Source organism: Podarcis vaucheri, assembly GCF_965113315.1.
Source record: "Podarcis vaucheri genome assembly, chromosome: 1".
Classification (NCBI taxonomy): Eukaryota; Metazoa; Chordata; class Lepidosauria; order Squamata; family Lacertidae; genus Podarcis; species Podarcis vaucheri.
In genome coordinates, this window is record NC_138759.1 from 31,287,987 (window position 1) to 31,410,181 (window position 122,195).

Here is a 122,195-nt window from a genome sequence, read left to right on the forward strand (position 1 = left end):
TATTTAAGTGATCAATGAGCAATATATATGTAAGGCTGCAAACATAAATACAGGTATTTATTAGGAAGTAAGCTTCACTGTATACATGCTTCTTATTTCTGAATAAACAGGAATAGGATTGTGCTGTATGTTTATCCTAATCAATGGACAAGTCATCATAGAAATAATAGCATCAGTCAACAATATGTCATCAGAAATATAGCAAGTTCCTCCGCTCCCTATGGTGGATTTATTGTACCCAAATATTCCCCAGAGACTTCTTTTTAATTTGAAGGGTTTCTCCCCCTTCATTTTTTTCAAGGTAGTCTGACTCCTTCCCCCTCCCCCTCCTATTTCTGTTGACAAGGAGACTGTCAAGAGACAGTGGGCATGTGTGAAAAACAAGCTTGCTGTGAATTGTAATACTGTAGTTAATTAAAGTTAACCATAGCTAGAGGGCATTTGTTGTATGGAGGTCTTCTGCAGCCATGTGACCTTTCATTTTACTCTGACCCATTAAGCAGCTAGTCTGGGCATATGAGCCAGCTTTCTTTGATCCTCACTGCAGAGGCTTTTCAAAAGTCATCTAGAGCTGACAAGCCATAATCTTTTCTTTTTGGTGGAGAAGGGTGTGCGTATGTCACTTACTGGAATTCCTTCATTTCCCCTGCAATGCTAAGGGTTTATTTGCTTGGGGGTGGTAACTAAACATTTTGAAAATACAGCTTTCCAAGAGTAGCTTATTCCTTGCTATGTCCTAAAGCAGCTGGGGGGTTTTCGGGAACAAGGCAGAACATGCGTATCAGGGGAGACATTTTTTTTTAACGTTCAGAAATTCCTTAGCTGAGAAGCTATGGAAAACACACCAGATATCTGCAGTAAAGAGGGATGGGCTAATTTTGAGGTGGTGGTGCTGAATCAGGAGGTGTGGTCCTAGTTATTCTGGCTACAACAAACGGAAACAGCAAAGCAGTGCCCTGCATAGAAATGTGGCTCAAGTGTCACTCAGATCCTATAAAGCCCAGTCCGTGTGCTTCAGGTTTCTGGATTTCATGCTCTTTGCACTGAGAGCCAATCTGCAACGGTGTCAGAGAAGCTGCACATCTCCTTGAGCTTTCTTCTCCAATTAGCCTGTTCTTTGTTTTTAAAGGGAGGCATGTTGTTTCCTGAGAGCAGCAGTGTGCTAGGGGGTTAGCAAGTCTCCTCTCCTGCTTCTGGCCATTTTCTTCCTGCTGATGTGTTTCTCTTTCTCCCCCCCCCCAAACCCCCATTCATAACAGGGTTGCTTGTATTGTGCGCCGGCAGGCCTGTCCGTGCCAAAGTGACACATCCTGTTGATTTGCATTAGAGGACTGGAGTGTCACTGTTATGCTGACTCTTACAAAGTTAGTTTTGAAAGCAGCGCAGCTTCCCCCTTGGCGTCGAGCCATTATTCTCCATTTACAGCGTGTAACTTCTATCAAAGCCACATATCTCCTCATATCGGTTACAAGAGCCGAAGGCCAGTGATTACTCTTTGCATGTCTCTTAAAGAAAACTACCTCTGGATTAACAGTTGGGTGGAAATAGGATTGTAGCCTGGGATGGATGGCGATGGTGGCATTTTTCTTTTTGGAGGGAGGCGAGACATCCTACAGTGAAACACATTAATTCTCCTGCTAGATTGGAAGTCCTTTAAGAGCACATGGGGAGAAGCGCATCTGTTTGTAGTCAAATACGAAAACAGTTCCAGGCAAGAGCATTTCCCTGGTGTGCATTTTTTTTAAAAGGCAAAAAGATGGTGCGTGTTTGTAGCAAAGGAGGCTTGGTTCGAGGCGAATAGTATGGGATGGATTGCCCTCCTCGCCTCTACACGTGTGTGTGTGTGGTGAATGTTAGAATGCCTGTTAAACTCGCTTTCTTAGTCCTCCAAGCCCCTTTCCCTGCTCGTTCGCTTTTAGGTGTGACTTCCACGATTTTTTCAGAAGCCCCTCGGTGTTGTAGCCGGACGCTTCAACCAAGGAGAGGAGTACGGTATAAACAAAAATGCGGATGGGGCGGGGGGGGGCAGGGAATAAAAAACAGCCACTGGCTAGGCTCTCTGGGGCCATATTACCAGCCAGGACGGCCTGTTTCCCGTTCTGTGTATGTTTGTGTGGTTACACACTGGCACAACTCGGCTCTTTCCAGCTTTTGGTGGTCGTCTGAAAAGCCAAGGCGAAGCGCGCGTGTCCCCAGATTTAGCAGGCGCCGAGTGGCCAAGGCGGCATCCTTGCTGAGGTCTGCGACCCTTTTCGGAGGAAACTTTGCCTCTGAAACCCCGCGCAACCCCTTTGCCCCTCACCTCCCCCCCGGCGCCAACGTCTGCTGTTCACCCCCAGCTGCCGTCCTCCATTTTGGGAGAGAAAGTCGGCTGCAAAACGAAACACAAAACACATTCCTGGGTGATCTCTGGATGGCTTTTCTCTAACTGCAGATTCTCCCTTCGCTCTCTCTTCCCGCCCTTCCTTCCCAGAGCGATGATGACTCTGCCCAGCTGTTCAACATTTCCCCCTCCTCCTCCGCCTGCCTGCCTGCCCCATGCCTAGAGCTGCTGAGGCTGGTTTGTTTTCAGGCTAAAAAAAGAAAAGCAGCTTTAACTGTGGCGTGGGAGGGAGGGAGGGAGGGAGAGAGGGCGAGCTCCGGCTGGAAACACCGCTCGGGTTGCAGCTTTCGCAGGGAGCTCCGCCTTTGGCTGCTCCGCAGAACCAAACCCTGGGAGAATCAGCCCTGGAATGCCGGCGGCCTGCGAACACAGAAGGGAATTAACTCCACTTGACTGGGCCTAGGACTAGACAGTCACGTGACTCTCTCCCTCCCCCCCCCCCAACATGGAGAAGGGCTCCGAATGGGGACACGCAACGCGCCTGCGCGGCTTCGAGGAGCCCGGGCAGAATTCCCCGCTGTCATCCTTTTCTCTCCCTGCTCCGGCCCCGCCAGCCAGGCTGCAGCGATGATACAGTCCCGCCATTGTTCCAGTGATATGAGGGGGCGTGGCGTTGTCGTGACAGGATTTGTTAACCGAGGCTGAACAAACACATCAGGATTATTAATCTCGGGTCTGAAAGGCTCTTCCATGTGGAGCGGCGGGGAGGAGCTCGATCCCTGCCTGAACCATTATTATTATTACTCGCCCTTCACCCTAAGCTTACAAATAGTTTTATAAAGCTACAATGGAATCACAAAGAACCCCCAACTAGCGTGGCTCCTGACAACGCACGTCTCAGGTGTCAAAAGCCAGGGCAGAGGTGCCAGGAAAAGCCTTTCTGCGTCAATTCTCAGCAGAGAAATAGGCTCAACAGCTTCTCCATCCATTACTTTAGAAAAAGTGTTAAACTCTGTTAGTTCATCCAAGACTGGATAAAGATGGTGGGGGGCCTTTCCCTGTCCCCCCCAAAAAGGTTACCCTTTCCCACAAACTCCAACGAAAGGAATGCACGAAACAGAAAACTCATATCGAATTAAAGTTTATTCATTTATTGTACGTATGAGTATACCGAAGCACACGTAGGTGGAGAGGCAAAGCACCCAGCTGGCAGACAACAAGAGGGCTTCTTGCAGACACAGGCCCTGGTGCAATTGCATCATTATAGTCCCGCTTTGGCTGCATCAAGTGCTTCCAGGAAAACCTGCACTTGCAAGACTTGTGTTTTCACCACTTGGGACCGTAACGTTGACAGTCTAGGGGTCTGAAGTGTCGCACTTAGTCGTTCACGTCCAGTTCAAATTCAGGGTACAACTCCTTGGTGGTCACCCCTCGGATCACCGCCAGCCTGCCCAACAGCATCTGCCCGGCGTCTTTTATCTCATTGTATTCATGGAGCAGAGAGATGTGGGTTTCTAATTCCTCCGGGCTGTATCCTTCAGCTGTCAGCTGCGCTATTTCCTGATCGAGGGCGAGGTCTTTGCGTTTCAGCTCTTCGATCTCGCGCTGCAAGGCGTCCTTGTCACTGGCGGGCTGACAGGCCGTCGGAGAGGAGGGGACGGGAGACTTGAACCTTGCACTGCAGGCTCTCGGGGTCCCCCCGGGCGTCCTCCTCGAGAAGGGTCTGGCCGACGGCCTCCCCCTGACTCCTGGGCTCTGCTCCCATCCCCTAGCCAAGGGGCTGCCATCTCCTGGTTTATCCAGCGCGCCTTGGAAAGTGCGGGAAGGAAAGGCTCCAAAAGAAGCCGCGTGCCCTTGCAAGGGAGAGGGAGGAGGAAGCGGCGGCGAGCTCAGAGGCAGGGCCAGCGCTTCACCTCGGCTTCAACTCGTAACCTCCCACCCGCGCAGCGCTCCGCTCCGCTCCCTTCCGCCCCGCTCCGTTACTACAACTACGCTAGTTCCGATGGAATGACTCAGGGTAGGCAGAGCGGGAAGGGGCGGGAGAAGGAGCCGCCGCCGCGGTGCACCCTGGGAGGGTTTTCTCTCCTCTCGGCTGTGTGGGGTGGCTGGACCCAAGTTGCCCGCTTTGCCAGAGCTTACTGTAGCTTTGTTCCACGTCGAGGCGTCTCTCTCGTCCACTTCTCCCACCCCCTCACCCACTTCTCTGTGTGGCTTACAACAGTCTAAAACCGCAGTGCCTTAAACTGCAGAGATGTAAAAGAAAAACAATTAAATGCACAACATTTCAAAATGCACATAATGAAGGCAAAGTCAGCAGGGCTTTAGAAAAGGCTATTCACACGGTTGCCCGAAGGCATTCTGCTGCCTGAGGAGGAACAGCAATTCCACACCCCAAAATTCGGGAAGGCTTCAATCTATTGTGCCGCCTGAGGTAGAAAATGCTGTAAGCGGCTCTCCCTCAATAATAACAACAATAATAATAAGGAACAAGAGCTAACAATTTGCTGTCATTTCATGATAATCCCAAATCAGTAGCCTGAATACTCAGTGGTGGGGTTGACCCTGCTACATAAAAAATAAAAATAAAAATCCTCCAGGAGAGAAGCCCTTGTTTTTCAAGCTGTGCGTGATTTGGGTGCGCAAAGCACCAAAGGGCTAGAATTTGTCATGAGCCCCTGCTGTGCGTACACGCAGGCTGTGCATTATTTGCTGTCAAGTAAGGTTAGTGAAACCATCCTCATGAGACGGCTTCATAATACCTGAGGGACAAGCACCAGTGAAGTCATCTCCCTGCTAAATTGTTGTAGGCGAAGCCCCTGTCACTACCAATATGCAGAGAACAATTTTCTGATAAGAAGTGCAGTCCTGTGCATGTTTTCTCAAAAGTAAATCCCACTATATTCAATGGAGTTTACTCCCAGAAATACGTGCTTAGAATAGCAGCCTCAGTAATTTACCCCTGTGCTCAAAACATTTAGAAGCACATTTTTAGTTCTTAACTGTCAGAAATATTAAATACGTAGTTCCAATGCTTAGATTAGGGAAGGGGAAACTGTGGTCCTAAGTAAGCCTGGCACAGGTTACAGTTTGGCCCAGAGGCTGTTTTCCCAAAACCATGCCTCCCTGCCCCACATCTGACATCAGGTATGGAACTAGTAGGGCTATGGCTGTCGATGCACAATCAAAAGCCTTAAACAGTAACATTAGGTGGGAGGTGGGCATTGAGGCATTTAATCCTCTCATCTAGTTGTAGTTTACCCTATTTTTGTGCATGATATAGAAAATAATCCTATCCCAATTCTGCTGCCTGTAGTAACAATGACCTAATACTTCTGAGTGAAGGCTGAGAGTTGATCCTGTGCTCTCTTAACTCCACTGTAGCAGATGATTTTTTATCAAGTGAAAGGGGAGCAGCTTGAAAATAGCATAGTAGTCTGCATAGCACAAAAAGAAGAATGATCATGTTTGGACTGGTACATCATTGTTGAATTAACAGAACAGAGAAATGACTGCCTCTGCAGCTGTGTGCATGGAAGTAGGGGAAGGTAAGGTAGAACAGGTCATGTGATGATGATGATAATGATAATGATGATAATGATAATGTATGAAATGAAAGTGTGTACCCCCCCCCAATGTTATTTGGCACAAAGCTATATTCAGCTGGTCCAGGGTTGAATAAGTTATCTTGAATGTAGTACTTGTGCAAATACAGAACTATCATCTGAGAGCATCCTTTGCAGTACCAGAGCTGTTTCTTGTGCCGTACATTGTTCCCACAACTACCGTATTTTTCGCTCTGTAAGACGCACCAGACCACAAGACGCACCTAGTTTTTGGAGGAGGAAAACAAGGAAAAAAATATTCTGAATCTCAGAAGCCAGAACAGCAAGAAGGATCGCTGCGCAGTGAAAGCAGCAATCCCTCTTGCTGTTCTGGCTTCTGGGATAGCTGCGCAGCCTGCATTCGCTCCATAAGACGCACACACATTTCCCCTTACTTTTTAGGAGGGAAAAAGTGAGTCTTATAGAGCAAAAAATGCAGTAGTTGTCAATTCTGTATTGTGCCACATTTGTTAGGATCCCCAGGAATTGGGAAGAAGGGGTATGTTTCAAATGATGAACCCTGGAATAAAGCTCTGCAAGTTTGAAGATATACGCCTCAAGGAACTCAACGGAACCCAGTTTTAAGTAAGTGCACTTTGGATTGCGGTCCAAGTTACTAACCACTGCCGAGATGGAGCTTAGGGTTCATGTAATATGTTACAAAATGCTTACATGTATGCACAATTACATGTGTAGTAGGTTGCATGTTATTTCCTACACAAAAGGGTACATTTTCTATGAGTTTGTAAAACAGAAACAACATACAGATTTAGAATTTCATGCACATAGAGTTGGGCTGTTATTTGGGGGAGAAAAACCGAATATAAACCGCTAGTTTCAATCTACTTTTCAGTCATTGGTTGGTGGTCTTTAACATTCTCCTGTTCACTCCAGAGCTCTGCAGGACCAGGCAGCTCTTCCTTTTCATTTCCATTTGTTTTTAATATGCCTAGACCCCTAGGTAAATATGTCACAAAGACACAGGGAAGAGGTCAAAGTATTGAATATGTATGAAAATAAACAGACATCCCTTAACACCTTCTAGCCAGGAATAAGTCAAAACATTTGTTTTCAATATTTTCATGATTTATTCAGTACTGATAAGGCGCTGTCTGCTGTGCATACAAAAACCGCAGCTGCTTCTTTGAAGAACTTGCAGTGTGAATCTCAAGAGTTCAGTGACTCACTCTGGCTACCCTGGAGCAAGCGATGTTGGCACAACCTGACGCTCCTAATATTTGGCAGGAACATTTTATAATGGGGTTCCAGCTGACCGGCAATTTAGTGAGATCAGTAGAATGCTGCTGCTGTTACATTGACACAAACCACCCAGAACTTCACCTCTGTTGCACTGAGGTATCAGAAAGCCTTTCCTGAGATACCAGATAAGAGCTGGAACTGGATGTCACTTCCCATGCCCTTATTTCCTTTTCCTTCTTTCATCCATAGACCTTAAAAGAACAATAGTCAAGGTTTTTCAATTCTTTCCCAGTTTTTATGGCTGCATAAAAAAAAGCAAATTGCACATGTTTTACAGGCTAGTACTTGAAACCCCTTTATTGAAGAAGACTCTATCATTTTGAAAGACACCATCTTCTGTGTCCTTCATCTTTTGTGTGATGATGCACAATTCACTGTTAAGTCTAGACATGTGTAGGGGGCCAGTTAAAGAAGTGTAGATGCAGTGTGGTGCTGCACACCAATGTGCTCCGTGTGCTCCTTGCAGTGGAGGATTTATTTCTGCATTCCATTTATTAAGCAAACAGAATCCTACAGAAGTACAAAATATTTGACTGACCCAGATTTTTGTCATGTTCAGACAATCCAGGGCAAGGGCAGTGCCCGCTGTAAATGGATTTCCTACTTTTCAGTGTTCGTTTTAATGCTGGCTTTCTCTTTGGCCAACTTGCTAAAGCTTTCTCCTTTAATTTTCTTCAGTTGTGAAATGTGGATATCTCTGATTTCACCACAGGATTGGGAGGCTTAATTATATCTCTATGAAATCTGTTGAGTCATTGAAGGCTGTTTTTAATGCTGTTGCCAAAATTGAAAGCAATATATTTTTGGTATGGAGCAAAGCCCTTTTTTATTTTTAATTTTTTTACCTCACACCAATTATGGTTAACTTCTTTAGCTTAGGTGGGTGAATCCTCTCAGGAGTTAACCTTCCACACAGTAATGGGTGTCTTTATAGGGCGTGTGCAACTTCCTAGGCTGAAAGAATCAGCAGTTCTCTTTGGACAGAACAATCTAAAGAAAGCCTTGGCAGCCTCCATTTTTGTACTGAGAGGGGCGCTTGCTGGTTTATGTGATAGGAACATGACCATAAAGCTGCTAATCTTCCCAAGGTTTATTAACATGATCAGTTAACCTGGGTCAATGGCCTTGTAATTTCTGATTTGTTTACATATTCAATGGGTGGATTAGAGGCTGAAATGAATAGAAAGAGAGGAAAGGAACCTCAGTAAAACTAGAGTCTCTTGATTAACTCCTCTTTCATTACTGGCTAAGGAATGTAAAAAAAAGTGTTTTAGTCTCTAGTAAGCATATGTGGGGGCACAGAGTTTCCTGAAAATCCATGTGGATGGAAGCTGTAGTCTCAGAGAAATCTGAGAAACAAATGTCAAATATAGGGGTTTTCTGACATTACTGTACTACTTTCTCTTTCACACACACAGCTTGAAATTTGCACTCAGTGCTGACTTTAGTTGAATATATACTTCATTCATTCATTCATTCCAGTCCTTCTGCCTGAAGGAGCCCACTATTGAAAAGGTCCTTTCCACTGATCATATTGGGATGGTCATTTCTGACAATAGTAAACCACCTGTTTAAGGAATGCAGTTTCCTACCCCTCTAAAGAACAGTGACTCTTTAACAGTGCTTCAAATGTGGACCTTATTTTCAAATCTAGCCATGGTAATGATGTGAACATTCCCAGAAGGTGCTGAAAGAGAAGTACCACTCATCATGAGAATCATCTATGGAGATTCTATTTGTGTGGGCCATTCATAGTCCTGCAAAATGTAGTATTGTTTTTGTTTTTGCTGGCGCTGAGTTTTCTACAGGGACATGGCTTGCCAAAGCTGAACTTTTATTGCATTCCATTTTCTGGACTGGGCTTTAGCTTTTATGCAAACTTGGCTGCTCCTTTGCAGGCCCCCTTCTCCTGTGGGATCATACGGGCAATACTGAGTATTTTCAAGTGGTGATGTAGGTGTTCTGTGCCTCAGGAGAAGCTAGGGGTTATTTATTTTGATTTCTGGCAAGGTTATTATTTACTATTTTTGTTATCTTTTTAGATACTGTGTTCCCAAAGCCTATGCATAAAGCCTTATGGTAAAGACTAGCAAATGAATGGAAATACATTAAACTTAGTTTTAAAAGCCCATTTATAAGGAGCAATACTAAGAGCCTGGATGGAAAGTTCCAGTGTGTGTGTATATGTGTGTGTGTGTCTTAGGCAAGATGCCCTTAGTAAGAATGGGGAAGAAATTTGTTTCAGTTAACCAAATTCACACTTCCCAGAACAATATGTGAACTGAAACACAGACATCCTTCTACATTAGCATTTCTCTGAAGTTTAAATCCCAGTTCTCTAGGCAAATATTCTGTACAAAAATGCATATACTGGGTAAAAGTCTGCATATAAATACAGGCAACTATCAAGTTGTGCACATTTGATGCACGCACAATGCTTGAGGAGTTTTAAAAAAAAAATCTACAAACGGATGTGGAAAATGTGGAGAACTGAAGAATGGAAAAATGAGAAACTGAAAGCAATCAAAATTGACAGATTTGCTCAGTTGATCCCTCCTCCCTCTAGATCTCTGGGCCCAGTCCTGCATCAGCACTCATTTTTCCAGACAGTATAGCAGAAGCTCACATTGTTGATGCACACTTTTTATCTGTTATAGTCAGCAATACTTGAATTGTGAGGAGAAAATTAGGGAGGTCTTCACTGAAGCCAACAAGCCCAACTCCAAATTTAGCAGAATCACCACCCGCTTCCAGCTTCCTAAAAACAATACCTAAGTGTACTGTGACAAAAGGCAATGGGTCTAACTCCCAATGATTTTGAGCACAGAGGGCTCAGTTTGAGAGTGTCAGCCCAGCGCCTTCATATCAGCAAAGGCAAGCCCTCCTTCCCTTTGTGAAAGGTCATGGTGTTTAATGTTGAAAATGTAAATCATCCCGAAACTGCTGCTCCTGTAGTTGATGTTCCTGTCTGTACTTGTCAGTTGGAGAAACCTGACCTATTTTTGAAAAGATTTCAGAGTGACATTAGGCTGTGTCAGAGAGTGGAGACTGAGTGAGGAGGGAAGTAATTTATTTCAATAAGAGGCAAAAATTTCAGTGGCTCCAAATTATTGTCACTAGTTTAAGTCCACAAAAAAAGAATGAAGAGTTTTCAGAGCAGCTGGCTATCAGTAGGTGCAGTGATACCACTAGGGCCAGATGAATAGGTGCAGGTCTGGGGTTCCATACAGCACCCACCCTGTGGGGTGAAACAGGATGAGACTGCCCCTTACCTTAAACATGCGAGATAGCCAAGGGTTGCTGTGTGTCTCAAATCAGTTAAAAGCAGAGGAGCAAACCATGCAGGGTTTTCATTTCCTTTTTCTGGCCGGATGGCAATCCTGTATATGCCCCAGATTCTGAACTAGGTAGTGTCTGCCCTGTTTGGTGAAATCATAGCAATGCAGACTTTAAGACTCCATGGTCCTCGGCAATAAGCCTATTATTAAATGAAAGTTTGGAGGTATGAATGAATCAGTTATATAAATGGTACCTTGCTGAAGTGTGACTAAATAATGGATGGCGTAGACAGGGCATGCCAGAATTGTTCAGAGATGCTCCTCACTTGTTTGCTTTTGCAGGGCAATCCACGTTTGGGTATGACGCCATATTGACAAATACAGTGAGGTTTTAACATGTCGGTTGCTTGTGCTCAGATATCCCACCCTCAATCTGATGTCATTCATTTCCCATGATCCTACACAGGAGCACAGCAGTTTCCTGAGAACTGCTGATTAATCAGAGAACAGAGCCACTCTGTCCTACTGCCGGCTCCTGTCCCCGGCCCCCTTCTCCTCCTCTGAAAGACAAACTAGACATGATGAAGGAAGTTTGTGAACAGGATATGCTGCTTTAAACAAAGCAAAAACAAAAAGCAAACCCCTAATTATTAGCAGTCATGCGGGGAGGGAGATTTGCTTCGGATCTATAGTGCTTTCTCTCCCAACAACAACCAGCAGTGTTGGTGTATGTATATGTCATTTCAGTTGGGATGGTGAACTGATTGTGAAACGGATTAAGCCGCCTTCCCTGCAATGTTTATTTGTGAAATCAGGTGTTAGCTCATAAAGTAGCTCCTAGGTCTTAGCTCATGACATTGATCCTTCCTGCTCTTTTGTCCATGTCATACACGTTGGGCAGCAGATTTCATGTTTCAAGTTGCTCAAACTTTTTCTTTTGCTAGTTGCCCAAGTCCTCTGATGTGGCGTGGGCAGTGGATTCTCTCTTGGATGAAGGTGGCTGGGTGGAACATCTGAAAAGAAGTGTTGTAGAGGGTTGCCCTTCTGTCCTAAAGCTATGTGTCATTATTTGGAGTACATATTATTAAAGACCTGTAGTCCATTCTCCATAGGTTTAAAAGTCCACCCAACCCCCAGCCTCCTAAAAACTCTGTTGCTTGTCCATTTTTCAGCAGTGTACCATTTCCCCTTCAGCTGCAGTTAGGGATGAGCCATAGCTCATTGCTTTGCTATTTGAATTGCAGCACCATCTCAGTGCTTCGTATCTCCCGTTCAAATGTTCTTAAATAGAAGTTTTGGGGAAAGGTTTCTTTTAGACCTAGAAGGGCCATGCCAGTGAGAGTAGACTGGGCTAGATGAACCAGTCTGCTCAGTATCAGGGAGGCCTATGAGTTCATGTGTCCTTGGTCTGAAGACAGGAGGAAGATTACAGACTGACAACAACCCATTTTTAGCCTATATGTTATGGTAAATGTCAGAAATGTTTGTTATTGCAATGCTGCTATTTTGGACATTTACAAACTAGTCATGATAAATATTCTTTGGTGGTATAAAGGAAACAAAAATGAATTGTTGTGATTTACGGTGGGAACTTGCTTGAGTTTCAGTTTCTAGATAAATGCTAGATTTTTATTTATTTATATTATTACATTCCAATTTGATGTTCCATATAAGAGATATCCCACTAAGTAACACTTAAGTCAATGAAATCTTAATTATTTATGCCCATTTATTTCAATGAGTCTACTGTGAGTATGACTTAGTTGGCTTTCACTCACTGACAGATTGGTAAAGGTGTTGGCTTTTTTAAGGCCTGCTGGACTTATTTTCATAGCCTGCTTCCACACTCAAAAGAAGAAAAAGACAAACCACCATGTCAGTTACAAGCCAATCAAGCCACTCGTGTATAGCTTTTTGATAACTAAAGAAACAGAACACCCTAGAATCACAAACAGCTTTTAAAAATCAAGGGTTTGTCTCACTTTCTGAGGGAAAATTTGCAGCAGAAGTGTCTAAACTGTAGTGCCTCTCATGCTACATTTTCTCTGTGAATGCAGAAATCTACATGCAAAATATCAACGTACATGTGTGTGTGTGTGTGTTCAATCCTTACATTAGTTCAGGGAAACTGTCAATTTACCCCACAGACCCCATTTTGCACTGATGTTTTCTGCCTGAATTCATAATGTAGCCTAAGATGCTCTCTAAGAAATAAAAGGCATGTTGACAATCCAGTCCTATGACTCACAGTGGATGCGTGTTAAGTGTTTTTCAAAGAGGAAGTGGCAACTATTGCGACATCGCAAAGCGCCACATCACTCTGACACTGCAGGAGGATTTGCTGATGAAAAAGTCATCTGATAATAACACATTTTGTTCCATGCAGGCGGGATAGTACTGAGAGTGAAACACTCCTCCCCTTCAAGCGATTTTATTAAGGATAAAGGAGGCTTTGTTCAGAGGGATGCCCTTCTAGCCGCCCATATACCATACTGGAAACATGCTAATGAGAACACATGTCAAACAGAAGGGGAAACATTTCAAGCCTTGTGCCAATTCACTATTGACTTAGTGTTTTCATTCACTCCAGTTCCCTGACTCAGATATAGGACGTTATTTAGCAATGCATCCCTCCCTCCCCCCAGCTCCCCCCCCATGAAGGCTTTCCCCAGAGTGCCTCCTGTCTCATCCATGATTGACAACTGCAAGGCCCACACTATTTCTGTACCAATGATAACCGAGCCGGTTGTCAAGGAAATAATTATTTCTTGATTGCCTCTATTCCCACTGAATTGAATACAGAATGCAGTTTTTCTGCCATAATGAAGGAACGGGGCGTGGGGGGGCGTGGGGAGGGAGCATTTAAAACGTGGAACGCTTTATTCCAGCTTCAAAATAATTGGCTAAAATGTTTACAGTTGAAGCAGTATGTGCAAAAGTGAACATAATGGATATTTGGTTAATGAGTTTACCTCTTCCATACACAGGCATTGATTTTCTGTCATTTTGTATGTGTGTGTGTGGAATCCATTCAGTGAAAGTTTTCCACTATAAACTACAGCCTCCATTTGCTTCGTGTTTTTATTGTTACTGAGATTTGTGATGGCACAACGATCGCTCATGTGTAACATTTGGACCCTTATTACAGTAGAATTGTATACGAATATTGGAAAACTTCAAAGAGGGATAATGTTACAGGATTAGTGAACTGATTCAGTGGGTGTTCTTCTGCAAAATGTACTTTATTTATTTTTATTTTAAAAAAGAAGGTCTTTGTAATGAAAAGGTGGTCTGCAACAGTGAAAGATGAAAAATATTTGTCCAGACTAATAATTGGAGGGTTTGCAACTATTTAATGAGACCCAAACACCTTTCATGAGCTGCAAAAGTGTGTGAAACAGCAAGCGGAATCCTAACTGGTAACAAACCATGAAATGAGGTGAAGTCTGACTAACTCATTGAACTATTTTCAGTGGCAGATCACACAAAGGTGTGCTGGACTGGACATATTTAAAAGCCTGCCAGGTTACTACAAGGGGCATGATGAATTCACAGTTGGCAGCACTGACCCTACCATTAAGCAGAGGGAGGCAGCTGCCTCAGGCAGCAGATTTTTGGGTGTCATGAACAGGCAGCAAATTGATAGATGTTTAATTGCTTGTAATTATAATTAATTATTATATTTTTACCACCAGGGAGTGGAAAAGGTGCTTTCAGGATTTTCTGCCTCTAGTGCCAAAATAACTTGACTGCCCTTGGGTTCTGCTCTAACTCAGGAAACAAAATGTATTGGGCTGGCCCTGACAGTTGGTACAAATGTCATTGTGATTTCTCATAAGGAAGCATATTTGATGCAGGAATATCACTCAATTGTGTATCTCTCTGAAAAAAATACACCTCCCCCGTACACACAACTAATATTTCCATTGTACTTACGGAACATGTTTGGAATGGGTTTCCATAAGTGTTGAAAGCACCTTTAAATGGTACCCATTCTTTCACTGGGGATTAGCGTAAATTGCCTTTCCTGTGTTCACACCATTTTGTGATTTTTGTTTTTTAACTTTTAGAAAGGTTTTTAGCAGCTTCCTGTTCTCTACCTGTAACAGCTGGGGGGGGGGATTCATATGACTCTTTAGGCTAGAGGCAAGTGCTACGCTATCTTTCTAACTGTTGGAGTGTCCTGCCATTTTGGTGATATTATTCTACTGCCTTTTGAAAAGTTATTTGTTTTATGCTCCTCCACTCCAAACCTACTCCCCCCACCGTGTGTGTGTGTGTGTGTGTGTGTGTGAGAGAGAGAGAGAGAGAGAGAGAGAGAATGGGAGAGAGAGAGAGAAAGAAAGAATGAAGAATGCTTATGCAAATCTACACTTCAATGCTACCTGTTCTGTATGATAGGATACAATAGAATCATAGAATCTTAGAGTTGGAAGGGACCCTAAGGGTCATCTAGTCCAACCCCATGCAATAAAGGAATCTCAGGTAGAGGATCCATGACAGATGACCATCCAACCTCTGTTTAAAAACCTTCAAGGAAGGAGAGTCCACCACCTCTTGTGGGAGTCTGTTCCACTGCCAAACAGCTCTTACTGTCAGAAGGTTTTTCCGAATGTTTAGTCAGAATCTCCTTTCTTGCAACTTGAGGCCACTGGTTCAAATCCTACCCACCAGAGCAGGAGAAAACAAGCATGCTCCCTCCTCCATGTGACAGCCCTTAAGATATTTCAAGATGGCTGTCATCTCTCCTCTCAGTCACCTCTTTTCCAGGCTAAACATACCCAGCTCCTTCAAGCACTCCTCATAAGGCTTAGTTTCCAGACCCTTGATCATCTTGGTTTCCCTCCTCTGCACACGTTCCAGCTTGTCAACATCCTTCTTAAACTGGACACAGTATTCCAAGTGTGGTCTTACTAAGGCAGAATATAGAATGGTACTATTACTTCCCTTGATCTGGACACTATACTTCTGTTGATGCAGCCTAGAATAGTGTTAGCTTTTTTTTGCTGCTGCATAGCACTGTTGACTCATGTTAAGCTTGTTGACTTATGTCATGGGTAGGCAAACTAATGCCTGGGGGCCAGATCCGGCCCAATCGCCTTCTAAATCGGGCCCGCGGACAGTCCGTGAATCAGCATGTTTTTACATGAGTATAATGTGCGCTTTTATTTAAAATGCATCTCTGGGTTATTTGTGGGGCATAAAAATTTGTTCATCCCCCCCCCCCAAAAAAAAAATATAGTCCGGCCCTCCACAAGGTCTGAGGGACAGTAGACTGGCCCCCTGCTGAAAAAGTTTGCTGACCCCTGACTTATGAACAGGGCTGCAGAGAATGAATGGGAAAGCAACTGGAGATGGTGAAAGACTGAGTGTTCCCCGGTAAGGTTGTGCATGTTCCTGCACCGTGGCCACAGCTGCCTGACTTTTGATGAGAAAGGAAGCAGGCTCATACTGGAAAGCTTAGACTGCACCTTCCGCATTGGAAATAGTGGTAAAGAATGATGTAGCAACCGCCTTCTTTAGCATACAGTCTTGATCAATGCTGTTGTTTCCTGTGAGCATATAAAGAACATTTCTGTAGATTCCCGGCCCTTTAAGAGAACACACAGCATCCCTGAGACTGGAATGCATAGAATGTTTCAGTCTTAGGAGAACACAGATGTATTAACACTAGCCAGCATTCTGTAGTGAGGGAGTGACAGCCAGTTTGGTGCAGTGGTCACAGTGCTGGTCTAGGACTTGGGAGACCCAGGTTCAAATTGCCACTCAGCCATGATGCTCACTGGGTGACCTTACCATGCCTTCAAAAATATCCCCTGCTGTCTAGATTCACAAACATATTAAGTGTCGCTGTGTAAATTAATAATGGGTATATGTGTTTTAAAGGACGCGGGTGGCGCTGTGGGTTAAACCAAAGAGCCTAGGACTTGCTGATCAGAAGGTCGGCGGTTCAAATCCTTGTGACTGGGTGAGCTCCCGTTGCTCGGTCCCTGCTCCTGCCGACCTAGCAGTTCGAAAGTACATCAAAGTGCAAGTAGATAAATAGGTACCGCTGCAGCGGGAAGGTAAACAGCGTTTCTGTGCGCTGCTCTGGTTCGCCAGAAGCGGCTTAGTCATGCTGGCCACATGACCCGGAAGCTGTACGCCAGCTCCCTCGGCCAGTAAAGCGAGATGCGCGCCGCAACCCCGGAGTCGGGCACGACTGGACCTAATGGTCAGGGGTCCCTTTACCTTTATATGTACTTTATTTATTTATTCAATTTCTATACCGCTTTAGATTTTTAATAAAAACCTTTAATAATACAGCATATTAAATCAATAAATCAATAAATCAATAAAACAATAAAACAATAGCTGGGCGATGTTCCCCTAGCCCCATGAGGAGCTTCTTCAGTGGGGCTGGTGAGTGTGGACACTGCCCCCTAGGCCAGGTGGAAAGGGCCTTGCAGGGAGCGGCCTTCACTCCTCACAGCCCTAAGTTCTTGATGAATGGGTATATGTATGCATAGGTGTGTGTGTGTGTGTGTGTACACACTATCTCTCAACCTACCTCACAAAGTTTTTCTGTACATTGAAAGACTCTGAGCTATGTACACTGCTCTGAGCTCCTTCAAAAAAAGCAGGATTTAAAAAAACGAAAAACTATAATATAAATATTATTGAATATTTTCTAGACATCAGAGCTTCATGTGTACAAACATTAATATACTCAACCAGAAATGAACAGTGACAATCTCATCTCCAGTAGCATTCACAAGGTTTCACATTTGCAATTTCATACACACCCATTCATCAAGTCTTTCTTTACTCAGAGGCACATAACATGTGTTCAGTAATCTAGACAGCGGAGGATATTTTCGAAGACAGGGTAAGATGACTATAAACACACCCACTGATTAAAAGGAGCCAAGAAAATCTCAGTAGGAAATGAATTTGATCATTAATGTGGAACAATTTTCATTGATGAAGAAAAAGAAAGAAAGAGCGAGCGAGGGACATAAGCGGGTGGATAATTTAAGTCTTGGGTGATTAACAAAGGAACAGAGAAAGGAAACAGCCTTGAAAGAACTCTGCGGAGACATAGATGTGAATGAGACAGTTAATGTTTGCCTCTGAAGGATTATACTGTATCAAGGACTGTATGTAAATGGAAGTATTTTAAGATTTATATTTGTGTAGCTGAAAGGAAATTTTAGGTCAGAGGATTTGGACTTGTGTATAAAGTGTTGGCAAGAAAGGATAAATTTGTGTGAATAAGATGACATGAATAATATAGGACCATGTGGAAGAAATATGTATGTGAGTGGTACTGAGGAGATCGCTTTGTGGCTCTGTATGAGCCTGAATGCTGTCTGAGTGGGAGAGAAAGAAATGCCTTTGTTTCTAGACTCCTTGGTTCACTGAAAATAGCTCCTGGAAATGCCATTTCAGATTAGAGAGAGATGGCTGGAGAAGGGGAGATTTCATTACCTTCCTCTTTTATGTGATGTTTTCGAGATGGTAATGTAAGAGGAGAGTTATAAATAGATCCAATCACAGCTGCAGCATTCTAGAGTGCATGTTAATACCAGAGATATTTGGGGTGTTTCACTGTGTGCAGTAAATCCAAATGAGAAATGATGGCCGCCAAACAGCAGCAGAGACCACCTGACTTTCTTGATTTACCAGGCTGGAGTGTGAGGGCAATAGGAACAGAACAGGAACAGAAATCTATAAACTGCTGCATTTTCCAATGTCATCATTTAATTTTTTTAAAATGAGAAGCTTTGAAGGAAAAATTGAATTTTGCTGTTTTGAACGTGAAATGTTTGAACTGAAAATTCAAAATATGAATAATATAAATTTGTTGCAATTTCCAGAGGTAGTCTTTGGTATAAAAAACAAGAAGTCTGGTAGCACCTTAATCTCTCTCTCTCTCTCTCTCTCTCTCTCTCTCTCTCTCTCACACACACACACACACACACACACACAGTGATGCTGTAATAAAAGTCTTATCCTTTAAGAGCCATTTAGCACAATTCATTTAGGATTGTAGGATTTTATATTGTTTTAATTTTGGTAGCCTTCAGATATGAAATCTCATAAACTATCAGATGCCAAATAGCAAATACTAATTACTCTTCTTTATTTATCAAATGCTGTAAATATCACTGCATAACTTGCAAATGCTATGATTAAAAATGCTATTACATGGCAAGTATAAAATAAAATAAATTTAGTTACACCACTGGTTTGAAAAATATTTTCCTGGGGAATCCTGGTTTCTTTAGCATCAGATTACACCATCCTACATACGAATAGGAAAGTATGGATCTTTATGTATCCATAATAGGAGATATCAGCGGAGGGATATAACAGCAGGTTTGGTGAAACTCCAAGCTTTGCAGTACAAAGAGAGAGAGAAAAGCTTTTATAAAAAACTCTAAGGGGAGGGCAGAAAAACAGCCTAATTATAGCTGAACATATTCAGTGGGCATGAATGCCCAACTGCTGATGGGAAGGGGCAAATAAACCAGAACACTGGACCAGAAAGTATGGTGGAGAAGGACATGACAGAGTGCAGAATACCTGGAACTGTGAACAGAAGCACTCCAGACTGCAGCATTGTGTTGCAGGTTCCAGTTGTGTTGCTTTACATGTGTCTGAATGCCGTTATTACATTACTTTCATTATTATTAATAATTAAAAGTAGCTGCAGTGTCGCCGTCGTCCCATCCATATCCGGACTGTGGGGTGCATGAGTGGGAAGTGGGTGTAATCCTTTCCCCTTGCACCATTCGCACCCAATAGCTTTAGACTGGGGGATTTTCAGTGTGGGGAATAAAGGGTTACACCTCCCCATTGTGGTTCCTGGTGTGCCCCAGGCTGCCTTCTCTCTCTCTCTCTCTCTCTCTCTCTCTCTCTCTCTCTCTCTCTCTCTCTTAAAGTAACATATAAGGAATCCCAAGCATGGAATTTGAAGACACAGTTAAAAGTGCAATTTGATCCGCCTTAGGCTTCCTCTGTGTGAAGCTCAGCTAAGAGGCAGCTTGGTCACTGGTTATGTGACTGATTTCCTTCCACCCTGAGCCAGTGACTGGGGAACGCTGGCTGTTTCTAAGGCACACTCTCAACTCACATTGGGCTCTGGCGATGCCCGACACTGCTCCATGTGAACTTAGTGGGCACATGCCCAGGAATCCTCTGCAATGCGAGTGGGATGCAGAAGTTTCTTGGCAATGTGGGGAGTCTTCCCTGAAGGTCAGCACTGGCGTCAGCATTGGCATCCTTGGGCAGCTGCCAGGGCCTTCTTAGTTCTCTCTCTCTCTCTCCCCCCCCCCCCGACCTAACACTCCTAGCAGCTCTCGGGTCATGCTTTTAATTCCTTACATTGCCCCTGGGTGCTGGCATCCGTAGGGGACATTGAGAACAATCAGAAAGGGTGGCAGGTCCCAATCCAGCACTGCTTGGAGCAATGCCACTGTAGTCGGGTAAGCCTTGCAGGGCCCACTGAAAGAGGAGGGACATGTAAGAGCTGTTTGACTGTGGAATGGACCAGTGGCGTAGCGTGGGGGGTGCAGGGGGGGCTGGCCACACCGGGCGCAACATCTGAGGGTTAGGGGGTGCAAATCCACGGGTTAGGGGGCGCAAATCCACGGGTAAGGGGGCGCAAATTACTTGCCTTGCCCCGGGTGCTGACAACCCACGCTACGCCACTGGAATGGACTCCCTCAGGAGCTAGTGGACTCTCATTTGTTGTAAGGCTTTTTAAGCAGAGGTTGGATGGCCATATGCCATGGATGCTTTAGCTGAGATTCCTGCACTGCAGGGGGTTGGACTAGATGGCTCTTAGATACCTCTATACAGTGGTACCTCGGGTTACAGACACTTCAGTTTACAGACGCTTCAGGTTACAGACTCCGCTAACCCAGAAATATTACCTCGGGTTAAGAACTTTGCTTCAGGATGAGAACAGAAATCATGCTGTGGCGGCACGGCAGCAGCGGGAGGCCCCATTAGCTAAAGTGGTGCTTCAGGTTAAGAACAGATTCAGGCTAAGAACGGACCTCCGGAACGAATTAAGTTCTTAACCTGAGGTACCACTGTAGTTGTATGATTCTATGTAGCCCACGACCACCTCAGCCCTGGCCCTGGCCCTACTGAAAGTAAAAAGCGTGCAGAGGTGGTTTTAGGGTAGCATGACCAGTTCAGTCATACTGGGTGCCGACACCATAACAATTGTGTAGAATGCAGCGTGAGAGGCAGGGGCGCGTGCCAAATTTTAGCATCACATACAGCTCATTGAAATTTGAGAACCCAAAGTCTGCCACTAAACTGTGCATGTCGAATGGTGGTGGGGAATCGCTGTGATATTCAAACCATTGCATGTCAGGTACTATGTGCCATTGCATGTCCCCTTCCAAATACTTGCAGGGGACTGATGATCAGGTATCAAACATCGATAATCACAGACTATAACTATCACAGATATTTGTATGGGTATCCAGTAAGTGTTGGGTATGTGAGCACTCAGACAAGCTGAAGATTATTCTACATCAGCGTTTGCACAGGAGGATTTCGAAGAGAATTTTTTGGAGCAAGCATGTTTGTACTCCACAACTAATACACACACACACACACACACACACACACAATGCATGCTAGCCTGGTTTGCTCTATGTCATGGGAATTCGTCCTGTGCCTTCACATACTTGTGTCTCCAAGATGAAGCTGTTCACAATCCGCCTCCAGTGCCTGAACTGAGCATGGGGGGGGGGAGGGAGCAGAGGTCACAAGAAAAAGGCTTCTGCGTGCGAAGCTTCAGAGGCAGCCAGTGATGTATTTTTAGCTGCTCTAGATTCCCTCTGCTGTCACGGCTGGGATGTGATGCTCATTTTATTGCCACGGGGATATGCCTAGAATATCAGGCTGCCTGAAAAACAGCCTATGCAGCAGAACCAGGGCTTGATTTAGCATTTGTGGCGCTGATCGCCCACATCCACTGTTGAGGAAGGTGAGGGGAAAATAGTCCTCCCTGTGCAGTTCCTGCGGGAGGCAGAGCGGCAAAAGCTGGGACTCACTGAGAAATATGGTTCTGCAGGAGCAGCGCTTCTGAACCACACCTTAATCTCAAGCTGGCTGTGCTTGGTCTGTCTAGAAAGACGAAGTGAGTTTTTTAAATTATGCAATCAATACATTTTCTAATTGTTTTTGTGGCACATGATTCAATGTTCTTTACTGCAAAATAAAATGAAGTAATGCAAGGTCCCTGAACAAAGGATGCTATTATCTTAAAGGGCTTCTTCACAATTTACAATTAACTCCATGCATTTATTACACAGCTAAGCATATTTACTCAGAGGGGATTCTCCCCCCCCACACACATATTCAGTGGAGATGATTTCCAGGTATCATGGAGCATTCAGAGGAAAAAATCAGGAAAAGGACTTTATTTTCTCCTTTAAACAAGAACAGAGCAACAATACTCAGATACAACCAAATTAAGTGCCACCTAGTGACTTAATTTGGACGTGGGTGGCGCTGTGGGCTAAAGCCTCAACGCCTAGGGCTTGCCAATCGAAAGGTCGGCGGTTCGAATCCCCGCGGCGGGGTGCGCTCCCGCTGCTCGGTCCCAGCGCCTGCCCACCTAGCAGTTCGAAAGCACCCCCGGGGGCAAGTAGATAAATAGGTACCGCTTACCAGCGGGAAGGTAAACGGCGTTCCGTGTGCGGCTCTGGCTCGCCAGAGCAGCGATGTCACGCTGGCCACGTGACCCGGAAGTGTCCCCGGACAGCGCTGGCCCCCGGCCAATAGATGTGAGATGGGCGCACAAACCCCACAGTCTGTCAAGACTGGCCCGTTCGGGCAGGGGTACCTTTACCTTTACCTTTACCTTTTTAGTGACTTAATTACATAATGATACACGGGTGGCGCTGTGGTCTACCAGGCTTCCTCAACCTTGGGCCTCCAGATGTTTTGAGACTACAATTCTCATCATCCCTGACCACTGCTCCTGCTAGCTAAGGATCATGGGAGTTGTAGGCCAAAAACATCTGGAGGCCCAAGGTTGAGGAAGCCTGGACTCTAAACCACTGAGCCTAGGGCTTGCACGACGGGGTGAGCTCCTGTTGCTCGGTCCCAGCTCCTGCCCACCTAGCATTTCGAAAGCACGTCAAACTGCAAGTAGATAAATAGGTACCACTCCAGCGGGAAGGTAAATGGCGTTTCCGTGCGCTGCTCTGGTTTCGCCAGAAGCGGCTTAGTCATACTGGCCACATGAAAAACTGTCTGCAACCCCAGAGTCATTTGCGACTTAACTGGACTTAACTGTCAGGGGTTCCTTTACCTTTTTTACCTTTACTAGCCACAGGCCAGACAAATTGCGCAAAGCAGAGGTTTTCATCCTTTTGGGGTCCAGAGGTCCCTTGAACAACTACATTCTTTCTGTGGCACCCCTGTGCGGTTCAGGAACCCAGTTATGTCACCCCTTGCCTGCAGAGCTGGCAGCCTCACCCCTTTTTGAACACCCTCCCTTGTGGAGTGTTCCATCAGCCTCCTTTCTTCTCTCCCTGGGAGTCCTCTGGGCAGCTGCACCTGCCACCCCTGGTCTCTGAGCTGCCACCCTGCCCCAAAGAGAGGTGCCTTCTCACACTGCCCCACAGGGGCCGGGGAAGCACCTCCTGGCCAGCTCCAGAGGCACCATTCGTCTGGGGAGCTTGTAGCCAGGGCTGCTGCAGCAAACAGCTGTGCAGGCATTCAGGAGGCAGAGACACAAGAGGACATCAGAGAAGGGAAGGAAGGAAATAGGAACAGAGACCAGTGTTGCCCACAGCACTCCTGACCATCATTCAAGGCACCCCAGGGTGCCACAGCACACTGATTGAAAACCACTGGCGTAAAGGATACTTTTGGAGGCAGCAATACGCCTGAATATCAGTTGCTGGGAGCTACAGGAGGAGAGAGTGCTCTTGCGCTCTGATCACCTATTTTATTTATAAAATACAGTGGTACCTCAGGATGCAAACGGGATCCGTTCCGGAGCCCCGTTCACATCCAGAAGAAAACGTAACTAGCGACAGCACGTCTGCACAAGCGCACATCACCTTTCGCCGCTTCTGCACATGCGCGTGATGTCATTTTGAGCGTCTGTGCATGTGCGAGCGAAGAAACCTGGAAGTAACACGCTCCTTTACTTCCGGGTTGCTGCGGAGCGCAACTCGAACGCGCTCAACATGAAGCATATTCAACCCGAGGTATGACTGTACTTTGTGTTGCGGCAGGCTGTATAAAATGTGTTTGCAAACACGGGCTAACACTCTGCATGTTTAGGTGCACATGTTAGGTGCATGCATGGGGAATATCACCTCTCAGTGGTAGAGCACCTCGTTTCCATGCGGAAGGTCCCAGGTTCAGTTCCTGGCCTCTCCAGTTAATGGATCAGGCAGCTGCTATCTGGTAGCAGGTGATGAGAAAGGGCTCTCTCTCTCTGCTCGAGATCTTGGAAAGTCACTGCCCACTCGAGGTGTCAGTACAGGGCTCAATGAATGAGACTGCCTGAAAGTCTCTTCCCTCAAGTTGTTTTTTAGAGATTTTAGTGAAACTATTTATGTGAAACTATTTACTGTTGTCTTGTCTAGTCCCATAGAACACAAGTTATCAAAAAATAAAAGAGGATGGCTTTGATTTAGGTCTCGTGGCATGCAACGAAGTGTTGGCACATGACTTGGGCCCACAAATGGGGGACACACACCCCTGCCCACCCCCACGGTCTCAGCCAGCACTTTCAATGGGGTCTGCATGAGATCTGTGATGCCTACACAGAAGCATGTGCAAGTCCTAACCCAGCAATGAATATTTGCCTGTTTCTGCAAGAGCATCACATGGAATGGGACATATCTTCCTTATAGGGCCAAACTCTACTTGGTTCACATTTTCTGCACATTTCTGAAACTGGATATGTAGCCATCAGGTTTTGTTTTTTGCTATTTGTCGAAAGTATAATTTACAAACATTCATAGGACTGCAGTAAAGAAGTATAGTATATCTCCTATTTTTTTAAAAAAATAAATCCATTTGCATTCTGTCTAAAACCATAACAGGCTGGAGTTCAGATTATGCCTGGTGTATGGAAAGGACAGTTACTGAACGGATCATGTCTATTGCACACCTGCTTGTCCCTTAGATTAGCCTATCCACACAAGGGCTGAGTCACAGTGGCAGAAAGCAGTGATATAGGAAATTTGCTTGGATATAATTTCTTCAGAAGATTTCAGTCACAGTGGATTTCATTCTCCTGGAACGTCAAAGCTACATTCCGTTCTCAGGAGAGAAATAAACCCCAGCAGGCAATAGGCAATGAGACATTCTGCTTGCCTTCAAAGTGCATGAGAGAAAGTAGTTGTCACACAGCAAGGGAAATGTGTGGCAATCTTTAGGAATCTTGCAAGACCTGGTAAACAGAATCTTCATATCACAGCACAATCTCTGAGAGATTTGCCAGTAGAAAACAAAAGAAAATGGAGGGATGGCAAGCTACCTATGAAGACAGGCATTATGCTTGCACAATGAAGAAACTGAGTTTGCGGTAAAATTTTATTAAAATCTCTCCTGATTACCCCCCCCCATATTTGCAGCTCCCCCTACTCATATTTAGTCAGTGTCATTGATACAATGCACTGGGCACCAAACACAAAACATTCATTTTATATATGCATCTACTTTAAAAATCTCTCCTCCCTCCAAAGATTTTGTTCTTTGATTTTATTTTGATAAAGTAGTTAGGCACATCTTTTGCATTCCATAGAATTTACTTTTGAGTAGGATTGTGCAGGTAGCTACAATATTGCAAGTGAACATACAGAGTTGCATATGAAACCTTATTCCCTTCCCCTTTCTTTTCTTTCTCCTCCTCTGTTTTTCTTGTCTGTTTGGATTATAAATTGCCTAGGCAGGAAGCAGTTTCTTTTCCCTTTTTGTAAAAAGAAACCTGGCACATTTCTGGTTCTATAAATAAAATGAAATGCAAAAAAAAAAGACCAAAATCCCCACATTAGTTTATGACCTATGTTTGCTGCAGCTAGTCAGATGGTGCTTCCAGATGGGGGTGTTACATTATTATTATTATTATTATTATTATTATTATTATTATTATTATTATTATTACTACTACTACTACTACTACTACTACTACCTGATTTTCCTATGTGTTTTTTGAGCAAGTTAGATTTCATACGTTCCTATTTTCCCCCAGTGGTAATCTTCATTGTTATTCTCCTCCTCATCCAGCAACAGTGGAGGAAATGTATCAGGGTTATTTTTTGCTTTTTCATTTCTCCTTTCAATCATGCCTGCCCCCAGCCTCCATTTGTTTTTCTGTTCTGGACATGCAGGGAGGTATTTCTGTACCTGCACATCTTTAGGGGAAAAAAATCCTCAGGGGGTGTGAAAGAGCAAACATTAGCAGCTTTCTCCAGCCAGGGACTGTATCATGTTTCACAATGAGCAAAATGGAAGTTTTGGGGTTGGATGAGGATATTCGTACCTTTATTTTTGCTTTTGCTTTTGCTTTTTACTACTGAGGTCTTCTGTGCAAGGCTCACAAGAGTGCTAAAGACCTTTATCATCATCATCATCATCATCATCATCATCATTTTATTTTTTTTTAAGGCCACTGTATATACTGTACTGCATTTACCGTCTCCCAGGTAATGTTTCACATTTACTGTGCAGAGATCTTGAGAGAATACCTCTTCCAATCTGGTCATGCCTTTAGCATGCAGCAGTTACTGGAAATATTGATTGATTTACATGTATATCCCTTCCTTCATTGCATATGATGTTAGGATGGGTTAACAATACAGACTGCAGTACAATAAAATAGGAGCTATGGTTACAAGAGAAAAAACAATAAATTGCAATACAGTGGAAGCACAGAGCAAAACACTGATAAATGTCTCCTGGTTCAGGCCATACTCATATCTGTTCTGAAAGCCTGGCAGAAAAGAAAGGCCTTCAGCTGGTGCTGAAAGATGGGCAACAGCAGCACCAGACAAACATTGGTGGGGTAGGTGCTCCACAACCAGGGTGATGTTATTAGGAAGGCCCTCTGGCAAGTCATAGATCCTCTGACCTCCTGTGCTGATGGACTGACCAGAGGTGCCTCCACAGCAGATTGCAAAGAACACAAGCTCTTTCAGGTCCCTGGCCATTTAGGGCTATAGACATCAAAACTAACACAATGAATTGACAAATAGATGACCCTCACTTTGGTACTGGGGATCAATGGAAACAAAATGGGCAAGTTGTTCTCAGCTGAGGAACAAAGGGAAGTAGGGGTGTCGGTGTGCTACTCAGCCACCCAGAGCGGCCGGGGTAAGCCAGTCAGATGGGGGACATCTAAATAATAAATTATTGTTATTATTACTCCTACAGCTACCACTACTAGAAACCACATTCTGAATGCCACCACAGACTTGATAAACTATCTGCTGCAAGACAGCACTAGCAAGTTTCCATATTAGCAACGACTACACATATATAGCAAGTTCATTTCACTCAGCAGCTCTTCTGCTGTAAGAGAAAATGTGGATTAAATGTAAAACGTGTGGGCTGCTGTTTGATGACAATGCTGCAATGCCAATACTGCAAAAACAAAAAACCTTGCATACATGAGTACTTCCGATTCCACAGTAAACTCCTGTCTCAAGGCACTAACACTTAAACTGCTTCTAGCCCTCGGTATTGGTTTCATGATCCATTCTGATGATGTTGTAATTCAGGCTGTTTGCAGCCAGCAGGTTCCCACAATGCTGGTTGTGCAATTAGGTGAGACACCACTGGAAACAAACCAGAAACGTGGGAAGCAAATTAGGAATGCAGAAAGCTGTACCTGGGGAAAAGAGGTGCAACATCACAGGCTGTTTTGCATGTATGACAGCCATTTGTTTGGGCTATGCCACCTGTGCTTCCCTTGCCTCAAGCTTCCAGTACAGTACTGTATATGCTACATGCTATATGGACGTGGGTGGCGCTGTGGGTTAAACCACAGAGCCTAGGACTTGCCAATCAGAAGGTTGGCTGTTTGAATCCCCGCAACTGGGTGAGCTCCCATTGCGCAGTCCCTGCTCCTGCCAACCTAGCAGTTCGAAAGCACATCAAAGTACAAGTAGATAAATAGGTACCGCACGGGCGGGAAGGTAAATGGCGTTTCCGTGCGCTGCTCTGGTTCGCCAGAAGCCGCTTAGTCATGCTGGCCACATGACCCAGAAGCTGTACGCCGGCTCCCTTGGCCAATAAAGCGAGATGAGCGCTGCAACCCCAGAGTCGTCCGTGACTGGACCTAATGGTCAGGGGTCCCTTTACCTTTTATATGCAATATAGGAAGGCTGCAATGTGAGATCAACAAATAACACAAAAGAGGGAGGATAGAGCACTTGCATTGCAGGCAGAAGGTCTCAGGTTCAGTGTCCTGTACTCCAGGTATGGCTGGGAAAGGGTTCTGCCTGAAGCTCTGGAGAGCCACTACCAGTCATTAAAAAAATCTGAGCCAGATGGACCCAATAACATGATTCAGTGCAAAGGCAACTTCATATGTAGTGGCTGGGTCCCCTTATCTGACATCTGCATCTGGAAAATTCCCAGTCTGCTCTGGAAGTGACTCCAGATTTCTGTCCCTCATTTTAACACAAAGTAACACACTCCTGGAACTGTGCTGTGGAGCAAAAGCAGGCAGTAGGGTTGAAACTGAATAGATCCTGTCTGGATCAACTGGCAGCTTTTGCAGTGGATTTCCGCATGGGGCGGGCATGGAAACATTACACATCAGGAAAACACAGCAATTTCTGAAGGGGAAACATAAAGGGTTTGAGAATCCCTGGCTTAACTGGATCAAAATAATACAAAAGATGTCTTCTTTACATGTGCACCAGACTCTCAACAATACATCTCGCCCTTCCTTTTCATCTTTATCCAAGTCAATTAAGCATCTTATGAAGCAGAAGGCTTTGAGTGGATTGGAGCTTGTTCTTGCCTTGCAAGGGAAAATGGAAAGTGGGGATTCCTTTTTTCTCCTCTCAGCTGGGCTGGGCAGCAGCATCCTTTTGTGAGCGCCAATGATGTCATCGGTAGCCTGGCTTCCTCTTTCTGTCTCCCCTCCCTTCCCAAGTCCTTTAAGGTGGGGGAGGGAGAAAAGTCATTAAGCACTACAGTAAAAGCTGATTCAGGCCACTGGGGTTTAGTCCTCTCAGAAAATGCGTTTGGGAGGGATGATGGAGGAGAGATTGCAGAGTCTGCTCACTGCTGACCTGCTGAATTATGACTTTAATGCAGTCACTTTAATAACCCGACCACCAGATGCAATTTATGGCAGAGCAGGCGCCCAGGCGTTTTCCTTTCTCTGATTACTGCCCCCCTCCCCCAGCCCATTACTTCTCCCTGCTTGCTCTGCTAATGGAAAAATGTTATGTGTCTGTGTGTGATTTTTCTCTCCCTCCCTCCCAAAGCAAGACTTGTTTTCAGGAACTGGTGGGGAATGAGAACCTAATGCACACAGCCGAACAAAAAAATGCCTTCTTCTTCCCTCTTCTTTTCTAAGGCTCCAACCAGGAAATCTGTAATGGAGTCTTATCTTCTTGTTCATTCTGCTTCTGGTGCCTTTAAAATCTCGCCTAAGGAAAGACTGGGGCAAACTAAGCAGTGGCCTAACTGAAGAGGAGTGGTGGCACATGCTAAAAATGAATGGTTTTTGCAACGCATAGCCCAGTGTTTCTGCAATTCCTCAGTGATGTCATGATATCAGGACTGGTGAGAGGCATTGCCATGTATAGACAAATCTACTCAAATGTGTTTACAATGGGACGTTTACATACAACAGAAATGGGCTGGATAGATACTAAATGTCTTTGTTTGTTTGTTTCATAAAATTGATACACTGCTTGATTGTAAAAAACAACAACCCTCAAAGCAGTTTACAAAAAGATAAAACAAGAAAATTGAGAAAAGTTCACATTCTTTAAAACATACAAAAATTAAATTACTAAAACATACCTCAACTTTCTAAATTTCTGGGTAGGCTTGCCTAAACAAAAATGCTTTTCGCAGGTGGTGAAAAGAGTACAGTGAAAGTGTCTGCTTAATCTCAATTGGGGAGTTCCAAAGTGCAGGTGCTGCCTAAATGATCAAGTTATTGCAAATGCAGAATGGGTATGAATTAATCTTTATTTGCGTCAGCCATTGGCCATAGCAATAAAACAACAATATCATAGAATCATAGAATCATAGAATCATAGAGTTGGAAGAGACCACAAGGGCCATCGAGTCCAACCCCCTGCCAAGCAGGAAACACCATCAGAGCACTCCTGACATATGGTTGTCAAGCCTCTGCTTAAAGACCTCCAAAGTAGGATACACAAAGAATAAAAATAAAAGGTCAATTATATAAAATACATTTTAGGGTTTTGAATCAATAGTCAAATCGTGGCTCTTATTCTGATTGCCCCAGTTTAAAAACCTTGCAACCTTTGCTGTCAGCTGTTCATCCTGATATGCCAAGAGAAAGGACACTGTGGCAGTGGATGGGGAGAACGGGTATTATGTGGTAGCGACAATTCTTCCAATGTTTCAATTGTTGCAACACCATCCCGGGACTGCCCAGAGTTGTTTAACAATCAATCCATCATCTAAGGGAACTCTGGGAATTCTAATTCTGAGAGGAGAACAGGGGTCTCCTAGCAACTGTCTTAACAAGCTGCAGCTCCCAGAATTCCTTGGGTGAGAGGGGGAAAGCCATGACTGTTACCATGGTGCTTTAAATGTATGGCCTGAATGTGGCCACAGGCTTAAAAGCAGTAGCGCAGTTAAGTATTTTCAGACTCTAGATATAATGGGTTCCCTCTTTCGATCACTTTGCTTACTTTAAAATATGGCCACCCATTTTGCTGCCTGAGACAATGGACAAGATGGTGCCGCCCTCTGTTCCATTTACAGAAGCTAACTGGCAGTCAAACCTGACTTCAACGCTGGCAATGGGGCGCTGTGCTCCAGTGCAGCAGGCTAGCCTGGGGTGTATATGAGAGGTCTGTGGCACGCATAGCTCTGATCTCCAACAGAGAGGAATGGCTGGGAGGGCTCAGGAGAAATGGGAGGAAGGGGAAGGGGTCTGTCTCTCAAGCATATCCTGCAAGTGTCCCCCCCCCCAAATGGGACATCCCGTTTTCTCATGTGAGCGCACAGCGGCCATTTTGGGTGCTGTGATCTTGCACAATTTTGACCTTGCCTCCTCAAAAGGTGTTTTTTTCAGGGCCACAATCTTGCATGACCCTGAAAAACTGCATCTTTGGGGCTCCATGACTCACACGGGCAGGAAGATGTGCATCCTGGTTTTTTTGGACTCAAAATGTTGGGTGGTATTCTCTAGGCGATCGCCTTACTCATCCCAGTGGTAGACTCATCCCTGCCTGCTGCATTGTGGACCCACCTGCTCATTCTGCTGAGTAGGGCACTAGGCATCGACTCCAAATTCCTGCCCTGAGAGCATCGCTACTTAAAAGAGGCATTCCCTCCTGTGTGACAGAGGAGAAACACCTCCAAAACGGCGTCTGCTGAGATTCAAAAGTACTGTGTGTTTCCCCCCCTTTCTTTAGAAAGCTATTATTTCTGACGTGATTTATGCATATTGGACCAATGGACCAAAATTCATCTGATTTAATCAGTCAAGACTTCTCCAATCTGATGACAGCCCTAAGAAAGCTGGAGAATGTCCCCAGTTTGTCTTCTGAACTTTGGATCTCTCTTTTCTGTTCCCTTCTCATCTAATGTCTAGGCTCTTCCTCCACAGCTTCCCTCTGCTTCATTAGGTAATTTGTATAACTATATTCTAACCCATTAACCTCCATTTGCTGCCAGAGGGTGGAGGGGGAGAGGCGGAAATCACAAATGTGTCACATTCTGATCAATACATTCAATCTCTCTCTCGTACAGAGATGGAAGAAGCTAATAAAGAAAAAGAAAGATTAAGTGCATAATTTTTAAATAACATCCATTGTTCGCTAAAGAAAGTTTAACAGGGAAAAAAGCCACAATCCAGGTCTTTGGTGTGTGTGTGTCTCCGGGATAAGAACAAATGTGTTACATTTTACTCCTCCCCACCCTGCAAGTGTAGATTGTTTCTTCTTCAACAATGAACAATGGCATCTTTCAAAAAGCTTCCAAAAATGACATTTTCGGAGCAGTCCTCTGCAGCTAGTGTTAAATATTTACTAGTGGGTGAGATATCCCTCCTGTTACAGCAAATACAATTTTCTAATGACCTGGATTGTGAACCCGGGTGGATAAATGTAGCAAATTCCTTTAATAATATCCTGCTTCTCTTGCTGTTCAGAAAACACTTTCCCCCAAGCCTTTAAATTTGCCGTGTTATTGCACAACACTGAGCACAGCTCACCCAGTAAAGAGATGTAGAATACAAGGTCAGCTACTGTTTGTTAGAGATAGCCATAAATTATGTTTCGCTTTCTGCAGGAATTTGAGCTGACGTTGAGAATTAATTGACCTTCTTACAACGTATTCTGTATCAAAATAACTATCTTGATCACTATAGTATTATTTTCTCTCCTCCAGAGAGAGAGAGAGATGCATTAAGCCAGCTCATCACAGTGGTAGCAATAGCCTTTACATTTGCTGTGGGGGCGGGAGGGGTGACTTGCAGCCCTTGGCATCATTTCATGCGGTGTGGATTTCAGAGATTCGGTTGTCGCAGCAACACCACACATTCACAGCTTTAGTCTAGTGCTTTAATGGCCATGGTTTCCCCAAAAGAATCCTAGGAACTGCTGACCTCACAGAGCTATAGTTCCCAGCAGTTGTATAAGCTACAGCTCTCAGGATTCTCCGTGACGGTTAAAGCAGTGTAAGAATGCTTTAAATGCATGTGAGGATGTGACTGAGACCAAGAAGCACAGAACTGTAGAGTTGGAAATGGACCCTGAGATCATCTAGTGCAACCCTCTGCAATGCAGGAATGGACAGCTCTCCCATATGGCGATCACTATACAATCTGTTATGTTCTGAGTTGAATAGGATCCAAAAGGCAGCAGTCTGATTGGTCCTAGAACAATAGGATTCAGAATACAGCAGCCTGACTGGTCCTAGAACAATGCAGCAGTATGATTGGTCCACAGGAGCCACCCAATCCAGCTCCAGGTAGAAGTGAATCCACAATCTGATTGGCCTACAGGAGAATCCCAGAATTATCCAATCACGTGCGGCCCATTGTGTAAATAATGTATATAAAGCAGATATTTTGGGGGGACTTTCATTCCTCACTACTATGAGCTGAATAAAGAGCATGAAATCCACACTCGACTCCGAGTATATTTCACAATCCTACAAGGCTTACTGTATTTATAACTCGCCTTGCCTTCAGGGAGTTCAAGGGGAAGTACATGGTTCCTTCCGCACCTCATTGAAACCCTTCAACAACGCTGTGAGGTAGGTTAGACTGAGATAGAGTGACTGGCCCAAGGTCCCCCAGTGAGCTCCATGACTGAGTGGGGGGCAGGATTTGAACCCGAGTCTCTCAGGTTAGCCACACTGGCTATATACACTGTATAGGCAGGCAGAGGACCTGGTAGCCACTCTGTGGTGGCATCCTTATTATTGTTAATGAAATTTCTATATCGCCCATCCAAGGATCACAAGGCGGTTTACAACATAAAAACACAAAAATACACAGCATAGTAGCAAGCACAGGCAGTCAACCGCCCCTATTTGTATGGGGAGGGTATTCCGCAAACATGACAGATGCCGACATTGTAATCTTTTTGGTACCAAGCCAAAACGAAATTTGTTTCCTTAGGGCTCATCCAGACTTCCTTTTATGCTGTGTTTCCAGGCACAGGTCCATGCTTTAAAGCTCTGTGCCTGAGTGGGTTTTCCCCCCGCGTCCTACATTTTATCACTGAATTGGAGCAAACAGCAGTCGGGTTTCCTGCAGATTGCTGTTTGCTCTGATTCAACGGCGAAACACAGTCCTGATCCAAAAGCCGCTTCTTCTAGCTAATGGTTGTACTTCTGATTTGTTCATCTGCGGAACAACTCCCTATTCTTATTTCCCCACCTCCCCTTTTACAGATTCATGCATCTCATGTTAATGCCATGTCAGAACGAAGATGCTGTATAAACTGATGCAGTGGTATCCAGTTCTGCAAGGGTTTCTCTCCCTGAGCCTCCTGCCCCCCCCCAAACCCCCTCTTGCTTGCAACATAAATGGTTGTGTGTGTGTGTTTTAAAAAAAGCATACCTCAGAGGTGGGGAGCTGGAAGTGTTTTCATTGCGGAATAAACTTATGGGCTGTGAAAGCCTGTGATTCAGAAAATTCGCCTGCAATATTCCCCTCAGCTGTTGCCATAGGTAACCAGCCTCTGCAAAACACTATTTACCCTGGAATGCAAGGAGACTTGGAACTCAACAAGGACATTCATTCCAGTTAACCCCTTCCTAGCAGAAAATAAAAAACACACCACACTGGTTTCAGCAGGAACAAAAGAAACCATTTAAAGTCATCATCTTTTATTGGCCTGGCAGGAGTTCCTGTGTCTTTACCAGTTTGGTGACAGGCAGAGACTTAACCAGGTGCCCCCTTTTCAATTCCTGGGAGAATTTTGTTGAATTCTGGTGTGCTGTGCAGGCTCAAGAGCTTTGTCCACCGAAAGATGGCCATCCTACTCTTAATGTACATTTCATCATACTGCTCTGAATGTTCCCACAAATCTTTGCTGTAGGGTTGCCAACTGACCACAAAACAGCTGCCCAGCTGGCTCATGAGTTCTTCTACATTACCTTGCTATGCAGAAAGGAGCAGGTGGACCCTCTCACAGCATGGAGATAAATACAATCACTAATTGTTGCAGATCAATCTATTGTTAAATTATTAGCTGTAAGGGCAGAGTCAAACAGTGGCAACTCTACCTTGTTGTAGTACATGCTGTTATAAAAATAAATGTGGTGGAGAAATAGACTCTTGCTGCCCTGATACTCCATCTGTAGCCACACTATGCCTGCCAATTTGCTACCTTTCCTCTCTTTTTGCTCTTGGCAGTGTGGCCAGTACATTGATCTGAGTTGTTTGGGGGGGGGTTTGCACTAGCACCAGATACAGAGAGGTGCTAGTACCCGGAAACTCCAGAGATGGTCCAATAAATGTAGGTGCCAGTGGTTGAAAATCCAAATCAAACCATCTATGATGCTAAAAACATTTTAAACAGCATTATGATCAACCAATTCTTTTGGCAGTTTGCTGCCCTTTATCAGTACAGTATCTCAAAAACTGCTGCCAGAAGGAAGCTGTCCCACCCTGCCTAATTATAGGGCCGGGCCGGCCAACCTCAGCCCATCAGTTTAAGCTGACTGAGGACAGCCTGTGTGGTGTCAGAATATCAGGCTAGGACCACAGAGACTAAATTTTAAAAATGATAATATTCTTCACTCGATAATTAAGGTCACAGGGTGACCTTGGGAGAGCCACTATCTCTTAACCTGACCTACCGCACAGGCTTCTTGTGAGGACAAATTGCGGTAGTGGAAGAAATCCTATACTTGTCGATCCATGCTGCCCTGATTCCTTGAAGGAAGGACAGAATGAAAATGTATATTTTCTTTTTTTAAAAAGAAACCTTGAGTAATACTGAACTATACATCTTTTGAAGTGGTGTGATTTTTAACTAGCGACGGCGTTAACATGCTCATATAAGCAGGGTGTAGTGGTCCAACCCTCTGCAAAAGTGTACAGGCTGTCTCACTTTCAGCTCCAAACCTTTGGCACCAAATTTATTTTCATCACTTCTAGAAAACGCCATGCAATTCGGCAGCTGGCATCTTCACGATTACCTTCCTTCTGGAAGGGGAAGACATTTCCAGAAACATTTTCCAAAGCCAACATCTGCGCATGAGGAGGTGCATATTTGCCCTGTTTACCAGCCCAGGGTCTTTTGCTGCTTTGCTTTGCTCACAGATGCTGGAGACCTTCAAAGAGCTTAGCTTTAATTATTGCTGACTCACCTGGCCAGGTGTGATTCATTAGCCTGAGGCCCATTTCTTTCGTTCTGACCTTCCCCATCCCCCCAACCACACCTGCAAGCCAAGATTCTTGTCTTCATATGAATGCAAATTTTCCGTAGGTCTGTTATGCTCCCTGCAAAGGTGCACATTTCACCCACCCTGGTTTGGATCTATTTATTTATTTCCCAGTGTTTCGTCTTTACAAGTCAATTGTGCATAAGTGGGGGGAAGCCTGTACTAAAACAGATTAAAATCCAAAGCATTTCTAAGCATAAGGGGAGGTTTGTCTAAACAAGAATGTTTTAGATATCTGCTCGATATCAATAGGCAGGGAGTTCCAAAGATGCTGCCACACTAAATGAACTGAGTTCTTACCAATGCAGAATGAGTATTAGGTGGTGCTTGTAGTCGTGCGAATTCCACTGATCAAAGTGGTCAAATGGGCACATATGAGGTAAGGTGATCTCGTAGGTAGACTGGTCCCAAGTTATTAAGGGCTTTGTATACTAATGGCAAAGGGATGCGGGTGGCGCTGTGGTCTAAACCACAGAGTCTAGGGCTTGCCGATCAGAAGGTCGGTGGTTCGAATCCCCGTGACGGGGTGAGCTCCCATTGCTTGGTCCCTGCTCCTGCCAACCTAGCAGTTCGAAAGCACGTCAAAGTGCAAGTAGATAAATAGGTACCGCTCCGGCGGGAAGGTAAACGGCATTTCCGTGCGCTGCTCTGGTGCGCCAGAAGCGGCTTAGTCATGCTGGCCACATGACCCGGAAGCTGTCTGCGGACAAACGCTGGCTCCCTTGGCCATTTAAGTGAGATGAGCGCCGCAACCCCAGAGTCGTCCACAACTAGACTTAACTGTCAGGGGTCCCTTTACCTTTATACTAATAGCAACATCTTGAACCTGGCCCAGGAGCAGATCGGCAACTAGATTTCAGATCTCTGAGCGCAGGTGTCATGACAAGGTCTCATTCCTGTCAGCAATCATGCTGCAGCATTCTAATTTTTAATATTCTTTGGAGAGCTTACTGACTTCTTTCACAACCAGTATACTGTATAACAAGTATACCAATTTTCCTTCATCCAGTGTTATTGATAACACACATATCAGCAATACAGAAGAGAATGATTTCCAACCAAATTGTTTACTTCATTCATTCAATTGTGCAAGAGTTCTAGGGTTATCACCTTGGAGGTTTTTTTCCCTTTTTTTAAAAAAAGGCCCAAAGGTGCACAATTTAACAATAAATAGGTTCCGGGCATTCAAAATCCAGCCAGGCCAGCCAGAAACCAGTTGGGGGGAATCTGGTCTGACTGGAAACAAGAATTGTGCTGCAAGGCTCTGGATGACCAGGAAATGAACCCAAAAGGCAGCCATGGAATTAAGCACCAAGCATGAATGTAATTCCTTGAGCTGAAAGATTGTGATCTGTTCTCCTTCCCTTTGTGCTGTCCTGCCATGCTGCTAAAGAGGTAAAGGGTAGGCATGGGGGAGAAAGGGGACTCAGTTCATATTTAAAGGCAAACCTACTGGTACCTAATTTGCACCTTCCAAATCAACATGAGAACTGCAAAAACACAGCCATTCTCTGAAGTTCACACTTAGCCAAATCTTGTGATGCGTTTCTCCAGTCAAGCGACATGTACAAAAATGCATATGCTGGGTTGCGGTGTCCATAAAAAGGCATATATTACTGAAAATAGATTGCACCATGCACAATTGCTTTGCAAAAATGTGCATTTTGGGAAGACTAGCACATGAGCATGTGTAGATTTGCAGAAACTTAAATTGAAATGTTGATGGATTTTCATGAGACTTAAAATAAATAAATAAATCAGAACGATATGGAAATGTGAACTACGGATTAGAAAAATGAGTAACTGAAACTGAGAAGTTACAGATAGGTAGCCGTGTTGGTCTGCCATAGTCAAAATAAAAAAATTCCTTCCAGTAGCACCTTAAAGACCAACTAAGTTAGTTCGAAAGCTCATACCAAGAACTAACTTAGTTGGTCTTTAAGGTGCTACTGGAAGGAATTTTTTTATTTTGAAACTGAGAAGCTGACCTCAGTACTACATGAATCCCAGAGGCAACAGGAGGTGCCTAAGCTTCACTAGGGTGCTTACCCCAAGAGCAGGCAACTGCCCCTTTAACTGATCTCCTCTAAGGATGCGCGGGTGGCCACTGAGCCTAGGGCTTGCCAATCGGAAGGTTGGCGGTTCGAATCCCCACGACGGGGTGAGCTCCCATTACTCAGTCCCAGCTCCTGCCAACCTAGCAGTTCAAAAAACACATCAAAGTGCAAGTAGATAAATAGGTACCGCTCCTGCGGGAAAGTAAATGGCGTTTCCTTGTGCTGCTCTGGTTTCGCCAGAAGCAGTTTAGTTCTGCTGGCTGCATGATCTGGAAAAACTGTCTGCGGACAAACATTGGCTCCCTTGGCCAGTAAAGCGAGGTGAGTGTCGCAACCCCAGAGTCGTTCGCGACTGGACTTAACTGTCAGGGGTCCTTTACTTTTTTAAGGATGTGATGCCTACCTAGGACACGCACCTGAAACATTTCAGCCCTCAGTAGGAGTTGTTTGTGTGTGAAGATAAGAGCATAAGATCCCTGCTGGATCAAACCAAAGGCCTAACTAGTCCAGCACCTTGTTTTCCACAGTGGCTAACCAGATGCCTGTGAGAAGCCCACACAAAGGCAGTAGTTCTCTTCTTCTGCCCTTCCTCAGGAACTGGCATGCTGCCTCTGGCCTTAGAGGGAGGCCAGTCCAATATATTTTGCTCCCTTTGACCACAGACAAGATGGCACCCCATCCATAGTCCTCATACAGAAGCCAACTGGGCTGCCAGTCGAATCATTCTTCAACACTGTTGATGGGATAGAAAGTCTCTTAATTGTATTTGTTTTAAATTGATGTTAACTCTTCAGAAATAAATAAATTGTTGTGTCCTTGGGCCAGTCACAGTTTCTCAGCCTCACAGCCTCTCTCAATCCCTCACAGGATTGTTGTGAGGAACAGAGCCTGGTATTCCACATTGAGCTCCTTGGAGGAAAGGCAGGATATAAACTAAAAATAAATAAGGACGCGTTACAAATAATCTTAACAACATCATCTTCCACTACCCCTGAAGGCAGTAGGCTAGTTTAGCAAGTCCAGGTCAGCTGTGTTCTCAAGGAAAGGGGAATACCCTGGCCCTTAGGAGGAACAGGCCGCAGGCTGTCACCACTGCCTCCAGCATCTACCACCTGAGGTGGCTGATTTACTTTGCCTAATGGTAGGGCTGGCGCTGTTTGGAGAACAGGATGTCAGAAAATGTAGGAACAGGATGGACCTGTTCTTAATTTTTCGTTAGATGGAACAGATTCCCTCGTTTAAATAGGCGAAGTAATCTCATTTATTGAACTAATTTCTATCAACCCTGGGCATGCAGTAGTTGAAGCTCTGCATAACTCTTCATCAAGCTGATTAAGAGTTCAGTGTAAGCTTGTATATTTCTACTGCAACCACAGATTGGTGCAACAGAAGGATTTATCTTAACCTATTTTACATCTCGTTCTCTGCTACCAGCAGAACATAGACTATTGATTAAACAAGATCTTTCAAAACGAATTTTCCTCTAGGTTAACCTGCATGGAGAATCTCAGGGATATGTTTTATTTAGTGCACGTGAAACATCCACTGTTTGCAGGCAGGCACAGTTGTGTATGATAAATGCCTCCCACTCCATACAACTCTTAACGCTGCTGTGAAATTAAGACAAATTCTCTTCCTTGTTTGTTACCCTCTCTAGTGGAAAGGGACAGGTATTTATTGGGAGATGAGATGAGAGGAGAGGAGAGGAATATTTCTTATAGGTTAGCAAGTTAGCATGCCAGGGAGTTTTCCTATGTGGAACACCATCTGGTTCTATGATGGGCAAAAGTGTCATTCCTCATAACCTGGAAGGGATGGTTTGAAAATTCTTTGCCCGCTTAGAACAAGCGAGGGAACACATTCTGAAAGAGAAGCCTGAGCAGCCCGGGCTTGGGCACAAAAGGGTTACAGGCTGTTCTGCTGCATCCTCTGGAGGCAGGCAAAACCAAGTGTGAGACAGTGAGGTCAGCATTACCTTCCACTGCCTAGGGCCCCTTGCCTGACAATGCCGACATTCCAGCACATTCCAGCCTTCCACAATAAGAGCCTTCATTGCTCGTATTTCCTGACCCCTCTAGATTAAAGCATGCAAAGTTCGAGATATATATATATATTGCTCGGCACCACAAACGCACATAATACGTTGCACCAGAAATAGACGGATGGGAAACTGTCTGCAGCTGTTGCTGCATAACACTCATTATCTGTGCCAAGCTCATCAGCAGAGGGAAGCATGTAGGGTGAGGGGAGAGAGGAGGCAGAAGCAGGATGTGCAGCCCAGGAGTCCCAGGGTTCACAGCCGGTGGGAGAACTGCCAGATTGCGCCGCACCATTTTCCTGATCCTGAAAGCCGCCTGAAAAGCGAAGGGAATGGAGAGATAATAGAGGAAGCGCGAGGTGTAAATACCACCCCTATTAGAGATATTGCATGTTATCTGTCTGTTCAAAGAGGTAACCTTTTAGTTCAGCTATGGGACTCACTCACACAGGAGGCAGTGATGTCTGCAAGGAGGACTATGCAAGTTCATACAGAAAGCTATCAATGGCTACAAACCTTGATAGCTATGCTGTGCCTCCCTGGCCAAAGGCAGTTAATGCTACTGAGTACCAGTTGTTGGAAACCTCAGGAAAGGAAGACTCATCTTGTGCTCAGATCCCGCTTGCCTGTTTCCTGCAGGTATTTGGTTGGCCAGTGTGAGAACAGGAGGCTGGACTAGACGGGTCATTGGCCCAATCCAACAGGCTCTTCTTATGTTCTTCGTAATGTCTTTAAATGAAATATTTAAAAAAGAATATATCTATGTAAATGCCGTTCTTATAAATTTAGCTCACTTCCTTACTAAAACAGGAGTGGGAAAGTGGATCCAGAGGTGGCCAACTGTCTGTGCACCCACCTATCAATCGATGTCATATGATGTCAGGTGATTTAAATGTCAAGGAAGAACTGGAAGCCCTCTCTAACAGGCTGTGTACACACCACAAAGCACATCTGAAGCACAGTCTTTTCCCTCAGAGCATTCTGGACACTGTCGTTTGCCCCTCACAGAGTTACAGTTTCCAGCAACCCTTCACAAACTACAGCGCCCAGAATTCTTTGGAGGGAGAAAATTGAAGGCTCTGAATATGCCTTCAGAGGTATGAGGGGTATACAGTCTTGGATAATTCAAACCATGGTTCCAAAGGGAGAGTCTTCCTTTGCAGTTCAATCCAGGGCTACAATGACAATGAATGTTATTACGCTCATATTAAAGACTGAGGTTGGGCGGACTGAAATGTGCAAAACAACAACTTGCTTAAATCTTCCAAGAAAGTTCATTGCAGCACAGGATTTAAACTCGGGTATTTATATTATTATTTAATATGTTCAAGTGTAGTATGGCCTGCCTTTAGCTGGTATGTATTATGATTTTTCTTCTGTTCACCTGTCTTTGTGGTTCTATAGTAATTTGAAAACTAATAAAAATAATAGTAAACAAAAATCTATTGGGCTTACCCCCAGGTAATTTTTTGATATGACTGCCATCTCTATCTCTTAGACCTATCCTCCTCGACTGTGTCTAATCCTGGCTATCAGCTACTATAAGCCATGATGGCTAAAAATAGAATAACTATATTCACGGGCAGTAAACCTTTGACATTCACTTCTCTGCGACAAACAACAGAGAAGAGCTCTCTCCATCATGCCCTGCTTATAAGGCTCTGACCGACTGTTGCTGGAAAGACTTTTGCTTTACTATATGCACCTCTGTCTGATCAAGCAGCACCTTATACTCTTAGATTAAGAGAAGGAAACAGACAGAACCCATCAGTGTGCCCTAGATAGCATTTGTTTGTTTCAAAAGCCCGGGCTTTATAATTCTGGTGGCAAACTGAGGTCACACATTGTTTGGGGCTGTCGAATCGCAGATATGACACATGTTACAAATAGGCCATCTCTGCACATTGCATCTTCAAGGTGTAGACTGAAATGTTGATGTTGAGTTTCTTCAGGGAGAAGGTATCAGATGGGTGAAGTTCAGGGAAATTTTTGTTGTGGTCCTCTCATCTCACTCAGGGGCATAAAGGTGAGGACCAATAGGTAGGAACAGCATCCTCTGGGCCCTAGAACAGACTGGATAGGCTTCAGATTTGTGGGGTCTACTTGGGTTTCCCCCCCAATAAGAACCATGAGGTATGGTATACCAACCAGGGCCAGGTGCAAAACAGTGGCTCAGCCAGACTGACTTATGCTAAACATGAAGGATCAGGGTGTTTCTTGGCTCAGCCCAGGCTCACAAGTCCTTTCACACAAAAGTCCTGTCCTGATTTCTCCCCAAGCATTCCTTTTTCAGCAACCTAATTTAGGAGGGGAAAGCTTATTGGTTGTTGCTCATATTAGACAATTAGGAGCCACAGACCCTTGCCAATCTATTTCAAATCATCCAAATATCTATTGACAGATACTGAACTGCCTTCTGCTTACTGTCCAACAGTGAGGATCAATAGGTCTGGCCAGTTTCTTTGTGCCCTCGAATGACGTCCCAGAATCCTTTAACAGTTGACCTGAAGGAAGGTACTGCCAGGAAGTCAACAGATTAAAGCTTCCTTGAAGGTAGGAATTTTGAAAACCACTGCTACCGTAGGAGATGCTTAAAAAAAATACAGTTGGACTTCCCCCCACAATGTGCTCTTCATACATTCTTCTTTCTCTCTCTCCCCTTCTCTTTTCAGCTTGTGTTGTTGAAGGCTTTGATCTCCTGAATTCCTGTGGGCAGCTCTTGGCTTGCGCAGTCTACCCTTCATATGGCCCCTGACCAAAAGATCTCGAAGCTTGGAAAGCAACGAAGAGGGGGAAGGCCAGGCAGAACAAAAATAACCTTCCTGTAAAAACAGCTGTGTCTCCCTCCTGCCCACCCCAAGGCACACAAGGAGCCATGTGGACAAGTTTAGAAGGTAAAACTCTAATCGGGTGCTGGGAGGAGTGAGGCCAAAAGTTTAATTTAGGATAAAAATGCAAACCCCTTAAATCTCTTAGTGTTAGGCTTTAACCTTGCCTTGACTCTGCAGAGATAGCACTAAGGAAGGATGAGCTTGTATTAGAAACAGAATTCTCTCTCTCCCTCCAGCCCTTCTAAGCTGCCTAGCACCATTACTACAACTTACCAATGTAGAGTCAATCTTCCATATTGATTTCTCAGTCTGTTAAGGGTTGGGCACTCGTTTCCCCCACTGCTCCATTGATGTAAGTGTAACTGGAGCACTGGTATGGCGCTAGAATAATCTGAGCATGCATGCTTTCTTTACGGTGGATTTAATGTGGGCACTTGGTCGCAGGTAATTCTGTGTTAAATCAGATTTACGACTGCACTATATCCTATGCTGCTTTTCAGCTGCTGCCACTCAAGGAAAGGCCTGAGCTGGCATAGCACAGCAGTGCAAGTACCATCCGGTGCCATCTAGCTACCTTGTGCTTGCCAAGGGGATGCCCTTTGTTTCCTCCTTAGTGCAGAAAATCCTGGGTGCTTCAAAGCAACGCAAGTGATCCAGGACCGCTTCATTGGCTATTTAAACACCACGCAGACTGTTGTCAACAACAGCCCTATTTTTGCGTCTGGGGAGCCAGCAGAGCAGCCTCTACTTCTGTGCTTGGTTTCTGATAATAAGGAAGAATAAAAATAGAATTTGAGGGTCCTGAGATCCCATCTGTTGTATGAATCATTAATTAAGACCCAGCGTGGTGTAGTGGTTAAAAATGTTAAGAGCAGGATTGGAAAGAGCCAGGTTCAAATCTCCCACAAGTCAGGAAGCTCCTCCTGTTGCACAAGGTTTGGAGGGTAGAAGGCCCAGAGAGGCATGTAAATGGTCCGAAACAGCTTGAAGAAAAGGGCAGGAGAAAAATGCAGTCAACAGTAATAACCAATCAATATACAAATCCAGCCTCCGTGCTTTTAATAAATTGACATGGCTTCCTAGGAGCTTTCCGTTGCTATTTTCTACTGTTTTAAATAGAGTTTAAAAGAATGCATAAAGCAAACACTCCAAATGCATACATACACATATGTGCACACACACCACTCTGTATGTCACCCAGCATCTATTTATACATATTATTGTGATAGGATTAATGATCACTGTTGGTTCTTTCGGCATGTCTGATGGATTTCCAGTCTCTTAAAAAATCAACAATGGATACTTTGCTCCCCATGTCTCACCCACATTCCTCCTGTAAGTTTCCCCAAGTACAGCTAAATCCCACACTTCAACACAGGGGACCATTATCAGGCATTTAGAAAGATCCTGCTGAAGGCCTAAGAGACAGCCTTTTCCGATGGTGGTCCCTCTTTAAGGAATGCTCTCCCAAAACAGAGTCACCTGATATCTACAATAACAGTGACAGGCAAAGGCTTTCCTTTCCCCCAGGCATTTGATTGTTAATTTTCTCTGCTGTTTGGAGGTTACTACTGCTGGTTAACTTATAGTGGCAATCATGCTGATATTGTTAGAGGGTGGTAGGCATTTTCTTATTACGGTATCTTGAGAAGTGGTATATGACCCCGTTTTAGTGCTTTGTTGTTTACTGCGCTTTTGAAAAAATGTCCCCCCCCCCATTTTACTGTAAGTAGCCTTGAGACAACAATAACATAACAAAGCTTTGTTCTGAATTCATATACTGTATTCCGTTAACCACATCCTTTCTGCGTTTGCTTCTTTTTCCAGCAACTGGAATATTTTGCTGCAGAAAACTGATTTTGGGTGTAAGCTGCTCATTTTAACAGCTGAAAATTTCCCCAGACCAGAATAAATTAAGTCTGGCCCATCTTTTTAACACACTGAATTTTCTATAATTAAGGGAACATAAACCCTCATTGTTTTCCTGTCATACAATCCCCAAACAACACATTGGATGATGATGATATTATTATTATTATTATTATTATTATTATTATTATTATTATTATTATTATCCTGGATTAAAACAACTTGGTTTTGATAATTTCATCCAAAATGCAGCCAGAATGTGAGCTTTCCTTTACAAGGCGAAAGAAGGTGACATCCTGAGACAGACTGTGACATGGCAACATTAACAGAATGTTAATTCTCCAGGATTGGGCGAGAATTGATTTGGAATCAAAAGTGTAGGAAACCGAGCCTCAGTTTTCTCGTTGCCACCTTCTTAAATGCAAACATCCCCTCTCGGTTATCGGGGGGGGGGGGCAGGCATATTATGGGCGACTCGAGGATGCATTAATTGGGCAAGGGCCACGTTTCCTTCCTAATAAACAAAGGTGTCGGGCCAAAGAAGAGCAAGCAACTCCACGCTCCCTTGCCAGGCAGAGGCCGCGGCTGCTCAGCAGATGGATTGATTCGGGTGGCGAGAAAACGATATTTAGAGGTGCCTGAAAGCACTTGGCAAGTTCCAGGGGCTCGAGCCACCCAGGGGCGGTGTTGTGTGTGCGTGCTTGAAACAAGCAATCCCAAAGGAATGCCCCCCCCCCAAAAAAAACCCCTGTATTTATGAAATCTTTCAGACAAAAGTAGTTCACAAGCAGCGTATTGTGTTTGGGGGGAATGAATTATGAGACAACAGCTGAGCAAACCAAAAAAGCAGCCGCCGCCATTCTGGCTTTGAGTAGCGGCGAGAGCGCCTGTCAAGGAAAAACTGGGCGCGACGTGGAAGGAGGAGCCATCGCGCCTTTTTCCCGGCGTATGAAACATGGAGCCGAGTGCGGCAGATGAGGGAGAGAGATGCCATGCAGAAATCCCCCCTCCTGCCCAGCTGGGAATCCGGTGGGGGGTGGGGAATGCAGTAAATGGGAAATTGGTCCCCGGCACAAAACTCTCCCATGCCTGAGGAGACCCGCCCGGATGGCTGCCAAAGCGTGAGAAAGAAAGAGTCCGGATATCGGGTTGCCTCAGGTCCCTCCTGCATACATGCATTCAGCGTCGCCCGGTCTCTCTTGATGGTGCAGCCATCCTGATCTGCTCCCCCAAAGCTGACGTGGAGCTGAGCATTCCTTGGGATTTCTTGTCTCTTTTTGCAAGGCCGTTATGCAACATAAGAGCCTGCTTGCTGCATTCGCCGCCCTTTGCTTGGAGGTGGGGTGGGGTGGGGTGTTACTTTATCAGTCTTCCTGCCAGTCGTTCGTTCGCAATGCATTTCCCCCTCGCTTTGCACAAAAAAAGTGCTTATCATAGAATCACAGAATTGTAGAGTTGGAAGGGCATCCTGAATGAGGACCATCTAGTTCAACACCCTGAAATGATGCTAAAAAAGGGGATATGTCAGTTGCGCTAGGGCAACAGAAACCTTTAATCTGCTTTAACCTCGCACACCTAGAATCCCTCCTGCGATATGGTGACAGTCTAGGGCAGGGCCAGATTTAGGTTCGACGAGGGCCTAAGCTTCTGAAGGTAATGGGGCCCTTTATGTGTCCAGCTGTCCTTTGTCAACAATAAGTCACTTTTTTGTGTTGAATATATGTGATACATGATATGAATATGGTGATATTTTAGGGAGCAGGCTAGCAGGGGGGGCCCATTACTTACATCTTAGGAGCCTACACAACACATAACACTGTTGCTGTATTAGAAAATAAATAAATAAATTGTCCAGTAGCACCTTAGAGACCAACGAAGTTTGTTCTTGGTATAAGCTTTCGTGCGCATGCACACTTCTTCAGATACGCACACATGAAAGCGTATACCAAGAACACGTTTAGTTGGTCTCTAGGGTGATACTGGACAATATATATTCCTATTTCAACTACGTCAGACCAACAGTGCTACCTACCTGAATCTAGAACTGTTGCTGTATGTAGGTTTTATTTTATTTGTTTTTTATCTTATATTTTGGAAATGTACATCCAGGTGTTTTTTCTTTAATTTTTTTGGGGGCCCCCAAGAGACAGGCCCTATAGGAGCTATAGCTTGTTTAGCTTATATGTAAATCCGGCACTGGTCTGGGGTGAGGCACCCTCCCCGGTTGGTACATCAGCCTTATTCTCTAGTGAGGTATGGAGAAGCTATGTTAAGGCTACTAAAAATCAATCAATCAATCCAGGGCTGGTGACAGTGGAAATTTATTATAATTCATTTATATCTTTTTTAAAAAAAGGTTTATAAAGTATGGACCCTTGAGTGGAGAAAAGCAAGCAAAGGGAAGTGCCCCTTTTATGCCCCTAACATTAGAAGTAGCATGTAGGATCTGCAACAAAATTTTGCAGACTAAAGCCCTGCTCAGGTTCCAGCCACTGCCCATGCTCTTTCCTAGGATATTCTACTATGTTCCCTAACCCCTCTGGGTTTTTATCCCCCCCTCACCCTGTTCCAACATTCATCCAGCATTTTGTGGCTGCTCAGCATGCTCAGTCTTTGCTGGGCTCTCTTCAGGGATTCAGACCTTAACATGCCCTACCCCACAAATCCCCCTGGATTCCTCCAAGCCTGCAAATACCTTTCTTGTCTCTGGATACTACCATTTTGGCTCAGGATCCGCACGTGTAGAATGATATATGATAAGTTGCTGTTGTTATTCATAAATAATAATGATGCTGATGATGCAGTATTTTTGCTTTACGGAGCAGCATCAAAAAAAGAGACAAGGTCCTTCCCACAAGGATCTTACAGCTGAAATACATTATTCCAAACTTTTCATTTTCAGTCAACAGAAGACGGCATATATCAGTAATACTTGGCATCTCAGAAGGGTGCCATGCTTGACAGAACTCGCTGAGTTTTGCTTTTCTCAGGTGTTGTGCTTGGGAAAAGATGGCATTCCTTCCAAGCGCTGCATTCACATGGCTACTGACAGCTTCCTTTAAGCGACTGTGCAGCAAAGTGTTGAATGAAGTGTGAAAAGCTGTATTTTAAGGCCAGCATAACCAAAGCGTGACTTCTGGATCGAAACCAGAAAACAGAGGAAGGGGGGGGGGAAGTAAGGAGAATTCACGACCCCAGGGTTGGCCTACTTTCAGACTGAGTTGCTAGTTCTTGATTTCTTACAGTAGCCACAATCCATTCAAAGCCTCTTCTGTCAAGAACAGCTTTTATTTTTATTCGGATGAGCGAGTTATTATTTGCTAGATTCATTGGTAAACTGTACATGTAAGCACAGCCAATACGTCACGGCCACACTGTTTGACCAAGGGCAGAGGATGCCGATAATCCCTGGATCAGCTGTCCCAACTGAAAACAGGAAGAAGGAGGCCTGGACCTTTCTTTAAATGAGCAAATTGGATGGGGCTCTGGCAATGCTGACTTACACTGAGTCAGCAGAACCACACAACTCAACAAAGAATATTTATTCACACATGAATTATTCAGCCGGCTTGAATAGCATCTCTGCAACAGCAATTCTGCAAGCAAGTTATTGCACACACATAGGCAGTCGTCCAACCACAGCTGCAAAGCGGAATCAGGATAGTTCTCTTGACCAGTCAAGTGGGGGAGAGGCAGCCTCTTGCTTCTGGGAGCCGCTGAGGCAAAATAGTAGTCAGAGCTTCCTTTGCAAAGTGCTGGAAGTCAGCAAAATGACACGGAAGTGAGTTCCTTTTTATTTAGCCTCATGTGAAAGTTTTCTGTGACAAATTGAGAGGTTTTTACCTATGCACCACCCCGATTTTAATTTTAAAGAGACTTTTGAGCAAACCTCTGTTCAGGAGGCTAAGATCCGAACCAACAGACTGAAGTTACACGAAAGGATATTACGACCTAAACATCAGGAAGAACTTTCTGACCATAAGAGCTGGTTCAACATTGGAACAGACTCCACTGAGAAGTGGCGGACTCTCCTTCGTTGGAGGTTTTTAAGCAAAGGTTGGATGGCCATCTGTCATGCATGATCTAGTTGAGATACCTGCAGAACAGGGGGTTGGACTAGATGACATTCCGGGGTTCCCTTCCAACTCTACAATTCTATGATTCTATTGTATCTTTTTAATAGACTCAAGACAGACCCACAGAGCTGGAAGAAGCCTTGAAGAAGCTGAGAGGAGCCCTCACCAATTTGGTTCTAGTCAAGAGGTTTCAGGTTTCGGCTCAGTCCTGGTTCACTGAAAGACAAAACCCTTTCTGAACTGATTTTAAGGATAGGTTTAGATTCTGTGTGATTCCCTAGGTGCCTAGGATTCCCATGCACATTTTACAGGCTATATACTGAAGCATAGAAAGCGAGAGGGGCTACAACTTGCTGGAAACCCTCCAAAAAACAATTGCCTACTTGAGGGACTGAAACCCAGGTCTCCCAGATGGGTGTTCACTTCACCACATACCATCTCTGTTTCACATATTTAGGCTGCATGCATAATATTCATCTGGATGGAGGCATATTTTCCACAATCTCTGAAGTTGCTTTTCTTGGCCGGACTACTGTCTGGCCAGAGAAGAGACCCAAAACTTTTGTTTGAAGTAGTAGCGAAGCTTTGGCAACCCTAAACGAGGAAAAGGTCGGAACGTTTCAAGAAAGTGTTGGGCTTTGCTTTCTCCAGACAGAGCCCAGTTGTTGGTGATGTCTCTCAATTTCCCCCTGCACATGGAATTCAGGCTTGGCACGAGTTTCGCAGCTGCGGTTGCTGCCGCTAGCCTTGTATGCAAGCGAGCTGTTTCCCAAGTCCTGGTCACACATTCATGGCCCTTTTCCTGCTTTGATGCTTGTTCAGATTCCATTAGGATTTAATGAGGAACCCACCAGCCTTGACAAGCAGAGCGGCTGACTCATGGCTGAAACCAAGGGCAAGCCTGAGATTGGGAATTATCCAGCAAATTAGTTTGTCACCTTTGGCTCTGCGTTCGCCTGCACAAAAGCATGGGCCTGGTTCCACCCTCTCCCTGGCCCCACAAACCCAGAGGGAGCTTGTGTTAGCACGATCACTGCAATATTGCAAGCAGGAACCTCTTGAAATTCTCCCTATTTGTGGAGAGAGGAACTGGGAGGATGATTTCTCTTGCATTGATAAGAAATTCTCCCAACAGCTCCTTATTTATTTATTACATTTCTATACTTCCTTTCTGGCAAGGGCACCCGAGGCAGATTATCAATGTAAAATATTTTTTAAAAATACATTATATAAAATGTAAAGTCCCTGTTGGTGGGGGGGCAGGCTGAGGTTGTCTTTGGCTGCTTGCCTGCCTCCTTTTGCTCTCTTCTGCCTCCCCACAGGACAGATGGTGTCCATTTCTTGGGGTGAGGGCTGCAATTCGACAGTGGCAGCAGTTCAGCAGCTTTTATCTTCTCCAAAGGATTGTTTTGTTTTTGTTCTTTGCTGCTATTCCAAATAGCAAGAGCAGCAGTGTTGGCTGCCTGGCTGCCATCTTGTCTCTTTTATAATGCTCCAGACCTCACATCATTCCAGGGCCTTTAGGGTGGCGGTGGTGGTGGTGGAATTTCAGCTTCCACAAAAAAATGGTGGAGAATATATTTGGAGAGTATTCTGCAAGGTGGCCATTTTTTTTAGGAGGCAGCAAATGTTTGTCAGAACGTTTGTCAGGAAAATGTCTTCTGAGAAGTTTTGGGAGGTAAGAACATTAGAAGGAAGGTGGGAACATCGGACGATTCCTGCTGGATCAGACCCATCCAGCATCCTGTTCTGTGGCCAAGCAGGACCTGAGCACAACAGCACTCCCTCCCTGGCCTGTGCTGGAAATGTGCTTTCCACTCTCAGGTTGTTTCCTTTCTCTTGTTTGCAGAGCCACAAAGATACGGGCTCTTTTCTCCACAGGCAGGGACAATCTGGGTCATGCCTCCAATTTTAAATATTCACTACTTCTTAAAAAAGAATTATCTCCCTCACCCTCAACGTATGCCAAACTGCCCAGTAACTTCACACTTGGAGTTCTACACTTTGGTTTTAATACACATTTTTGTTTGGTTAAGTAAACTGGTTTACAGCTTGCAGTCATGCATGTTACCCTAAGACACGTCAAATGAACGCTTGTCATGTTCACACATCGCATTTTAAAGCGTGCTTTTAAAACAGCCTCGGTGTACACACACAAATTGCTGCTTTATGAGAATTGGCCCTAAATTTGTCTGCTCAGACCATGGATGCCAACATCTAAAGCTGCAAAGTTGTTGAGGAAGACATTGCTTGATACCTATTAATAGCCTAATGTTTTAGTGTTATGCTTCTATTGCATCATGCAATTGCTTTGGGATGTTTCATAGTAATCAATTTGTAAATGAAATAATGGATAAATTTGCTATCCTGTCGTTCGGTCAAGGGAGACCCAAACATGGCCTACAGGTGAGGGAACAACTGCACTTTGAGATGAAACAACTGACAATACCTGTGTGGTTTAAATCAGCAGTGTTTACACAGCCTTTGTCCTCAGCAGGGCTGGCATCACCACCCAAGCTGCTAACAGGGTCAGCTATTGACCCCTGCCCTAGCCCCGTTTTAAAGTCTTGCTGCCATTTTAATTTCCCACAGTTCTCCTGATGTGGCATTGCTTCAGGGCACTGCAATAATTTTTAAATGGCAGCTACACAGTGCTGCTAGTGTTGGGGCACAAAGTACTGTTAGGTGAGGGCTCACCTGAAGGCACTTTGTCCTTCAGATCAGGAGCAGAGCTTGTCTCCCAGCCATCTCTTGTCCTACTCTCACCCGGGCAGGGGCTGCATCAAATGACAGCGGAGGAAGCCTAGTTGAAGAAGGAAAACAACAACAGCCTGCATAAGCTCAGCCTGACCAATCTGCTCCCTTCCTCAACTATCCCTGGCTGGCGAGCCTTTCGATCAAAAGCTGTCCTAGACACAGATCTTCTGAATGGAGGTGGTCACCCACAGCCACCACACAAGGCTCTGGGATGAAGGGAAGGCCGGAAGAATAAAGGCGGCCGCTCCCCGATTGCACTCCTCCCTGCAAGCTGGCCTCCCTGATGCTGAGTCAGCAGCGTCTGACAAATTAGTCAACAGGATGACTGCTGGGCTCCCGGCTTCTGGTAATTAACGTTGACAAAGCTCTGTGTGTATGTTTGCTTCTGCGCCTGCTCGCTTCCCAGGCAGGAGGAGAGCCGCCAGGAGGGGAGAACGGAGGGGAGAGAAAAATGGAGCAGTGGCTGCTGATGCTTCCTTTGCAAAGGCTGGGAATTTACATTTCCAATCCCAAGACAGGCAGCCACAGCCACATGGCTTTGCTTCCAACCCTTCCTGCATCCTTAAGGGTCCAGGTGGGATGAGGGCAGGAAGGGATGAGGATGGTGAAGGGTTAAAACAGCCCGGAGAGGCAGCTTACAGCTCAAGCAGACACAAGCGCCCTTGTAAAACAGGCCTGGACGCAGGAAGTGCACAATTCGAAGCCTCCGCAAAGTTGCAGAACAGGATGTTAAATGTTCCGAGCTGAGATTTGTCTCTGGTTGGGCTCTGAGGTTATTTCCTCAAAGTGCTCTGTTAAGATCATGACCTCTGAGATGCACAATGAGGCTGCTGGCTTTGAAGCTTCTGATTCTTTTGCTGCTGTTGTTTGAGTCGTGTGAATTTCTCTCCCCAGCGTGGAATGCTAAATTGCCTGCGGTCTGCGGATGAGAGGCCCCAGAAGCAAGAGAGGTCAAGGGCAAGAGAAGTTGTTTCTTTAGCTTCTCCATAACTTTATGTTCGCTAACTTCAGATCCTGCGGTTTGTCCCTGCTATTTTAGACTTGTGCTTGAAGCCAAACCTCAATTGTTCCAAGTGCCAAAAGCTGAAACGCTTTGGTTTGAGCACAGGGAGTTTAAATGGGTGGCGATAGGCTGTTGTGTGAAAGGGCTCTTGGTTGGAAAACTCGCCCGACAAAGCCTGTCTGGAAACGTTTAATTCACGCATAACATAGCAGCACCAAATCCAGGTTTGCCAAGGAATAATGCATCCAGCACAGTCCTGGTGCATCTGAAAGAGTGGACTCTAGTCTACAAAAGCTTAGGCCATAGTACATTTAAGGTGCCCCAAGACTCTTAGTTGCTCTTGCTGCCACAGACTAATGTGGCTGTCTCTCTGCAAACAATGGAAAGAACTCTGACTTTCTGATGAGTGCACAGGAACTGCATGATACATTTGTGTTTGCAAATGAGTGTTCGTCATGCTCAAGCATTGCACTTTAAAGGGTATTCTTAAAACAGCTTAGGCATACACACACAAACTGTTGCTTTATGAGAATTGGCCCTAAATTTGTCTGTTCAGACCATGGATGCCAACACCTAAAGCTGCAAAGTTGTTGAGGAAGATGTTGCTTGAAGAGCATAACAGGAGTTATATCTATTATTATTATTATTAATAGCCCAATGTTTTAGTGTATGTTTTTATTGCATCATGACATCACTTTGAGATGCTTCATAGTATACAATTTGTAAATGAAATGATAAATAAATTTACTGTCCCGTCGACTGGTCAGGAGCAACCCAAAAATGGCCTACAGTCGAGTTAAAACAAAGCAAGAAAAATAATAAAGCTATATACAGGAGTGACTAGAAGAGAAATGATGGCTGGGAGGAATGTAGAAAGAAGAAACACATGGTACGCTTGTATCAGCACAACTGGATGCCTTCATCTGCCCCAGCTGCAACAAAACATGTTGCTTCCATATTGCTTCCTGCTTGGCAGGGGGTTGGACTCGATGGCCCTTGTGGTCTCTTCCAACTCTATGATTCTATGGTCTTCATATCAACCGCTGTAGTTCTCCAACGGCTTGACTTCACCCCCAAAGGCACACTCTTCCATTGTCTCATGAAAAAGACGGATTCCGCCACCACTGACATAGTACAGTAGGAAATTATGTAATATATGTCATAGAATTGTAGAGTTGAAAGGGACCCTGAGGATCGGCTGGTCCAACCCCCTGCAATGCTGGAATAGGCAGCTGGCCCATATGGGGATCAAACCTGCAACCTTGGCATTATCAGCACTGCGCTGTAACCAACTGAGCCATCCAGTGTCAAAAAGCAAAACAACCGCAACCAGGGTTTCAGGCAGGGCTTCGCTCCCAGCTGGAGATGCAGGCTGGGGGGGGGGAGGGGGAGGATTGACCCTTGGCACAAGGTCTAGTGCAGGGGGTGGAACTTTTGCACCCCTGTTCCAGTTTTCCTAGGATTAACTCTTCAAAGGAAGGGTAAGCCAAGAAATGTTCCCCAGCTTGGCTTTTAACTTGAGCTAGAGAAGAATTCAGCTGCTGCTAATGCTCGCCTCTTCTTTGAGATGAACATTTCCCAACTCCCCAAATCTTGTTTCTGGGTCTGAACCCGGTGAGCTTTGCTGATATCTCTAATCTCAAGCTGTGCCAGTTTGCTCCCAAATTGGTAGCTATTCTGAGGATTTGCCAGTTCTGTGTGCACCAAATGCCTTCTGTTTTAACCGGTGTGCTATACGTGACATTCCATATCTCACGTGTCCTATATAATTCTTGGAGGAAATAGTAAAACTGTCGCCACCTTTGGTGCTGGGAGATGCTGTCAGGAAATGATGCCCTCCTGTGGCTGAGGCTGCAGAGTTTGTTTCTTTTCTCTCTCTCTCTCTCTGCCTGTGCTGTGTGCCCCAAGCATACTGATGGTGCTTGGTAAATAATGGAAGTTTATCTTTCAGTTTCCTGAAGATGAGAGATTTTTTTCATTTTATTCCATCGATTTGTCACTTATAAATAAAACAACGAGGTGTGGAATTTTGCCAGTCGACTGCAGCTGCAGCGCCCCACCTCTCCCTGGATGGGCACTCTCTTCTTGCCCCCGGTAGCACAAAGACATGGTGTGCCCCAGTTTTCCTGCTATGGAATCATCACTATTGCTGTTTTTGGCTGCAACAAAGAGTTCTTGAGGGATCTCCCTTGCAAGCACTTGAATTGTGCTTAGCTTAAGCGAGCAGCCTAGAGACGGAGAGTGCCAATGTGGGCACAGCACAGCGAGCACATTTAATCCATTCATAGCTCTTCATACCGCTAATAGGAATGTGTTATGAATGCTGTTGGGGGGAGATACAGGGAAAGGAGCTTCCTGTAGTAGAAGCCTTGAAGGGAACTGACATTGGTTTCTGTAGGAAGCTTATGAGAGCTTCTAAATGTTGCTTTAGTCAGAATTCTGAGGCATAAAACCTCACGTTGCTTTTTCCTGTTTTATTTCCACCACCCCCTTTCTTTTGCAGACAGCGCTTTTTGGACTTCAGATCTAACACAAATCCTGAAGCCAGCAAAGCTGGAAGCTGTTGCCAAGGAGACCCTTATATTTCCCCTGGTAAAAGGTGTTTCCCCAGCTATTCAGTGGGGCCATCAGACCCAAAGAGGATTCCAGGTAGCAATATTCCACTTTTCAGAAAATTACAGGCTTTCCATAAACGGTTATCATTTGTGTGTTGAACAAACAGGCATCACATGGTTATTCTCTAAATGTTAATAAATAAATAAATAAATAAATAAATAAATAAATAAATAAATTTGGATTTGATATCCCGCCTTTCACTCCCTTTAAAGAGTCTCAAAGCGGCTAACATTCTCCTTTCCCTTCCTCCCCCACAACAAACACTCTGTGAGGTGAGTGGGGCTGAGAGACTTCAAAGAAGTGTGACTAGCCCAAGGTCACCCAGCAGCTGCATGTGGAGGAGCGGGGAATCAAACCCGGTTCCCCAGATTACGTGTCTATCGCTCTTAACCACTACACCACACTGGCTTCCCCCTGGGAAGTTGATTTGGCCCCTCTTGCTTTTGTGGCATGCAAAGGTTTGGAAAATGACGGTGATAGAGAAGCTCTGTCTAGATTAGCCAATTTATTTACATCTTAGTTACAGTTTTAGATCACTTTCCCAACAGAATTTACAATAAGATACAAAAAACAAAATACATATAATAATAATAAAAAAACATAACAATGGCCCAGGATCGTTGTTATTCTTTAGTCGTCTTAGTTGTGTTCGACTCTCCGTGACCCCATGAACCAGAGCATGCCTTGGAAACTCTCACTTTCTTCTTAAAGCTTCTCCTTTTTTATGTCCATGGAGTTTTCTTGACAAAATACTGGAGTGGTTTGCCAGTTCCTTCTCCAAGTGGATCACATTTAGTCTAAACTCTCGGCTATGGCCTGTCCGTCTTGGGTGGCCCTGCATGGCAAGGCAAACAAAGGCCCGGGGGCCAGATTCGGCCCAATCACCTTCTAAATCCAGCCTGCAGACGGTCCGGGAATCAGCATGTTTTTACATGAGTAGAATGCGTCCTTTTATTTAAAATGCATCTCTGGGTTATTTGTGGATCATAGGAATCTCACACTGCTCGGAAATTAGGGCAGTTTGCAACAATGTGCATGCTTGTAAATAAAATTATTTTTTATGTCCTTCCAACCTTGAAGTCTAAGTCCTTTTGAAACCATAAGGGCTCAAGGGATCCATCTGTTGCTCCTCAGATCATAGGATTTTAAGTCATGAACATCTACAAATATCAAAGATTTCCCCCCAAGCAAAATAAGAACAATTTCTGACCTAAAAGAGGACACACCCACGTTCTCCGCCTCCAAGAAGCATATCAACATGACATCACCAGCATCTATCTGAATTAGCCAAAGAGGCTATGGAGTCCAATCTACTTAAAACAACATTTTTGTAGTTGTTTTTGAATAGGGCTGCAGTCTTAATCACCACTGATTACAGTCGGAGAATAAAGTCTATACGTAAATGTTCCTTTCTAAAATCAATGGGACTTAAGTTGGTAATGTTTGTTAAAATAACTATAGCAAATGCTAATTGAACGGCAGCTTGACTGAAAGGAGAAGCAGACAAAGTTAAATTATGCAGCTGTTGGAAAGATACTGGGATATTATTTAAGGGGGCCTAAAAGGGAATGTTTGATTGAAATGCATTTGATAAGAACAGGACAAGACTCAATAACTATCTTCTCGCTATAATCCCAAATCCCCACAAGGTGTTCTGTCAGTGTTGACTGAATGAAAGGGTTGCTTCCAGCTAAGGACAGGGGGAGAAATTTGATTCAGTTCATGTTGAAAGGTGAGCACAGCTATCTTTCAAAATGCACGCTTCTCTGAATTTTGTAATGTAATTATACTAGTGTGAGGTGTGCATAAGAATGCAAATGTACCAGCAAAAGCAACGTTTTAAAATGCATTATATCAGGGAAGATTGCAAAAATGTTTACATTAGGCAAAAATGCACACATATTTGTATATTAGGGGAAATTCACTGGTGAATTTTCAGGTGGATTGCCCCCTTTAAGTGCAAACCGAGGTAGAAATGGGGAGAACTGAACTTAAGAACTTGGAAGAATGAGAAACGGAAATGGATGGTTTCCCCCATCCTTGCTTCCAGAACAGCGTTGTGCGTTCTTTCTTTCTTTCTTTCTTTCTTTTCTACTCCCTGTAATAATTTAGCAGCAACCTAGCTTCTAGTAGCAGAGATGCCTGGAGGAGAAGAGGAGGGGGGAGTTGTTGATGGAAAGAGGCAGACCCAGGATTTGTCATGGGGCTGTTTGTCCTCTTGGTGACTGCAGCACCAGCTGTGCATGGGAAGGTAAAGTATAGGGAGAAAGGGAGGGGGCAGTGAAGGGCCTCAGGCTCCTTCACAGCTGACCCATAGCTATTTTTAGCTTTGGAATGCTCCTGCCAAGGCCCTCTGGGTCTATTTCTTGTCTCCTGGCAAGTGGCGTTGTGTGAGCTTGACAGGAGAAGGCTACCAGAAAAGACCAGGAGAGGACTTCCGGTTCGGCGCCAGCGCTAATGGCTGCTCTCTCTCCGAGCTCCGGAGAGAGGACGGCTCTGCGAGTTCGGGTCTGACCCGCTTCGGCAAGCGGGGGACCCCTAAAATCACAGGAACGGATCCTGTGAACAAGGAGATTCGGTGGGCACCCGAAGCGCCCCCTCTTTACCGCAGAAAGAGCCTTTTTAAAGGCTCCGGAACGACAACGGGGGAGCGCGGTGCTGAGAGTCGCTACCCAGCCCGCAGAGTGAAGCCGCGTCGCCATTAGTGGAGAGCGCCGATTCCCTTCCTGAATAATCTGGACAAAAAAGACCCGTGAGTAAGATTGAACCTCCATTCGAATTAAAACTACCTGAAATTAGGCTGAAAACGGGAAAGGCAAAAATTAAGGAAGTCTGCCTTCCCCCGACTGCATGATAATCAAAGCAACGAAAGTTACTAAGCTGCATCCGCAAGGGAAAATCGTTTTTAAATGCTTGAACCCGACATTTGGACTTTGACTATCCCCTCCAGCTTGCAGGGCAGAGGGGAGGAAAAAGTGACTTTACAAGCTGCATGACTAATTTAAAGGAAAAGGAAACTTTCTGCAGCCTCCAACCTGGTACGAACTGCTCATAAAACAAAGGAACACTGAACTGACTTTAGATTCCTGTGAAAGTAACAAAGTGGAAGCTTTATTGCTCATTTGTTACAAAGTTTTGGGACTTTGTGGATACATTATATCAGGGAAGGCTGGGACTCTATTTACTGGGAAAGTGTTGCATTATACTTATAGAAGCCTCCTGATAAATTTGCTTTTTAACACTCTTTATTTCGGTTTGCGGACATTCTGATTTGCTCCCTCTAGAGGGTAAACTAAAAGTTGCTACGCTTTGGGACAGTGGAATTTTCTTAGGAGAAGGCTCTTGTGGGAAACGACCTTGGGATATGAGTGGCCCAGCAGACGAGATAAGCACGAGAGCCAAGACAAGGCAATATCAACAACAGCTGCAGCAACACAAGAAAAGAGGCTCGATCTCAGGAATAACTTCGACAGTGACAACAGGACAAGAAAGAGGTACAGCAGTCTCCATGGATGCAGTATCGCAAGCCCTTCTTAAGATAAATCAATCCCTGGAGAATTTAACAAAGCAAACGGCAGAGAACACTAAGAAATTGACAGAGAACTCACAGAAATTGACAGACTTGACAGCAAGACTTGATTTGAATACAGAATCTATAAATAAGCTTACGCAAGAGAACTCTGCCACACGTCAAATTGCGGAGGAAGCCAGAACTATTGCTGGAGAGACTCAGGAAAAATTAGAACCGATTGCCAGAAAGGTCTATGACCACGATGCAACTCTAGCACTGTGGGAACTACAAAGAAAAGAGAGGAATCTGAAATTACGATCAATTCCAGAGGACGAAGGAGACAATCTTACGGACTTTTTAACGAAGGAGTTTGCTGATGCTTGGGAAAACTTAGAGGAAGACGAAATCAAAATCATAACGGCATTCAGACTAGGCAGAAGACAGAATAGAAAGGTACCGAGAGACTGCTTGATCACCTTGAGATCGAAGGAGGAAAGAGATAAAATATTAAGACTGCATTTTGAAAAGGCCTTACAAATTGGGAATTCACCGATACAGATCTTTAAAGATATCCCTAAACATATTCTGGACTTGAGAGCTTCTTATAAGGACCTGGTTTACCTGCTTAAGAAGAACAACATTCGTTTTAGGTGGGAATTCCCACAGGGACTGTCCTTTGACTATAGGGGGAAGAAGGTGAAAATAAAGACGACACAGGATAAAGACAGCTTCCTGCATAAAAATCAAGAAGATCTACAGAAAGGAACTGTAGACCCAATTGCTGAGCAAAGGAGTGTAATAGATATCCTGAACCTCTCATTTGGACAGAACCTTCCACCACCAACAGAGGAGGAACAACAATTGGGAGCAGTTGGAGGAATACCAGAAAAATAACAAGATGGCCCTGCAATTCCTTAGCTGGAATTGTAATGGGATGAACATGCCTTTGAAGAGACGACAAGTATTCCACATTTTGTACAGAGAACAACTGGACGTGATTTGTTTACAGGAAACTCACATAACCAGAGCCCACAGGAGACTGCTTATGAATAAAAAATTGGGACAAGAATTTATTTCGTCGGACAAAGTGAAAAAAAGAGGAGTTGTGATTTATGTAAAAGAGAAGTGGGCTCCAAAAATGATTTTTAAAGATGAAGAAGGAAGATATTTAGCGGTGGAGATTCAAGCACAAGGAGAAAATTTTTTGATAATTGGGATTTATGCACCAAATGAAGGTAAAGCAGAATTCTTCAAAAAACTTCATGAAACCCTGATGGACTATTTGGAATATAACATGATAATCATGGGAGATATGAATGGTGTAGTTTCTACAAACATGGACAAGACACAAAGACTGATACTCACTAAAGAAGGGAGACTCCCGAAGACTTTTTTTGAAATGACTGAAAATATGGACTTAATAGACATTTGGAGAACAAGGAACCCTCTTGAAAGAGAGGGAACCTTTTTCTCCCAAGCAAAGATGACCTGGACCAGAATCGACCAAATCTGGATTACTAGTGGAATGGCTCCGAAGATTAAGAAGGTAGAAATCTGCCCAAAAACCTGCTCCGACCATAACGCCGTGAAGATGGAAATGAAACTTACAACAACTGGTCAGTTTAGATGGAGAATGAATGACACCCTGTTTCGAGATAGAGAGTTCCACTTGAAGGCCCAAAAAACCTTAAAGGACTATTTTGAAATCAATCTAAGGGGCGATGTGGAAAGAAGAGTGATCTGGGACGCAAGTAAAGCTGTGATGCGAGGGTTTTTGATTCAACAAAACTCAATAAAGAAGAGAAAGCAGAAGGAGAAAAGAGAAAAAATTTTGGAAAAGATAAAAGAAGGAGAGAAAAAATTAAGGTCAAAACCAAAGTCCCAGGAGATTTTGAGGGAGATTAAATTGTATCAAACACAATATATGGAATTGATGAACCAAGAGATAGAGTGGAAAATAAAGCAAATGAGACAAAAGACATTTGAGTCGGCAGATAAATGTGGCAAACTCTTGGCATGGCAACTCAAGAAAAGACAGAAATTAAATACAGTTTCAAGTTTGGAAGTGGATGGAAGGACTATATCTAAACCAAATGAGATAAGAAACTGTTTTGTGAGTTATTTCAAAAAACTTTATTCTCAAGGATTACAAAATGAAGAAGACATAGATAAATTCCTTAATAAACATGGATTACAAAAAATCTCTCCTCAAAGTAAGGTGGATCTAAACCAGAGAATAACAGAACAAGAGATAGAGGGTGCCATTCAGGACATGCAATTGGGCAAATCTCCAGAGCCAGATGGACTGACTTCCAGATATTACAAATCGTTAAAGGAATGGTTGATACAACCGTTAAAGGATGTCTGTAATGAGATCTTAGAGGGAAAAAAGGCACCCGAATCGTGGAAAGAAGCATATATTTCGCTCATACCAAAGACAGAGACTGAAAAGACTCAATTGAAGAACTACCGCCCAATCTCGTTACTCAATGTGGATTACAAAATTTTTGCAGACATTTTAGCAAAAAGATTCAAAAGAGTATTGATGGAAAAGATTCATAGAGACCAAGCAGGCTTTCTCCCAAAGAGACACCTCTCAGACAATGTTAGGAATATAATAGACATTTTGGAAAAGTTAGAGGTGAATATAAATACTAAAGCAGTTTTGATATTTGTGGATGCGGAGAAAGCCTTTGACAACATTTCTTGGAGTTTTATGAAAAAGAACCTTCATGGGATGGGGGTAGGACAAGGTTTTGAGAATGGTATGGGTGCAATATATTCCGAACAAAAAGCTAAGTTGATTGTAAACAATGTAATAACTGAGGAACTTAAGATAGAAAAAGGAACACGACAGGGGTGCCCAATTTCCCCATTGCTTTTTATTTCAGTCCTGGAGGTGTTGCTGAACATGATTAGAGAGGACCAGCAAGTTAAAGGTGTACAGGTCGGAGCAAAACATTACAAGTTAAGGGCTTTCGCAGATGACTTAGTTCTGACTTTACAAGAGCCATACACTAGCACGAAAAAGGTGTTGGAGATAATTCAACAATTTGGCCAGGTAGCTGGATTTAAATTGAATAAACAAAAAACTAAAGTCTTAGGGAAAAACCTGACAGATATGGAGAAGAATAAGTTTCAAGAAGAGACGGGTTTGATGGTGGTTAAGAAGGTGAAATACCTAGGGGTTAATTTAACATCTAAAAATTTGAATTTATATAAGGACAATTATGAAAAATGTTGGTTAGGAATTAAAAAAGACTTAGAAATATGGTCAAATTTGAGATTATCAATGTTAGGCCGAATTGCAGTAATTAAGATGAATGTATTGCCTAGAATGTTATTCTTGTTTCAAACTTTGCAGATTATTGACAAGATGGACTGTTTCAAGAGGTGGCAGAAAGATATTGCGAAATTTGTCTGGCAGGGCAAAAAGCCCAGAATAAAATATAAAATATTAACAGATGTAAGAGAAAGAGGGGGATTTGCCCTGCCGGACTTAAAATTGTACTATGAGGCAGCAGCATTCTGCTGGCTGAAAGAGTGGATGCTCCTCGAGAATACAGATATCTTGGACTTAGAAGGTTTCAATAACGCATTCGGTTGGCATGCATATTTATGGTATGACAAAATCAAAGTGCATAGTGCCTTTAAAAATCACATTGTAAGGAAAGCGTTGTTCAATGTTTGGATGAGATATAAAGACCTGTTGGAAAACAAAACCCCTAGATGGTTGTCACCCTTAGAGGCGAAGGCCCATAAGAAAGTTAATATGGAGGTCGGATGGCCAAAGTATTGTGAGATTTTAGAACAGGATGGAGAGAAACTGAAATTAAAGAGCCATGAAAAACTAAAACCCAAAGTACAAGATTGGCTCCACTATTATCAAATAACGGAGGTTTTTAAACAAGACAGGAAAATTGGCTTCCAGGTGGAAAAATCAAAACTCGAGACAGAACTGCTAGAACCCAATACTAAGAATTTGTCAAGAATGTATAACTTGCTGTTGAAATGGAACACACAAGATGAAATAGTTAAATCAGCTATGATTAAGTGGGCACAGGACATTGGTCATAATATTATGTCTGCTGACTGGGAAAGGTTGTGGAACACCGGAATTAAATTTACGGCATGTAGTGCCTTAAAGGAAAATGTGATGAAAATGGTATACAGGTGGTACATGACCCCAGTTAAGCTAGCAAAAATTTACCATTTGCCTGACAATAAATGCTGGAAATGTAAGGAAATTGAAGGTACTTTTTATCATCTTTGGTGGACATGCCCGAAGATTAAGGTCTTCTGGGAGATGATATATAATGAAATGAAAAAGGTATTTAAATATACCTTTCTTAAGAAACCAGAGGCCTTTCTCTTGGGCATTGTCGGCCAATTGGTGCAAAAAAAGGATAGAACTTTCTTTATGTACGCAACAACAGCAGCAAGAATACTGATCGCAAAGTATTGGAAGACACAAGATCTACCCACCGTGGAAGAATGGCAGATGAAAGTGATTGACTATATGACATTGGCGGAAATGACGAGCAGAATTCGAGACCAGGGAAAGGAGACTGCGGAAGAAGATTGGAAGAAATTCAAGATTTATCTTAAGGACTACTATAAACTTGATGAAGTTTAGAATGTCGAGATTCCATAGAGAGAAAGGGTTGCAGTAATATAAGATTAGAATAAGAAAGGACTATGATGAATTAGAGTTGGAAAAAACATTTATAAGTTGCTATAAAATTTGGACATGAGGATGCAGAAAGGGGAGGTATGGGGAAGTCCGAGGAAAGAAGTTTATGAAATGACATTATGAAATTATACTCGTTTGTTTGTTTGTTTTCTTTTTTGTGTTTGTCTGTTATAAAAATTTTTGTAAAACTAATAAAAAATATTATAAAAAAAAAAACAGAAAAGACCAGGAGAGCCATATGGGCAGTGGCGTAGCGTGGGTTGTCAGCACCCGGGGCAAGGCAAGTAATTTGCGCCCCCTAACCCGTGGATTTGCACCCCCTAACCCCCAGATGTTGCGCCTGGTGCGGCCGGCCCCCCTGCACCCCCCATGCTACGCCACTGCATATGGGGCTGCCCTTTGGAGGGAGAAGTATTCAAAGAGTCAGTGCAAGCAGGAGATGGAAGTTAGAGCCACTCTTTTTCTCATTTCCGAGCACAATTCAAAGTCTTGGTGCTGACCTTTAAAGCCCTAAACAGCCTCGGTCCATTATACCTGAAGGAGCGTCTCCACCCCCATCGTTCTGCCCGGACACTGAGGTCCAGCGCCGAGGGCCTTCTGGTGGTTCCCTTACTGCGAGAAGCAAAGCTACAGAGAACCAGGCAGAGGGCCTTCTCGGTAGTGGCGCCTGCCCTGTAGAACTCCCTCCCATCAGATATCAAAGAGATAAACAACTATCTGACATTTAGAAGACATCTGAAGGCAGCCCTGTTCAGGGAAGTTTTTAATGTGTGACATTTTAATGTATTTTTAATCTTTGTTGGAAGCTATCCAGAGTGGCTGGGGAGAACCAGCCAGATGGGCGGGGTACAAATAAAAATTATTATTATTATTATTATTATTATTATTATTATATGCTACGGGTGCTTCCAGGTAACCTGCTCATTGAGCATTCATCTTGCTAGGTTTTCAGGGAGATTAGATAATGTTGACTGTTTAATGAATATTCATTCTGATTTGTTTATGGGGGAGGTTAGATGATATGCATCAAAACAAGTACTGTCTCCCCACTTTCTAGTGGATTTCTCTGTCACTTTCCCTTACAGCAAGAAGCCTGACTTGGTGGGGGAAGTGGGTTGGTTGCACAAGACCTCTCAATCCAACACAGTTGCTGGTGAATCCCACCTGAAAATGGTGGGAGATTTTGCAGTGAATCTTCACAATGCATAGCTATGCTAGTTAGCAAATGAAGGGCTTAAGGACTACAGAGCTGTAAATGGCTAGAGAAGGCTCGGCTAGGTTGTGTATCTGAAGAAGTGTGCATGCACACAAAAGCTCATACCAAGAACTAACCTAGTTGGTCTTTAAGGTGCTACTGGAAGGAATTTTTTTATTTTAAGTAAGGCTTGTTTGCTATGTGATTTTTGAAAGACATCTGAAGGCAGCCCTGCTTAGGGAAGTTTTTAGTGTGTGATGTTGTGTTGTAGGGTTGCCATATTTCAAAAAGTGAAAATCCGAACAGAAAAGTTTTTGAGCTCTTTTTGCAAAAATGCAAAGAAACTGGACGTTTTTGAGCTATTTCTGAGGGAAGTTGATACTGCTGACCTAGGCTGTAATACGTCTGGATTTTCCTGGACATTTAGTTGATTTCTGCCTGGACACTGCTTGTGCTTGCAATATTTTGCATATTTTTTTTATTTGATTTTTAAAGGTATATACATACAACAAAAATCAGTTCTGACTCCACATGTCAAGATTGCTCTGAATCTCCTGACTCCCCCCCCCCCATCCCTTCCATGGGTCCTAATGGTATTTTTTCTAACTGCATATCAATACTTATCCAAATTTTTAATCCTTCTAAATTATCCATACTTTCCATTACTTTACAAGTGTGATTAAAATTCTGCTAATGTTTTAACCTGTTTACAGTGGTCTCGTAAATAAAATATAAACTTTCCCCATTCCTTATTTGAGTTCTTGTCTTCTTGCTTTCTGAGCTTCCCAGTTAATTTTGCCATTTCAGCATAGTCTATCAACTTGGTTTGCCATTGTTCTCTGGTCAGGTAGTTTCTTCCTTCTATCTTTGGGCTAGTAGCATCCATGCAGATGTTGTTGCATACATAAACAATCTTTTCTGAGCCTTTGGTATCTCGGTACCTATAATTCCTAGTAAAACTTCTGGTTTTTAAACAAAAGTTATTTTAAACATTTTTTTCATTTCATTATATATCATCTCCCAGAAATCTTTAGTTACTTTAAACGTCGGTCACATATGATAAAAGGTACCTTCTTTTTCTTTACATTTCCAGCAAATATTTGAACTTGTTCTGTACATTTTTGCTAACTTGACGGGTGTCAAATACCACCTATACATCATTTTCATATGCTTTCAGTGAACAACATGCCGTGAATTTCAATTCTGTTTTCCACAGCTTCTCCCACTTTGCCATTTGTATATTATGTCGCAAGTCTTTTGCCCATTGTATCATTACAGATTTAACCTGTTCATCTTTTGTATGCCACTCCATGAGCAAATTATACATTTTCGACAATAATTTTCTAAAACATCTTTTTGAAATTTTGATGATTCATAACTAAAACCTTCCTTTTTATCTATCACAAAAATATCATTTAATTGATGATACTGTAACCAATCTGTTACCAATTCTCTTATCTCCTCTTTTAATTTTACCTTCAGTTAACAGCTCTCTGTATGTCGGCCAATTAGCCCTCATATTCCATTTTTTCAAAGATATTGCTTCTAACAGGGAGAACCACCATGGTATTTTTTTGTTCTACTGGATTTTTACTGCGGCTGCAGTATTCTGGACGTATGGCAACCCTATTGTATTGTGTTTTTACTAGTTTTGTTGGGAACTGCCTGCTGTGGCTGGGGCAACCCAGCCAGATGCGCAGCATATAGATTTTAATAAATCCTCTCTCCCGCTCTTGCTGTGCTTATGTGAAAGACAGAGATGCAATCTTAAGTGCAGTTCCATCAGGTGTTTTCAAAACAGTTGCTGGTCGCGTGGGGAGGTGCATCAAGAACCACATTTCATTCTTCCTCAGTTGTTTCCCCAGCCCCTCCCATTACCTGCAAACAGGGTGAATGCTTGGTAAATAGCTGATTTCATCTAAGTCCCCTGAAACTTTGTGCAAACAAATCAGGATGAATTCTCAATAAACAGGTTGTCTGGAAGCAAATAACAATACTGATGTGCGTTGCAGGGTTTTTACGAGGGTTACTGCTTAATAACGCACATGGAGTGTTCAGAACACTTGATAGCAATAGTTCAAATGCTGTGGTTATTATTTGTTTAATACAAGCACTCATAAAATCTGCACCTTCCTAGGAGGCATTCTCCCTTCTCTCACACGCAGGGGAGGGCTGCCTCTTATAAGATTATGCCAGCTATGGAACACAGATGTGCATCATCCAAAAAAGAAAAGGAAATACCTTGGTAGTATCTCGCTTCAGAAATATTGTCCCCTTCCCCCCATAAGCACATTCAGTTCATAGACTAATCTACTAAAACTCATAAAATCAACTGTAATAGAAAACACTTGCTGTTCTTTTGTTTAGGTTTCAGTTCTTTGTAAAGAAATATTGGAAAAAAATATCATTGAATCGGGTTACAGCTTGTGTACTTGTGGCAAAGATCACACGGGATAACACAGCATGGGGAGGCGTATGACAGACATCTCAATTCAAGAACCTGCTTCTCCCCTTCCTTGCCCTCCCCCCAACATGAGATCACTCTTACAAGTGGCTTAGGTGCCGCTGAAGATGCAATGGCTACATGTGTGTGTCATACATACAATTTGCTTCCTGGCTTGGCCAGGAAGTTAATGGTTTATATACACGGGAGTGATTTTTGATGGCCAAATGAATTGTGTGTTTCGATTCCCTCCTCTCCAAGAGGAGGAACTGATTTTTTAAAGAGAGAAATAAACAGATGCTGGGAGTGTTGGAAGTGGGGTACAACTCAGCTTGCTGAGATAAGAGGCTTAGCATGGGGTGAAAACAGATAAAGCAGGAGACTTCCAGCTTCCTAAACTGTCGCTGTCCTTTTGAACTGGGTGACCCTCTTTTCTTTGATGCGGAATGGAATTCTGAGGTTGCATCTCCCACTTCTCCCTTCGGACCTCAAGGCGAGGTCATCTGGGATCGCGATCTCTCTCCCGAGAACAAAACAGCAAGTCTGGCTGCCTTTGTTTCTCCAACTACTTGAGTTAGCTGGACTAGGAATCTTTTCTATCCAAGTATGTACTTCCTATGATAAGCAGAAGGGTTTTGGGGTTGTTGTTTTTTACTCAGAAAGCCTCAGCATGAATGCCTTTCCATTACAAGTGTGCTCCAAACAAGGATCCATTCACAGAAATTCACTTCTGCTGTTGCCTACAAACTCAGGTCTGTCTGGAAACACCAACCTCTGATCAGGATTGCCTTTCCCTGACATGATTTGAGGAGGACTCCTGGTTGCTAGCGAGAGGAAAAGGAGGTCACCCCCCCCCCAGCTACGAATGTTTGAGTTGCTCGTTATTTCTCTTAGGCGTGGAATTTAAACCTCATGCATTCATCCTACAGGTAAGTGTACTTGGAAGCAGGGTGGCATCTTGAATAAAATATTGGGGAAGGGGGCAGGTAAGCCCTGCCCCACATAATCAATCATAAGACGCACACCATTTGAATGGCAATGCCTATCAACTTTGCTCCTATGCTTGGGAGTGTTATTCCTGGTTCACGGCCGGACTTCCTTCCTGACATTGAAATCAGTCTTCCACCACCTGGTGCCCTCCATGTGTTTTTATCCTACAAATCCCATCAGCTCCAGTCGCCACCATTTACTGGGTGTATAGGCAAGACCAATTTAATCGAAGCAGCCTTGAGTTCAGTGCATGGTTCAGAGAGAAAAAGTGGCCGTTTGAAGTTTGGCCATGGCGGCCATCTGTAGCTGGGCAAATGTTATGCCTACAAGAAGGCAGCCAACCTCTCTCTCTCTCTCTCTCTCTCTCTCTCTCTCTCCCCACCCTCCTCCCTTCTTGCTCATTTTACAGTAGCTTCTCCTAGTTTTCAAAGCTCCCAGCTGTTTCTGCTTGTCTCAGGCAGGGGAGGCTGGTTGCCTGGTTACCAGTCCTCTTGATGAGCAGTTGAGTCCCTCCAGGGATTCTTGCCGCTGCCTCCCCATCCCTGCAGTGCAGTATCCCTGCTTGAGTGATGAAGATAGAAGCCAAGCACGTCTGAGTGCCCATGGGGCTTTACAATTTAATAAGAGAAAGGAAGAGCGAGAGCGAGGAAGAAGCTGCAGACCGACAACGCTTTCTGTTTCCTACAAAATAACTGCCAAGAGTAGAGATTACAAAGCAAACCCAAAAATAAGGGGGAACCTATACATTGCTTTTTTTGGGGTGGGGGGCAGTTGTAGGGTGAGGAGGGAATGAAGAAGGCAAAGCCCTCTTGGCAGACAGTCTCATGTGTTGTTTTTTAATGTTTAATTTTTAAAAAATAAATAAGTAGAAATAAATAAACCATGTGCCTGAGCAATAGTACTGAAGGGGATCCACGCCAGTGAAATATTTTAGTGTGTGTATCTGTGGGCATTCGTCTTCCAAGAGCTGCCCCATGAAGGACAAATGTTATACTGTGTACTGACTCTGTCTGTTTGGGATTTGGCTTAAATTGTGCAGGGTAGCAAAAGAAGGCGTGGCTCTCTCCTACCTTATTGCTCTTCCTTTCTGATTTTTTCTTATGTAAAGAGATGATGCACATATATTGTTTAGGAAGGGGTGTAAAGGAGGGGAGAATTAGCTGTTATAGAAGGATCCTTCACAAATGCACACACCTCGTTTCTGCAAGGGGGGGGAGGGAACCCAGAAGAGATTAGAACATCTAAAACAGGGAAACATTCAACATGCTTTTGGCTGAATGAAGGCTAACAAAAATGTGAGCAATGGGAAAGAAATGCATGAATAATGCAGAGCAGGATTTGGATCAAGTAGATTGTCACACTGTCGCGTCTTCTGCTTGCAGCTTCTCAATGTGAAATCAAGGAGAGACGGAAGGAGGGTGAAGAAGTCGGTTCTGTCACCTTCGGAGGATGAGACTTGATTAACAATCCAGCCCATAGCACAGAACATTAGTTTCGTCTTGAGGCAGAGAAATAATTTGTGTCAGAGCTGTGAGTTATGACTGGTTCACACAATCAAGCTCATTGCTTGCTGGCTGTAGCGTCAAGTGCTGGTTTGCATATGTGAACGCACCATCACATACGTACATATTGCCTTGAACCCATTTCACTTGAGGCCATTCACACATTCAGCTGTGCGTCCTCATGTGTTGTGTAAATGTGTGATGAGAAACCAAGTGATGTAAGTGCGCAAAAAAAAATGAGAGGCACAAATACAAGATGGGTGACACCTGGCTTGAGAGCAGTACATGTGAAAAGGATCTAGGAGTCTTGGTTGACCACAAACTTGACATGAGCCAACAGTGTGACGCGGCAGCTAAAAAAGCCAATGCAATTCTGGGCTGCATCAATAGGAGTATAGCATCTAGATCAAGGGAAGTAATAGTTCCACTGTATTCTGCTCTGGTCAGACCACACCTGGAGTACTGTGTCCAGTTCTGGGCACCACAATTCAAGAAGGACACTGACAAACTGGAACGTGTCCAGAGGAGGGCAACCAAAATGGTCAAAGGCCTGGAAACGATGCCTTATGAGGAACGGCTAAGGGAGCTGGGCATGTTTAGCCTGGAGAAGAGGAGGTTAAGGGGTGATATGATAGCCATGTTCAAATATATAAAAGGATGTCACATAGAGGAGGGAGAAAGGTTGTTTTCTGCTGCTCCAGAGAAGCGGACACGGAGCAATGGATCCAAACTACAAGAAAGAAGATTCCACCTAAACATTAGGAAGAACTTCCTGACAGTAAGAGCTGTTCGACAGTGGAATTTGCTGCCAAGGAGTGTGGTGGAGTCTCCTACTTTGGAGGTCTTTAAGCAGAGGCTTGACAACCATATGTCAGGAGTGCTCTGATGGTGTTTCCTGCTTGGCAGGGGGTTGGACTCGATGGCCCTTGTGGTCTCTTCCAACTCTATGATTCTATGATTCTATGATTCATAGATGAACCACCCCAGACGCATCTACTGAAACAGGTTAGGGGAACGAGGACAATTGTCCCCAGATGTACTCCATTCACACTACAGCACTTTATGGCTTACTGCAAAAGAGGAAAACCATATTGGGCCAAACTAGTGGAGATGCTGGGGAACCTTGATTGGGTCTTTGGTTTCTTAAAGGTAAAGGTAAAGGGACCCCTGACCATTCGGTCCAGTCGTGGCCGACTCTGGGGTTGTGGCGCTCATCTCGCTTTATTGGCCGAGGGAGCCAGCGTACAGCTTCCGGGTCATGTGGCCAGTATGACTAAGCTGCTTCTGGCGAACCAGAGCAGCGCACGGAAATGCCATTTACCTTCCCGCCGGAGCGGTACCTATTTATCTACTTGCACTTTGACGTGCTTTTGAACTGCTAGGTTGGCAGGAGCTGGGACCGAGCAACGGGAGCTCACCCCGTCGTGGGGATTTGAACCGCCAACCTTCTGATCGCAAGTCCTAGGCTCTGTGGTTTAACCCACAGCGCCACCCGCGTCTCACCTTTGGTTTTTTAGTGCTTCTCAAACTTTTTTGTAGATCACTTGAAAATTGGTGGCGGTCTTGGTGGATGACTTAATAAACTTAAAAACAACAACCCCCAACTCATATTTTAATAACAATGGTCTTGCCTCTCTAGTGTGACGGATATGCCTGCCTATGTAATCAAAGTTATGTGAAGTCAGTTATGATTTTGCAGGGCTGAGTGCAGATAAACATGACTGAACCTCAACCTTTCTGCAGATCACCTCAATGGAACTTGCAGGCCACACATGGTCTATGGGCCACAGCTGGAGAACCTCAGGCTTAAATGACTTAAAAAGCTGTTGTAGAGGAAACTTGAATATGGAGCACACAGCTGGAAGGATAGGGGGTTTAGCTTTCTTCCCCATGCCATTCTCTTTTGGCACAGATCACACCTCTCCAAAGCTGTTTCATTGGGGAAGATGTATGCATACTCATGTATTTTCCTTAATGGGGCACACAGCAATTTTGGAGAGACAATAAATGCACACACACACACACACACACACACACACACACACACACCATCAGCCAGTCTGGCTTAGGGGAGAGAATGCTTGATTTGGAACAAGCAGACCTGACTTCAAATTTCTGCTCAGCCATGAAGGTCATTGTATGACTTTGAGTTACTCATCCTTTCTCGGCTTATCTCACAAAGCTGATGTGAGGATGAAGTGTCTTGTGACACAGGACTTTTGCCATCTGCACCACTTATACCTTGGCTTTGCTGATGTCTCTATGCCATAAGAATATCCTCTCAAGAAGTATATTTTGAGCTAGCAGGGTGGGTGCAAATGAAGCAATAAATCAGGGATGGAGACCTCTCCTGACTCAAGAGAGTGCAGCTTCATTGTACCTGGTATCCTCTGCTCAAATAATTCTTATTTTGTTGAGTTTTTAAGGTTATTATTCCTTTCCTTATTTTGGTCAGTTGGTGTACTGAATAGCTGAATTGCTCCCATTGCTTTTTCTTGGGTAGCTTCTGCCTACCTTCCTCTTGTTTTTACTTATCCTTGTTTCTCATATTTTTTGGAGCATTGATGGGTATTGGGTCTGTCAGATTTCCCCAAAGCAGTAGTTTACTAGCTACAGAACTTAAGCACTCCTGTTCAGGCATAACTATGAGATTTTCCCAGAGAACATTAGGAGATGTTGCATGGTGTGAGTGTGAATCTTTCATTTACTGCTATATTAGAACAGTGAGAGATATAATCCATCACTTTATAAGATGATGGGGCTGACTGAGCCAACAGCATAGATGTCAAGATATAAAGGATTTTTTGACAGAAGGAGGAGAGCTCATCTGGTTGTTTAACAAACATTGGCTTGGGCTGCGGACATGCAACATTTTATTCTGGAATCAATGAAAACAGAGTACTTGTTTTTTCCAACATGGTCCACACACAAAATCTAGATCTATGGCATATTTTCTGCCCTTGGAAAGTTCTGATTGAGAAACTAGTTTCATTCCAAACTTAAAATATCCTTACAGTTTGATTCCACGCTATCCAGCAGTGTGTCCACACCTGTCAAATGATGTTATGGTTGGGCATATACCAAGATCGCAATCGCCACTTCCTTTTTTATTCACCTAAGGCATGTGCAGGGAGAAAAAGGTGCAGCTATCCTAATCAAGAGGAGGGTTTTCAAGTAGCCACAGCCACTCTTGTGGGTGGCAGGATCTAGAAACAACCTAGATTGAAAGCAGCATGTTGAAGACGAAGACGAACAATTCTGGATTGAGGAAAAACTATACTTTTCCGCATACAAACGGGTGAGTGTGTATGCAACCTTGCAGTATTTTCAAAGAAGGAAATGGGAATAAACCATAAATGGGCCAAAGAGAGGTGGATTGACAGTGGATATAAAGTTTTGAAGAGGATAAAGTATGAGAAGAAGAAAAGCAGCGGTTGGTTTCCCTCCCCAAAGAATACTCTGTCTAGTCCTCCAAGTTCTTTGCTGAAATAAATGGTGATCAGGTCTAGGAGCAAACCTATAAAAACCAGAGCTCACTGCTGAAACCACCCCCCTCAATAAACTAGCCTGCCTGCATCCAAATAATTCTCTCCATTTGGTTCATCTATTGGACCCAATCTGATAGGAAAGGTCAGACTGTAAAAACTGCAGTTTATTGTAGAGACATATCACACAAATGCACTTTTAAATACAGGCAGTACATAGGAGAAGAAGGGGGGGAAAGCCAGTGACACTGCAGCAGACGCGGCGGAGACAGAAATATACTTGTCGGTTGCTGCATGGACGGGGAAGGCACAATGGCTGCATTCCATCGTGTAAATCTTCTGTCTATGAGAAGCATGCCATAACCTAGCTAATAAAGGTGTCAAACACTGGCAGAAAACAACTGTCTCGTTCCTTCCCATTTGCTTTACCCTCCACAATCCATAAACAGGGATGGAGAAAAGAAATAGGGATTTTAAAAACATTACAAGTCTATTTTTTATTATTATATTAAAAAAAACCCACATAAATTGGATGCTATAGTTTCAGTGAAAATGGGAACTATAGATGCAGTGATGATCAGTGGGATAAAACTCCAGGTAAACTGCCTTCCTGGGCAACATGCTACAGCTGTTATCTCTTTAACTGCTGTGCCCAGAACCACAGCGTTCATCCCTCTCACATAGCAGGAGGGCGGGACCAGGATAAGGCCTGTGTTGCTCGTTGCAAGATGGATGCCTGAAATGGCTGCAGTCCTCCGCTTGGTGCCTACCTTTGCAGCTGTAGACCTGTAGGCTTGTTGTCTCCTCTTCATAGACTCAAACTCAGCAGGGATCAAAAGTGGCTATGTCTGAGCATGAGAGAGCATGAGTAGCACGGAGGCAAGCTTCTTTTGGGGGATTCATATTGTCGGGGCTGCCAACTTCGCTTTGCTGGTGCTATTCCTCTGCTTTAAGTAAATTAAGCGGGTTCGTTTTCTGGTGGAGAGATAGCACAACAGGGAAAGCTTTGCCTGCTACATTATTGCATGTCTCGTTACTGTTAAAAGCACAGGAGCCGGAGCAGTAGAAAGCTGGCAACCCAGGGTTGGGTAACCTCAGGGCTTGCAGGGTCAAATGTGGTTGTCCAGGCCTCCCTATCTGGCCCTTGGAACTAGCTGCAGGACACACACCCTCTCCCCAGACCATAGCTTGTACTACCCTGCTTCATATCTCGGGTGTTTTTGCCTGTCTGGAATGTGTCAAACTCTTGACAACGCTTCTACCCTATGTGGATGGAGGACAGAGGGATTTACATTTGTTGCTCCACCCACTTTGCCTCTAGCCCTGCCCACTGTTGGAAAATGCCCTTGGGGAGCCGGCCCTGAATAGTGGGATTACTTCAGAAAGTGGTATAGTCAAGTGAAGTCGTGGTCGGGCAGCAGAAGGGAGATGATAGCAGAGGAAATATGTATTAGATAAACAATATGCCATATAATGCAGCAGAAAAAGGGTGGGACTAGAACAGGCATAGGCAAACTCAGCCCTCCAGATGTTTTGGGACTACAACTCCCATGATCCCTAGCTGACAGGACCAGTGGTCAGGGATGATGGGGGTTGTAGTCCCAAAACAGCTTGAGGGCCGAGTTTGCCTCTGCCTGGACTAGAAACGTCACGAAGGTAAGGGTGGGAAGTCGAAACGTTAAGGGAAATTTGTGTTGAAGTTTAATTTCTTAAAATTTTCAAAATCCAATAAAAAAGTCAATTTAAATAGACAGCTGCCCTTGGTCTGAAAAAAGTTCCCTAACCAATGCTATGAGAAAAATTGGGAGGAGAGCTCATGAGAGGATATTGATCAATGGGAATCTATACAGGGAAGTGGAGGACGCATGAGTTAAGAGGCACATTACTGACGGAAGTAATAATTTGCTGGCATCTGACATGCAAGGAAGAGAGAATGGAGGCGCACTGCAGACAGCGAATCAATGTGCACTACCTGGGAATTAATGCACAAAGAATTTGCAAAGTAGTTGAGAAAGAAGGAAAGCTTTTCATGAAGTTTTCCCCCAGTGCACCATGCAGGCCCTTCTCTGGAAGGGATCATTCCAAGCCACGCCAATCCAGAATAAGGTGAGTTTAGTATGTTCTCTATGCCAATCACTTGATTTCTCTGTTGCCCCCCAAAACTATACCCATTTGTGCTGTCAGGTGTGGTGCAGGTAGAGATGTCGCTGGATTGGCTGCACAGTCAATGTCCCATGGGGAACTTGATCGCTACATTGATCCCTGCAGAAGGCAGGGCTGAGGTCACCACCCATCAGCTGCTAGGAGGTGAGTTCAGCAGTGCTGCATTGGCTGTGCCATCAAGTTCCCCTTGGGAAGTGACGTTTGAGCAGTTCTTTGGGTGATGCTTTTTGAAGGAACGTGTACTAAGATCTTAGAATCATAGAAGTGTAGAGTTGGAAGGGACCCAAACGGTCGTCTAGTCCAGCCCCCTGCAATGCAGGAATCTCAGCTAAAGCATCCATGACAGGTGGCCACCCAACCTCTGCTTAAAAACCTCCAAGGAAGGAGAGTCCACAACCTTGAATGCACACATGGCACAAATCCATGCGTGCTAAGAAATACTTGCTCTCGTGCTTAAGATGAGATATCCGGACCTATAGAGATCCGTCCACCACAGGGAAACTGCAAAGCAGGGGTGAGGGGTGCAGAAAGCAGACTGTGCTCCACTTCAGCTGTCATTAAAATATCCAAAGAGCTTAATCACCTCTACCTGTTCATCGGAGAGGGAGCCATGAACTTAAGGAAGCCAGTATCTTGCAGACTAGCATGTGCCTGTCATTTCAAAAAGGTTGGCTCCTTCCCCCAATGCGCTTTGAAAAGTGCTTTGCAGTTGGCAGGCTTGGTAAAATGCCAACATCCAGTTCCTCTGGCTGTGCTCATCTCTTTGTAGGAAGCCATTGTCTGGTTTTAGCTGGGGAGATAAAAGCAAGAGAGAAATGGGGGAAAGGCTCTGGTTGTTTTCAACAGTCAAGACAGGTTTTGCTCCACATGAAGCATATGGAATACTAATCTAATTTTTACTTCATTGCATCCTTTAAAACACACACACACACACACACACACACACACACACACACCATACCCTCCTAAATCTCCAACACTACAGAGTTGCCATGGCAACTACACATATGAGCCAGCTGCAGTTGCTGTGGAAACGGAAAGAAAAGTGAGAGCCAAAGAAATAATCCCATAGGAAAATCTGTTATGACAAAAATAAAAATAAAATCTTGTTCACAATTCCTGGGGCATTGGGAAAAGGGGGAGAAAACAGAAGGAGGGGGTGGGGAAGAGCCAACACACAGCACTGCTTATACAGCATAATGAAATTTCCTTCATAAATTACTATGAATGCTTGGAAAGTAATTTCCCGCTGCTTACCCCTCCGAAAAGCCAATCCTACCTCCTCAGAGGTGTGTCAGTCAGATCCAGATCGGGATTTGTGTGTGTGTGTGTGTGTGTGTCCGTATAGTAAAAGCCATGGTTTTCCCAGTAGTGATGTATGGAAGTGAGAGCTGGACCATAAAGAAGGCTGATCGCCGAAGAATTGATGCTTTTGAATTATGGTGCTGGAGGAGACTCTTGAGAGTCCCATGGACTGCAAGAAGATCAAACCTCTCCATACTGAAGGAAATCAGCCCTGAGTGCTCACTGGAAGGACAGATCGTGAAGCTGAGGCTCCAATACTTTGGCCACCTCATGAGAAGAGAGGACTCCCTGGAAAAGACCCTGATGTTGGGAAAGATGGAGGGCACAAGGAGAAGGGGACGACAGAGAATGAGATGGTTGGATGGTGTTCTTGAAGCCACTAGCATGAGTTTGATCAAACTGCGGGAGGCAGTGGAGGACAGAAGTGCCTGGCGTGCTCTGGTCCATGGGGTCACGAAGAGTCGGACACGACTAAACGACTAAACAACAACGTGTGTGTGTGTGGCCAAGCTGTCCACAGTGGCCTCTGGGCACCTGCCACAACTTGGGCCTCTGGGCAGGGCTTTTGCTGGGACCGTCAGTCTCCCCCTTGCTCACTTGTGGGCTTATACAGTCACTGGCTTTGCAATGGGCCAGGAGCCAAATGAGATGAAACAGGGTGGCCCTGCCCTGTCCACATACAAAGCGCATGGCCGTGGGAGCCACAAACAGGGACATACTGGTAAAGGGAGTGAAACCCATCTCCTTTCTCCTTCTTCCTTAAATTATATATTTATTATTTTTGATGTATAAAAGTACAAAGGTAGAGAACAACGGCATTAGCAAAGAGAGAAAACATTCCATGTAGAATAGCAATCACAATCTGTCAAAATTGGTGGGGACACGGGAGAAGGCCTTTTTGAGGGCTGCTCTCAGACTTCGGAACCCCATCCCTAGAGAAGTTGGAGTGACTCCTTCCTTGTTGTCCTTCTGCTGGCAGGTGAAGGAAGACCTTCTTGTTCCAACAGGATTTGGGGAACTGACTGTTTTTAATGAGGGGGCAGGTGCCATGCTGTTCTTCTCTGTATGTTTTTAATAGATTATGGAAGTTCTCCCAGAAGATATGCATTTCTCTCCTGGCTGTTTGAAGATATGGAAATCGTAGCCGACAGGGTGGTATCCACACATCAAGCAACTAGGCAGAATACACCCAAGAACACTCCCGCCTATTTCACCACACATTAATATCTTCTCAAAAATATCTACCTGTGATCAAATATCCCAAAAGGCTGAAGAAATTTCCTATAGAATCATAGAGTTGGAAAGGACCCTGAGGATCATTGAAGTCCAACCCCCTTCAATGGAGGAATATGAAGCTGAACCTGCAACCTGGGCATTATCAGCATCATGCTCCAACCAACTGAGCTAACTTCCTTTGCATCTTTGCAAAGCCAAACACCACCAATTGTTCCTATTTTTAAGATGGAATTTAATTACAAGCCAGCAAGTTCAGGTTGCAGAAGGAGAGCTGATTTGAAACAAACCCCTCTTCCCAATAAGATCAGATTTATTTTTTCCATATGGAAAGTGAAGGGAAAATGCACTGCAAAATGTGGGGCGACACTTGCTTTGATGCACCGTAGTCGAAAATCTCCCCACAAACGAATCAGGATGAATGCACATTAAGTAGCCACCGTAGTCTAATCTCTCTTCAAACAAATCAAGATGAATGCTCGATAAACAGGCCCTTTTGGAGCAGCCATAGATGTCAGGGGATTTTTGCTTGTTTGTTTACCAGTGTTTTTCCTAAGCTGCATTTAGCATTGAGATTGCCCATTGACATCTTCACTGATCATCCTGTATTCTGACTGGAAATGGGCTTTTTAAAAAGTTTGCACAACAGCAGGCATTTCTGAGCCATTCCCACCCCCACAAATGCTTGCGACTTGCTCCTTTCAGGCTTGTTCCCCTCATTCTCACTCCATAATGAGAAGCCAATGCATTTGGTCTTTGTGGTACCTATACAGTCTATGCAGTTCCGTACTGAAGTCAGCGGAATGAATAAATAAAAGGAAGACACAGGGCAGAGTGCTCCCATTTAAGGGAATAAAAAAAACTACTCACATTTACTAAAGGGGTGGGGAGGGAAAGGGGGAAAGGGGACTCTTTCTTCAAGATATAATTCTCTCTTTACTACTTAGGAGCACACCCCAAAACCAGCCTTCAGGGTATAAATATTTATGCCTTCTGCATATAAGCAGATGTAACATTTCCAATTAACTGTCGATCTTTCCAGACTCTCTCTCTTTTTTTTGTCTGCTGCAGTTTCAGTTCAGAATATAAAGATGAAATATGGATGGGGCTTCCTTGATTTGCTGAGCTCAGATGTCTAATGCATTTCCACGTTCCTGAAGATAAAAATTGCATGGCTTGTATGTTTCCTTCTCAAGCTTTCTCTTACATTCCTTCTTACTTTTTAATGTGCATGTATTTTCATGCAAATGGAAAAGTACCATTCCAAACGTCTCTTGGTGCAATATAAATGTGGGCTAAGAAAGTGGTAAGTGCTAGGGGCAGCTAATGTGGGAACGTCAAGGAAGGTAGGAGAGGATGTATTGTTTTGATATTATCCTTCCTCACTCATGCGAGTGAGTAAACAGCAGAGCACATTCCCTTTGCAACTTATTGGAAGCAAGCTGATGATTCGCTCGAATCCTTTTATGAAGCAATCCAGTCTGGATTGTTCCTGGTCCCGTAAGTTTCCCCTTTATTTCCCTCTTAAAATAATAACAACGCCACATGGTCTTCTTTAAAAGTAAGAATTAAGTTTTATTCACACTCAGTTCACAGTAGTAATCTGAAGGCAGGCTTTATCTTGTAGCTACAGTGAAAAGAAGTCTGAGCTACATCTCACACTCTGCTTGTGGGCTCCACCCTATGTGAAGGTTGAGCTGCGTGCTGGCTAAGAGCCAGGAGAGTCCAAAAGTAAGGGAGTCAAGAGACCAAGAGAGAGATACTTGCATGGCCAGCTTTTTTACCTGGTCAGCTAGGGTCAGGCCCATCTATCTGATCCCACACAGGGGGAGGAATCTCCAGAGCAGGAATGACAGGAAGTCCTCCCTGTCTGGAGCCACATTCCCATGTGTCCATTCGAGGCAAAAGGAAAATGTTGTACTTGACTGCTCTAATATGAATACACCCCATAGCTAACAGTCAGAGGCACAGGATCCAACTCCGAGGGGCCAAGGTCCATTTGGCCCTCCCAATAAAATATTTGAGGGGGCCTGGACCCCCACAGTTGATGGTCATTGCCATTCAAATGATGTGTGTGTGCTGCGTCATGTGATGGATTATGCAGGGCTTACCTGCTGCCGCTAATATTTCATTCAAATTGGCGCCCCTGGTGGAAGGCAGTAATGCTTCTGAATACCAGTTGCTAAAAACCTCAGGAGGGGAAAGGACTCTGGCCCTCAAGTCCTCCTTTGCACGCTTCCCTCAGGCTTCTAGTTGGCCACTGTGAGAAGAGGATGCTTGACTAGATGTCCGGAAGAGGCCCCAGAGGCCAACTTCAGTCCTCCACTAGCAGCTTTTTCAGAAAGACCTAGCCTCATTTTACACAGATAATGCAGGTTTACGGAACTTCTTTTTATACTCACACCAGGAGAAAATGGCTTATCTTCCATCAAGCCCTGTTTATAGTTAGGAAAACAGAAGATGATGCTTCACTGCTTAATCTAAACCAGGGCTCATCAGAGGCCCTGGAATTGGAATGATTTGGGTCTATAAATATAAATCGCAGATTGAGGACAGGCATAAAACACAACTTTAATCTGCGGAATCAGTCAGCAATCTCAGACCTTCCTCTGCTCCAACAGTCCCACTGACCTGGGGCATGTTCACGAATTACTAATTTCTGAGAAAGGGTTGAGCAGCGTTCCAGATAAGAGAATGTCTCTAGACTGCAAACCATCACTTCAGGAACCAGTTTCAAAAGATGCTATTAGGCTGCTGACCTTTGCTTCCATGCGTTATGTGGAACTCTTTTTTAATCCTTTCTCTGCATTTGTGACTTGGATGGAGAAAATTGCCTCTGAGTGTGGGCAGAGTGCTCTTTCTCCACCACTGAGGGCTGCTTCAAACATCACTTTTTCATATAGATAGATAGATAGATAGATAGATAGATAGATAGATAGATATAGATTATAGATAGATATAGATATACATATTAGATGTTCAGGTGTCCACTGAAACATGCAACTGTGAACGCAACAAATGTATGAAACCATATAGGTACACTCATGAAGTAGCTATGAATGGTTGTGTGTCTCTGGCACCATTTCAGTTGAGCGCATACCCTCTAGATGAAGGTTAGATTCACCATTGCCAAATGCATGAAGTACCTTCAAAAACCATAGCTAGGCAGTGCTATTTTTCTATAAAAAGAGGTGCTGGAACTCACCATGAACGTCATTCTCTTAGAACAGCAATGGCGCCCACCTGAGAGGTGCCAGAACTGAGTTCCGTCAAGTTCTGGCTGGGGGAAAAAAAAAGCCCTGCTAGTGAGTCCATGACACCTGAGATTATTTATTATTACACCTGAGATAACTTATTTACATCCTGTTTTCCTTCCGTTAGGGTTCAAGGCAACACACTATACAACAGCCATGTGAGGAAGGTGAGCCTGAGACCACAACAGGCCTAAGTTCAGCTGGTAAGCTTCATGGCTGAATGTAGATTTGAACCGAGGTCTCCCCAGGGCTTGTCTGGCACATTAAGTGCTTCATCACACTGAAGCTGTGTATATTTAGAGCAGGGGTAGGCAACCTAAGGCCCGGGGGCCGGATGTGGCCCATTCGCCTTCTCAATCCGGCCCACGGATGGTCCAGGAATCAGCATGTTTTTACAAGAGTAGAATGTGTCCTTCTATTTAAAATGCATCTCTGGGTTATTTGTGGGGCATAGGAATTCGTTTTTTCTCTTCTCCTCCAAAATATAGTCTGGCCCACCACATGGTCTGAAGGACGGTGGACCGGCCCATGGCTGAAAAAGGTTGCTGACCCCTGATTTAGAGCATCCTGAAGAATCCTAGGCCCTGTGATTTGTTAAGGGTGCTAGGAATCATTATTCTCTAAGGCCTAAACGATAGCTCCACGATTCTTTGGAGGAAGCAATGCGCTTTAAATGTGTGGTGTGCATGCAGCCATTCTCCAATTAGGGAGCATGGTTTTGGATCAAGCATCAAGGTCTGCAAAATAATAAAATTGTACTGCAGAAGATTGATTGAACTTCTGACTGCAGGTGGGGGAAATGATTTACCGGGAAACAAAATGAGGCAGAGCCTGGGAAGAAGGGATACAGAAAGCACAAATACTGAAGGCAAGGGGAAAAATGCTTTCTACTGTCACAGTCTGAAAGCAGTTTTCAACAGACTCCGCTTCCTCCCCTCATCCACGGAAGGCTGTGTTCTTCTAGTGCTTTCTCCATTTAACGAGATAGGAAACCCAAGACACGCAATGTGAGGCGAAAGAGGAGAACCATTTCTCCCTGGGACCGTCTTCCATGTTGAGGGAAATGTAGGATGTCCTGGCAGGGGTCTCTCCTGGCTTCAGTTCAGGGAGAACGTCTAAACTGGGGACGGCATAGTTATCTGTAATTCAAAGCCCCCATGAGGCGAGTATGCCTCTCCTTGCTTTTCACCTTCTGAAGCCTCTCAAAGTCAGCTCTTACACATGCTGTTTCTATGGAAACGGCAGAACGGCTTTAAACCCATCCATGCTGCAGTGCTATTGGACGTGACTCTTCTGCACTGATCCTGGCCTTCTCTTGCTTGCCTTTCCCGGTCCCAGTTCAACCTGGCAACTGTGCTCTGCTTTCTTTTTTTCATTGATTCTTTCCTAGAGACCTTCATTCCCTGTTTGTGCATCCTTCAAGTCCAAAGCGGGAACAGGGCCCAGTACTTGCAGACCTACATTTTTGAACATTATGGATCGACAGTCTGAGAAGCACAGCATGGGACCAAGAAGACAGTCAGGGGCTGTTGAGACATTCTACATTGAGGTTTGAAAGCATGTGCTTGGTTATATTAAAGATTAAAACACAAGAGGTAGCCTGACAGCCACAAGGCACAATTCCCCATGGTAATTGCTGTTAGTTTAAACAGAGCGTTGCGGAATTGGGTAAGATGGCACAGCCCACACCAACAAGTGTGGTGCTACACCTTTTTGTAGCCTTTCCTAGAGGTCCCTTCCCTGCTCTACTTTCTGCTTAGTGCTGTAGGAGCTGAGGGGAAGGTTCTGTCTGGCACTGTCCTTGCGCTCCTTGACTTCCCTGTCAATACTCCTTTCTCCATCACTGACCTTAAGAACATGAGACAAGCCTGCTGCATCAACCCAATAGCCCATTTGTTCCAGCATCCTGTTCTCACAGAAGCCAAGCAGATTCCTGTAGGAAACTGGCAAGCAGGACACAAGCACAATAGCACTCTCCCCCAGGATGCTTCCAGCAATGGACACTTCTGAATATCCATGCCTCTGACAATGGAAGCACAGCGCAGTCAACATGGCTAGCCGTCAATGACCTGGCAATCCCCTTTCTGATTGTTTCAATTGCTTGGAGATGTGGTGAAGAATGAATGTTACAAGAATGCTTACCCTTCTACTTCCTACTGCTTTTTTGTTAAAGGGGAACTTGCATTGATAGCTCAGTTGTTCAGAGTGTGGTGCTGATAGTGCCAAGGTTGCCAGTTCGATTCCCGCATGGGACAGCTGCATATTCCTGCATTGCAGGGGGTTCAGCTAGATGATCCCCTGGTCCATTCCAACTCTATAATTCTGTGATTCTATGCCTCTCCCATGGGAAAATGCGAAAGCTTCACAAGCATCCAGGGCCTACAGGTCTTCCTGCACAGGAGAGAAGAGAGCTGCCTTATCAGTTGTTGGAAGATGCAGCACAGACTCTGTAATCCTTCTGCTTTGAGTGGAAACTCCTTTACTGCTAAGGAGAGACATTTAATAATAATAGTGATTCTCTCCATGTGTACATGCTACGTGGCTACTTTTCTGATTTATTTAGCTTTTCTTCAGCTGTATCCATGAATAAGGCCCAAAAGAAATCAGAGACCCAGGAAATGGTGCAGTCCCCTCGGAACATTTCCCTATGGAGCTAGTCACAATTGCTGCATAAATCCTAGATGTGTGGTTGAACTGCCAGAAAAAAAGCTCTAAATTCTCCATAGCACCTATCAGCACAAGGGGGGGAAGAAGCCTCATCAAACTCTGTACAACTGTGGCTTCATCTACACATTTGTTTGTCCCATGACAAGAAGTCATGGGTCCAAGAGGCTGGATTTTTTGTCCCACCACAAAACCCGCTGTTCACTGCTGAATCGGAACAAACAACAAGCCACAGAACATTACTATTCATTATATACCGCCACCCATATATATTGGGCTTTACAAAGAATGGAGTCTGTTTCCCAAGGGCCTTACAATCTAGATTGTCCTTTGCTTTGATTCAACAGGGCTGCCCTTGCATTCTTGTAGGGAGCGCTAAGAAAAGGCAATCAATGGATGCAGAGCCCCATTGGCAGAACAATTTAGATCAGTGGCTCCCAAACTCCCTCTCCCACCACAAACCACTTGAAAATTGCCAAGGGTCTCAGCAGCCACTTAAATGAATTCTCTGCCTTTGTAGCAATTGCACTGCGCTGTGCCAGATGCTGTATGATTTTGTGTTGTTGCAGACAGGCCACCGGCTACCTTAATGGACCTTGCTGACCACCAGTGGTCTACAAACCAGTTTGGGACCCCCCCCCCCAATTTAGATTGCTGTAATAAGAGAAGGATGCAAACCTCTCTCTTGAGATACAAACAATGTTTCTTGGAGGTTACTGTAGTAGCTGAGGCTGCAGCAGTGAGTGCGATATGGGTTGTATAATATCTAGCCAGGTGCCAGGTGGGGAGTGCATCTGTTGTATTGAAATCAGTGCTGTCTGTGTTTCTAATAGTGACATCAGCAGCTGGTTATTTCACCCCTGAGGCTGCTTCTGCTGCGTAGCGAAGAAGATGCATACCACGTGCTTGTTGTTGTCCCAAAGGACGGCCTTTTGTTGGGGCATTGCACCATTAAGCCTGGATGATTTCTGTCCCTTGCTGCTTTTTAAAGTAGGCTTAGGGTGTTTGCAGCTCTGTGCTGGTGGTAAGTAGGCAAAGATGTTTCAAGATGGCTGAAAGAAACATCGAGCAAGGAACAGAGCAACCACACAGTGCCTGTTCCCTTATAAATATGGAGTGAATTATACGGATGGCAGAATCAGAAAGTGATGGCCTTTCTGAACACTCTTTTTTAAGCTTCGTTAAGGGGGGGGGGAATCAATATAGCATTTTATACAAACCTTCTCCCAACCCTGATGTGCTTTCGGCTTCACTGTCTCAGGCTGCATACACACTGCACATTTACAGCACATTACCTTTGCCCCAAAATATTGGAAACTGTAGTTCACTCCTCAGAGAGCCACAGTTTCCAGCACCCTTAACAAACTACCATGCCTAGGATTCTTGAAGTGTGCTTTTAGATTTATGAAGCATACACTCCAACATTTCTCTGATGAAAATAGGAACATCCCATACCATACTTATAATTTACTATTTATACCCCACACATCTTACTGGATTGCCCCAGACACTCTGGGCAGCTTCCAACATATATAAAAACATAATAAAACAGTAAACTTTTTTTTTTAAATCCCTATACAGGATTGCCTTCAGACAGATGTTTTCCCCATCAAAAACTCCCATCAGTCTCTTTCAGTATGAAGGGCACCAGATTGGGAAGTTTATTTTGGAGGGGGAGGGGAGAGCATTGGAGGCTTAAATTAGGGTTGCCATATTTCTTAAAGTAAAAACCAGGATACCCCGAAAGTTGTTGAGCTATTTTTTACAAAACGCCAACCTTCCCCCCCCCCATGCTATTTTTCAATTGAGTTGCCTAAGATCCAGCACTGCCTTTTGGAAATTCCCCCCGGACATCAATTCTGCCTTTGAAATCCCAGTAATAATAAATAATAATCATAAATTTTTATTTATACCCCACCCTTCCCAGTTCAGAAAACCCGGCTCAGGGTGGCTAACAACAAATTTAAAACACTTAATTGTAATACAACATAGAAGCAGCATAAAATACAGTATAAAAGCATGAATGACAATAAAATTCAAAGTTCAAAAATCAATTTGGGGGAAATTCATCCAATAAGCATTAGATAGTCACTAGGGCTAGCTGGCTGAATTAGTCCTACTTGGGCCAGCGAGGAGGCCAGGGGAGAATTAGCTGTGGGGTCTGAGAGAGGGTAATCTTCATAAAAGGGGAGGGGGAGGGAAGAGAAGGGAAATAAAAGATCAGGCTGGATTCAAATTAAAGGCCAGGCGGAATAGCTCTGTCTTACAGGCCTGGCGGAAGGATGTTAAATCCTGTAGGGCCCATGTCTCATGGGACAGAGCATTCCACCAGGTTGGAGCCATCACTGAAAAGGCCCTGGCCCTGGTGGAGGATAGTCTGACTTCCTTAGGGCCAGTAATGTTCAGGAAAATCTGGATGTATGGCAGCCCTACTTAAATTGCATTTTGTAGTATCTGTTTATTCAAAGCCCTTTAGGCTGAAGGAGCAGAGAGAAAAATCTCTGCTTGCTCCAGAGATCCAAAGCAGCTGCATCTATCAGCCAGGAACCTCTTTGCAACATTCCCATTTGGAAACCATTTTTTAACATCAAGGGCTGGGCATCCAGTACTCCTATCTTCCCCTATTACTTTGAATTCTTCACCTGAGCATAGAAATCTGCAGCTGTCCCATAGCACAGATGCACAGTGCACAGTGCTCCTTTCCCCTCCCCTCCCCTCCCCTGCTGAACTGCTCAGACAGGAAAGAAAAAACCACATGCCTGAAGGGTTCTTTGGAAAGACATTGCCCAGAATACTCCCTGCTGTTTTTGCCCTGCCTCTGCAGCCTTGTTTATGGCACGGATGCTGGCTCAGTCCACAGGCTTTGACAAGATGTATTCAGATCCATTCCAGTCCTGGAGATCTCCAATACTACATATGCACATGGTGGTTGATGTTGCTTTGTGACTGCTCTGACAGCTCCTTCCTTTTAAATGCATGGGTTTGCAAGCTGGAGTGTTATTAATTGCCAAACAGCCTGCAAGCGCTATTATCGTTTATTCTGTAAAAGTTGTTAGCTCGCTTACTTTGGAAGTGTCCAGCTGTGTCCCAAGTAACCTTCCTTCATTCTGGGAAAGTCAACTGAGTACAGTATAAAAATTCACCTGTATCAAAGCTCGCTTGTTCACTAGACAGTGACTGCTGTCTGATATTTGTCCTGAGTTTTTACTGCTTGGTAAAAACTGTGTCTCTCCTGAATTAATAGCATCCATTAATCATACAGTAATGCCTCTTTGCTGCATCACAGACTACAATTCAAATTATTCTCCTCCAGCTGTGGTACTGCCCTGCAGGATGAGGGCACTCCTAGGTCAAGTGGTTGCCCAAAATCCTATGTACACTGTACAAACAGTGAAGAATTCTTTGTTGGAAAAAGATGACTACTCGCACTGTTCCTAGCTTAGCAGAGATTCTGTCTCACACCTTCCAATGCTGTGATATTGGTTATGACAAATCAGATGTACAAAATAAACTGATGCCTTATACTGGACCAATTTCAATTGTTTAACTAAAAGTATAAAATTTTACCTGTTTTATAGTTCTCAAGCCAGTTTTCAAGTTCCAGATTTCACTCTGGTTGTGGGAGTGACCTAATTCTTCCTCCAGGAAAGCTTTGCTTCCGACAGAGCCGTTTGCGGTATTAAGACATGCTAACTCAGCACACCTAAATCTGTTTACACACTATATTTTTAAAGCACATTCCAAGCATGCACACACACACACACACACACAGAGAGAGAGAGAGAGAGAGAGAGAGAGAGAATGAATTCTGGTCACTGTGGTTTACCCCATACAGAGTTACACTTCCCAGCAACCTTTAACAAACTACAACACCCAGAATTCTTTGAGGCTAAAATGTGCTTTTAATGTGCTTTAAAGGTATAGTGTCTATGCAGCCTGAGAGGCACAACCCGCAGACGGCTGTCATCCCTGTACTGGTTCCTGCTAGCATAAATTTCATAGGACAGGCATGGCGTCCTCCAAATAAGGGAACATCCTTCAAACATTGTGCAGTACATTTGTACCTCATGTTACAAATGCTTCACGTTACAAACACTTCGGGTTACAAACTCCGCTAACCCCGAAGTAGTACCTTGGGTTCAGAACTTTGCTTCAGGATGAGAACGGAAATCACGCACTGGCGGCAGTGGGAGGCCCCATTAACGAAAGCGCGCCTCAGGTTAAGAACAGTTTCGGGTTAAGGACGGACCTCTGGAACGAATTAAGTTTGTAATCCAAGGTACCACTGTATTATGCCTCTTTTCAATTTTATTCTATCGCAATGCTGTGCCGTACACTTCTGGTTCAGCCAGTGGCGTAGCGTGGGATGTCAGCACCCGGGGCAAGGCAAGTAATTTGCACCCCCTAACCCGTGGATTTGTGCCCCCTATCCCTAACCCCCAGATGTTGCGCCCGGTGCGGCCGCCCCCCTGCACCCCCCACGCTACGCCACTGGGTTCAGCACCTCCTGACCCAGTGATTGTGACCTTGGTCTCAAAATGTGCTTGCGATCTCTGCAGATGGCTGCCCTGTACTCAGCACTAACTGGAACACAGAACCATGCTCCTGTTGACGCTGCCATTTGAGGGTGGAGAGAGATGGTTCTCACCCTAGAAGGCCTGATGGCATTTTCATTCGTGTCACAGCTGGGGAGCTGGTTCACACATGCACGGCCCCATCTTGAATTTTCTCCATGTCTATACAATGACTGGCCAGCAAGAAAAGGAACTAACTCCCCTGAAAAGATACAGAATTTCTATCTATGGTGCCAAATCTGGCTCATTCACACACCCGAGTAATAACTGCATGTTGCAGTCACCCAGTGATAAGGCGGACTTGTGTGCATCGATCAGCCCTTGGCCTCATGCCGGTCAGGTGCATGTACGAATGCTGCACAGAAGTGCGATGAGGGAACCATTTTAAAAATGAATGGACATTAATAGCTAGTGCATATTTTACACCCACTGTACAGGTGCAGAAAATGAAGAGGGGAGAAAAGATGTATCTGTCCTAAACATAGTTCCCTCCCAGTCTCATTGATTTTAGTGACCAGGAACTAGGCACAGCCTCAAAGGAAACTCCATAAAATCCTCCCTTCCCGATTTACTATGTACTGTATGTTCTTTGCCTCAATACGGTTAGACTTTGAGCTGCTGGCTCAAATGCAAAACAAGCCCAGTTTGTGATATATATAAGGGAGGAGAGGAAAGGCAGTAGCTTGTTGGCAGGAAGGCAGAACCTTAACAATATCAGGCAGCTGCCATTTACAAAATGGTCCCCTGCAGTGCCTGGCTCCATCCCTGGAGCGCATTGCCTTCCTCTGCTTGTGACCTAATCTCTCAACCTGCTCCTCTTCTCCTCCCTCCCTCCTCTCTCTTTCATTTCAGCATCCAGTCACTCATCACTGGTGGCCTGGCAGGAGCCTGTTAAGGCAAAATCAGACCCTCAGCATCGATCCATCAGAAGCCATTCACCCTATGCTTTATGATGAAACACACACAAAATAATAAATTGTGTGTGTGTGTCTTCTACATTGCTTCGGCTTCATGGTGACATCTCTCTGCACCTCAGGGTGAAATTCATTGAGAAGGGCTGTTTGCGATGGTCCTATCTGGTAGAGCGCTTTCCACCCATCTTGTAAGCTTGCTTTGTTTTTTCTTCCCCAGGGTGGGGATGTTTTGTCAGTACAGTGGTACCTCGGGTTAAGTACTTAATTCGTTCCAGAGGTCTGTACTTAACCTGAAACTGTTTTTAACCTGAAGCACCACTTTAGCTAATGGGGCCTCCCGCTGCCGCCGCACGATTTCTGTTCTCATCCTGAAGCAAAGTTCTTAACCCAAGGTAATATTTCTGGGTTAGCGGAGTCTGTAACCTGAAGTGTATGCAGCCTGAAGCGTATGTAACCCGAGGTACCACTGTATTGAGCAGTGACAGCCCTGCATAAAGAGGACTAGAAGGCTGACAACAACAGCAACAGTGATACCAGGAAAGGCAAGGGTAGCCACTCCGTCGTCTGTCAAGGGCTGGGGGCTGATGGGGGAGAAACAGAAAAAGAGAGAGAGAGAGATTTCCAAGTAAGCAAATCCACCAGAACACCAAACCTCGCTGATAGACCGGAGCAGGGTATCTCTGGGCAGAGAGTTAGGGACACGTTTCTTTCTCAGCTTTGCCAGGGCACGTTGGGAGGGGAGGCAATTACTTGCTCTCCAACACGGTATCGATCGATCTGCTGCCGCCGCTGCGGCATATCGGATCTCAGGCCACGTCCCCGCTGCTTGTGGCTCCCCTCCGCCCTCTATAAATCCCCCTCCTCCCGCTCCCTCCGTAGCAGCACGTGGCTTGCAGCCAGATGAGGCGATGCAGGCATATCGATCAATCTGCTCGCCCGCTCCGTCGCCATGGCAACCCCTTGGCTGCTGCTGCCCCCGCCGCTACCGCAGTGCTGTTTACCTGGCTCAATTTATTCTCCTCAGCAGCCTCTATTCCACTCCTTCAGTTACTGTTAACCTGGCATGATATTGACAAAGTGCTCAGCAGATGGGGGGCGGGGGGGGGCGTGTGTGTTGTTTTTAGCTGTTCATTCTGTGGCGTCTGGGATCCTAAGAGCTTGGATCCGGGATCCCATGCCAGCAGAGTCAGTCTTTAAAAAAAGACTCTGTGAAATTGGTGCAGTGTCTGTATATAATCTTTCTGTGTCTCACCGGGACAGAATGTTACTATTTGGAGGGAAGAGCCACAGTTTAGTGGCACAGCCTCTGCTTTGCATTGCAGAAGCTTCCCTGGTCCAGTCTCCTGCATTTCCAGAACTCCCTGTAAAACCTCTTCCTGTGTAGATTACGTAGTTTATTGTTCTACAATCTGCATTGGATCCCTGTTCATTCTGCAGCACGGTTCAAAGTGCCGGTTATTAAGGCCTTAGTTTGGGCCCAAGGCATTTCTTTTAGGGTTGCCATATTTCAAAAACTAACCCCAGTTCCGTTAAAAACGTGGAAACAGGACTGGAGAAAATAGCAACAACGTATGACAAATCCTACCAATTACATGAGGCATACCTGTTCCTCTATAAACACATACTGCTGCCCTGGTGTCTGCTTTAGTCATCGTTTTGTTTTGGTCCTGTTAGGCTATGCCCACCAGACAGGGATGGGCCAGAAAACTCTCCTCCCTAATTAGCCTATAATTAGCCCAAAAGCTTCCTGGGTACTGGGGTGTGAATAAGACTAGAATCACAACACACGGTACTCTATCATGATCTCCAAGGCAGCTAGGTAAACTTTATGTGTTGCTCTTACCAGACAGATCCATGCCTGCACATGGGCCCCCACGATGGATTCACATCTGGGACTTGCAGCATGTAAACTGGGAGCTGACCCACTTCACTGGGGCCCTCCCTGCAGCCTTTGTGCTCCCGACATCTGTGACTGGTTCTCGGGGAGCAAGGGAGAAAGAAATTCCTTATCATGGCACATCTGTGGCTGAGTGGTTAAGAAATGAGGGAGGAGCTCTCTGGCTTTTGTCCCTGAAATTTCCTTCCTTCCCTCCTGGTGGGACTCAAACTCCCATCTCCTGCTCCCCAGGCCTATGCAGGAAGCCACAGGATAATGCCGTGTGAGTCTCTGGCTGCCCTTGTCACATGCCCTGGCCTGTCCCTGCTTGGCAAAAGCGTCCTTCCCTCCCTGGGTGAGTCTTGAATCCACCCCCCACCCACCCCCAGGCCTGTGCTTCTTCTCTGCAGACCTCCTGCTCAGAGATGGATGTGTGTGTTGTGTTATGTGGGCTCTTCTTCCTTCCCTATGTAGGTTGTATTTCAAAGCAGTGCTTCCCAGCAGCATAAGGGGATTTGAATCCCAGTCTGGAGAGGCGCCTCGGGACTGGCTGTGCTGGCTGATGGATTGGGGTGCTGCGCTGTGGTTTTGCATATTGTGCTGCAGGGGGGGTGTTTCTGTCAGGACTACATTGGCTTCTTCCATATGTGGGTGGCATGTGGGTATCATCACTCACATGTTTTCTGACAAGTGGGCATTTCCAGGGATGATGGTGTGTGTGTGTCATTTTACAAAGCCAAAAGTGAGTGATGACAGCCCTTCCCGCCCCCTCTCTCTCACACACAATCACACCTCAGCTGAGCAGTGGGCAGTGGCGTAGCGTGGGTTGTCAGCACCCGAGGCAAGGCAAGTAATTTGTGCCCCCTAACCTGTGGATTTGCGCCCCCTAACCCGTGGGTTTGTGCCCCCTAACCCTAACCCCCAGATGTTGCGCCCAGTGCGGCCGGCCCCCCCTGCACCCCCCACGCTACGCCACTGGCAGTGGGACTCTGCAGCCACCTCACCACTTCCACATATCTCAGATTCTTCTTGCCAATTATCTGATGACTGCAGGGTGATTGTGAGGGGGCAGGGCAGAGAGATTTAACTGTTTCCTCCTGAAAACTTAGTAGAAGCATGTGGGGCAATTGTCATCAGGTTTGCAGTGGAGAGGGAAGGGTTAAGTACCTCCCCTGCACTGCTCATTTGGTCAGTGGGGAGCAGCTGGGCAGCCCCCCTCTCTTTCCCCAGCTACTCTGCTATTCCTGCAGGACTCTGCAACCTGTGATGAGGAGAGGGACAGGCCTAGATGACCTGTAGCCTCTATCCTCACCCACCAGCCTAACTGGTGCATAGGATTCCTCTGCTTGCTCTTTAGATGTCTCTGTTGAACCCTTCCCTCAAAGGGTACTTTTTTAGAGCCTTACAAATAATGCATTCTCAGAGACATACAGCAATAGGCACTTGGAAGCCTCTCCGCTACAAACACTGCAGGGATGCTGCCTATAGCATATTCTTGGGTAGCAAAGTCCCATTCAAGCCTAGCCTACAGGGTGTGCTTTTTTCATTTCAAGAATGCCACTGAGTACTGCCACTTGCCAGTACCGCTAATGCATGGCAGAAATTGGGTTTCCCACTAGGATTTGGATTGGCCCAGCCACTTCATTCGTTTTTTAAATGTCCTCTTGCTTGGGCCCATTAAGTAAAACAAAGTTTGATAACGCTAGATAGAAATTAGAAACGAGCTGTTCTTAAATTGGATGATCATACGAGCTCCTTTCATATGATAGATATGGGAAATGCAGCCCGTTTAATCTTCACTTGCAAAAATGGCCTCCAACCTTTTTTTAGCCGCTGGCTCTACTACAGAGCAGTGCTGTAAAACAACAACACCCCCTCGGCCCAATTTGCTTGTCTTGCTGCACTAAGCTGAGATACACCTTCTACTCCAGATTCCTTTGTGTGCAGTTTTATTTTCCAGAATGTATTGAGTCGACTGTCTGGGTAGCCGCCCCCACCATCCAAAACTCTTCAAGGTTGGGGTGGTATTTGTATGTTTGTGTGTGCATGTATGGGGGGGGGGGGGAGACTCCTGCTGGGCTCCCCAGACAGGGAAATGTGCATCTCTCCTCACACTGCTCAGGCTGCAATTTCCGGCAGACATTTGAGGTCCTCGACATCTGCATAATGTGCGCTGGTCTCCTAGCAACCGGGAACAGCTGTCTGACATTTCCAAGATTAAACTGTAACTATACACGGCTATTGCCAAGAAGCGGGGGCTGGGGGGGGTGAAGGAGAAAGGCCTTTCGCTTCCTGGCTCTTTCCAAGCTATTTATGTTTCAGTCATTTCCCGCTCAGAGGAAGGAGGCTCCAGCTTTTGAGGTGCGGCCACCATTGCGGCTGAGGAGGCAGATTCTGCACATACATGTTTTTGTTGCAGAGGGATTTCTTTTAGGAGGGGCAGGAAAGGAGGCCACGAAAAAGCTCCACAAGCAGATTCCCCCTCTCCTGCTGAACCACAAGCATAGAAATCATAGAAATCCCTGCTCTTCCCCTTTTGGATTCCTACTGTTTTGACAGCAGTCCTCCTTTGGAGTAATAGGTGTAGTAGATGCTAGCTGTCCCCCACATTAACTCTTTTCAATGACAGCAGCATAACCGTATAAATGTTAGACCAGAGGTTCCCAAACTGTGGCCTGAGGACCACCAGTGGTCCATAAGCTCCATTCAGGCATGTCTGTGGATTTGTGGTGGAAGCCAGGAGACGGCACACACATTGCATTCAATATTCAGATTGACTTTTAATTGAAGTTTGCATTTTGTTTGCGTTACAAATTGCATTTTATTGCATTACAGTTTGAATTCAAATTGGAATACCATAAATTGCAACGCATAAGAAATAAAAGGAGCAATAAACTTACACTTAAAAACCATACAGCATCTAGCACAGTTGGAACGACCATTGTTGCAGACGAATTCTTCAAAGAAACAGCAGTGAAACATAACAGCATAAGGCACGCTCCAGTTCTAAATGTCTTTAGGCTGTGATTCTTAGCACACTTACCTGCAGGTAAGCCCCACTGAATGCACAGGGACGTACTTCTGAGCAAACGTGCTGTACAAACTTACTTGGGAGTAAATCTCATTAAAGCCCAGACAGTGGCGTAGCAAGGTCAGGTGGTACCCAGTGTGGATTTTTTTGGTCACCCCCCCCCATTGAAATTGCGGGACGCGGGTGGCGCTGTGGGTAAAAGCCTCAGCGCCTAGGGCTTGCCGATCGAAAGGTCGGCGGTTCGAATCCCCGCGGCGGGGTGCGCTCCCGCTGCTCGGTCCCAGCGCCTGCCAACCTAGCAGTTCGAAAGCACCCTCGGGTGCAAGTAGATAAATAGGGACCGCTTACCAGCGGGAAGGTAAACGGCGTTCCGTGTGCTGCGCTGGCTTGCCAGATGCAGCTTTGTCACGCTGGCCACGTGACCCGGAAGTGTCTCCGGACAGCGCTGGCCCCCGGCCTCTTGAGTGAGATGGGCGCACAAACCCCAGAGTCTGTCAAGACTGGCCCGTTCGGGCAGGGGTACCTTTACCTTTACCTTTACCATTGAAATTGAAATCTGTCAAAGAGAGCCGTGCAGGCAATCACAATGTAGACCCTGCCTTCTCCCCCTTCCTCCCTCCACCCCCCATTAAAGAAAGCCGCGCAGGCGATGCTGTTGCTGGTCCTGATCCTGCCTTGCCTCATCAGAGACAGCTCCTTCTCGCCTCCCTCCCTCACCCCCAAACCAGCGTGCCTTGGCCCTTAAATGAAAGGCAAAAACAGGCGCCTCCACGCCCTTCTTGGGAGTCTGCGTCAGCCCCAGAAGGACCCTGCTTTGCCCTGTGAGCAGCACAGCTTTGACCACGGCGTGCACGGCCACACAGATCCACACACAGCACCTGAGCGAGGGCAAGACATGGATGGGCAGGGAGAGCAGGGTCTAGCTGACTGTGCATGCGCCTGGCCACAGAGGTGGGAAGGGGACATGTTGGCATCGCGATGCAACTCAACCCCACTCGGTTCCACTACACAGGCAGCGTCAAGTTCAGCTGGCATTTTGTCACCCCCCTCACAATGGCACCAAGGGTGGCCAGCACCCCAGCACCCCCCTTCCTACACCCCTGAGCCCAGATTGTCGGGGCTTGTATAGCTCTGTGTGTGGCATATGGAAGTCCAGATTGTAAATCAGGGTTTGTTTATCCATGTGCCATATCTACCCCATTTAGCTTTTTTAAAGACCAAAATGATTTTCTGCTTACTCCTCATCCACACAGTCCTTGCTAGTTGCTTCAGGTGTTTTAAGGTACCCAAAACTCATTCAGTCCCCAAATCGGGTGGCTCTTCTTGTCTTTAAAAAGGACCTCTTCTTCCTCTGAGGTGCCACCAGTGCAAGAAGGTCTTACAGCTCAGGAAACAGGAATTCTTCCGGTTTTCTAAGACCTTCTTGCAATGGTGGCACCCCAGAGAGAGCAGAGATTCCTTTTAAAGGCGACAAGAGAACTTCCTGCCTAGTTCCCTCTCCCCTCCCATTGCTGTACAGTGAAGGGCAGAGATTCCCCTGCTCCACTGCTGGTTAACAGAAGAATGAGAGTGCTGTCTGAATGTGTGTTTCTGTTTGACTTGATGTGTTTGTGTGAGTATGCCTGCCTGCCTGCCTGCTGACAGAAGAGGTGACAAAAGAGAGAAAGGGAATACCGTATTTTTCTGTCTATAAGATGCCCCCCATGTATAAGACTTCTCCTATTTTGGGGGACTCAGATTTAAGAAAATGGGGGGAGATGGCCCAGAATATATGACACCCCCTAATTTTTGACATTATTTTTTAAGGAAAAAACCCTACTTATACATGGAAAAATACGGTAGTTATGCTCACTTTTGATCTGGCTTCTACACTACCCACTGCCAGCATACAACCCTTAACAGATTACCCCTGTTGGGGTACTACCCCCGAAGGAACATGATCCTTGCAGTAGAATCTCATTCATACCAAAGGATAGAATCATAGAGTCGGAAGGGACCCCATGGATTATCTCATTCAACTCACTGCAATACTGTACAGGAATATGCACCCATACAGGGATCTAACTTGTGACCTGGGTGTTGTCAGCACCACGCGCTAACCAATTGAGCCAACTAGCAAGGCTAGTGCAACCTGTAGCACTGAAAAAACTAACAAATGCATTGTGGCATGACCTTTTGCGAATTGGAAGGTATGTGAAATGTTATCTTCAGCTGGTTACACTCTATTCATAAATTGGAAGGGGTGGGATGAGTTTGTCATGAAATACAAAAGTAGAGACAGGGTCTCATTAGTGGTGGCTCCATGATTACAGCACTTCCTCTCAACTGAAGTGCAGACAGCTCCATCAATACAAGCCTTTAAATAGATTTTTAAAAATTCAATTTATTCCAAGTAGTTTATTCTTAAGGATATGATGCTGTTATTTTTTTTGTTTTTATTGTAAAACACTGTTGTTTTAAAGAACGGCTTTTCTAGACAATTTTGGTGGCATTTGTTGCTTCGATTATATATATATATATATATATATATATATATATATATATATATCATAGAATCATGCATAGGGAAGCCACTTTGACAAGTCTGTGGCCTATAATATTTTTTTTAAAATCACCTGCAGATCTCAGACCTCTGTAACAGTTGTGAAAGTGTCTGCATGTAAAATTATATCTATATATACACCATTTCCACCGGACCTCATCAAAAATGGCAAGTGAACTATTGGGTGCAATGTGGTCAAAGTAATAAGCTCAAGGGGGACACTGACTTGAGACCAGCTCAACTTGTTGCACCAGTTCTAATTTAAACCAGGTGAAAGATTCATGCACGTAACCAAAGGCTGAAGTTCCAGACTTTATTTTAAGCCAAATAAACAAAGCCTCTGGTGATGCAATTCCGTGTCCCCAGCCCACCCTGAAACCCAGTGAGCTGTTTTCCTTCCCAAAGGCCAGAAGAGACAGTCCATCTCCACCCCGCACCTGCTAACGCTGAGCTCTGTTATTGCTCTGTAATCATTGACTAACTTCACATTGGATTTGTTTTGCTTTTAATTCTTTTGCTCTGTTTTTAAGCAAACAAGAATGGAAAAGCACGCGCTCTGTGCACAGTTTGGCTGCAGCTGTCAGTTCCTTTTGGCTACTCTCTAGTGCCAAGGGCAGCAGGATCCAGGAATTTATCTGCTGGTGCCAGCAAGAAATCACTGACCCAAACAAGGGAGTCAGGAGGACTTGGGCTGGAGTTCTTGCCAGGGATCAGCAAGCGGCCAGAGCGGGAGAGGCTGCTGAGTCATCACTGTTTCAGCTGCTGCAAGCCTTTCCAGGGGACACTGCTCCTGCTGCTGCTGCTGCTAAGATTCTTGGGAGCTGACTGATTGCTCCTTCTATAGTCATGTAAAACACACATGCAAGTCAGAGGAGTAAGAAAATACCAGCTGGGTTTGGCTTGCATCAAGGAAACAGCTTGCTGTCTACAGTTGGCCAATCTCTGTCTGCTCTTCCCCCGCCCCCTCAGGTATCCTGGGACTACTGAATCTAGTGCTGGTTCGAAACATGGGGCCTAAAGATGGGAGGATAGCCTTGAACTCCGGAGACCGAGTTCAAATTCCATTGCAGTAATGGGATTTAAGGGATAATAACTTTCCCAAGGCCACTCGTTGGGTGGCCTTGGGCAAGTCATGAGCGTAATGGAACACAGTTAAGTTTCCTGAAGATCTGAAAAGTCATGAGTGAAAGGATATGAGATGGGCAAGAAAAAATGCTTTGCTGGATCAGACAAAGTGATCCTTGCCACATTCTGAGGTGTGAGAGGCTCGGAAAAGGCTTGAGTCACACTAAGGAAGAGCACACTTGAATTGACTCGCAGCATTCCATAGGGTCATTAGGATAAATCGCTCAATCCTGGCTTTTTAAAAGGCAAAAGTAATAGGAAAGCGCACAGACTCCTTTAGCAAAGGTGTTCCTGTGGCCATTTAACAATCGCCTCTTTGTTTCTTTTACGGACTTAGCTTCAGTTTTCGCTCGCTTTCTTTTGGTATGCCTTTTGTCATACCAACAGTTATTTGGACAGTGCTCTGCTTGAAACTGGATATGCTGATCTGATGCTTCAGGAAATTGCTGGCTGAGGTCACAGAAGGGTAGTGGAATGTTAATATTGGGCAGAATGAAATGATGCTGAACCAATACACACCTATTTACCTCAGAAAACTAGTGAGTTTTGTTCACATGCTCCGATCAAACCAAATCTGGCCTGAGAAACTTGGACCAGGCTAGCTGGCTTTATTTGCTTTTGTTAGCTTCTGATAAGTTTGCTTTCTTCAGTAGACTGGAGCTTACCATGTCTTGCTCAAGTCAACTGGGCATACCTTATGAAATTACTTTCCCTGCTGTCGGAGAGCCTGCAGCATGCATGCCTCTTGACCTATCAAGTTCTTTGCAATTACTATCCTCTAGTATCTTTTGATGAAGGTTCTATATTTTAAATAACTGGGAATTTATATAGGAGCATGGTAGCATACTTTTGACTCATGTGCTATACATGGTGTAATACTTAGCATTCCGTTCCTTTCTGACCCTGGATGCTATAAAGCATCTTATTCATTTCCCCTACAGATTCAGTCTCTTTGTTCTTGATATCACAAGGGAGCAGAGAGATTCACAGATGAGAAAAACGTTTCACACTCTACGTGGGGCTACCTTTGAAGATGGCTCAGGAACTGCAGTTGGTGCAAAAATGAGTCCTCAGTGCAGCTTGCAGCATGGAATGCATGCCTGCAATGTTATTCTGTACAAATTGTTCTTGGGCTCAATTCAGTGTACTGATGTTTGCCTTTAAAACATGAAATGATTTGGGGCTTGGATATGTAAAGGACCATGTCAAGCAGTAAGTGCTGCCCTTCCAAATAAACATAGGCAGATGGGCATGGAAGACAAGCCCTTCGTGGCAGTGGAACCTACAAACAAACAAACAAATCTGGACAAATGCTCAGGTCATCTGGTAGTTACTCTAGTCTCCTGCATAGCACGTAATCTGGCCCCATCTCTGCTGTTGGCCTATTCCAATATTTCAAACCTCCTACCCATTTGTCCCCCGGGTGGACCCTCACCCCTACTGCCCCTCCCCCATTCCTCTGCTGGATCTGGGGAGGCAGAAAATACTTTCCCTGCCACACAGGGCACATCTAGACATCTCCATATCTGTTTATGCCTTCGGGCAAAAAGGCTTTTCTTCTTACGTCCTTTTATGAAATCATGCACGCCAATTGGTACATAAATAAACCAACGCCTAATTAATAATAAAATTAATCACCCCTGCTCCTAATCTTTTTGTTTGTCGTCTTTGATTTCCCTGCAGGGCTGCAAAGGGCTTGGAGTCAAGTACTGCAGAATAATGTTTTTCTAACCTAAGTTCGGTTTAGCAGTTTATCCACATCCTGGGTATATGTGATGGACCTACCAAAAACAATTTAAGGATGGAATACTGAGGGAGTCTGTGTCCCCTCTAAATTTTAGATGAAGTACAATCATTCCTTCTTCTTGAACTCTTTGAAGGAATGACCATAACAAACAGTACATTGTCTCAAATAAATAGTAAGAGGCAACAGAAAACCCATGCGATAGCATTCTCTCCCACCCCCCACCTTAGTGATTGGGATATATGTTCATCTCCTTCATTTATGGAATCTCAAATACTGACATTCTTCCCCAACCTTTCAGCACAACAGTTTTCTGTTTGGGAGTGTTCCCCACCCAAATGTGTAACATAAAAACTTATCTCATTCTGATAAACTTGTGTGATGCCATGACAGATACCCTCTATTACTGTATTCTAAGGACATATTAAGAAACAGATGGAATCAGACTGAAGGTCCATCACATTCTCACACCAGATGCCTATGGGAAGCCCACAAACAGGACTTGAACACAAGAGTCCTCTCTCCCCCTGTGCTCTCCAGCAACTGGTTTTCAGAGGCATACTTCTCCAACCGTGGAGGTAGAATATCTTGGCTAGTAGTCATTGATAGCCTTACCATCCAAGAATTAGTCACATCCTTTTTTTTAGACCTATCCAAGTTGGTGGCCATCACAACATCTTGAGGAAGTGAACTCCATAGTTTGTGCTGTGTGAAGAAGTCCTTCCTGTCCTGAATCTTCCAACATGCAACTTCACTGGTTGGTCCCAAAGCACACGACGCCAACTGGAATCGCTTCAATCTATATACTTGTTGCTACTCTCAGGGAATGCTTAAGGTTAGTGAGACAGGACTTACCATAGCAGAAACCAGGACAATACTGCTTCAGCAAGACTTGTTCTTCTATATATTTGGCAATTCTGTCTTTAACAATGCTTGCCACCAGTTTTCCCAAAAGAGAAAGCTAGCTAGCATGTAATTTCCCAGATTCTCCCTAGATCCCATTAAAAAATTTGGTGTTGACCCCTTTCCGGTCCTCTGGTACAAGTTACAGGCTTTTGTTTGTTTGTTAGAAGATCAGCAGTTTCACATTTTAATTCTTTAAGTAAAGGTTCTCTCTTGATTTCCATTGTGTCAGGGACTGCAATCACATGCAAATGCATGCAATGCATGAAATAATTTTAAGAATCCAAAACTATTTTGTAAAAATAAAAATTGAGGACTTCTAAGCACTTAGCAAGCCTTTGTCTTACTTAGAAAACGACATCTAATTCCAGCTTCCAATTCTGTGTTTCTCTCCTTGATTCCTTAAGAGTTTGGCTGCAACTTCTAGGTGTCAAAAGATCAGCAAACCACGGCCTTGACTGTTTTGATGGCTTGCCTAGAGACAGGGTGAGGGTGGGGTAAAGGGAGTGGAGAGAAGCCCTGAGTACAGTCACTGAGGCACTCAAAGCTTTTGTTCTGTGCTGAAGGTCATCCAAGGCAGATAGCGATCTCCAAAGACAGTGACTTTGCTTTTCGGAGAGGGGGAAAACAGAGCAGTGGCCACCAAATAACTTGGGAAAATAATTTCAAACATGGGTGCCTATTAATGTGTTGAGCGTGCACAGCCACCGCTAGCCATGCAACACATAAATATTTTCATGGCACAGCAACAAGGAGTCATGTTCAACTGATGCCAGCGACTGCCTTAAAAACAAGTCGGTGACAATGTTGCTTCTGCCTTTGCAAAGGAAAACTGCTCTGTCTGTCTCCCAAGAATTCCAGCGGCCAGATCTGCTGACGCAGACTGCAGCTAGCCCCCCATCCCTAGGTTAACACAACAACAGTGCTATGGGTAACTAAGCTGAATTGTACACCATCTCGTTCTTTTTTTCTTTTTCTTTTGGCACAGACTGTTGCATCCTGGTTTGTAATCAGAACCATTTGTAGGTAGAGTGCATAAAATTCCAAGTCACAGGTCCCTTGTTGAAGATACAGAATGCTTTTAGAATTTATACTAGTTGTATTACTTGTGGTATTCTTCCAGTGGAAGAATGCAAAGCAGAATCTGATTTCAGTGGCTTTGTAAACAAGGCTTCTATTCTGAAAAAAATATGCCGGGTAAGTAAATAAATCTAAACGAGTCATTGTAGAAATGGGATACCGCCTGCTGTGGAGTGGAAAGACACTTGAACTGGCATGGCAAGGGTTCAAATCCTCCTTTAGCCACGAAATCACTGGGTGGCTTTGAACAACCTACTTAAAGACACCGGCAGGCTTAAACCAGGAAGTCAGGGAACAGGAACCAGGTCTGTACTACCAGGACCATGAATGGCTCATCCCATTTTGCTGCCCGAGGTGAAATGGGAAGGCGCTGCCTTGCGCATGTTCCACCTTGCCACCTCCACCGAAGCCTTGTGGCTGTGGCTTCCAAGTTCCATCGAGATCTCATGACAGCCTCATGAGAGGCCTCACATGACCTTCCCTAGCCCCTAAGTGAGGGTCTCCCCTGGAGAAGCAAGAAGTGACTGCAGCTGGTTCTGGTGAGATCTCATGCGAGACCCACAAGATTGTGTGGAGGCAGTGGTGGAGTATCGTGGCCGAATACCGTGGAGTATTACACCACCTGAGGCAGCTGTCTCGGTCTGCCTCATGGTTGGGCTGGCCCCAATGAAGACAGATTGCTGGTTAAGGAAATGGCTGGCCTGACTCCACACTTCATAGTGCCAGGAAGAGGCTGGTCAGTCCAGAACCAATGCCTGCGGAGAGGAGTAGGAGGCCAGAGGTGCCTGCATGGGGGTGCCTGCTTCGTGCCCCCTCAATAATCTGTACCCAGAGTCATGGCCCCTCTGGCACCCCTGATGCCACACCCCTGGCAGTGAGTCACACTGGATTTTGCTGCACAAGAAGCACTTCTAGTGGGAAAATAGGAGCCAGGTTATCATGAAAGGCTGGCAGTTCACCAGACATTTCTTCTCTCGAAAACTTAAATGTGAACATGGAAGCACCATGTTTCATGGTGTCCATGGGCCAATTTCAATGAAACACAGCTATCTTTCAAAATCTGTACTTCTCTGAATTTTACGACTTAGGTTCCCCAACAGTATATAGAAAAAAATCATATATGTACTTTAAAATGCTTTATATTCAGGGAAATTGCTTGCAAAATGTATATGTAACACCAAAATGTGTTTATTGGGGGGGGGGAATCACATTAAAATTTGATGAATTTCCATGAGGATTTTTTTAAAATTGCAAATTGCTGCACAAATGTGGAGAAATGAATTTGAGATAGGAAAAAAGAGAAACCCAGAGAGCTGAAATTCCTCATTCCTAGTTAGTAGTGCCCCTACCTGGAAAAAAACAAACCCACGTGATGGTCCATGTATCAGAATGCAACCTTCCAAATAGATGCTAAATATTAGATTGTGGCAGTAGCTCTCCACACTCTTGCCTGCTCCCTCACGCTCTTGCATCTACAAAATGCATGCTGATTTTCCATTCCAAGGTAATATCATACTACTACTTAGTGTGCATATATTCTGGCACGAGTATTCCCCACAAAGGAGCAACGCGTTATCAGATTCTGCCACAAAGCTGCTCGACTTCCTTTGTGTGTTACTGCTGAAGATGTGCAAGAACAGGAGTTTTTCCAGGCCAGCCATTCAGCCTCCCCCCTTCCCACAATGTATCATCCCAAACAGATCACAAGATTAGCCCCCAGCAGTGCTGTCAGATTTTGTTTCTTTTAAAAATTCCACTCTGACTTCCTTGGAAGAAAGAAAAAAGCAAGATGGCTTATAAAACATCAGCATTATAAACATCAACATTGCATGTCAAACCACAAGAAGTCATCCCACTCTGAACTCATTTTTTCCCTTCTGGAAATGTGTGACAAAAACAATGCAGCGTTTGTTCAATATAAGTATTTCATGGTAATTAAAATATGTGCTGGATGACAACAAATTCCAGTTAATTTTAGTCAGGCTAATGCAGATGTAGCACTTCTTTGTTTTATCAGTCAAAAATGGTACCTTGTGTGGAGCACAGACAGCGTAGCCATTTCACCTCAGCCGTAGGAGAACTAGGGGCACAGACAGTGTGGCCATTTCACCTCAGGCGTAGGAGAACTAGGGGCACAGACAGTGTGGCCATTTCACCTCAGCCATAGGAGAAGTAGGGGCACAGACAGTGTGGCCATTTCACCTCAGCCGTAGGAGAACTAGGGGCACAGACAGCGTAGCCATTTCACCTCAGCCATAGGAGAAGTAGGGGCACAGACAGTGTGGCCATTTCACCTCAGCCATAGGAGAACTAGGGGCACAGATAGTGTGGCCATTTCACCTCAGGCGTAGGAGAACTAGGGGCACAGACAGTGTGGCCATTTCACCTCAGCCGTAGGAGAACTAGGGGCACAGACAGTGTCGCCATTTCACCTCAGGCGTAGGAGAACTAGGGGCACAGACAGTGTGGCCATTTCACCTCAGCCATAGGAGAACTAGGGGCACAGATAGTGTGGCCATTTCACCTCAGGCGTAGGAGAACTAGGGGCACAGACAGTGTGGCCATTTCACCTCAGGCGTAGGAGAACTAGGGGCACAGACAGTGTGGCCATTTCACCTCAGCCATAGGAGAACTAGGGGCACAGATATTGTGGCCATTTCACCTCAGGCGTAGGAGAACTAGGGGCACAGACAGTGTGGCCATTTCACCTCAGCTATAGGAGAACTAGGGGCACAGATAGTGTGGCCATTTCACCTCAGCCATAGGAGAACTAGGGGCACAGATAGTGTGGCCATTTCACCTCAGGCGTAGGAGAACTAGGGGCACAGACAGTGTGGCCATTTCACCTCAGCCGTAGGAGAACTAGGGGCACAGACAGTGTGGCCATTTCACCTCAGCCGTAGGAGAACTAGGGGCACAGACAGTGTGGCCATTTCACCTCAGCCGTAGGAGAACTAGGGGCACAGACAGTGTGGCCATTTCACCTCAGCCGTAGGAGAACTAGGGGCACAGACAGTGTGGCCATTTCACCTCAGCCGTAGGAGAACTAGGGGCACAGACAGTGTGGCCATTTCACCTCAGCCGTAGGAGAAGTAGCACCCTTAGTGAGAAGTGACTTTGGTGCCTCCCCACCTGGTGGTCAGCTTTGCCTGGCCACCTAGAGGGTTTATGGGCCCTGGTGCAGGTGTGATGTTGGAGGCCCTGATGTTGCACCCTACCAGGATCCATAACAGCTAGTTGGTGCAGTGGTTAGAGTGTTGGACTAGGACCTGGGAAACCAGGGTTCAATTCCCCTGTCAGGAGCTGGAGTCAAGCGTAGGCCATCTTCCCCATCGCTACCCTTTGTACCCTTGAAACTGGACAGCCTATTCTGAGGATCTTATCAGGGCATGGGTAGGTCCATGTGGGAAGCCGAAATCATTTAGACCTTGAGGTCCTTGGCTATGCATGGCGTTTAAAACCACCACTTAGAACTGTATTTGGCTGAGAAATTGGGCAATCTAATAAAATGTGGACCAGTAGTCTCCATCAAAGCTCCATCCTGTTAGTTTTTAGGTCTTGGGACATTTAACCTGTTCCAGCAAATGTTTATTGACATGGAAGTTCTATACTAAGGCTAAATATGCTGGAGGTCTGTGTGTAAACTGTCCTGGAAGAATGACGGGAGTTGTATTTTAAAAAATGCATTCCAGTACACACATGACTTTAAATTAAGGCAAACGTGTTTGAAAGGTTGGAACCAAAGTCTAATCTAGCCATCTTCTTTGTCATTTTTGTTTACATGTTTTCATGTAGATTCACATTTTGATCACAAATTCATCATTACTTGAGTATAAGAAGGAGCAGCAAGCACACCAGAGCTCCCCGTTTCCCAGGGACAGTCCCTGGATTGACAAATCAGTCACCATACAAAATCCATTGAAGTTGAAAAGTGTCCCCGGATTCACTGAAAAAAATCTGGTTACCTTATTCTAGGTGCTATCGTAGTGTGACAGCTCTTAATACTGGAGTCACCCCTCCAAAGCATCACCCAAATCAGAGGTCACCTGGATTGCAAACCTCACAAGCGCTAAGTCCTCTTACAATATCTGATGCATAACTAGTTTTCACAGGAGATAGTTCCAGTATTTGAAAGTTCAGGACTGATTATAGAATAAATATGCTTTCCAAGTACAGAAATATTAGGGTTCAAAATTCCCCTTCAATATATATTTATTACATTTCCGCTACTACTACTGATTGACTATTTTTATTTTTATTCTGTGCACCAAGGGAAATTTCCCCGCATCTGGTACTAAAACTGGCCTTCTGACTCGTAGTGCTGCCCAGTTGGAGCCACAGCGCCACCCAATGGACAGTTGGTGGCAAAACAGGACGGCAAGCCTGTCAAGCCTTCCAAAGTGTTGTTGTTGTTGTTGTTTAGTCGTTTAGTCGTGTCCGACTCTTCGTGACCCCATGGACCAGAGCACGCCAGGCACTTCTGTCCTCCACTGCCTCCCGCAGTTTGATCAACTCATGCTAGTAGCTTCAAGAACACCATCCAACCATCTCATTCTCTGTCGTCCCCTTCTCCTTGTGCCCTCCATCTTTCCCAACATCAGGGTCTTTTCCAGGGAGTCCTCTCTTCTCATGAGGTGGCCAAAGTATTGGAGCCTCAGCTTCACGATCTGTCCTTCCAGTGAGCACTCAGGGCTGATTTCCTTCAGAATGGAGAGGTTTGATCTTCTTGCAGTCCATGGGACTCTCAAGAGTCTCCTCCAGCACCATAATTCAAAAGCATCAATTCTTCGGCGATCAGCCTTCTTTATGGTCCAGCTCTCACTTCCATACATCACTACTGGGAAAACCATGGCTTTTACTATACGGACCTTTGTTGGCAAGGTGATGTCTCTGCTTTTTAAGATGTTGTCTAGGCTTGCCATCGCCTTTCTCCCAAGGAGCAGGCATCTTTTAATTTCGTGACTGCTGTCACCATCTGCACTGATCATGGAGCCCAAGAAAGTAAAATCTCTCACTGCCTCCATTTCTTCCCCATCTATTTGCCAGGAGGTGATGGGCCCAGTGGCCATGATCTTCGTTTTTTTGATGTTGAGCTTCAGACCATATTTTGCGCTCTCCTCTTTCACCCTCATTAAAAGGTTCTTTAATTCCTCTTCACTTTCTGCCATCAAGGTTGTGTCATCTGCATATCTGAGGTTGTTGATATTTCTTCCGGCAATCTTAATTCCGGCTTGGGATTCATCCAGCCCAGCCTTTCGCATGATGAATTCCGCATATAAGTTAAATAAGCAGGGAGACAATATACAGCCTTGCCGTACTCCTTTCCCAATTTGGAACCAATCAGTTGTTCCATATCCAGTTCTAACTGTAGCTTCTTGTCCCACATAGAGATTTCGCAGTGTACAGTACTGTAAAATTGCCTCCGAGCTTTGGGCAATGGAATCCTTTCAAGATGAAGAAGCAGCTCCTCCGTGATTGATTCTGGGTTAGATCTTTCTCCTGCTTTCCGCTCTTTGTAGTCTGACGCAGCTGCTATGAGCATAATGGACATCTTCAGCGACTTGATATTTGGGATGTTCAAGCAATCGGGTACTTAGGCAATTGTAGATTCAAGACTCTTATGATCTTACAGGGCCCATCTTTTTAGGTGGCAATGTGCATTTCACTTACTTAAAAATGCAGCTCTCCCCCCCACTCATTCTGCTGCTCATTGTGCCCCACAGTCCTGCTCCAAGTGCAAAGCTAACCCAAGGCATTTTGCTGCCTGAACGTGCGGACAAGTCAGACCAGAAATATCCCTTTATGGAGAAAACAATTTTTAAAGGTTGGGCAATGGACCCCGTGGACCTCTGTAAGTTATTGGGCAATGGCTTCCATTGTCTCTTGTCCAGTGAGATGCTTCCTAGGGCTGATGGGAACTGGGACCCAACATCTGGACAGGAACTGCAAGTCAGGAATGGATGTCCCTAGCTGCAAGAACCAGCACGTTCCTATTTCAAGGGTAGAATCATAGAGTTTTAGAGTTGGAAGGGACTCTGAGGATCATCAACACCCTGCAATGCAGGAATATGCAGCTATCCCATATGGGGATTGAACCTCTAACCTTGGCATTATCAGCACCATGCTCTAACCATTGGAGCTATCCAAGCTGAATCTCTTGGCAGCCAAAAGAAGAAGTAGCCTGGAAGTTAATTGTGCTCCTTCAAAGGTGAATCCTAAGGCCACACAAAGACACAAGGGCTCAGAGGAACCACCTTGTGCTCAAGATTGGGGGCGGGTGTTGCACGTGCATGAGGTCATGTGCGTGTTGTGTGTCACATGCATGCTAGCCTGATCAATAAATCTGCCCACATTAAAAATGGCCATCTATCTCCATTGTTGGGATGGGGTGGAGCGGAGAGGGGGAATCAAGTTTAGGACTGTTTTGGAACTTCTCTGTGAATCATCTGAATGGAGCCAATGGATGACCAGTGCTCCCCAGGTGATAGTTTGGGAACTTCTGATACAGGCCATCCTGAAGAAAGCTGAGGGAGTAAAAAGCTTTGAGGAGAAAGGGCCCTTTCTGCTAACATTCTGGATTTGGGTCTCTGGTGTGTTCTCCCTATCCTTGTGCCTTCCGCAGCCTGGAGTGTCTGTTTCCACAGGCTGAAAAATCAGACATCTCTGCCATTTCCAATGCTTTCTTTGCAGTCGTAACCAGCTCCTTTCCTGGAAAAGTCTGCAAAGAGCACAGGAGCCTTCCAAAACTGGTATGCGAAACTTTGTTTTCACAGTCAGGCCCCTGGAGGGTTCTGATAATTACTTCACCAGTATTCATTAATACTGCATCAAGGAAAAAAACCCGCCAGCACTCTGGAGAAATAAAGGGGCTGCATTGCTTCATCTTCTAACCAGTGAAGTGACTGTGAATATTATGAGAACATAAAGGCTGTCAGTGACGTAGGCACACACACACACACACACACACACACAACCTCTCACAATGGCATTCATAATGCCATAACACATTCTACGCTCATAAAAGCATTTTTTTAAAGGCATGAAACTTCACCAACACAAATCAACAGAAAACTCACAATCCTTTCCTCATATATAGCTATTTATGCACTCAGTTTCACTCAGATACAATCCCACAGACATGTATTTTTTAATGTGCACACACATACAGATAGAAAATTGCACCCTAACACAGCATGTGCATCTATACACGTCTCTTTTTCAGGGGGGGAGGGGAGAGAGAGAGAGAGAGACTAAAGTGAAGATGTTACTGCATTCATCTGAGTGGCTTTAAAACCGTATTCCCTCAGTACCCATGAGTGAGGTGATAAATATATGAGGCCATTTTGAAAGCTGACAAAATGCCATTTCCCACATGCTAGCTCTCAAATACAGAGCAAATAAAGGAGGACAGTGGCATTGTAAATGGCAAGGGTTTTTGCTTTTCTTATTTTTAACAGACTGCCCCTAATTTAAGAAGCTTCAAGGCTGTGTAGAAAACTCTGCGGAGTCTTGCGGCACACCATCCTGTAGTCTTGTGTTTTTGACCTAGCAGCCTTCCCTTCCCCACAGTGCGTTGGCCTGTATGAATTATAGGCACTCCACATGCACATAGATTCCTTGGTGAACTGGGGGTGGCGCTTTCGTAAGGGTGCTTTAAATCTAAAGAGATTTCAGGCAGTGAAATCTCTGGCCCCTACGCTCTGCTCCCTCTTTTGCATGCATTCACATGGGCGCATGCAGACCGCCATTCTGCCGCCCCCCCCCACCTCAGGGCACTCACCTCAGCATGTGGTGGATTTGAAAGGTGTAGGAGTGACGGAAGAATGAGTGAAAAGCCTTTTCTTGGTTTTGCCCTGCACAACATTTCTTCCTGTCTCCTTCATCTCTTTGGAAGCCCAAAGCTCTTTGGAGATCCCAGAAGGCGGTGTCATTTGGGCATGTGTGTGTGTGTTCAAAGATTTATTGGATTTGACAAACAATGATTTATGACAGGGCAGCCTGGGCAGGGAGCAGTGAGGAATATCTGTGCCTCATCATGACTCGGAGATCCATTTCAATCCCCGTCTCGGTCCTCTGCTGCCTCTTATTAAAACGCTGAGAGGATCAGACTTGACAGATGCAGACAATTTATTTCTTAGTGCAGAGAAGGAATGAGAGAAAAGAAAACCAGGAGGGGCCAGCCCAGTGTGTGTGTGTGTGTGTGTGTGTGTGTGTGTGTGTGTAAATGAGGGACTTATATATCAGAATTCCTTATCTCCAAGGCTCTTGGCACCTGCTCCAGATCCACTTGGACACTTTTTAAACATTTTAAATTAGCTTTCACTTATCAGAAGCGTTGGGTTTCAGGCCAGGTTCTTGAGGGTTCTGCGTGCCCACGAGCTTGATGTGGTTTGAATTCTCAAGCGCTCTCTCTCTTCTTCCCGGTAGGTCTTTAGGTTTCCAAAAATGTGACATGAGTTGATATGAAGGCCCCATTCCTCAGGCTACTTTCAGCTTCGCCATCCAAAGCTTGTCCAGGCTATGACTGCCAGATGAAAAAAAAAAAATAGATAGAGGGATCATGTCACTTCTGCTCCATCCTGCAGAACTTTATTGGGGCCGCAGGGTTCTGAGATAAAGGATGGTTGCTCTGTTTTTCTGTGCTGTTGTTTTGAAGGAAGCTGCTAGACCTGTCTTTTGTTTATATAGATGTGTTTGATTTTTTTAGGTCCTTATTGATTGCGTTTATTGTACAGTGGTACCTCGGGTTACATACGCTTCAGATTACATACGATTCAGGTTACAGACTCCGCTAACCCAGAAATAGTACCTCAGGTTAAGAACTTTGCTTCAGGATGAGAACAGAAATCGTGTTCCGGCGGCGCAGAGGCAGCTGGAGGCCCCATTAGCTAAAGTGGTGCTTCAGGTTAAGAACAGTTTCAGGTTAAGAAACGGACCTCCGGAACGAATTAAGTACTTAACCCGAGGTACCATTGTAATTAGTTTTCAGTACAGTGGTACCTCCGGTTGCGGACGGGATCCATTCTGGAGGTCCGGCCGGATCCCGAGGTTTGTGCAGCCGGAGAGACCGCTTCTGTGCACACACACGTGGCAAAAACCTGGAAATATACTTCTGGCTTTGCCGCTTACGTATCCCGAAGTTTACATAACCGGAGGGTTACGTAAGTGGAGGTACGGCTGTATCTCTGTTGTGTTTCTAAGTTGATTTGAGTCACCACCATCTTCATAGAGCCTGCTTGGCTCCTTGGTATACTCCAAGTTCAATGAAACAAGCTGGAAGATGGCTTGAATACAAGTGGAGGAAAACTCCTGATAAATGCAGCTGAACACTGATGAGGGCTCATTATCAAGTGTACTAAGTGGCTGTGAAGGTGACAAGAAAGGCATACTTTGCTGTCTCAATCCAGATAAGACTGAGGTGGAATCTAGACACATATAAAAAATGCTGTGAAAATGCCTTTTTAAAAAACGTTTTGAAAAATGTATTGCATTTGCCATAGCTCACCATTGCCATCTAGTGTCACATTTGTATAATGCACTTTACAACGCACTTAAAATGTTTCATTTGCAGCTGTATAGCTGAGTCCTGAGTCACTGTTAGTGGACAGTTCCCTAGATCAGATGGTTGGGAGGTGGTCTGCTTTGGATAGGGTTACACTCCCTCTGAAGGAATGGGCACATAGCTTTGGTGTACTTCTGGATCCTTTGCTGTCACTTGAGGCTGTCACTTGGTGCAGAGTGCCTTCTATCAGCATCTGGACAGGGATAGCCTAACATCTGTTGTATATGCTCTGGTACCTTCTAGGTTAGATTTCTGCAATGCGTTATATGTAGGGCTGCCCCTGAAGATAGTTTGGAGATTGCAGCTGGTGCAGAATTCAGCAGCCAGACTGCTCACCAGGGTGAGAAGGCTTGAGTGCTTCACACCAATCCTACCAGAAATAGGCATAGAAATTATCTAAATGAAATAAGAACAACACAGATGCAGGACATCAGTATTATGAAAAATGAGGACAATGTGAATATTTTTAATTCCCATTTGGCAAATGGAGAACCGAGAGTGAAGGTAGCCACTTTTGCAAACACCTCCATAAATCTGTGGCTTTACAAACCCAAAACCTTCTCACTGGCATTGTTGACTGAACCAAACCAACTTCAGTGAAGCAATGGTGATCAAAGACTGAAAAGACATTCTGAGTGCAGCACATATGGTTTGAACACATATCAGCTACCTTGAAAACAAATGTCTAGGAATGAATCAAATGCCTATCAAAATCACTTCCAATCCCAGGCTACAGGTGAAGACAGGGAGGTATTTTAATTGCCACCCATAGGCTGAGATTGCCTGCTCCCTGACTAGGGCTGAAGGCTTGTTTTGCATTTGGAGAGTCATCTAAAACCAGCATTGGATTTCTCCCATTTCTTTTTTTACCTTTTGAATACCAGCTCTAGGCCCCTTACTTGACCACGCCAAATTGGCAGCAACAATTCCCCTCTATTTTAGTATCCTTTCCCTGAAATATTCCAGTTCTAAATCTCCAGCATAAAAACATTGCTAGTGCCCTTTCATCCTTGTCGGCAGCATCCCTGGCAGCTCCTGCCCCCATAAATCAGATTCCATACCTAGAACTGGCTTAAAACTAAGTCAGCTCACATAGGTGCCTTGGCTTCTGCAAGGCTACTATCTCTCCACATGCGCATGGGATGTTTTACTTAATAAAAAATAAGATCTTTTGGAGACTCTTTTGGGAATGTGGTCAGCACACAGTGAGCAGCAAGGCTTTGCAAGGGTACAAGAGTCACTGTAGCCTTGCGCAGAGATGTGGGCCTCTAAGAGGGGTAGAAAGCCTCTCTGCTCAAATGCCACCATAAGGGTGGTGTGTTTGCTTCTTACAGATGGGGCTGATTAGCTGGGAATGTCAGCGATGCGATTTGGGGCAGAGCAAGCAACTTATGCATTACTCTGAACCTCATAATGCAGAATTGGAAAAGGTCATGTTCCCTTTTCCCCCTAGTTGCTTCTTTTACTTACTCCTGCTCTTCAGAGATAGATGATAGATAGATAGATAGATAGATAGATAGATAGATAGATAGATAGATAGATATAGATAGATAGATGATAGATATGGTTTTGCTGTTTTATTTCTTTGCCACAAATAAATTGACTACTATATGTGGCCAGTCCTCAATTTTGATGATTGTGATGATGATGGTGATAAATTGTTTATTTGAGTTGTCATATTATTATTTTTTGAAATAAATTGTTTTTAGACTGTTACTAGCTGTCACCCCCCCCCCCTTACTTCACACACCCATGGAAATTTCTCTGTTTTCAAAATGCCCCTAACTTTTGAAATCTTATACAGCTGTTCTGGTCCACTGTGTTGAACCAAAGGTGAACTGTTCCAGAAGCTCTGCAAACGCCATCTTGGTAGTCCAGAGGACCCCACAATTAACTGGTAGTTGTTGTAGCAATGAGCTCATGTATGTTTATATTCACTTGCATTGATATTGGCTAATTGGCATGCTTTGATGCTATCCTTATCTGTGGGCTTGGGGTGCTCAGCTCTGATCCCAGAAAGGGGAACTATCTGTAAGATTTGGGCATTTGCCATCTATGCCCTCATCTGGGCAGGTGAAGTGATGGGAAATCCTAGACAAAGTGGCACATGCTGCTTTGTGTAGAAAGAACATATGAATGTTTGCTTGGGTGCAGACAAGCCATCTCCTTGCTGCGGTGTCCTTCCCACATGTATAACGGCTAGGAGACCTAGGAGTCCACACCTTTCTTTAACAAAGCACTAGAACTGATCACTCTGGCATTGTTGGCATCCTTCCTTGGCATACCCATGCCCAACCACTCTCCTCCGCTAGGCCTATGGTTCAGAACATCAATCCCTGCATTCATGCCCGCTTGCTCCCATGACTGTCCACAGACTGTGCTTCACCTGGTGGGAAAAAGCTGATCTAAATGCCCTCTCCAGGACTGATTATGTGCCTCAGCACAAACATTAGGTATATGGAATTTTTAATTTGCAAGGTACTTTACATTAGCTTGATTGTCTTTCCATCAGTTCTGTTAATTTTAAGATATGGGGAGCAGAGGCTGAAATATGACCCAGGACTATCCAGGAAGTCCACTGCAAAGCAAAGGTTTCAGCCTGTGTGTTTACAACCCATCCAATGTCCACCCACTGGATCACACTCACAGAATTTAAGAGTTTGCAATACTCCATTTGCTTCTTTACATTTATGAAGTCAGTATTCTGAAATCTCAGTGCTTGTTGGACCACCATGGCCACAATTCAACGTGCCTCTTAGATCTGCCAAGGCTTTCACCCTTTGAACGGCTTCCTTTGTGCCACTTTTGAATTTCACCCATACTTCAAAAGTACCTTGAAAGCAGGACAAGCACATTGCTGTAGAAAAGAAGTGCCAAAGGCATATATGGAATGAATCACTCGGTTCTCTAGATTATGACCTATATTCTGAATCTAATATTTGGATTTTCTCAACATTTTATTTTTTATGAGTTGTAACTGATGCTGGTCGTGCTCAGAGTAGACCCACTGAAGCTAATGAACATGACTAACTGAGGTCCATTGATTTCAGCAAGTCTACTCTGAGTCTAATGTAGTTGGATGCAACTTTATGTTTACATGAGTCATTGTGATATTAGGGACTAATTCATTATGGATATTTCTGCTCCATGGGTTTTGATTGTAGGGTCATTAGTGCCACCGGGTGAACACTGAAAATAATGCTGGCTTACACAGAAGAAGGTGGCGGACAAGTGGGTGTACTGATGGAGATAAAGCAGACCTTCTGGTGCTCTCTGCTATGACCAGTTCCTCTCTCCAGAACCTCTGGGGTGGTGATTGTGGCCATCTCCACTGGACAGACCCCGGAGACCCTCTCCAGCAACATGCTTCCCAGGAAATGGCACAACTAGGTGGCAAAATGGCTTTTGATGGAATCTAATACGCATGGCAGTATCTCGAAAGAAAGCAGACGTCAGGCAGAATCAACCCTGGCTTCTGGGATCAGTGCTTGGTTTCGACAGCAGCTTAATATCTCTTCCCAAACACCTCCAGGAGGGTGTCTTGGCTAATAGGGCTCCTTTTTGTTAACAGCCCTTCTCAGTTGTCTCAGAAGCCATGAAGCAAAATTGCTCTGGGGTAGAAAAGAAAACATATAAAGAAATGGGCAGTGCTAAGGGAAGGGCCTCTCCTGCAGAATTAATCTCTTGCTGTGCGGGTTAACAAGACATCTCAACTGCACGAAGCCAAGAAAATCTCATTACAGTGTATGCATGAAACATGGATACCCCAAGTTTAAAGCCATGGACATACTGTACATTTAAAGCACATTTGAAGCACATGGGACCTGCCCCAAGGATCCTGAGAACTTCAACTTCAACAAAGCTACAGTTCCCAGGAAAGTGCAGTTCTCAGGATACTTTGGGGGAAGTCATGTGCTTTCAATGTATGGTGTGCAGCCTAAGTCTCTACTAATGTCATTTTCTTCATTTGCTATTTTCTAGTGTCATTTGAATTATGGTGCTGGAGGAGACTCTTGAGAGTCCCATGGACTGCAAGAAGATCAAACCTCTCCATTCTTAAGGAAATCAGCCCTGAGTGCTCACTGGAAGGACAGATCCTGAAGCTGAGGCTCCAATACTTTGGCCACCTCATGAGAAGAGAAGACTCCCTGGAAAAGACCCTGATGTTGGGGAAGATTGAGGGCACAAGGAGAAGGGGATGACAGAGGACAAGATGGTTGGACAGTGTTCTCGAAGCTACCAACATGAGTTTGACCAAACTGGGGGAGGCAATGGAAGACAGGTGTGCCTGGCGTGCTCTGGTCCATGGGGTCATGAAGAGTCGGACACGACTAAACGACTAAACAACAAGAAGTGTCATTTTCCTTTGCTTAGGGATTATCCACATTTCCACTTGTCCCCATTTGCCTTGCTTCTTTACCTGGGAAAACCCACTCTTTAGTGCTGAATTGGAGCAAATGTCAATCTGTAGAAAACCCCACTGACGCTAAAAAGCTGGTTTCCTAGAGGGGGAAGGAGCGGGATGTGTGGACGAGTCCTCACAATTATAACTCTTCACATCAAAAAGTGGTTATGTGTAATGTCATTTTGTTCCAAAGATTTTAAAACAACTGCAGCACTGTGCTAAATTTCGCTAAGAATAAATCTGGGCCAAGTGTTAGACCAGATGCAAAATTCAGAAAAGGTATACAGAGATGCTATTCTTGCCAGTTGCCAGGGAAGAGCAAGAGATGTCAGTCCTCTCTAGATTCCCAGGTTGCACAGTATTAATAGCAGCATCATGTCACAGCGATGGCATCAGGCACTGCATAGGGATAATGTAGATGACAAATACATGACAAATGGATTTTTTTTATATAAAAAGAAATGTTTTGATTTTGATATTCCAGCATCAATATACACAAAAAACACACAAAAAAATTATATGTCTCTCCCCACAGCTGAACATAAGTTTGATGAAATACATTGCTCCATAGTTGTAGATGTGTCAGGCAGTGGATGCCAATATATTTCTTCATGTCTGTTATAAGCGGACATCCGGTTTCAATAAAGTTTTCATCTGACTTGTCCTTTAAATGTTCTCACCTGTTTCCTAAGTTTCTCCATCAATGCGACTGTCCACACTTTCTGCCCCCAGTTGTGAATTTGTAAATTGTGCAGATCTTTACAGCTGGGGCTATGAGTTGTCTCACTGCCAGCAAGAGGAAGGTGAACAGTTCCTTGTGTTGAAGATCTTTCTAGTCTCTGTGAAAAATCATTAATAAAAGCAAGCTGTGGAGTACCTAGCATAGTTTGCTGAATTACTGAGCTGTTTTCTGTGAAAACATTTTTCCAGAAAGGTTTGATTAAGCTGCATGTCCACCACACAGATGAAGAGTTAGGGTTAATTATGGAGAGAGAAAACTTCGCTTACATTTAAGGACGAGGGGGAAATCTGAAAAATTCACAGAGGATAAGGCTATCAATGGCTGATAGCTATGATAGCTATGCTCTGCCTCCATGTTCGGATGCAGTAATGCTTCTGAATGCCAGTTGCTGGAAACCACAGGAACGGAAGAGTCCTCTTGTGCCCTGTGCCTGCTTGTAGGTTTCCCATAGGCATTTGGTTGGCCACTGTGAGAACAGGATTTTGGACTAGACCCTATGTTCTTATGTTCACAGCTAGTCTTCCACAGGCTAGCTAGATTCTTAACATTTGCTTTTCTTGTAGTACCAATCTGTTTTTCTTCTTTGTGCCCCTTAGTCTTATTCTTAATAGCATTTCTCTAATTTGGCTTTGTCTTGGCTTGAGATTGTGTTCTGCGACAGGCTCAAGGGACTATGTTCCTCCCATGTGCCTAGATCTGTCAGCTTCAGGCTACCCGCAGAGCCTAAAGGGATTCACTAGAAAAGCAAGCTGTGCTGCTTTTGTGGAGATGGGGAGTTGTTTGGGGTTGCTCCCTCCTCCCAGGCAAAATAATCCTGGCTTATAGCCCTGGAAACTCCTCTCTGCCTTGCGCTAAAGGGGAGGTGGTGGTAGACTATCAAATGCATTTACATCTGGCTTGACACCTAAGGCAGTTTTGGCAAAAGTGGAAGTGCTGTTCCTTTACACCAGGGGTCAGCAAACTTTTTCAGCAGGGGGCTGGTCCACTGTCCCTCAGACCTGGGGGTGGAGGGGCGGACTATATTTTTTTGGGGGGGGGAATGAGCAAATTCCTATGCCCCACAAATATCCCAGAGATGCATTTTAAATAAAAGGGCACATGCTACTCATGTAAAAACACCAGGCAGGCCTCACAAATAACCCAGGGATGCGTTTTAAATAAAAGGGCACATTCTACTCATGTAAAAACACCCTGATTCCTGGATTGTCCGTAGGCCGGGTTTAGGCCGATCCGGCCCCTGGGCCTTAGTTTGCCTACCCATGCTTTACACCATCTGAAAAGTCCTCAACATAAGACAATAAAGTCTAAAATTACCTAACTGCAACATTTCCCCCCACAGAACCTGAAAATTTGAAAATAATAGATCCATCCATATCTCTCTCTCTCTCTCTCTCTCTCTCTCTCTCCTCTTTCAGGTGTAGTTCATGCATATGTAAAAGATTAATTGCAAGTGCTGTAGAGCTCTATGACGTCATACACTCTGTGGCAGTTATTTTCAGTCGGTATTGTTATGGCAGTTAGTAGAACAGTCTTAATAGAGCAGCAGATGTGTTGTGCTGCTGTCTGCCTCAGAGTTAGTCTATGTAGGATGCATTAGCAATTTAAGAAACATTCACCTGCATTGTATATATTTTAATCAGCAACTGCAAATACACTAAGAAAATATTGTTTGTTCTTTAAACTTTGAAAGAGAATGTCTTGCATAGTTTTTTTTATAGGAGGGGGAAAAGAGAACTAATTAAAGGATCAAATGACCCAGGCCTGTCTTCTTCATCCTCTGCAAATGGGAATGAGAGTCCAATTCCCACAGTTCAGACAGTTTTGAACTAATTCAGCAAACTCTGTGAAACTGAATGAGTTATCTCCTTCACCAATAGACTTCTGACAGCAGCACCTAATATAGTCACTAGGCTTCAGTTCATCTTCTCAGCTAGGACGTTGCCGCCGCCCACGACACAAGATCAGTTTCAGAGATGCTGTTGCCATAACAACCAGGCTTTTTGGATTCTCTCTCTCTTTCTCTCTGCTGAATGGTTAGAAGAAAAGCAATACCACATCTGGAGTTGCAGTAACTCTTCCCCTACCCTCATTTTCAGACTGAAACAGCAAAGCAGATGCAATTATCTTGCAAGCTTTGAATGAAATGTACCAGATAGCAGATAGCAACAATCACCATCTCAGGCTCAGGCAATATAGAAATGCTTTATTGTACAGTTTGGGATCAACCTCACAGCTCTCTGACGGGGTGCATTGCTAGTGGAAACTGATATTCTTCTGTTCTGCTACTGTGTGCCCATCATATGCCGCAATTAAAAAATATTGTATATAGATGGAACTAATTTTCATAGCCTCCAGTTGTCGAGCAGTGTTAAACAAATCCCACAGATTCAATTGTACAGGTATCAGAGGAAAATAATGTTCTATTTTTAACACACCACTCCCCATTCATTTTCCATAATCAGGATTTTAGAGTACAGCTCCAGATCCCCTTTCAGGTAAGCTTTGTTTTACATCATTTTTTTTTTGGGGGGGGGGGAGAATTGGAAATCTTCACTTCACAGTCAGATAAAGATCAGTACCTAATTTCCAAGGCAGTAGTCGACATAAGTGTGTTGTTTTGATCCCACTGAGTTAGAAAATGAGGGCAGACATCTCACGTGCATTCTAAAATGTGTTACTTATCACTTGTGAATTTTCTCTTGCTTCAGTATATGAACATTTCCCCCGTTCACAAGTTATTCTTTCCCAGGTTAAAATGTTGCCAATGCCATGCACTGCACCAGAATCAAGTCTGTGTTAATGGAACCTGCTTAGTCTTGCCATGGCCTGAAGACAATTGGCTTGTGGTAGCACAAAGGTGAGCTTTTTCACAAGTGCTGTGGAATGTCTTCATTGCTGAGATGCAAGAGGCCCTTCCCACAAAGATACAAAAAATGCACGACAGCTGAAAATTTTGATTGTAAATCCACTTTCCTATATGGTCACTGCACTGATGGGATTTAAAGACTGGATACAAGCGAATTTTAAACTGCATTTCTGCCTTTCACACAATGGTAGAGGGAGGGAGACAGCACTGACAGCACTTTCGGAGACACACATGAAATGGGAGGTCATAAGAACAGAGGAGGAGTCATGGGAAAACAAGGAAAACATACCTAGAGACATCACCTTGCCAACAAAGGCCCGTATAGTTAAAGCTATGGTTTTCCCAGTAGTGATGTATGGAAGTGAGAGCTGGACCATAAAGAAGGCTGATCACTGAAGAATTGATGCTTTTGAATTATGGTGCTGGAGGAGACTCTTGAGAGTCCCATGGACTGCAAGAAGATCAAACCTCTCCATTCTGAAGGAAATCAGCCCTGAGTGCTCACTGGAAGGACAGATCCTGAAGCTGAGGCTCCAATACTTTGGCCACCTCATGAGAAGAGAAGACTCCCTGAAAAAGACCCTGATGTTGGGGAAGATTGAGGGCACAAGGAGAAGGGGACGACAGAGGACAAGATGGTTGGACAGTGTTCTTGAAGCTACCAGCATGAGTTTGACCAAACTGCGGGAGGCAGTGGTGTGCTGTGGTCCATGAGGTCACGAAGAGCCAGGCATGACTAAACGACTAAACAACAGTGGTGAATATTAAAAGACACATACTTGGTGAGCTTTTCTCTGTATCCAGAAAAAAGGAAGGCCAATTAGAAGCAAAAGCCAAGAATCGCAAGATTACCCCCCCCCCCAATTCTGGCATTTGGAATACATTTAGCACTCAAATGTGAATGTAAGGCATTGTTGTGATGGGCTCACCCCCTCCTGGCCCGGCCCTTACATGGATTCCTCCTTATGGCAAATGTGTCTTGCATTCTCAGAAGAGAGAGGCTTTGGCTATTTTGTTCCTCGGTTTCCGCTTCCGTCTCAAGCAAGCAAATGTGCTAAAAGAGAAGCTGACGGCACATGGCAACAATAGAAGGAGACAGAGGGATCAGGCTCTGTGCCGCAGTCGGCTTGCTTAAGCGGGAGGGATGTGGGGAAGAGCACATTCCAGACCTTCCCAGCCGAGTCAAATTGGCCTGAAAAAGACTTCCATTCCTAAGGATCTTTTAGATTAAACAGTGGCCCGAGCCAACCAGATTCCACAAAAAAAAAAATTTCATGTAACAACTGGTGTTCAATTACAGCTGTTCACTTGTATATTTTTATTCCCCTCATCATTGTTTGATTTCTCTATTTTTAGAGTCCTAAAAATGTGACTCTCGAGCTCGTTGCCTGGTTTTCCCAACTCCTCCACAGATACTTTTTCAGCTTCTATTAGCTGATTTCAAAATGTATGATTAAAACCTTATGATAAAGATGTTGGAATTAATGTCAAGTCAGAAAACTGCAGTTACACATCTAAAAGGCACTCAGGTCATAAGGATATGATTTTGTTTGTGTGGAAATTGGGCACATTTCCATCTTGTTGCTGTTCCACTGCTGCCTGCCAGCCACAGCCGTAGGTGGAGCTTTGTGGAATGCATTTGGACAATGTTTTCCTCTCCTTCCCCTCAGACGCTCCTCCTCTGCTCTCCACGGCCTTTTTCCAATATGGGGGTGTGAGCAGGTGTGCATGCCCCCCCTTAAAGAAAACCAGAAAGTGTGCAGGCCAGATTTTCCTATGTATGGCTCCCAAAAGCTGACCATCTTGCTGCCTACTCATAAATAGACTGCAAATACCGTCATGTTAGTCAATAGGCTAGAATTTGTCACGTTTCAGAGCCACAGTGCTACATTTTGCTCCAGCATGGACAAGCTGATAGTCCAACCTCCCTGAAAACAAATGAGGAGGAATGCTCAATAAGCAGGTTGCCTGGAAGTGGCCTATATCTCCATCTCATTTCCTTTGCAAGAAACAGCAAAAGAAATCACATGGGGAAAGGAGACTTTCCCCTCCCAGACACAGTCAGAGCCAACATTTTTCCTTTGTGTGGCTTTCATGTTTAGGAAAAAAACTTCTGATTGGTGTCAGTAAGACATTCCCCCCCCCCCTGTATTGCAGCTGTCCATGGACAGTGAGTTTAGCTTTGACTGCAGTAGGAAGAAAAGAGACAAGCCTTTTCTGCTACTACCTCCCTTCGCTGTAAAGTTATGTGCCTAAAATGAAGGATATGTAGCTACATACTACACTGTAAGTGTAACATCTAGTTTGACCCTCTTTGTTACTTATTGTGGATGAAGACGGAACAAAGGCTTTCTTTTAAGGAAGAACAAATGGAGATACCTGCAAGCATCAGATAGCTGTTGGAAATCCTTGTTTTCTAGTACACATTCTTTATATCCAAGGCTGAGTGGCTGTAATCAACTCCCAGTTGTTGGGGAAGCGGCAGAAGAAACGACTGCTTGTTCTTCCAGTCATGCTTACCTCGAGGGCCATCCAAGTGTGGTCTCATGCAAGGCTGCAATGGAAAACTGGCAGGAGCACAGAAGTCGCACTTCATTTGTGTGACAGGTGCTTACCAGCATGGGGGCTGCTACCCTTTTCCTTCTAGATAAAAACAACACTTGCCTAACAAGTAATGTCTCAGTCACAACAGATTCCACCTCCACTCAAGTGAGAATAAGGAGCAGCAGAAGTCTTAGGCAAAGATTCCTGAGGAAGAAAAGAAATCCCCCAATGGGTAGATAAGCTTAATAAATTCATTTAGCTGTGTGAGAGGGAAGACAAAAGAAAAAGGCATTTGAACACTAATGGAATTCATTTAGTTTCTATACAATGACAATATAAGAGAGGACATTCATATGGACCTTTTTCTTTTCTTTTTTTTTTGCTGGTAAAGGTATTCAATTACTATGTCCTAGGATTCCTGAGCTATAGATTTTTGTGCTACCCATCTACCTTCGCTACATAAGTGGCTACAAGGGTGCCAACAGGATTTCCTCGGTCTGATATATGTGTATTAGGCCCTCTGCCTCACCCACAACCAAAGGCACAAATGTGCATAAGATTTGCATGCATATGCAGAAGTATGCAAATTTGTATATTTTTTTGTTGTATCTTTACCTTTACTTGTTGTATTTCCAGGTCTTAACCTCTGAGTTTCTGCCTGCCCAACAGCTATTAAGGACACCAGAACCTTTATGAGTTGTGAGTTCATTACATTACTGGAGGTTTTTCATAATTTGCTCTTTAGCTGGCAATATTATGCATGAGACCAGGTATTCCATATCAGATGGTGGTGCAGAAGGGAATGGTCAAAGAGATTCAAGATTTATTGCAACCAAGGTCCCGATTCCTCTGCAAGGCAAGGCAGTGCATTCTAAGAGAAGGTCTTTATAAAGTACTAGAGCAATGCTAGTGTATATACTAGGAGCAACTTGTACCAAAATTTAGATTGTGAACTCCTCATGCACACTGATGATATTCTCATTGGTTTAACTGAACATGCCATTAATAACTTTAAGAACCATGACGTCACAT

The 122,195-nt window shown here is 44.6% G+C and overlaps 1 long non-coding RNA gene across 3 annotated transcripts; it reads left to right on the plus strand.

Annotated features, from left to right (window-relative positions):
• The first annotated feature begins 5,083 nt into the window (after positions 1 to 5,083).
• On the plus strand, positions 5,084 to 100,050 carry LOC309538859. 3 transcript variants are annotated; one of them, XR_014222406.1, is made up of 7 exons: positions 5,084 to 5,467; positions 6,400 to 6,510; positions 42,100 to 42,218; positions 42,338 to 42,559; positions 51,216 to 51,544; positions 54,705 to 54,850; positions 98,259 to 100,050. It is a non-coding gene; the product is annotated as an uncharacterized lncRNA (long non-coding RNA). The 3 variants fall into 3 exon arrangements; XR_014222407.1 differs by lacking the exon at positions 98,259 to 100,050 and adding an exon at positions 88,682 to 88,892; XR_014222408.1 differs by lacking the exons at positions 51,216 to 51,544; positions 98,259 to 100,050 and adding an exon at positions 88,682 to 88,892.
• The last annotated feature ends 22,145 nt before the right edge of the window (positions 100,051 to 122,195 follow it).